The 144,179-nt window shown below is 48.0% G+C and overlaps 1 protein-coding gene across 1 annotated transcript; it reads left to right on the top strand.

Annotated features, from left to right (window-relative positions):
* Positions 1–38,428: 38,428 nt before the first annotated feature.
* Positions 38,429–106,173, top strand: LOC142581888 (helix-loop-helix protein 1-like). The gene is made up of 2 exons (XM_075691332.1): positions 38,429–41,392; positions 105,821–106,173. The coding sequence occupies exon 1, from the start codon at positions 39,093–39,095 to the stop codon at positions 39,405–39,407; it is 315 nt and encodes a 104-aa protein (XP_075547447.1). The 5' UTR covers positions 38,429–39,092; the 3' UTR covers positions 39,408–41,392; positions 105,821–106,173.
* The last annotated feature ends 38,006 nt before the right edge of the window (positions 106,174–144,179 follow it).

The raw sequence follows: 144,179 nt of genomic DNA, 5'->3' as shown, positions 1-144,179 counted from the left end.
TTTCCTAGATATTTTATTTGGGATGACAAAGTGGCCTGTGAAGGGTCTAAACAAAGTTTTCAGCGAGGCACAAAAACGTCGCAGAGACGTTTGTTGAGCGACCCTTTGTGTATCTTTTCTGACCGGCTGATGCTATATGTAGCACTCACAAATGCGCCAGAAAGTCCGTTACACCTGTAGAGCGTGCGGCCGACCTGTCACGAATAACGAGAGGGGAGGCGAGGGGCGAGAAGAGCATAAAGGACACAAACGGGAGGCACTCTGATTTATGGCCGCACGGGACAGAGGTGGCCATCGTGCTGCGGGGCAGCTGCGTCTCTTTCAGAGCGCAGCCGGACGCCATGCGGGTCAAACGCCGCCGCCGACTGTCCCTACTCGTAAAAGGATGACGCGTCAAGAGCAGCCTCCGGCGGGCCCACTTACTTCAGGTCTGACAGCAAGAGGCCGGCTGCGAGCCAGAGTTGAAGCGCCCTGTCTTCCAGGCCGTGTTCGAATCACAAAATCCGCGCGTTCGCGAAGAAACGTGATTGTACGAATGAGAAACCGTATAGAGGAAGAGCTGCCGATTCTGAAGAGACGAACAGGCGACGCCCGGTAATGTGTTGCCTGGGGAATTGATGAGATATCTAAATCGAGGCGAGTTGCTCCCACTCGATCAATCTTGGTGCTTTATTTGCTATTTGGGAAGTGCGCATTGCAGTTACAAAGTTACCGAATGTGGTAATGTCGCTACAGTCGCAGCTGCGTTGATAGCAGCTCGACCTTAGGTTAGGTAAGCCTCAGTTGATTTACTAAGCGCGTGCGTGCGTGTGTGAGAACGTGAGTGCGTGCCTGTGTGTGCGTATCTGATGAATAAATTGTCCCCTGACGCTTCGGCCAGATACCTTTCGCCGTTGGCAAAGCGCGAATACTGTATATAACATAGTGTATATAGCCTGTGCGTGGCCTCTTCATCTGCTTTTTTTGCCTTCGTCATAGGGACGAAACGCGAAGAAGAAGGACACAGTTAAGCACTATCTAGCGCTGGTATGCATCCTCTTCCTTCTTTGTATTTTGTCACCACGGTGTGCTATAGTTAGGATTTCTATGATAAAATGCCAATTAGCCCAACTATCGATACTGCTGTCTTCGGCACGCGTTTGGTTCTGTAAGGTTAAGCGCCCCGCCCCTCCATTAGGACGACTCAAGCTTTGCGCGTATCGACTGACCCTCCTTCTTCCGTCTTCATAATCTTGTAGAACTTAACTGTCAGCCAAGAAGAAATACTCTGCGATCTAACGACGTCCATGTGCCATATGAGCTGACTGCGCTGTGACACGGAGGAATACGCAATGGAAGGATGCGCATGCAGTCACATGTTTGCGCTTCTGATTGGTTCACGCTAGCCGTATAGCTGTAGGCTTCGACTAGGACTGTATAGCTCGCACAACTCCTATATGTGTTTGAATCTCCCCGCTGATGCCGTCACGGAGATCGACTTACTCGCATTATCCTGCACTTGTGCACATGCTTCAGTTTGTGTGCGTTTCGGTTTCGCGCAGGCAGTTATGTATGCCCTTCTGAACAGACGCTGGTATTGATAGTGCCAAAGAGATGAGGCGATACAGCGTAGGTCTTGAAATATGCAATTGGCGTTTGGTTGTGCTTTTCTGGTGACACGACACAGAACAATAAATAAACTCACAGACAGCAACTTATTGTCTTTTCCACGCACTCATCTTCGTACTGCGTCGCCTCCCTAGCGCTATGGGCGGATACAACTGCAGTGGGTGAGACCGTTGATTTTATCGAATCCAAGTCCAATTACCCGAGGACAGGCTGAAACCTCGCTTTAAGTCATATGTTGAAACCAATCTCACCAACGCATCTGTTAACTTATTCTGTTTCCCTCCCTACATCCCTCTTTTTAATTCGAAGCATTGTTTGCCTCATCCCAGCCGTTTTGTGGCAGCTAGGTAGGCTCCTGTCTCGCCTCAAGAAAAAGAATATTATGTGTGACCGATGGTGGAGACGAACCTCTGCCATCGAGAACGACAGCGCGGTGCTCTAACCACTAGGCCACGATCGCGCGCACGTTTATCTCGTTCCAAAGCTAGAAATAGCTCTTTGAAACACTTGGCGCGCGCGTCAAGTGACAGTTTTCTCGTATTCTTTCGTCGTGAGAGTTCGCGCGTTGAGAATCTGTTTTTTCGACTGCACCATCTCCGCTATCGGCCCAGATTCGGCAATATTTTCCTCGTATCAGCTAACGCTACGTAGAAACTGCGACGCCGTACCGCATTCACGATCAGTCTAGGTCGGACTACGTTTTGAAGTTTCGTCGCCAGGTTGCAAATGTCATCGTCCGTTTAACATACACCACGTGACCTTGCCATATAGGTACGTTTAACTGTATAACACGCGTCGCTGATGACGTCACGATACGTGTTTCTCTCACTTGCGCTCGACCAGTAACTTTGTAGAGCCCAACAACCGGCACGTAGTAAGTTCGCGTCGAACGGCCAGAGTATAAATCATGCCGTCGGTGTCGTACGATCGTCGTCACCGTCGTCCTGCTCCTTTCGTCAAACACGCTCGCGTCAGACACAGCTGTTCCGTCTTACGCAAACACGTTGGTCCGCCTGGTAACGTACTGCATAATCCCGAACGATGCTGGGCAGTCAGCTACTCGTACAAATGATTCACGTAACGTCGATTTTCATTGCGCGGGATCAACTTCCCTTTTTTTTTACTTTGTTTGTTCTATAGCTTAGCTCGATGATGCACAGTCCAGCACACTAAATGCTCGATACTCGAAAAGCAGACGTAAGTGACCGTACTTAGTCTCTATTTAGCGCGTTATCGGCCGGTGAATGTATCTCCCTACGGCGGTAAAACAAGATCACTACTGTGGCTCAAACATATCTTGACACGTTCAAGCTAACCCAGATGTGCATCTTCTTGAATTAGTGTTTGCATTACGCCATTGCTTCTGAACAGCCTGGCACATATACATAAAAATCGCATGGTAATAAAGGCATGCAATTATGTTTACGCACCGCGCCCGTCTGCGCGGTGCATAAACATAAACATTGTATGACGTCTCACGTTACATAAATAAAAGACGTACGCTTCGTATTTTGTTGTACATCATTTAATTACCCGCTTCAGATAGATTCCAGCATTGAACGTTGGGTCTCAATAATTTTTTTATGATATACTTGTGCTCACACACTATAATGTGCAAATGCCATTATCGACTGAATAACGAAAAAAAATGTGACAGTCGCTTAAGTATCCTTACGTGATTTTAATGTGAAAGCATTAGGACATATCTAAGTTACCACGGTGAATAAAAACTGCACCTTAATCCACCTTGCTCTAATTTGTACCAACTTTAATTCACTGTAATCCACCTTAATCTACCTTAATCCGCCTTGGTCCGCTTTAATACACTTTAATCCAATTTTGGGAGTGGGCCATTGCGTCCATCCGACGCCGTAGTGGTTCACCGTGGGATTTCGCAGTGCGTGTCGCAGCAGATTCAGCGCCGGAAACGTGGCGTCATAACTTGGTCACGTCGATTTTTTTGCCATGTGATGTGAACGCCGGACACTCGCCGCGTTTTCCGTTTCATGAGTTTTCTCCTTAAGATAACCTAATATAAGGTTTTCTCCTTGAAAGATTAAACAGTTGCGTGGTAGAAAGCGATCGCCTAGCCTGCTCTCATCCCGCCACTCTTGCGCTCCTGGAAGTGCCGCTTCACTGTACCATTGATTGTGTGTGCGGTGGAGACTACCCTTAACGCGACGTTCGTTCGTGAGGCTTCTCCGCGGCTTCCTGCGCCGTCTTTGATTCTCTGTGAGTGGTCGTGCTTTCTCAAACGTATGTGGCTTGTTCAATAAAGACTGAGACTGGCGCCCTGAAATCTTTATTTCTGAAGTTTCCTATTCGGCACCTTTATCCCTTTCAATATGCTCCCCAGTAAGTGAAACGTTCGCGTCCCAGCGTTTCTACCACGTATACATAACGTGAGTCAAGCCAGCTTTTGACACCTACTTAAAAATAGCCTCCAATGCATTTCTACCTCTCGTTCCACGTCTTCTTCCATGTCAAAGCGATGGTATGGTATGGTATGGTATGGTATGGTATGGTATGGTATGGTATGGTATGGTATGGTATGGTATGGTATGGTATGGCAAAACTTTAATGAAGTCCTGCAGATCGTGAGTCCTAACGAAGCGGGCCGCTCCCACGTGGGAACCGAAAGGCCGAGCCTCTCGGCCGCATCGTGGGCCTGCTGGACAGCCCAGAGTGGTGTAAAGCAATATCTTTTTTTTTTTTTTTTTTACCGTCCCCGAAGCATCGCAAAAATCCACTTCCCAGTTTTACATCCAGATGCGGCACTCTTGAACATCTTCATGCACCACACAGTAAAAAGGGAGATCGCTTTGACATGAAACAAGGTATAGGTTATGCATTGAAGGCGATCTTAAAGTACGTATCAAGAAAAAAAAGAAGCTTGATTCGTGTTAGATATCTAAGCTTGGTAGGGACGGTGAGACGCGTGCATTTTCCTCACTGAGGAGCATGCAGAAAGGGATAAGAGTACCGATGAATAATTTTTTTTTGGAAACACATATTCCAAAGCATCAGTCTCACCCTTTATTGAACAACCCACGTAAATGCGAAATGGATTCATATTTTGCACATTATTTTCCCCATAATACCTCCCTCACGCGCTGTGGGACAAAACTGAGTGAAGCGATTAATTTGACGACACCTGACTATGCTGGCAAGTATTGTAAATCGCCATCGTACTTTGCAACACATTTTGGGGACGGATAATTCAAAAGTGGCGCTGGGATCGCAATTTCCACTAGGTAAAAGCACTGACGGATTGCAATTTCGCAGCGGGCACATGCCCCCTAAATTAAATAATTAAATAAAGTAACACACTTAATAGAACTTTGTTGTTGAGCGAATTTCGCTTGATGATTGGCGATTCCGTCTTCTCTATTGGTCCGCCTGATTAAGCGGAATTGTAATGTGTGTAACAGATAGCTACATGTATCAGTTCATAAAGACAAAGAACAGGTGATATTAATAAACGCAGCTACATTTGTCCGTAAGGGGCCTTCACATCGCATGCCGAGAAGCGTCCATCTTAGTTTTTGCCTTTTATTTCTCCACAAATAACACCTTACCTTACGGTTTTCGCATAGCCTTGCTTTACATATGTAGATGCCGACGATGCACACGTTTTGTAAAGGTGAACGAATGGGACGTCCGTCTCGAGAAAAACGTGCTTTCCCGAGAGCCTCGCCTACCCGCTGTTCGCTTCTGTTTGCTTGAAATTCGGGCACGTCTTATTCGGCCGTCTTCTGTCTCCCGAAACAAGTTGCGAAGGTCGTAAACAGGTTGTATCAGCGAGTATATCTTCTTACTCATTTCGTTTACTCTCTGTCCAACGCGCGAAGTTCAACTTTTATTTTTTTTAATATTTTTGTGCGTGCTTTAGGGCGATTTTCGTCACGCCTTGCACGACGCTTAAGAAAAGAAGAAAAAGAGAAGAACGAAATGAAGAAAACAATCAAAGAGGTTAGGCATTTCTGGACCACTTCTGTCGCCCACCGGGACGGGTTTGTGCTGAGACGTGACGTCTTTATTGAACGAGCGATCGTCCCGTCTTGCCGAGCCCTGTGCGCCTGTCGGGAGAATGTTGGGCGTGCCCCCAATTGAGGCGCCACTGGGGCCTGCGCGGGCTGCTTCGAGGATCTTGACCCCCTTCTGAGCACGGACTCCGAAATGCGCCCCAAGTTACGGCATGAACGACAGCGACGAAAACAAGCGGAGGAGCATGAGTTGCTTGCCCAAATGCAAGAGCTACATTTATGGAAAGGAGCTCCAAGTGTGTGTGTGTGTGTGTGTGTGTGTGTGTGTGTGTGTGTGTGTGTGTGTGTGTGTGTGTGTGTGTGTGTGTGTGTGTGTGTGCGTGTGTGTGTGTGTGCGTGCGTGTGTGTGTGTGTGTGTGTGTGTTTGTGTGTGTGTGTGTGTGTGTGTGTGTGTGTGTGTGTGTGTGTGTGTGTGTGTGTGTGTGTGTGTGTGTGTGTGTGTGTGTGTGTGTGTGTGTGTGTGTGTGTGTGTGTGTGTGTGTGTGTGTGTGTGTGTGTGTGTGTGTGTGTGTGTGTGTGTGTGTGTGTGTGAAAGAGAGGGTGGGAAGGGGGTAGCTGACGCCGTAATCAGCTGGACGAACTTGAGAAAGGAAAACAAACAATGATCAGGCGTCGAGGAGATTTACTCAGAGTCGAATGTATGTTGCCCGCTAAACAGCGCCTTTCACAGATTTGTGGTTTTGTTTGTAGTTCAACCCGAAGCTTCCAAACTTCCCGGAATTCATATGGGTCTATAAGTTTATCGATAAACTAGTTATCTGCGCAGATAACGCAGATATCTGCGCGTTCATTTACGTTCACTTTCCGTAATTTTGTTAAACCATCATTAACCCCTTCATTAAACATTAACCCCTTCAGCGATGGTTTACACATCCCTGCACGCGACTTGTTTTGCCAATTCTCTCCAATAATGGCAAGGCAAAAAAGAAAGAACACTCACATTAAGCTCTCGGCAAATTGGACCCTCTGTTTACACGATGCTGCTCCATATCGTTTCACTGCGCAGAGTATTGCTACATTCGACCACGTTTTGATTCAATGACCATGATTCAACGGAATGATAGACGCGCCGTGTTCCGCAATGAATCAAGAAGGATGAGCTTACTCTTAGTTTTATTACATCCGGCTATTGATTAGTCTGTCCGTTACGGTTATATTAGGCACCTTGAGATTCTAAGCACTTGTCTTGAATTTCTATGATCGCATATAAAGCGAAAAGTAGTAGAGATTTTTCCATTCCAAGCAATTCGATTCTCTGAGATTTGGAAGAGAAAAGGGTGGTTAAACCCGTGTTAATACGGTAATCTCGTGAGTCCATTCAGCCTTCACCTTGGCTCTTTCTCACGGCACTAATAACATTCAGTTGGAGTCGTTTGGTACGACCGTCTTCTCTCTTTCTCTCTCGTTCTCTCGAGTAAGAAAAAAATAAACGAAAGCGCTCACGAACTTACGCAAGCCCGCCAGAGCCGATCGGCTGTCAAATGGCCCGAATGGGAGCACCAAACAGAGGCGGCGTACTTTTCTGACGCTCGGAATCGACCCAGTTGACGACACGGACCGTGCCCGATGGACCCTTAAAATAGCGTCCCTCTCACGCGCAGTACAGCGGTTGGCTCCAGAACGCGACCCAGTTATGCGCGCTGCCCGCGTTGACAAAACAGGTCAGGGTTTTCGGCAGTGATCCAGAATGCGCGGACTCACCGGCCCCCTGCCATATATCCACGCGCTGACGTCAATCCGATCCCGATTCTCAGAAGCGAAGGCAGCGTGATGCCTCTAGACGCTTCTAAAACCCCTGTGTATATCCACCCACTTCTTATTCCCCCCGAGGGCTGCCCCAGAAAAATTATAGGAAAAAATTGCACCCTGTGTCGCCCGAACACACGCTCGCTCTTGTTCCATTTATTTTCCAGTTATGTTTTCCACCTAAAGCTACGCAAAAATATACGCGGAACGGTGTTCCGTATATTAGCTTTCTTTTTTCACTCTTTCGATACGCATAACGATAAACACGTCGGACTTAGTTCCAGCGTAATGGCCACTGTTATCCGGAACAGTGTTCCACATACCTGTAACCTTCACACGAGTAGTGCTGCAGCCTCTAAATTCCGTTAGCAGTGTGCTGGGAAGCTCCGCACATTAGCGCAGTGTTGTTTCTCTCGTTTACACTTAGATTTTATATCGCTTTATCCTAACTGCCCTGTGTAAGTAAACGGCGTAGGCGCTTCTGTAGGACCTTCCCGACTTTCCTTCCCTTTCTGTTTGTCTACCATGTCGCACTTTCATCGAACCCTATTGGGAGGAAGTGGTAGGTTACTGCAAGGCGACGTAAAAATGAAACCTACATAGAAGCTAAGTAGTCTACAACACGTCCTCGTCGGCGTACAAGTAGTCTGCAAGACGTCTATTGTCATACACCTGGTGGTCTACTTGTTCATTATGAGTTATTCGCCCCAGACTGCTATTATTTATAAGCGATGATGTATGGAGCAATCTCGTGAAGGACACGCAGCCTACGAGACGTCTATTGGCATACGTCTTGTAGACCACTTGGTGTTCTCTTTTTTAAGTTATTCACCTCGGACTACCGTGTTTATAGGCAACGATTCGTCTTAATCGACAGCACGAGTCTCCAGCAGGCTCGTGCGAGTGGGAACAGGAGCAGCCCCAGCAGCGTCGGCGACTTCGGCGGCGGCGGCAACCGTTTAGCGTTGAGGGCGAGGAGGTATAGTAACAACAGCGCGAGCCCGCACAGCACCTGTGCATCGGCGGCGGCGGCGGCCCCCAAAGACGCCGTGTCCCGTTTCGCGCCGGCATAGCGCGGAACCTGTTTGTTTTGCCGGCTTTCCTCGCCACCCCCGTGACTCCTTGATGGCTGAGCGCAAAAGACGGTAGCGAAGAAAGGAAAACAAAAATAAGATGCGCCGAGCACGCAGCGGCGGCGGCGGCGGGAAACAGAAGGGTGTGCGCCAGGATGATGGGTAGCTGTGCTGCAGCGGCTACACCATCCTCGACACTTGCTTGGCGCAAGGCAAGCAGCAACCAGATGGCCGAGTCGGGAGGGCCTTCGCCGCGCGCCCTCTCCGGTCCGTGTGTCGATGAAATATTGTCAGTACATACGCCCGCGCGTCTCTTCGTGGCACGCCCAGTCGCTGAACGAACGCCGGACGGAGTCGTGTATCTTTTCTCTTATTTTCTGGATCTTGATATCTGCGAGGAGAGAAGGGTTAGCATCTGCACAGTGTATACGTGTTCGGACGGGTGCAGCGGAACTGCAATTTATTGTTATTCTTTCTTTTTCAATCTGCATATTTTCCGCTTACTGATGAGGCAGTTTCCCGGTCTGTGACAGATGTGCAGACGGTGTACACTTGCTTGCGAGACGTCGGTGGACAGAGAACAGTGAGTAATGAGGGACGTGCGGTGAATTTCGAGCTCGTTTTGTTGCCTCTGGCCGAAGACTTCTGCAGCTAATGTATACGTTTGCGAAGAGCCCAAGGAGGCGCTTTAGGGCAGATCAAGGACTGCGCGAAAAGGCTAACACTTAAGGTTGCCCTGACGCAGGGGGCAAAATTTGTGTAAGGACTCATATTATCTCATGTCAGCTTTTTATTTAAGCAACAATTAAAGGCTGCGGTGAGGCCGGCGACATGTTTCTAGGCAACATTTCCAAAATCATAATAATAAATCAATCGAGTGACACGGGGAAACGCGCTGGAAGGACTTGTATAACTGAGAGCCATTAGAGGGAAGTTACTGCAAGGATTGACTACTTCTTGGAATCCTCTAAGGAAATAACTAGCGTAACACGTTCAGTACAAACGCGACCGAACGGTCCTTACAGTCTTGCTGCGGACGATCTGCTATTTATCGCGCCAATTTGTACTGTAGTACATTAATTGCCTATCGTCAAGCAACAGTGCGTTCCGCGTGGTCCATTAGCCTTGCCGGACCACGCATGTGAGCATCGCAATCCCATTTACCGCTGATTCAATTAAAATTGTATTACTGTGATTGGCATTATTTTGACATTCTACCCACCATTGGCGCTATGTTTGTACTTATGTATCGCTACATCGCTTCTATTTGAATTGCTTTAACGTCGGCATTCATCGTTGGATCGGTTCTGCTGCAATTTTATGTCGCAGGTTCATCACCATCATCAGCCTATTTTATGTCCACTGCAGTGCGAAGGCCTCCTTCTCCCTGTGACCACGCTGTCCTGCGCCAACCGATTCCAACTAGCGCCCGCAAATTTCTTAATTTCATCGCCCCACCAAGTCTTCTGCCGTCATCGACTGCTCTTCCCTTTTCTTGGTACCCATTCTGTAACCCGAATGGTCCACCGGTTATCTAACCTACGCATTACATTACGCAGAGCTAAAAATTAAAAAAGAAAATACTGCTCACACAGCACCACGCTCACTCGTTCGTGTGCAAATTCCCTCCTCCCTTGTCCTTCGTCTTTGTTAGCTTCGTTCCGTCGTCAGCGAACAGCGAAGCGGTCAGAAATGCGACTATCCTGTTTACGGGCCGGAGATAAACGGACGAAATGCGGTCAGCGCTGATGGAGTGTGTGCAACCAGCGCTAGCGAGGTCTCGTCTCGACGCCGTTCGTGAACAATTTACAAACAACTCTGTGAAATACTGCGCGAGACGCCACTCACTCTTGCAGACTGCAGAGGTCGTGGCGGCCACCGCTGTTGCTTCGAAAGGAGTTCAGAAAGGTCCCGACCCGTGAGCGTCTCGGCTTCGCTGTGGCTATAAGGCTGCTGCGGGAATCGGGGACGACTCGGACGCGCTGAAGAGCCGGGGTATAGTAGCTGCGGTAAAATAATAATAATAATAATGAGGGAACGAGATATCGGAGACGGTTTCTGTGAAGGCCTGGCGTGTTCGTGTCGAGAAAGGCCCGCCGCTGTCTCTGGCGACTGGAAAGATGCCGAGACGAAGATCAGGTGAAGGGTCCCGCCTGACGCCACAGAATGAACGCATTCCCGAGTAGCCCGCATACTGAGGCACAGATACGACAGCGCACACCCATGTGCGCAACCCGAACTGAGCACGAGGAAGTTGAGCGAGCTGTGCGCGGCTGGTAAAGGACACGGGCCGAGTGAAAGGACAGAATGCGAGTTAGCGTTATGTCGGCACAAGGGACGTGCTATGGGCAGACCGTCACTCAACCGGTTGATCATTTTGAAGTTCTTCCTTCCTGGAATTTTCAAAAATAGTCTGTTGCAGGTAACATAATTCTAGACCTTGAGCTGGATTATTCAGAGGAAGGAAGGAAGGAAGGAAAACTTTATTTGGTCCTGCAAGTAGTGATAATTAATCGCTAAGCGGGCCGCTCCCACGTCGGGACCGGAAGGCCAAGCCTCACGGCCACGTCGTGAGCCTGCTGGACAGCCCAGAATTGTTCATCCAGGTCCGGGCTGCGAAGTGCAGCCTCCCACCTGGACGCATCCTTGATCGCCGAGTCTTCAATTCTTTCGCAAGACCAGAGCATGTGTTCGAGCGTGGCTAAAGCACCACAATCTTGGCAATAAGGCTCTGTATACGTCTCCGGATAAAACATGTTCAGTCTCCGTGGGCAAGGATAAGTACCAGAGGCGGGCATTAATACTGGCACGTGAAATCGAAACACATATCCAACTAATTAGAAGATCCCTAATTAGGTTCGTAATTAGTAACTGTAAGGCGCTTATTGCAACTTACGAATTGCAGCCTGTGAATTTGCAAGGCATATCCACTTGGAATGAGTTTCAATAATGACCCCAGTTGGGAGATATGCGCCATCAAACTTGCCGTAACAATTCACTGTTGTTCCACTTACTTTTCTTTTTTTAACAAAACGGTCTTTTATGATTTACAGCGCATATTTTGTTGAAAATAATCAATTTTGAAATGCCCCAAAGCCGCTCGAAACCAATTGAGACGAAGTTTTGGTGAAGTTTGGAGAAACCAAGCCGTTATCATGCTGATCAGTTTTCACTATACAAGGCCCTGTTGTACTTCTGTATTCTTATCAGCTAAATCGTTCAGGGAACCTTAGTATTAGTATTAGTATTTTTTAATTGCAATCATCTATTCATGTGGGTCTAATTTCTTCCCAAAATTAACAAATTTGTGAAGGATCCATTCGTTCCTATAATTGTCAGTGCGTTCAAACCCCCAGATTCTTAGCCCATCCCTTGCTGTGGGTACATGCCATATCTTGAAGACACATCATCATCATTATCATCATAATGAGCCCCGTAAACTACATATACCATGAACTTCGTGCTGGCGGAACCTGGAGTCCCCCCCTCGTCTGCCCGGCGGGTCACCGCGCGTAGACAGTATACCACGTGTCAGCCGAGCCCTGGCGAGCTCTAAAGAAGCGTACGGATATCGCGTACTAGAATACCCCCTTCTAGTACAATTTACTGCGAACGACGTCCCTGTTTAGTCGTGGCTCAGCCACGCAATGAAAGCTTCGAGGAGGGTTCGCTTGATGACCGCTAGTTCGTCATCCAACTCGCATTGCAACACGTTGTCGCAGCTGCTGCATGCATAGACGGCTGCCGCCCGCCATATGCTCACAACTCCCGCAGACACTAGCACCAAAGTTCCATCTATAGTACCGTATCTGCACGAATATAACGCGATTTCTCTTTCTCGGAAATTCTGTGCCTCGGAAGGCGCCTCGCGTTATATTTGGGTTCGTAACTCGCAGGTGTTTCTGAAGAGCTGCCTGTCCGTTAACTTTGGTCGCATATGGAGGACGACGCCGTACTCGCGGACAGTGACAAAGACGACAGCAGTGACAGTTTCATTATCATAGATGGTAAACGAAACAGAACGGCGGGTAAATTGTGCACGCAGTCGTCCTTTCGCTTTATTTGGCGACGGCAGTTCGCAGTAGCGAACAATAAAGCCCTACAGGCCTCCGCTTTCACGCCTCGCTTCCTGTTAGAATGCGGCGTCACTTCACGTCATATTCGCAGTATATACATTTCTTTCTTTTTAAGAGAAACCGAGAGTTCTCACTGGCGTTATATTCGTGGTCGCGCTATTTACCTTGCGAATACGGTAATTTTTTCTAGGAAGCTCTATTCGATACTCGCGGCTGTTGCACGCAGCATGATGAGCGTATGATTGTCGCCGCATAAATGCGGCTTGTACGGGAAATAACGCTGCAAGTGCTTTCGGCCTCATAGGTGAGCTATACTTTTCACTGCACTATAATTGAGCGCGACGCAACACCGTCGTTTGCAATCACACCGCTCCCAATCCACTTATCTCCCGAACTGCATCGTCATACGAATTCAGAATTCTGGAATAAAAAAAAAAAAGAAATGTATGGCTGCATGCAGTGCAGCCGCGAGTACAGGTGCAAGCTCGTAAAACGTTAGATATACAGCAGACCGTTGAGAAATAAGCGAAACGATGGCTATATTCATCGTGGTGTCTTAGGCGCCAATAAAACACAAGCGAAAGTGATGGACGACGCCGTTATATGGCTGAACGACGACGACGACGACGATGATAATGATGATGATGATGATGATGATGATGATGATGATGATGATGATGACGACGACGACGACGACGACGACGACGACGACGACGACGACTCTTCAAAACAAGATACGTATCCGTAGTGGGGGATGCAACATTAAGCGGGTGGTTGTACGCATAGATGATGACTGCAGGAAAACGAACTTAAAAAGGCAAAACTGGGAATAAAAGAGTAGCGTGTAATTGAGAAGTGAGATCAGGTGAATGAATGATCAAGTTTAAAAGAAACAAGGGGAATATTCATTGAACAATTTAGACTGGAAGGAGTTTAGAACGATTTATGGAAACAGTAAGCAAAGTAGGAATAAACATGGTAAACGTTTTATTGCGTGAATTAAATCACACACTGCCTCAAACACACGCCTCCGGTTAAAATCTGGTGCAGATGTCGCGAGGGGGCGCAATATCGCAGAACGTTAATCAAAGCGAGCCGTACGAAGCGATGCTTCAAAAAGCATTTTTATTTGTATCGTGCACTGGCGACACATTAAAAATATTAGTCCATAGAATCACAGCAGTTTGCAGAACAACGCAGACTTCTTGGTTAATCTTATTCGAGCGCAATTGTTTAAGGGATCTTTCTTTTCAGCTTTGTAGAGCTTAATCTTCCCTTTGGCGGCACGCGCAAACGGCACGAGCAAGGGCATCGTACCAGAAGAAGAGGAGTGCTCGAACCGTGTGTCACGAACGCGTGCCCTTGCGTGCAACCGTTCTATTTTTTCAAGGACTCGGTCAGAGAACGCCATTCGTCTACACTTTGTCCACTGCGTTCGCATGGATCCGCCGTCGCGAAGACCTCTCAATTCCGTCGAGTCGGCTAGCCGCGTGGGAACTGCCAGACACCGCAGCAGGTCGTCTGCGAGCAACAGAAGCCCGAAGCTTCGCGAAGAGAGCAGCGCCACATCTTCGGCATCGGAGGCGCCCGTCCGAGACGTCACCGCCCACGGTGCTGAGGCCTCCGACAGAGCACGACGTTCATCGCGCGATGGGCTGAAGTCCTCGTCTGAGCGCCTTTATTCCCATGAACGAGCGGCGAATGACACCGAGACACCCACGGACGTCAGTCGCGTGTCAGCATTAACCGGGTACCCGGACAACAGCGCTCGGAGCAGCCGTACGTCAGCCACACAGGCTGCTTTGGGGCACACGGGCAGTCGAACCACCGGCGACGCGTGGGCCGAAGATGCGGGGCCGTTAAGTGCAAATCACTCTCGCTCCTCCGGGTTTGAGCTGCCCGCTGGCATGGGACGACGTGTCTGCGTACGCCGGAGTAGCTCCAAGAGCCGAAACTCTTCTGGTAAGCCGGTACAGCGCAGGGCTATCATACCCACTGCCACAGCGCCCCCGGATAGAGCTATGCGCGGTGCCGTCACGGTGCCTCCCGAGAGTCACTTCCTACCGGTAGCGTCCTCGTCTACGGAACCTCGGCCTCTACTCCGAATGCTCGTCGTTGGAGTGTGCCTGCTTTCTCTCGTCATAGTAGTCATCGTCGTCGTCGTCCTGCTGCCCAGCAGCACTGGTTCGGTGCCAAACCTTTGCTTGACATTCGAGTGTCGGAAGTACGGCGAGCAGCTGACGTCCTCCATTGACGTCACAGCGCCCCCCTGCCACAACTTCACCCGCTTCGTGTGCGGCGGCTGGCGGCGAGAGCACCAGCTGAGCGTCCTCGAGGAACTCAACGAGCGGGTCAGGGAGCACGTGACGCGCCTGGTGCGAGCCATCGAGGTGCCGACCACGGACCAGAACAGCGTGCAGCGGGCGGCAGCCGTCTACCGCAGCTGTGACAACGTGCTGCAGGGCGAGCGGAATGAACTGGCGTTGGTCAAGCGGGCCCTCCTCGAAGCCGGCATTACGTGGCCTAGCGACAACATCAACAAGGACGTCGTCCACACGCTGATTTATAGCTCGCTGAGGCTCGGCTGGCACGTGATACTACGCGTGGTGCCCCGCTGGTCGGACAAGGGAGTGACAACCTTCCTGGTCGATCCAGGCGAAGCTTTCCACTTCGTCATTCGACGGCCGCGCACTCTGAACGCCGATTTCGAACATTACTTCGAGAGCCTCAGAGACATATTCCTGGTCTCTGGCGACGACGTCACGACATTCGAAGATGTCGTAAGCTTCGAGGACTCCTTTCAGGAAGAGTTGACCGCAGTTTACTACGAACGCACCGAGTACCAAGACTTTCCCGAAAGAACCTTCCTAGGACTCGGTGACAGCCGCTGGATCTCCGTGCTAGAGACGTTGAACATCACCGTCGGCGAGCACTTTGAAGTCCTCACGAGTGGCCGCCGTTTCGTTTACACCTTCTTCGACCTTTGGGACAACAACGGCGAAACGGAAACGTACGGTTACATCTGCTGGTGTACCGTCCAGGTGGCCGCATTGTACGCGAACCGCGACCTCGTCCTCAACTACTATGGGGGTAGCGCGAGGAGGGCGCAGGCGTACCACGGCGCCTTCTGCGTCAGTGCGGCCTTCGCGTTCTCGCGTTACGCCCTGTTCGGAAGCTACAGCGCCCAAATGTTTCGTGGCAGCATGCGCACAATGGCCGATGCCGTGACTCGAGCTGTTGGCGACAGCTTCCTGCGCCGCCTGGCCCGGTGGCGCCACTTCAGGCGTAACATTGAGGTCGTCAGCAACTGGTCGTCGTTGTCCAGAGCGATGCGGAGCTTCGAAGCAGTCCACGACTTGGAGTTGGCTCCCGCCGGCCTCGACATGACCGACTCCTTCGTGCAGAACTGGCGCAAGTCGACGCTCGTCTCGAGAAGTGCGGACGATTCGGTGCTCCTAGCGGCCGTCAACTCTCTGGAGCTGTTCGCCGTGTACGTTTTGGGACCACGGAAGGACTTCCAGCTGCTTCCTGCCGCGCTTTCCTTCCCACTCTTCGACACGGCGCTGACGGCACCGATCGTATACGCCGGATTTGGTGCGAGTGTGGCGTGGGCGCTGGGGCTGCTCTTTCTCGCAGCGTACAGCTCGGACCCCAGGACGAACGCGACCGTGGCGCAGCTGAAGAATTGCGTCGCCGGCAAGTCGCGCGGCACTGTGCTGGACATAGACGACGTGACGGCTGTGGCCCTGGCGGCGGACGCCGTGCTCGATGCGCTCGAGCAAGACGTTCAGGCCACGACCGAACTGCCCATCCCGCAGCTGGAACACTTCACTCCGACGCAGCTATTTTTCGTGGCTCTGTGTTTTGTGCACTGCGAGGGAGGCGACGCTCGTGGAAATAGGGACGACATCTGCGACCTGTCCCTCAGGCACGTCCGGCGGTTCGCGTTCGCCTTTGACTGCGCCGCCGAGTCTCCCATGAACCCTGCTCAACGCTGTGGCGGGCCTTAGCACTTTCGGCGTTTTGTTTCCTTCCCTTCTTTCTAATTCACTGACTTTTTCTTCGTTTAGCTTACTAGTTCTCCTTTCGTCAACATTTCCTTTTTTAGAAATATACGAAAGGTTTAGCTTTTGTAATGTACTATATGTGAGATGTAATATTCGGGGTGCGGTTATTCTGAAGCAATATATATATTTGTTGTTTTTTTTTTCATGGATTCCGTATACGCACACCTCCCGTTCTGCATCGTCTTGATTGGGAGTTGTAGGCTTGGAAGTTAAGCTGCAGCAGTGCTTCCTCGTCAAGCCTCGCCGAGCGGGTGCGATTAACTGCTGACATTACTAGTTACAAATGTGCACTCGGATCTTGTACGAAGTCTCGCGCCTTGTATTGCATTGTTGTTTCAGTCGCCATGTTGACTGAAGAGACGTTTTGTTGCTCAGTATTGAAGACAGCTTTTCAACGATGAAAGTATTGCACTTGTCCTCGAGTTGAGAGGTTCTATAGGCAATCTTTTGTTATAACCGATTGATTCTCAACCGAGCTTGCGCTGCAAGCGTCTTGCCTTGACGAACGTGCTGTCCTTTATGCGAACTAAAGTGCCGCGCCTTTGTAGTTTCCGACTATTTGCTTTGCCACAGTCGCAAAAAAAATTCAGCGCTAGCGTCTGCCGTCTTTCGTTCTTGTTCAAGCGGCTGGTAGCCGAGCCCTCGTCCTGTCTGAGGCGGATTTTGCAGCTGAGTGGCGAAAAAATTGTTACCGTTAACATGCAAGTGCGCGGCCTGTGCTTTCTGGACTATCGTAAAGACTGCAGGGACTGCAGACGTCGCGGGACCTTCCTTTTAAACCTCACTCTTCCTGCCGGGCTACTTGCAAGTAACTTTGGGTCCAAGTACTCTATCGTTGTGCTACGTCCAGTAGCTTTAGACAATCTTTCATTGGCGTGCATGCAACTTCTAGTGTCTGGACGTCCAGTTATCACATTTCTGTCTAAACGGTTGAACCACGAGCAATTTGCAGTGCTGACGTACGCGCACGCGAACGCTGGAAGTAATCTCGCTGTGCTTCATCTCTCCAGCGGTGCTGCGGTGCATTTCCACGTAGGGCGCCTCGATGCCACGCTTCTACGGCGGGAGGTGGCGCTGACATCGAGGCACCCTGTTTCCACACGTTTCGTTGCCTGCCTCTGTTCGTTCCCTTTACTGTGCGCCTCGCGGACCGCTAAGTTTTCTCGTTTTTGCTGCTGATCTTTGCTCTCATTTGTCGTGACTTGACGAAGAATCCGCCTGTCAGGTGCTCTTAATAACTGACCTTAACCGCTACGGCCAAGTTACCTTGAACGCTGGAAAAAACGACTAGCCACAGCCTTTGCATCACATATGTGGTTCAAAAAAAAAAAAAGTTATAACGTGTGTTCCGGACTGTGAAGCTAACGTATATGGAGAATAATATAGTAATGCAGAGAATAGACTATGTAGTATATGTATGTATATATGCGCAGTGGGTCCATACCCAATGGCACATATCCAGTGGTCCAAGTTGCTGTGGTATACTTGGCAAGTCAACAGCAGACGGCACTTGCAAAGTGGAAGGCAAAGTGGAGAGCTTAGCTTTATAAAGGAACAGATGAGATGAGAGATAGCTCCCAAATTTGGGCTGCGCGGCATATGGCCTGGGGGTTGCACGCTAACGGATGTTGAGCAACCCGCGCCCGAGTTCATACTTGTATGTGGTGTGTTGTTGCTGCATTCAGGGCCTGGTCATATCAGGGGAAAAAAACGACAGTTTTGCTGACTAACGCAGCACATGTCACGGACATTTGGTCCACCGAACGTATTCCTTTAGCTATACTAACGCAGAAAACAACAAAAAATACACCATTCATGGAGTACCGTCCATAATGCGATCGAATACGCACTTTCCGTGTATGTTTTTGATTGAATGAGCGCATGTGGTACCACATTGGAGCGAGTGAGTGAAATAACTTTATTGGAGGTCAGGCGAGGACGGGAACTCTTCGCGCACCCGGTTAATCCCACGTCAGGACCGGCAGGTCTAGCCCGCAGGCCCGGTCGCGGGCACGCCGGGCAGCCAGGATGTCTAGAGCGGGGCTACGCAGAAGCGAGTCCCACTCCTCCTTGCTGAACTTGGGGTATGTCGATCCGCACTCCCAGAGCATGTGCGCTAGAGTGGAGGTCTGCCCTCGGGACTGGCAGGCGTCGTCGTGATGTGCGTCGGGGTAAACTTCGTGTAGAACGACCAGACACGGATATGTGCCGGTCTGTAACAGTCTAAGAGAAACGGCCTGCGCCCTATTCAGCTCCGGGTGAGGGGGTGGAAAGACCCTTTTATACATGTAGAAGAAATTCACAACCTCGTTGCGAGTAGCGGGAGCGTCCCTGTGGCCGTAGGGGGGAGCCACAGGGACCACTTGGGAACTGCCGCTTTAGGTTGGCTAGTCCGTCTTACTTTTCGGCTTTCAGAAGTTTTGCTCACATCGAGTGTAAGCGTCCATCAATGTTATTTGGATCCAGCAACACTGGCGCTAACAAAATCGTTTAAGGCTTTCTATTAGGTCGATGCAAATAACATGCCACTCTTCATCGACACATTCTTTAGAACCACGTAATATATGTGTGGGCTGCCCGCTTCCTTGATATGCTGCTGTAGCGCGGCTCAGAATACCGGAACTAGAATTCAGACAGAGATATTTCTGATCATTTGTAACGGTAAAGGACGCCCAACGCTTTTTGTCTGTCTCATCATATCTGAAAAAAACATTAATGGACATAGCATTTTTCTGTCGACGACTTATAGCATCAGACTACGTTTGTTTCAATAAGAAGATCCACGTGAAAACAGTAATGTCAACAATCATTGTCAGGACATTCGTTGCCAACACTGTTTTATATTAAGGAGCTCATATACCCACGCAAGATTGCAGGTTCCCCGTGCTTACGGTTCAGACATCTTTTAAAGTTGATGATTTTTCAAAGAGACATGCACAATATATACTTATCACTGAAACGTCTGAAATTTTTTGACGTACCGTGGTCGCGGTTGTGCAACTCTCAGGTAAAATTTGTGCAAGCGCAGTTACAACTATTGGACGTGTCCATACGTGAAGTTTGCAATTCGAATGATGCCTCACCAGAGCTCGAAATTGACTTCGAGGACATATTTCCAAATCGTGATAAACAATTGCCTAGCAGACATTTAATTAGTGTACTAAAAGACTACCTAAACCCGCTAGCTACTGACAACATAATAGCTACGGACGCTTCTCTGTGCAATGAGAAGGCAGGAGTGGAGATCTCTGAATCTCTTCACCGGTCTTACTCTGTTCGCCTTCCCGACTCCGCACACATATTTCAGACAGGATTATTAGTGGTTGTATTAGAATTACGAAAGCTTCCCCAAAATGACTAATTCGCTGTTATTGTGACCGACTCGCTGTCTGTTTGCGCAGCACTTACCGAATCTTCAAATCGAAGAATTCTGCGAACATTTTGTTCGATGGTTCCTCCGTACTTACGGCAAGTATACTTGCTTTGAGTACCGCTACATCGTGGGTTGCACTTTGAATCAGATGGCTGACTCACTCGCACGAGCATCGTTCAATGGCCCTGTTATGTCTGCTTTGTCGACATCAGCTTATGTAACCGCGGCTAGGTTCCGCAAAAGCCATTGTAGCATCGTCTTCTAAATTCCACCACTTTTATTTCCTGTGGAATAATAATTGGCGTCCTTCAAGGCAATTTGAAGTCTCCTTTACAAAACTGAGATGTCGTATACCACCTCTAAATTTTTACGTCCACAGGTCTTACCTCTATGTTCGTTTTGCAATGATGCACCTGACTCTATTAGGCATTTTTATCTCTAGTGCCGCCAATATTTTGAAGCAAAGTAAGCTCTTAGAAATTTCATTTCGACAACTTCGGCTATCGCTAACCTCGCCAACCATTCTTTCTTTTGGGGCAACTTCACGGCGGTCCAGCGACAGGGATGCTTTTCTCGTAGTTTACAATTTTATTACAGACACAGAAAGGGCACCTTGCTGAATTTCAAAAATTATCAAATATTCATATTATTTCACTTCTTTATGTTAAAATATTTTATCTCAAAATCCTTAACAGTATTTCTTTTTTCTGATTTCCATATAATATCTCTCTAACCGGTGATCTGCTATGCAAATTAAGTTTTGCTTAAATTCTAATAAACATACTCCAAACTGCCTGCTTCTTGGCCAATCCCCCGTAATGGGTATGAGCCAGTATTTGGTGACAAGACATGTCGAGTACTGCTTGGCACAAATTCAACAGCGTCTCAACTTATTCGAAGATGAGAAGGAGAGAGAGAGAGAGAGACCATCCTATCTTTCTAATTATTATTTGAGGCGCACAGTGCACACGCAAATCATTTCTCGATCATTTCTTACCAGGCTGCTGCATCACTACACAGAGCTGATTGAGCTGTCGTGTTCGCCGGAGCTACGGAATGCATGCACCGGCTCAAGCTTCTAGTTCCGTTTCATAAGAACCCCAAAAGGAACAAATTAAGAAATATAGCTACAGATGCCTCGAGACTGGCATCTGTAGCGGCCACCGAGGAGAGCCTCGGTGGCCGCTCTGTGAGCTGTCGTTCTGTTTCATTTCTCTGAGAAAGAGCAGCCGTCTGTCTGGGCGAGCGAACAGCGCCGAAAGCACCGTTATTATAGACACTCTCCTGACGTAGCGCAGCTCGCTGCGATGACGTACCTGCTGAAGCGTCCAATCAGCCGTCGCGCGTTTGTACCACGAGTGACTGTAGGTCGCCGGGACTTCGATCTTCGGTAGATATAGATTATGAGAAGCGTCCGCAGGTGGTCTACCCGTCAACATATCGAAACCAAACGAGGCGGGGAAGCATCACGTGGACAGTTCTTCGGGCGCTCTTCGTGCGCCCAGTGTTGGCATCGGGGCGACAAAAGGCGAATTTTCGTCGATGAAAATCTCGGCAACTGATGGCGTTCTTAAAGTGGCGTGAATTGCTCTCTCCTCCTGCGGCATCCTCCTCCAATACGGCCATTCGCAACGTTAGCGTTAAAGCCAGCGATTAAAAATTTTATTAACCAATAGAATCACTTAATTAGCGATCGGACCGCAACGGCTACTCGACCATCTAGTGACCGCCGTGCTGAAGAAAAAAAAAACGAATAGGGTAGAAATCATCGCCGCATCAAATTAATAATGTTTTTTATTTCTTTTTAAATCGGTTTCCATTAAAACAGATCATCCGGTATAACCACCTGTACTATCCCAACTGAGATGCCGGTCACCGATCCTGTTCTCTGCCGAAGTAAGCAGGGAAACAACAAACTGTGCCTAAATATTCTCAGTACAACAAGCATGCGCCTTCGAGCGCATAATTCCTACCTGAAACATTTTGAAGCACATAATTCCTTTATTAAAGCGAAGCTTTCTTTTCCTCTTTCCCTGGGCTTTTTCGCGTCACGCACGCACGCACGCGCGCGCGCGCACACACACACACACACACACACACACACACACACACACACACACACACACACACACACACACACACACACACACACACACACACACACACACACACACACACACACAGTGAAAAAAAAAAAGCCCGTAGGGCTGGCGTCCCAGTCAACCTGGCCTGCAGAGGCGTCAGGCAAGGCGGCAAGGTGAAGCTGCCGGAAGACAGGCGCCCGGGGCCACCCGCCACTCCCCGTCGGTCGACCGCGTGTACGCGGGCCTGCTGCACGCTACACAACAAACGCTCGATAAACAACAAGAGCGGCCACTCGCCGCTCAGATCGTGACGCGTGCTCGCGCGGCACCTCTCAAAAGCAGAAGGAGAAAAACCGCGCGCCGAGCGTGTGTGTGGGGAGCGGGGCGCAGACGGGGGCCGCGATTGTCGCGAACCGAAATCGTGACCGACCGCACCGAGTCTCGCACATGCACCGAACAACTGCGGCCGAAGTGTCGCGAGCTGCGGCAGCCGCCTCCGCGGTCGTGGCACGAGCGCGCGTGGATCGCCGTCGCGGGAGCCTTGTTTTCGCGCGCGTATAATATTTGCCGCACGCATCCGCCGCTCCCTTCCTCTTTCCTCTTCCTCCTCCTCACCGGCTGCACGGCGCGGCCGTTTATTCAAAAGAGCTGCTGCTGCCGCCGCCCGGCTTTGCGGAACGGCCACGGAACTCAACTCGCTCGGCGCACCGCCGTCGCATACGCGCGCTTGGTTCTCGAACTCCCGTGGCAACAGGTCGCGCGCACCGTACGGGCAGGGGTCACTCAACCGGACTCGCCACCGCTGCTGCGGAAGCTGCTGTAGCGGCTGCTCTCGCTTGCCTTCGCCTGTTTGTTGCGGTTTCCTTGTTTGTTTTTGCTTTTGTTTTTTTCGTGAGCCTTACCCTGCGGCATACGTGTGTATATATCCATGTAGAAATTGCAGTGTAGCGACGTGGTGCCGTTCTGAATGCGCAGTTCTTCGCCCTGGTTCTCGCTTCCTTTTGTTTCCGTAACAGGTTCGAAATCACGAACAGTTTCTTCGTGATTGTTGTTGACGTTATCCGTTGTAAACTTTCAAAAGGAAAGAAGAAAACCAGAGGTCACTCGTCAATGTATTAGGCCGCTTTGCGGAAAGACAGAGCGACGAGAAAGCGTTATTTATTTATTTATTTATTTATTTATTTATTTATTTATTTATTTATTTATCTATTTATTTATTTATTTATTTGTTTATTTGCATACGTACTTGCAATCTCCAAGACGATTTAAATAAAGGTCGGCGCACAAAATATCCCTACATTAGTAAATTGGCTACAAGAAAGCACGGGTTAAAATTAAAATAAGAGAAATGGCTGCCCTATTAACATGACACAATTAAGAGCCAGAAGTGATGACAATATTTTTCTTTGTCACACGTGCTATTACTGCAATTTAGTGTGAGAAACGATAAATGAAAGCGGTAACAATACTATTCATAAAGGCAGTGAATGGGCGGGTAGTCTCGAATAAATGATTTGTCATCAAAAACAAGAATAAATCGCAGATGGAAAATATATACATAAAGCGACATCGTAATGTGTAGTGCTCGTTCACCACGAAAGCAAAAGTGAGGGAAACAAAACAATATAACTAAATACTTTCATTTAGTCGCAGTTATCACTACGACGTAAATTAGAGGAAAGTAAGAAAAAGAAACGCGAGCAGTGTTTTCCAAAATAAAATGTCGTTGGATACAGTTACAAAATTAGTAAGAAATTGATTTCATTCGTTAGGCGTGACCGGAATAAAAGGTGCCTGTGCAACTGTGAGGTAATGCGAACATATGCCGGTTATTGATGCGGGAAGAGTAATGCGTGCGGCTCTGGAATGATCTGGTTACGTATATAGATAGTCTAGTAACATTACAGTATAATAACTCGATGGATCCTGGCTAGGGGAATCACAGAGAAAAATAAAAATGATAAGGTGAGAGAGTGAACTGTGGTACAGATACGGCAGAATTGGAGAGTCGTTTTAGCGATAGAGGTTTTGATTTAGTTGGGAGGGTGTCGACGAGAATCTGTATTGCACTTTGAAAGCCACGGTAGATCCTAATTATGTGTTCGGTAGACAGTTTGAACAACGTGTACTCTGATCCGGCATAGATTTTGAGAAAGAAAGCGTGTCGTATTTAAAGGTAAACGTTGGTAAGGTTCACTAGCTGGCCTCGATTGAGAAGGGAAGCTAAATTCTCTTTGCGTCGATTGTTGGTTCGTCTGGTGTGTCAGTCGCGATCGCGTTGCCGGTGGCATGTGCTGCTATTACCTGATTTCTGTGCCACGGACGCCGGTATACCTTTGACGGACACGGCCATAATCGCGTGTACTCCTGTGCTTATGATGCTTATACGCGTGCACACCTCTTGTTATAACGTGAGTGCGCGCAGACCCGACAGTGGTGGTTCACATTTCAGGTCGCGGTTATTATCGTCACCAACCTTAGCCGTTTTCAAGCCCGCAGGTTGTTCGCCAATGTCTGTTCGAATGTTGCTTTGCGAAGAGAGGAAGTGGCACGTTCGTGCGCGAAGTTGGCAGCCCCCTCCCTTCCCTCTCCTATATAATGGCTTCCGCAAAGGAATGCGGTGGGCCTAATACGCGTGCGTTCTCCATCGATCGGTCGATCACAATTGACAAGCAATGAAAACATGAACAGTATTTTTTTATCTGTCCGACCCACCGGCTTCGAAATGCTTCCCGTAGTAACTGTGAAACGGAGGCTGTGATGACAGGAGCTGCGCTGATGTTAGACGAGCAACGCGATCATGAACTGGGGAAAAAAAAGGGAAGCCGAAGGAAAGAGCTGATGGCCGTGATAGGTGGTAATTATTTATTTTAGTAAAGGCTGAGAAATACTAACGAAGGTAAGGAAAGTACAGGGGAAGTGCGATTTCAAGTGTACTCTGGTACAGTTGACGAAACACATCAGAAAAGATGCGTTTTATGCCGCACATACCGTTTGTGTACAAATTCTTTGGCGTATTTCTTTTCCTATCTCTTTCTGATTTCTCCGCTTGAATTTCTCTAAGTGTGAGCACAGGACGCTCTTGTATTCTTTGTTTTGTAATATCCTGAGTTGTTCATGTTTACGCTCCTTTTAAGCTGTCCTGTTTGGAACAACACCCCATATAGTATTTAGAGATCGGGTTGCATTCGAGTGTATTGTAAACGTATACGTACAATTTATTTTTTATTTCTTCTTTTTATTCTGTTTCGGTGTCTGCTGACTTGTGTAATAATGTTTTGCCTTTCTTTTCACGTTCTTTCTCTCTCTTCTTTCTATTTTTATTTTTTTTCTTGCTAAGATATTGGGGCAGCTGGCTGGGGAAACTTTTCCCCTATACTTCACGGCTAATAAACGACAAAGACAAACAACGATGGTAGATTAACGTGAAGTTGTGCTTTGAGAGCGTAGCTCAGTGCACACATAGTGTGCGAACGTGCAAATAACCAGCGATATATCCAATGATTCGATTGTCTGCGATTGTCGCGTGCAGGCGTGTGTATGTTCGCTTTTGGTTCTTTCCGACCTCCCTCTGTACCGTCTCGTTCAAGCGAACCTCCACACCATTACGTCTGCGAGGTTACAAAGCAGCCAGAGTGGAGTGAGAGAGCGAGAATAAGAGAGTTTATCGGCTTAGCTAAAAGCGCGCGAGCACGAAATTCTTTTTCACGCTCGATCGCACCGAAGCTCTCGCGGTACGTTGAGCAAATACAAAAACGCAAAGCTCGTCTGAAACCGGAGAGCTGGCGGCTCTCTCTTTCCTCTACTTCATCTGTCTGTACTCCACAAGTGCAGCCGTTCATTTCTCAACGCCTGGCAAATTTGAAGCCTCGTTACGCAATCGACCAGATCACACCAGCCGGTCGGTCATTCGAACGGGGATTAAAGCCGCCGCCGCCATAAGCACACTTCAGTGAGTGAAGCCGGCCCCCGAGCTTCGTCTGCAGTGTCACGTGACTCGAGCGAAAGCAGATTCACGTTCCCTCGCTTCTGCCACTGCTATCGCGGCGTTAATGTATTCACCGCTTGTATATATATACGCAGATCCAATTTGCCTCCTTTTCTCGCCCCAGTCGGTTGACTCAGTCGGTGGCTCTGACGGGGATCGGAGGGTCGGACAGATGCTCTCTCTCTCTCTCTCTCTCTCTCTCTCTCTCTCTCTCTCTCTCTCTCTCTCTCTCTTTTATACTTTGCTCTTGTAGTCGCACGTGCCTTGCCCTCATCCTTGTTGTCTCGTTTGTTTGTTTGTTCTTTTTCTTTCTTTTGCATTTCGTGCGCAAGAAATGACGCCACCGTCGTGACTGAATCCTCTCCTTTGTGGGTGCCGCACGCCGACGTGCTGGAATCTGCAGCTGCACGGCTTTGACTGCTGCGCGCCGCAGACGCGGTTCTGGGAAAACTTCCCGATCGCACCGCACCGAACCTCTCTGCCGAGAAGTGTTGCTGGTCAGTGACGGAGACCCGCGCGGGTTCTGTCGCGACAACAGAGCGCGTACTCCGTGATGAGAAAGATCCGTTATCAGATGTCCAGCTTATAAACACGTGAGGTACATCTGTGTAGCACTGTCATTACCTTTCCATCTCTTTCTTGTTATCAGTCTCCTTTTTTTTTTCCCCCACCTACCCTCTTTTCTCACCGTGACCGAGCTATCCGCGATGACAAGCGAGACAGTTACCACGGTTTTCTTCATCTACTGATCACTTTCCAGTTTGAGGAATCCCCTCGGTTTATTGGGGGATGCCATGAAAAAAGATTTCCTTCAGAAAATTCTAATCAGCGCACATTCAAAGCGAATCTGCCAATTGCTCAACCGAGCCTGTGTTCACAAAATGCTCTTGCGCCCGAATTGCTCATAAGATAGAATTCCAACCTATCCTGATGGTGCACATAATACTAGTGAATTAGGGCGGCCTACCACTGGCAAATAGCACTTACAAACGTGAAGATTTGTGAATTCGTGCCCGGATCTGTGCACATGCGGAGGGCGCAGATAAACGGAGAAAACGGGTATTGCATACGAAAACCCTCCACGTTTTTGTTCATCTGTATTACGCGAAGACCTTGCTAGCAAAGGGAATATATGTCATGACGCACAAGCCAGCTGCCATTCCCTAAAGGACATGCCTTTGTGTCTTTCTGAGATCCTTGAAATGGTCTATCGACCGTTTTGGTCAGCACCGAAACTGTATGCTGCATAGCGGCAACAATATACAACGTATTCACAATACTACGTACCATGTATACATTGTACTGTTTTCTGTGCGTGCGCCTGCAGGGCCAGAAAAACTCCCCTTGGCACATCTCTTCGCCTAGAGCTTGTAGAGGAAAATATGTTTTGTTGTTGTTGTTGTTTTATGCGCCAAACCCACGATTTGATTATGAGGCACGCCGTAGTGGGGGACTCCGCATTAATTTTGATCGCCAGGGGATCTTTAACCTGCCCCCAGTGCACGGAACACAGGCATTTTTGAATTTCACCCCCATCGAGAAGCGGTCGCCGCAGCCGGGATTTGATCCCTCGACTTTGTGTTTAGCAGCGCTACAATTATTATTATTATTATTATTATTATTATTATTATTATTATTATTATTATTATTATTATTATTATTATTATTATTATGACGACGACGATGGTGATGGTGGTGGTGGCGGTGGTGGTGGTGGTGGTGGTGGTGATGATGATGATGATGATGATGGTGATTTATTGCCATCCCCTTTGAAACGGCGCGGTGAGAAATAGTCACCTAGCCTCCTTGATTTAATCAGGTATGCTATACATGTTTTTCATCATCCTAGCATTTTTGTAACTTCTGAACTTTTTTTTTTTTTACTCGGAGCTTCTCTATCTACCTTGTACCGTTACCTATAACCCATTCGGTCGTACCAATCTCGTCCCTGGATTTCTTTTTTCTTTTTTTTGCCACCAATATTCTAAACGTCTCGTGCTTATCTCGACTGCTGACCGGTTGATGCTTCCGTCCACTTTAAATCCAAGCGCTTCTGGAAAGTATCCGTCACGTACTGGTCTCTCTGGGTGAATCCCTGAGCATTCCATTAGGATGTGCTGAGTGGTCTCTGTATTTCTGCTTCAGCATAGACATGCCTCATCTAATTGCGAATATTTGCTGCGCTATGTTTTTGTCCTTAAGCAACCAGCTCGAGCCTCAAATAGCAAGGCCATTCCCTTCGTGCATGTGATCGTAAAAATTTTCCCTGCTGATTTCTTTTTTTCTCATTTTTTGTAAATCTCTAGTCTTTTTCGTTTCCATTCCTTGCATCCAATTCGTTGTCTCTGTTTCTTTTCTTTTTTTTTTTTGCGATAAAGGCTTGCCCTTAAGGCATAATTCTTGGAGCGCATATGTGTATTATATGTGTGCTGTGACGCCTGTGTTGTGTATGAATTGAAGCAGTGTTTTGTGGTATCTGTTGTCATGTATCCAGCGGTCATAGCTGGTTGTCACACTGTAGCGGAGGCCGGCTTGCAGTAGGAGACGCGAGCGTTCCGATTGTAAACCCGTACATGTCCATATTAGGTGGTATGCATCTGATCCCACCACAGGAACGGAGCAGTATGGACACGTAGCACCCAGTGGTAAATGCGACCAGTTCCACCTTGAGACAACAGCCGGTGTAAGGGCCACCCCGGCCCGAAGCCTCCTAAGCACAACTTCCTCCGCCCTAGTAAGGTGAAGGGGGAGGGAGCAGACACACGGTGGGATAAGAGCGCGTGTGTCCTGCCGGAGAACAATTTTACGGGCTCGCAGCGAGTTACGGGGTTGGGGTGGGAGGGGAATAGGCGGAGGATCAGGATTAGGAGGGCAGTGTGCCTGCTGGTCAGCAGCAATGTTGTGAGGGTTCGCTGAATGGCCTTGAATCCAGTGTACCTTGACGCAAGTAGCTGTCTTACTATTCATAGTGTGTATTCTCTCGCAGATTTCCATCGCCTTATCAACCTTCTTGAGTTCCTGAATAGCCGCTAAAGAATCAGTGAAGATATCTAGTTGCTTGATAGTAGGCAGCTTAGATGTCGCATCATGCACAGCGTCGTGGATTGCTTGAAGTTCCAGTACTAGAGCGCTGGCTTCCGTAGATAAATAGCGCTGGTGGCCGCTGATGAAATTATGCGTAGTACTCAGGAATGATGTCCTTCCGCCGTCAGGGAGAATGGCAGCATCCGTATAGACTTTGCAGGTGTTAACGCATGATGCATCGACGATGTTGTGTTCGTCAATAATACCTGCTGTATCGCTGCGTCGTAACTTCGTTGGCTTATTAGTTGTGATGCTGGTGAATTCTCAGGGAGGCATTGGATAGGGCTGATGGTCAATCCGAGAGCCGCGGTGAAAATGAGCATGCAACGTAGCGACAGCCGGAATAAGTTGCTTTTTTATTTCACGTGCTTTTTCACTTTCTCACTTCTCTCTGTTTCTCACTTTCTCTCTGATTACTCGTGGCTGTCTATTTACACTTTAAATTACCCTGTAGTATTTGGTTGCCAACTTTCTTGGCCTCTTCCTCCATTCTGTGCCCACGCTTTTTAGGTACATATACTCGTGCACATTAGCCGTCCATTTATTTGGAACCATGTTCCTGAATCTTTCTTCAAAACTAATTTTGCCCTGCGCTTCTCTGACGTCATAGGAGGCCCCTTACACTGCCCCATTTGTGGATTCGCCGTGGGCTTCCGAAGCCAACCGGCCCACTGATTTTTGGTCAACTTACAACCCCGACGATACATCTGATTTTAGGCAGAGAAGGGCATTTGCGGGCGTCAGCGCAGGCACCATGACTCCTTTCCAGATTCCACGCACCACACTTGATATTTGTTGTGGCCCCAAAGTGCCCTACATAGATGTTTCATTAATGCCGCTTTCCGCTTCCCTTTTATTTTCAGTTTATCTTGCTGGGTGCTTGAGACCGTTGCCGCTAAGCCACCGCGGCGGGTAGGAAAACATGTGTCGTTGTTTCGTGTTGTGCTCAGCTTTAGAAGATTGAGCTAAAACTTCAGCTTTCCAATTTTTCGTTTACTATCATAGTGACGAGCTCACTAACCAGGAGGCATAACGTGGGACTCGCAACACCATTCCCGTTATTAGCAAAATGCTTAGTACACCGACTTCGAAATTTCAAAGCAGCGCGCTTGGAGCGCGTAGCCATTAAATGCACAACTCTCTAAGAGGTTAATATCGTCACACGACGGTCAGCGCCTTGTCGCGTAGCCCAAGAAAGTAGCGACGGCAGGCGCATGCGCACAGAGCACATTCTTGTCCGAGAATCACTTCAGTTCAGTTCAGCTTATTACCTTAAAATCCCCTGCCTCTCATAAGGGGTAGGTATATATAAAATAGCAAAAAACATCGTGAGAAATTATCATTTAACAAAACGGTTGGTTACAAGTTCAGTAAACGAAGATGGACAGGTGGTAGTAGCGATGTTGGAAGAAGGCCGTTCCAGTCTGTGGCGGTTCGGAAGAAAAGGGAGGCAGTGAAGGTCCGAGCACGTGGGTGCGCTACTTGAAGTGGATGGCTGGTGCGATGAGATATGCGTGCTGCTGCTGCTGTGGTGTAAGGCTCTTGATTAAGGGAGAAGACCTTGTGGTACAGGGAAAGACGGGATATGAAATGGACATGAAAGCATTGACAAGCCTAATTCTGATTTCAGAGATGAAACGCTGACGTCGTATGAGTATGAGGTATGAATTAATCTAACAGCACGATCTTGAACTGATTCTAATGAGTCGGTGAGATATGCTTGATGCGGGTTCCAGATGGCTGACGCGTATTCTAGTTTCGGCCTGACAAGTGACTTATGTGCTAGTAATTCTACATCTGGTGGGACGTTCCGTAGATTCCGTTTTAGAAAACCTAAGGTTTTGTTAGCTGCGGAGATAATGGTAGCGACATGTGCGCGCCAAGGACAAATCGTGAGATAGGGTTACACCTAGATATCTATAGGATTGTACTGGTTCTAATGGTGGTGTTATTAATTGTATATGAGAAGAAGAAAGGGTTGCGACGGCGGGAGAAGGACACTAAATTACATTTGTTGGCGTTAAGAGTCATGAGCGAATTGCTTCACCATTGTAAGACAATATTAAGAACATATTGGATACAGGTATGATCAGAGGAGTTATTGATAGAGCGGTAGATGACGCAGTCGTCTGCAAACATGCGTATATTACAGGATACACACTTCGGTAAATCATTAATATATATTAAAAATAACAGGGGACCAAGAACAGATCCTTGGGGCACGCCAGAGGTTACTGGGAGGGAACATGATAGGTTATTGTTGGCTAAAACTATTTGTGTGCGATTAGACAAAAATTCCTTTATCCAGATTAGAACGTTAGGTTCCGAAAATCCAAAAAAGATTGCGTCAGTTTGTAAGTTGGTGTCAAAGTTAGTATGGAAGTCATGACCGAAAAGAGCTAATAGAGTTACGCAAGAGAAACCTGTGCGTACACCATGTTGTGAAGGGTGAAAAAAAGTGATTGCAGTCCAAGAAGGCAATGATTTTTCAGTAGATGATATCATCTGCTATATATAGGCTACAATGCTATTCCGGTAAACTCCGCATAGCCCCTCCTGCTTGTCCGCCTCCAACGCAAACAGAAACGCGCACTCATGCTCTTGCGCGCACAGTGGCCATAGTGGCCTCATTTTTGTGCTCATTATTCACTCATTTCGTGTCTTATTCGTGTCGTGTTTTACGCGCAATTACGTCGACATTGTTTTCTTTAGCATCGACACTTGAGAGGTATCAGATCAGAGGTAGGAGATAGTGCAGTTTATGGCGCAATGGGGTTAATGTTTTACTATATTGGCACTATAATACGCGTGTACCTTGAATTTTACCTACTCTGCAATTAATTATCGCCTCTTGTGGGCACCGGCGGAGCCGCCTTCTAGGCATCGTTGTCTCGTGCAAGCCATGCGTAGTCTAAGCGAATTCACTGCATTCCCAAAAAGTGAGCCGTAGAATTGCGCCGTAGAAGTGGCACTAAAAGCAGCGCTAAAGCTTTGCCGCACAAATGTCTATGTCTACGGCGGTGCACCCTTTGCTGGCGTTTAGTACAATGTGGTTAATTTTCGACTATGTTGGCTCCAGTTACGCCCGCACTGTTAATTTTACCTTCTCTGCTACTAATTCTCGCTTTTTGTCTCGTTGATACCTGCATTCTGATACCATTTGTGGCTGGCTATACGAGGCTATGGACGCGCGAAAGGGCCGTTTTTTTTTCAATTTCGTTACAAGATAACCAGATCTCAGATACACCAAACCGGTGTGATATCAGCTAAGAAGACCCTGTCTTCAGAATGTAAGGAATATAAGTGCTGATAAACAGCAGGGGCTATACCGGATTCAGTGGAATGACCTAGCATACGATACTCGGGCACCAGGACGTTCTGCGCGCATGCCCCTACCCTCGCTACTTTCGTAGGTGCGTTTCGAGACACGGCGCTGACCGACGTGCTGGTCGACGCTCACGTGAGAGGAGAGCTGTGCATTTGGCTGTGTGTTATGGCGCATGCGCATACGTCTTAAGATCGGTTTCTTATTAGGCGGCTCCATGTAAGTGGTCGTAAAGGTGCCTTGCATTGGTGGCCGTTTGCAAAAGCTTTAACTGGCGTACCTGAAGGTCTTTCGCATCCAGAAAGAAGAAAATATTTATAGGTATAGGTAACTTTGGCCATTAGTCCACCACATGCGTCCAGGTACGAAGGCCCGACCCATTTTCCTGGCAAGCCGTCATCGGGTCACGCCCGTACGTAGCGCTTGCGCCGACCCTTGATCCCGACTATTGAACCAGCTTAGACACCGTCGTTGTGCATCATCGGATGAGAGGAAAGCTCAAATCGACGTACGGCTATAGCGACGACGATGACAACAAAAACAACAACAGCAGCAACAGCAACAACAAGAACGACGGCGACAACAGCAAAACAACAACAACAAAACGACAAAAAAAGGAAAACTGCATCGTAGCTGCGAAGCGGAGCCGCAAAGTACAGGAGATAAACGGGGCGCGCTTCAATCTTCAGGTGTTAACGTGAAGGGAGCGCAGAATTTGGGCGAGGCTGGCTTTATTATTCTTTACTTCGATAGCGTTGCACTAATCATGTACCGAGGTATAGATGCTTCTAGCATCCTGTAATATGATATCTGATAGCGCTGGGATGTTACTTACAACAAAACTGTTGACTATACAGTAAACTCTCAGTTGTACGAACGTCGGTTTATCGAATATTTCAGAATAACGAACTTTTTAAAAATCCCCGGCAGTTTTCTTATAGATTCTATGCAAAAATGTTTCACTTAGACGAATTTTGGAACAGTCAATATTTCAGTTTAACGAACTCACTCAGAGGACCAAGGCTTGTTTTTACGATCAGAACCGATGCCCGCCCTCATCAAACCGCCGCTCCAGCGGCAATGTAACGTCGCTGGCGCTACAGCGCCCTGGTGCAAAACGGCGGCGCGAAAACGAATGGCAACGAGGCATGGCCTCCGAGATGGCCCACAAAAAACGAGCAAGCATGTAATCTCGGAGGCCATGAACAAAGTATCATAGCTGGCGCTTACAACGCCGCCAGAGCAAAGCGGCGATCTTTCACTCCACAAACCACGTGGTGTGTTTTTTTTTTTCGACCGGCTAGTCGTGGCATGGTCGTCGTCTCTTTCTTTCCAGTCTGGTTGGTTCCGCGTGTGCACACAAAGGCAGAATTATAACTGTTATGAACCTTATACTTGTTGATATGTATAAATTCCATTTCACACATTTCTAACACTATGGATGCCATGTCTTTTGCTCCATGAATTGCATTTAAAACTTTTGACTCTGTATGCCATGTCTTATGTTGGTCTAGTGAATATTCAGTTTAGTGAACTTTCAGTTAAGTGAACTATTTCCTTCGGTCCCTTGAAGTTCACTCAAGTGAGAGTTCACTGTATTGGGTCCTTCTGTTTGTACAGGCCTGTGCGCTTTAGGAATTATATTGATGAGCCAGCGGAAAGCAGAAATGCCGATCCCGGTCGCAGCGGCGGCAAAAGCGCTCGCGTACTTATGTAGCGCCTCATAATGAGACCGTGGTTCTGGCCCGTAAAACTCTAGGATTCGAGTAATTAGGTTTTAGAGCAGAGATGCGCTAACTAGCAATACAGTGTGGGTAAAAAATGACGTGCAGTGTAAGCCGGTTTGCTGGGGCTCAGATTTTCTGCAGCGCGAGCGATTTAGTGGCTGTGGTAAGCAAAAGTTTTCTTTAAGGCAGGATAACAAGGAAGACCTCGTCCCCGTAGATGGCGTAACGCGCGGCGTAGTTGGACGAATAAAGCAAACCCCGTATCGGGCTCTTGCTGTCGCAGTAAAATTAAGTGAGGTCCGACAGCTGGAAAGGGCAAGGATTCTTGGCACCATGAATATATATAGGCCCTCTAACTTCTTTTTCTTTCTCCCTCCTCCTTCTCTCTACTTCAGATGGCACAAACCCATGTGTCATATACACGTACACGTTTGGTGCTCCATCACCGGTCGTCAATCAAGAGAGGTTCGCATTTGAAAGCTCCAACACGAGTGAGCCAAATTTATGGGCCGCTGTCTCCAGCTGCAGCATCTCAACACAACGCGAGTGCATGCGTAGGGTAAACTAACGGAACTAACTAATGTTGGCACCGGAAACGCACCGTTACGCGTAGTAGCATCGCCGGACAAGTGTTGTTGGCACGCCGGTGCATCAAGCGTAGCGCGACATAAATTTGATGACGGGCGAGAGGTCGGTCAATGACAGGCGTACTGGTAGCGGGCGGCATGTAGTGCTTCCGACACGTGCCGTTTTGTCCTCCTGTGTCACTTCCATCTCTGCTTGTATTTGTCTGTTTGATTCTTTTGTACTTTTTTTAGTCCTCACTCGTTTACTAACTTGTATATCGGGAAAGGAAACGGCTGATGGGACCACGCCGATTGCCGTTGCTTTCACACCTGCACGCGAGTACGTCGAAGGTTCAGTGAAGCATCAAATGAGAAGGGACTCGCGCGGAAACGGGTGCATTTGTAACCTTAAGTTGGTTTCCTTCGCTCTCACACTCTCTCTTATAGTGTGAAGGCTTTAACAGCACTAATGAAAAAAGAAGGCGTTAGAACGGTAACAGGCTCCACGAGACAGGTTTGTGTGGTGGGCAGGAGGAAAGGGATCGCTGTCGCTCACGTGCTGGGACATCCCCAAAGGGATCCGCATTCGCTTTCCTTGGGGAAGCGGGGAATCGTGCGTGTAAGCCGCCGCCCATGGGGCCCCAAGAAAGTTCCCGGGTCAAAGCCGCGTGATTCAATTTGGCCAAATTGATCGGAAGAGCCACAAGAGCTACCGCACCGACAGGTCGCGAGAAAGGAGGAGTACAAAGCTTCGGAGGGAATCAGCGATAAAGGAGAGGAGAATCGAGGAGAATAAGAATGGGTATATCCCCCTGCCAGCAGCGCATAGCCGCGGGGAAATCGGGTTCAACAGCCGTAATCCCCATTGAAGATGGAGTGGCTGCGCACGGGCTTCCGGATGCAACCCTCCTCGCTGCTTTTCCGGGACGCCGCACCGCGGACTCGGCTTCCCTACGGTGGGGAGCGCACCCTAGGGACAAACCGCGAGGTCTGGAAACGCCTGCCCGCCTTTTGTCTTACCGCCCCGAAGCGGCGTTTGCTCGATCACCCGAGGGGTGGCGCCCCATGCGCGCCTGCGGGCGCTAGCGTGGGGCTCTGGCACGCCACCGCGACCTCGGGGATATAAATGGGCTTTTTATGAGGGCGCCAGCAAACGTTTACGTTCGGGCTTAAATTCGCGGGGTCCTCTTCTCCTCCCCTTTTCTTTCCCTGCCTTTCTCGTTGTTCATCGCCGTCTACGCTTTCACCGGCGGCTCAGGGTTCAAGCTTCGGTCAAACTGTGTCTCCGTCTGGGCATGCGCAACTGTGATCGTAGTCGCTCCCTGAAACGCGGCGGAGAAAGCGAGGAGGCGCGCGTGCGTAGCTTGTTACCGCCGCATGACGTGTTTCTGGAGTGGCGCGCTATTCGCTTTAATGCCGCCGCTTTGAAGCGGGCTCTGGGCCGGCTGGTTTTTTCCGCCTGGTCGGCTGCGGCAGTGGCGGCGGGGGAGGACTAAAAACGAGGACGATGGCTTCAAAGGGGGGCCGGGAGGAGAAAGGGGGCCACGATGAACGCAGCAGTAGCGGCTGTCCCGACCGGGCTTTACGCAGCTTATACACATCTGCGAGGCGCTAAATCGTCGCGCTGCCTCCGACGCGTTTGTTTCAACGCCAGGCGTGACAGCCTTTCGAGACACTTCGTTTCGCGTTGTTTTGCTCGTTAGCGAGGCGACACGCGCAATGGGCGGGGCCACGTGCTCTACTGTTGGAGCGGCGCGCTTGAAAAGAAAACGTTCATTGGAAGCTGCTCACGCATTGGTGCGGTTGAGTATGGATAGCCGCTTGCCTCTGATGCCTTCCCATTTTATTCGCAACGGTTGCTCCTTTTATGAGCGCCCAATTGCACGTGGTTCGATTCCTTTGTGCGTAGTGCTTAACAAACAGCCTGCGCGCGCGTGCGTAGCAGCGCAAAGCATCGTGACTGCATGTAGTATTAGCGGTTTCTCAGCAAAGCGACCTCTCGTGCTTTAATACGGCTGTGAAATCTGAGCGAAGACGAAACAGTGGTCCGCAAAAAGCTTTAAAGGTTCTCGAATAAATACAAATGCTCTGTATTGCACAGTTGCCCGTCCAAGCTTGCTGTGATGTCCTTATGTCCTTGTGTGTTTGTTTTGGTTTCACTAATTGGAAGTTTCAGAAATGTACCAACTAAGCCAGTATTGAGCCTCACTACTGATATTTTACTTACAATAGTAAGTTATGCATAGTGTCCTTGAAACGTTTTGTCTGAAGCCTCTTGTGTGTCATGTGTGCCCTCGTAATGTGTAGTCACGCAAAATTTTACTTGCCATGGCAACCTATACTTAGCATTTGCACCGGCTCATGACATCTTACCTAAGTACGTCTAAAAAAAAAAACACTGTGCTCTTTCACTCTGTGAAGAAGGATGTCTAGAGAAGCTGTGTATGTGGGCCCGTTAATGGCGAACGTTTGCACCTCTGCCGAGGGTCGGCCCGGCATTGCACTATATTCGGGATGGGCGCACGTATGGGGAATGCTTAAAGCCTGCTTCACCTCCGCCGCGGGGCAGCCCGGCATTGCACTATCTTCGGGATCGGTCCAGGTACGGGGAGTTTTGTGTCTGCACACGGACACAACCATGGGGGAACTAGCCCTTAACATCTTCGCTGTAATTCGCTGTAAAATTGGTTACGTATTTGTGTTTCTTAATTAACTAATTAATTAATGACGACGACTAACGCGGGAGCAGTGGCACAAGCGCGTTCGCGCGGTAGCGCCAACGAGACAGCTGTGGGAGAAAACGACGACGCTGGAGCCAATCCTGATGATGATAGTTTTGTGTCTACACACGGACACGATCTTGGGGGAACTAGCCCTTAAGAGCTGCGCTGTAAAAGAACAATAACAAAGGACGGGTAAAGACGCATAGGTGGGCGACGGAGGCCGGAGCTATCCCTCCCTGAGTGATGGCGATCCATCAATCGCCTAGGTGGCATCACAATACTTCGCCATAGCAAAACAGAGGCTTCGCTTTGCTAGCGTAAGTTATTCAACATTCGCCTGGAACCTGCGATTGATGAGCAAGAGCACGCACACTCATCATAAAAGTGGGTTCAATCTATTCGACTGCACTTCGTGAACTAGCTTTTTTCTGCAGCATGGCGGCTTCTGCACGTCCCCGTTGTTTTCACATCGTGCAGGCTTCCTGCAGGAAGAGTTTTCAGCTTTCCCTGCACTCGTCGGAGAGGTAATGCAGAGCTCGTGCAGCTGATGCATTGGGGGGTTCTGCACGAGCATGAACTGGCATGAACTAGTTCACGATGTGCAGTGCGAATCGAATGGGCCTGTTATGCGGACCACAGTTATTGCGAAAGAAGAAAAGAAAAACGGATTTCCTCGGTGCCTTGATGTGTAGCCTGAGACTGAAGACTGCAGTTCATACTTGACATATTGCAAACATCGTAGTGCCTGCAACTGTTGTTGTTGTTGTTGTTGTTGTTGTTGTTGTTGTTGTTGTTGTTGTTGTTGTTGTTGTTGTTGTTGTTGTTGTTGTTGTTGTTGTTGTTGTTGTTGTTGTTGTTGTTGTTGTTGTTGTTGTTGTTGTTGTTGTTGTTGTTGTTTGAAGGCGAAAGCCTTAGATGGCTCATAGGTAAAAAAAAATCCGTTATCCGTGTCACCAAAATTCAAGCGAACCAACTTGGAGACACCATCACGACCTTTGGTGTTAAGGAGAAGTTAATTACGGTATTCAAACCCACGACCCAACTTGGAAATATGGCCGAACCGACCATATCTCCCAAGTTGGATTACAACTTACATCGTGAAGGTCGAGAGTCGAACCCACTACCTTTGGCGTTAATTAGGGCGAAGTTAATTGAGACATAGTTAATTAAGCCCATGACCTTTGGTGGGAGAACACAAGTAATAGGAAGTAACAATGGATTCGAATGAAAATGTCGAGTAATGTAATCAATTTCTGGCGAGCACGCAGGCTTTCGCGTTCATCCTCTTTGGCGTATGCTAAAGTGACTATCAACTTTTTTGCGACAAGGAGAACGTTTCACTGCTCTGTGGAATTTTGGTCCCGAGTGTGCATGAGTGGCACTGCGCGTATATGAGACTGCGCTTTCTATCGGAAGCCCTTTCCGTCACATCTTCATATGGAGAGCCCCTTCATTGTTTCTTGAACGCGGCCCTCCTCTTTCTTTTAACCTACTTGATGTACAGGTGTCTCCTCAAGTACCGTTATACACGCCGTCTTATCTTCCTTCCCTATGCGTACAGCGAGTAGCTGAACGGGAGCCGTGCCTACTGCGGGTGGCGCGGGCCATGTTCGTGTGCGCCCAGCAGCCGTGTCCTAACCGGCGCTGCTGCGGCGGTTCGGCGAGCCCGGCGTGTCCCGACCACCAGGCACTGACGTCGCTCAGCCGCGAGGACCGGCGCCGGAGACGCCGGGCCACGCAGAAGTACCGGCTGGCGCACGCCACCCGGGAGCGCATCCGCGTCGAGGCCTTCAACGTGGCGTTCGCGCAGCTGCGGCGGCTGCTGCCCACCCTGCCGCCCGACAAGAAGCTGTCCAAGATAGAGATCCTGCGCCTGGCCATCTGCTACATCTCCTACCTCAACCACGTGCTAGACGTCTGAACCGCGGGACAGTTCGTTGACAGACAGTTCAATTCGTTGTCCTTGGTCGTCTGGACAGGGGTAATAGGACGAGTTCTTCCAGTCCGCAATTCAAAAAAAGTCGAGGTTCTCGAATTTCCGTTTGACGGACATTCGTCTGTTCACTGCTTTTAACGCGCACCTCCACTGTACAGGCGAATGGCGGTACACGCTTTAAGAAAAATTGGGCTACTATCTTAAGAACGCAGACCTTCTGACAGGCTGAGAAGGGGCAGCTTTCCTTTTTTCTTTTTACTTCAGCAATGCTGCACTAGTAATCTAGAGGTGTAGATTATTCAATAATCCAGGATTGGACGCTTAAAATATCAGTAATATATTAAAAAAAATGGAGTTACTAAGCCTGGAGTCCGCCATGTACGGTGTACTCTGCCGTGTTCGAGATCCCGCCACCCTAGTTCAGCAATCGCACTTATACAGAAAGTCTGAGCATTGTTGAGGTTATGGAGAGAGCACTTTAAGATCACTAGAGCAGGCTTGCAGGGGACCTTTCTTAATACCTGCAGACAAACAGGAGGGTAGGTTGCACTAGAGCCGATCATCCCATGACACAGAAGGCCTGCTTCTTTTGAGTCATGGTTGCAACATTGGTTGCAATCATGGTTGCACTCCCAGAGCATATAGTACAGGGCAGCTTGTTTCTCCGACATTTCCTCTTGGCATCAGTGAGGACACCTAGACCCTTTGATGACATTTGACGAGTTGTGCGTGTATATAAAGAAACGTAGTAGAAGCCTACAGCGAGGGAACCAGCGGAGACAAAGGAGGCACACAAAGTACACCGACGCAGCGCGGAGTACTTTGTGTGGCTCCTTTGTCTCCTTCGGTTCCCGCGCTGTATATGCTTTTACTATGTTCAACCAACAAGCACAACTAGTCACTCTGCTATATATAATAAGTTCAGCGATGCTGGATGTCGATGTCCATGGCATCCTAGGTGTCCTCAGCTTGTCAGCTGTTCGATATGTACGCTTTGTCGTTGTGAACTGCGATGCATATGGCCTGTGCCATCAGTCGTTGAAACTTCGTGGTATTGGAAAAAGTCGTTTGGTATTTGTGCCATGTTCCGTTAGTCGCTGTATAGGGTGAAACGTGAAGTCCACTGTGTGTAATTCCCACCGTGCAGTGACTCATTCGTTCACAGTACTATAGAAACACGATAGAATGTTTCTAGGCGTAAAATCATTGTGTTACGTTTTGCGGTTATCTTTTACCGCCATATAAATTCATTATGGAAATGTAGAATAAAATCCTTAACACATTCCGGTAGCTTATAATGTTGAAAGCGACTCCAGTCTTTAGTGAAATGCATCAACGTAATGAAAGACAGAAATTAGCAAGGATATTTCACGATTTTGTCGCCGATTTCCGGGGCATTGGTATGCGACCTAATTGTTTTGTGCTGACTGTTCTGGCTGTATTTATGTTGATTATATGAAAGGCTATATAATAATTGGACTTCACGTACTAGTTCCCTTCACTAAGGTGATTCTGAGTCAGGCTCCCCTACAACGTCACTATATAACTCCAAAACCGGTCATCGTATAGATGCACCATATACGTATATTTGCCGCTTATTCGCCCAGTAATGAGTGTGGCTGCTTCAATTATTCAGGCCGGTACATGTACCATATTGAAGTTAGCTGCGGTGTACCACATCTGTCATGTTCGGTGATTGACAAAGAGAGTCCGAATTTTCCAACATCGCCCGTCGAGATATGAAAATTCAAAGGTTCGGCCCAACCTCTGTTCAGTCTTTGGATGTCCCTGTATAGATTCTGCCTTCAAGGAACGTGGTTGTTATCTAGTCCAGTTGATTCTGCAGATTTGCTCGTTGTGGCACGAAACTTGACCGGAAGCGGAGCCAGAGCTTCGCCCATAACGCCCGCCGGAAGACGCCGGGGTTGAAGACAGCGTCAGGACTTCGGAAACACAGGGTATTGCATCTCGTGAGTAAAGCTTTCTTTTGCTCCGTAATATTGGTTCTTGTTGACGTGGATATGCAAGATGACGTTATTGCCGGATTATGCTGGCTTCTCCTTTTCGTGTGAGAAAAAGGAAAACATGACAATTATTGGTGGCGGACTACAAACAGCTAGCTTCCTAAACGCAAAACACTTAGGCAGACTTCAAAGGGAGACATTGCACGCCATTATACAATGAAATGTTTGGAGAAATCTATAAGCACATTGCTTAGTTCGCGAGCAACCGAGGGGAGACGGAACACGAATAAACTTTATAGAAGTTGCAAACAAGGCGCAGAATGTCACGAGAGAAGGATAGGAAAAAATGAAGCAGCGTGCGAACTAACTGTTTCTAAACATTAAGTATACGCAGCACTGTGATCAGAAGTATTTGCGCATCCAAGTCCTTGCATTCACTCGTATGCATGCCAGGCTCTAACACAGGCCAACGGTATGAATAGCTTCCAATAAATTTGATTTGTTACTCTGATTTATCGCTTTCTGCACTCGACAACTCGAATTTAGGGCCGCCCTGCGCTCTCATTCTTGTCAAGGAAAGCTACTAAAATTCAAAATTAAATGCTTGCGACGCACTGCTCGTTGCAATACGAGCTGTTCTAAGTGAGACGTGGTTTGCGAGAAAAAAAAAAAAGAAGAGGAAGAAGAAAAAAAAAGCTTCATACGCGACAGTCAGAACAGGTATAGCTCATTTTCGAAGCCGTAAATATAGCTGCCAAGTGAGTTGTAGATGGCTAGTTGTGCTCAGCACTGAGTTATTAAACAGCGCAGTTGTTGCATATCACTTGAAACGCAATGGTTTTCTTTTTCTCACTTATTGCTCATTTTATTTTTTCTCCCTTGTCCTTTATTTTTTAAGCTGTTAGTTCGTAGATTCTTGTAACTTTCGTCCGACTCGGCTTTCCACGGCATCCGGAGGTCCCAGCCTCTCCCACAAACCTGAAACTAACTACCTAACAGTTCGTGTGAGCCTCCTTCGAGCGTGGCAGACTGCCGTACGTCTCATCCGTCTTGTAACCTTCTTTCTTTTTCGTCTCCTACTCCGCTCTGAGTCCTCGTTTCCGCTGTCTTCGTCGTGTCCCTGGTTCACGCCGGCTTCTTCGAACCTGACGTGCGTGTGCCCACGACTCGTCATTCCTCGGGGCTCGTTACTTTTCTCGCTGTTTCCTCTGTTCGACACCCGTAGCTCAACACCGCCTCGGCTCCTAAGAAAAGGGAACGCCTGTGCGGTTGCAACGCCACCGCCAGTGTGAGTGTTGGGCACGCGCGCGTGTGCGCGCGGCGTCGGAGGCGGCTGCAGAGGGTTGCCGCTCGCTGTCGAAACACACGTACCCGACGCGTGTCGTATTTTGGAACACCGCATCTGCCTAAGAATGCGCGGCATTCGCCAGCCTGTCTCGCGCGAGGGGTGACGGAGAGAAAGGGGAGAAAGAGTGCGAACTGCGGCTTTGGGAGTCGCACCAGCAATGCCCGCGCAGAGCAACGCCACCTGGAAGCTAAAACGAGCCGCTCTTTTCCGTCCAACGTCCTGCGGGAAATCCTTTACTAAAGCGTTTGCGCGTGGTACGCCGTTTGGTCACAGAGCGCAAAACAGGGCGCAAGAGCGACTATAGAAGGGTGGAAGAAGTCTTGCATACATTTGATAATTTAGCGAGGCATGATATGCGTGTCCGAGTGCGCCATCTGCCATCTGAAATCTGAATGCCATCTGAAATCTGAATGCCATCTGAAAAAATTGGCGAAAGAGTCAAGACAGCCATCTCTGGTTTGTTGCTATATAATGTATCAGCGGAGCTTTCCTTTCATCTAATATTTGCTGGTATTTTTTCTATGCGTAACGTAATACGTTTGGTCTGTTTCCCATAATTTCGGACCCCGGTGCCACTCGCTATATATATATATTGCATTTCTCTAGTGGTGGGAGACCGTCCCCATCTCTCGTCGGCCCACATAGCTATGAAGGCACTGTCGTCTTTCTTGAGGGTGACTGGCCTATGTGAACGCCTTTGACTGGCTCAGGCCCTCCGCGTGCATGCGCGAGCTCACCGAGTATTTCCTCCCCTCCCCTCCCTCTCTCTATCTTATCTTTCTATTCCCTCTTTCCCGTCCCCCAGAGTAGGGTAGCCAACCAGACACATTTCTGGTTAACATCTCTGCCTTCTCTCTTTATTTCCTTCTTCTCCTCCTCCTCTAGTGGTTCAGCTACAGCGTGACTAGAAAGAAGTCCTGAGTGGCGGAAGCATTTGCATAGTTCCTGGGCGTCTTCGTTTGCTCGTTTTGTTCGTCCCCATCATGAGGCTTTGCGATTGAGAGATCTGCTAGTGACATACCGCTTGGAGCATCCTATGTATATTTACGTCGTAGGTGCAATCTCAATGAGGTCCAATGCAATCCAATGCAATCTCAGTGAGGTCGTTGAGTGCATCGCAGACATCTGTTAGAGGGACGCGTAAATGCGTTACATAAAAGTCCTGGTAATTTCATAACATGCTAGTCGTTCTTGTGAGCCTTCTTGGCGAGTGTGTATTGCACACATTGGAACGACGAAAGTACACATAAAGAAGAATGATATACTCATTCATTCTGCATATCAAGGGTTCCACCCGATCTTCTTTTTATTTTTTATGTGATATTTAGATGTTGATGTTCTTAAGGAGTTCTGGCCACTGGAATGATACATGGAATGTATATACAATGAAAATGAAAGAAGCATGGGGCACTGAACATAAGAAAGGCTTAAGAAATTCGATACGTAAAAGACCCTGAGAACATGAAACTCTCATTATCCATGTGTGCAGGCTGCAGTATCTTTATATAAGCGAGGTATTTGCATTCAGCATTTGCGACAATGACGTAATCGTGCAGGAAAAAAGTAACCGCCCGCTCTGCTCACTCAGTCTCTCTCTCTATCATCATCTCTTTATCTCCCTTTCTTTCAGCCAGCGGCTGTAGCATGCGAATAATTCCGCTACAATGTATGCGTGCATTCAGCCCCGTGTAGTCTGAAAACGATCGTCCAACTCAACACACATGGCTGAGTGAGGCTTCCGTGCATGCATTTGGGAAGTTCTGATCCACGTGACCGTTGGGTCGCAGCCAATCGCAGCATATCCGGCTCACCCGTTAGCGTGCAGAAAGGGAACGTGCAACCACGCTTCCCCGGTACAAGTGCCGACGAAAACATAGAGAATAAAGGGCACCCTTCCAGGCTGGGATCCCAAACTGTTTCCCGAGCAGACGACAGCATCGTCTGCACCTCAGTGACTCTTGGACTTGTGCCCGGCATGGCAACTTTATTCTGGACCCGGGGAGGAGTGCGAGGAGTTCGTACCTCTAGCTTCCATCTGCAGAGCAGCGGCTGCTGCTTGTTCCTGTTTGCTAATTTGATCGCCGCCGTCGCTTTACTTCAAACAGTCGCCTCCCTTCTTTCTGCAGGTCCTCCTTCTCCTGCGCTTGTTTTGCACGCTACTTTGCTTTGCACGTGCGCGCTTGTTGAACGTCATGCAGGCGCCAGGCCCGACGCGGTGTTGCTTTTCTGCATACAATGCCCGCTTCTTGTGCGGTGCGCAGCAGCTCACGCCCGCAATTAAGCGTGCTGCTTCGCGAACTATTTTGTGAGCGCAGTCAGCGTCGCAGCGTAAGCGGCCGCCGACCGGGTCCGTTGCCATTCTTGGTAAACATCACCTCACGCTGGCGTCAACTTTTTAAGAATGAGAGGTCCACGTGGGGTGTGAGTGAACGTTGCCAGTACGTGGTGTGCTTGTGGAAAATTTTAAAAGAACGGAACCCTAGAAGGTAGGAGCCGTCATATGATCGAGCCGGTTCTTAACTGTGCGAAGACGAGACGTCGCTTATTTTCGTGTATTCCGAGAACCTATTTGGACTTTCGCCCGCGCCTTCCAGCACTGCAGTGAGATGATAAAAGACCGGCTGGAGACTGATAGGATCACTACGAAGAGTAGAGAGACGAGAATAATGTCGAGATTGAAAGTGCCGCTTTCATCAGCGCTTGATGGCCTAAATTTAGCGCCACATGTTCTCCGTTTAGGCTGGGCTTCGCAGATTACCTGCATTCCTGAGTCGCACGTGGCGTACAAAGGGGTATCTCTCGTGCACTTTTCATTTCCCTATGCAGTGCACAAACGGCGGCGGCGCAATGCAGAGAAGTTGACGCACCCTTGTCGGTGCTGTGGAGCTTTAGAAAGTTGGACGGATTAATAAAAAGAAATCCTATAAGAAATTACGTACGTCTTATTGAAACCAGAAATAATTATAATTCAGGGAACAAATTTGCAATAGACTTCATATTATTAATAAAGGAAAATTTATTAAAAGGCTATCTACCGCCGGAGGGCGCGCCGAACTCTCCACACAATCATAGGACAGACGTGTTTGCAGGTATATCTAACTGTAAGATATAGGGATGGATGTTTTAATGAAAGAATAAATATAAAGGAGGGATGGCATATAAGCAAAGTGCTAGACTACTATGCATGTAAAATTGTATATAATAACTGATTAACTCAAGCAGGTTAGGTGGCTAATAAATAGTCACCAGCGTTAGCCAGCGCCACATGGCGACGGGTTTGAAATATCTTTCGAACTGCAGGCGCCATGTACGGGAAGGAGCAGGCAACCGGCCAATATACCTGCGAATCTATACCTCAAGACATGTATAACTCAAGGCAGGGAACGAATATCGCTTGCGGACGCTGGTCGAGGCAATGGGAGAGAGCATCATCTTTGGAAAGAGTAGCTAACCTCCTTGCACAACCATTTCGAAACATGGTTTACTTCTGTTTTAATTATTATTAGGCTCTTTCTAAACCTTTTTTTTTTTTTTCGGCGGAACCTCCTGGGGCGGAAGTTTACCGGCTACAGTGCTTAACCAAATGTTCTGCCGGAGCCTGGTGAGAGATACTTTAACGAAACCTTCAGTACAAATAGTTGCCCGCCTCCGCAACAGCATTTGCTGCGGAGGCGGGGTTCTCCGCGAGTCGACAGGTCGCAGACAAGTTTATAAATGGCCGACAGCATGCTAACTCCTGGAACTGGCGCTGCAGTTATACAAGATATGCGGTGCGCAGTTCTACAAGAACGAATTATGGCAGGTCAAGCTACTCAGTCAGCGGGCGTGCCGTGTGTATGGCCGGTAATTGCCTCCGAGTCTATAAGCTAAAAACCCGTACTCAAATAGCCGGCGCGGGACGCGGCCCAGAGCCGGCAATCACGTACGCTAATTGCGGAGCGGGGACAAAGAATGGACGTCGCCTCGTTGTCCGAGCGCAATTACTGTCACACGTCCGCCGGTGCGCTGGCCCTTTGATCCCGTGATTTAGCGGCGAGCGCTGTAGGTTTGGTAACCCCGCTATCGGTTTTTTGGTCAAGGAAAACTCAGCGGTACAGCGTGTGTGTGCTACCAAACAGTGACTCGTACAGAGCGAACAAATGATCCGCGAGCTGCGCGCGACCAATCGTCAGCACGCAATTAGCTGCATGCGAGCAGCCCACCCATTCCTTGTTTCGCGCCAGTACACAGCCCGTGCTATAGAATTATTCAACTCCGCCATAACGACCATGCATAACAAAGTCGATGGGTTCTGATATTACTTTTTCGACCAGGGATCCCCCTTCGTTAGATCAAGAAACAGTCCAGAAGGTTCGAAACGCAAGATTGACTGGGCGTAAATAGCCAAGGTTCCTAACCTTTTCCAGCGTAGGGCTTGCAGGTAAAATACTTTAGTGCGTAGCGATGCACCGTACCTATGGGCCACGCGCGCATGCGCATATAGAAGCATGTCGGAGCGCATCGCTGTTGCTTGTTGAACATCGGGCGTTTAGCACGTTCTCTCCGCTTTCTCTTGGCGTGGACACCGATCACACAAAACAAGGGACATTCCAAAATTTGCCGGACAGTACCGAGGAAACCTGTAAAGAAGTGACGTGATATGATATGTGCCTGTCGGTATACTGTTAACTGACCTAAGCGCGGGTCGACGCGCGAGCTCTGTTTTACGCGCAACTAATGGAAGCAAATAATTCACGCGTTCTTTTCCTTCTCTTCCCTAGTTCTTTCTTTATTCTTTTAATTATTATACTCGCGTATAGGTGTAGCGTTTGGCGTCATGCGTGCCTCTTAAACTCGACCTTTCACGTGTCACGCCGGGCTTTACTGTCACATTCATCCTTCATTCGACCCATCCTATACATATGTCTCCGTACTTTATCTGAGCGTGTCTTTATTTTTTTCTGCCCCCTCCTCCCCCAGTTTTCAGGCAGCAGTTTATATGAGCATGCAGGTCATTGATATACCTATTAAGTCACATTTCGCAGCCTGGCCGTACGGTGTCAAGTTTTGTGTACAATATGTAAAAAAAATATGAAGAAAGGAAATGTTCGGTAATACGCACGGGTGTCAAACCAAGGGAAACGGAATCGAGTGCGGTAGAAAACGAAGTGATGTGAGAAAATCAGCAAATCTGCAGTCACATCTACAGGATATACTCAGCTAATGCAAGACGTGACTAATTGGAGATCGCTAGGAGAGGCCTTCCTACTGCTGTGGACTCAGGCGCTGACTATTATATGTGCACTACCAGTGTCATAAAGGGTGTCTGTGTGTACGCGCTCGTGTTACAAACCAATCGTGCAACCTAGTACGGAGCGTTACAACACGCCTTACGCTGTAACGTCGCAGCAGCTCGCAGCACGCTATGCACCTTCTGTCCGTACGCAGTGTGTCCGAGTAAATAAAGAGCGCGTACGCACCCACGCTGACAGTGACAAGGGAGTCGAGGTCGCGTGTGTGTGTGTATAGTGGCCCCGCGTCGTTGTAGGTACACATACGGGAAATAGCCTGAAACGCGCCAGGTTCTCAGTCACGGTCGTGAGCGCGATCCGACCGACGTATGACGCAATTTCGCAATCGCATTACGTCTCCACAACGACGCAGCCGTTCAACCGCAGTGCACTAAGTAGCAGACGTTTTAGGTACAATAGATCACGCTCGCACTTATGAACTCGCACTCGATAGTTTTGAACTTGTACGTTGGCCATAACGGAAACTTGTATACGATCGCAGTGTTGCTGTATCTTATCGCACTGAGTAGATCCCGCTCTCGTTTTGTAGAGGTTGCCACTCCACTCTTGATGGAGGGAGATATATTTACAATCAAAGTCTTAAGGGCACGTGACGCTCACCAACTTCCGGAAGGCGTCTCGACTTGGCCGAATTCCCGATCTAGCGTATAACAAAATGAAATCGGGATCGTTGCGCACAAACTGTGTTGCGCGCGTATTTGCTCGCCGTTTTCGCCCTGACGGTTTCGCAGTAGAACCGGTTCAATTCAGATCAACCATGCCGTTTCCGTCAAGGAGTCGCACGTTGGACCAAACAGGCTAATTTGGCCGTTTCACACGCCAGGATGTACTTCAGGGCATTCGTTCGTAATATACAAAGGTCTGCGATGCAGAATACGAGGGAATTCGACTTATGTTGGGAGCTAGTGTCCCATATTGAGTATATGCACGGTTAAGTGCGGTCTAACTGGAGAGTTCGGAAGCAGTATACGTTCGCCTCCATCTACTTCATTCAATGCACTTATGGGGAATATGCAGATGTCCTTAGCGCCATATATGAAATAACATAAAACGGGAATAACAAGAAGGACATTTCGGCACGTGCAAATATTAACACACTCAGTAAAAAAGAATATTTCATTCGTCTTCGGAGGTCATCGCTTGCAATCCGCGTTGATTGGATAAGCCAGCGATAGCTTCAATATATTTTCAAATAAATGTAAACAGCGTAATTGAACTTAAGTTAACAGCTGCCATTTCAATTACGTAGCAGTGATCAAAATTTTCACGTTTCAATCTCACTCACGCTTTCCTTCATCACTAAATTATTCCATTCAGGAACCATCGCTTGAGCACTTACTTTCGAGGCTCTCCTTTCCAGCCCCATCATAACATGTTAGAAGTTAAAGGGACACTTAGGAGACACGAAATATCAGTTGTTACTATTATGATGTACTTTCTTAATAGCATATGCACTTCTTTTGTAAAAACTGGAGGTCGAGCGTCGCCGGAACGAGAGTGAGGTATCGCCGCCACTCAACTATCGTTGGTGCGTTCTTTCTGGCTCTTTCAATCTTCGGCTTTTCGTCCGAATAGCCTGTCTGGCTTCCCATAAGCGCAATCCACCAATCTAGCCTGTAACTCCCGATTTCTCTAGAGTGTCTCTGCAAACCAAACCTTATGAACGGCACTTCAAGAAATACTTGACCTGCACGTGCATACGTAATTCGAAATTGATCCCCTAATAGCCGTCTCACGCGAATTAAGCGATGTAATGCCGTTCCTGTCAGCAGCATACACTGCGAGCTTCCCCAGACTTTAACGACGGCATTTTATCGAGCTCTCGAAAGACGTTCGAAGCGAATCGGAACGAGGAAGTAAACGGCTGCGGCGCGCGGCCCCCATCACATCTCTACATCGAGGCAATCGTTGCTGCTGGCGCTTACACAAAAGGGAGCGCTATAAAACTCTGGTATTGAGTTACGGCAATCAACGTAAACCACGCCGCCGTGAGCTTGTTGAATCAGGCGAGCACCGCTCTGCACGAAAGCGACATGCGTAAGCGCCGAGCTGTTTGCTTGAGGGAGATCGAGCTGCGTGCGTGCGTGCGTGCGTGTGTCATACACGCGAGCCCAAAACATCAAACAAATAATTGCTCCAACCGTATTACCTACTCCCCCCTCCCCATTACCCTTTCTGCACGAGTCCCTCGCACGCACCTCACCGAGCTGGTGTGTTTGCGGTTTGTCGGCATGCCAGCCGTCCGCGTGCAGTAAAGGAGAAGGCACTACAAACACAGACGAGAAGTAACGATGACAACAAACTGATTGCAACGCGCGAGGAATATTGTTTGCTTTTCCCGGCGCGAAACAATGTCTGTTTCCACTTTCCTGCTTGCTTGCCTTACAAAGACGTCCTGCTCGACTGTGGCTTTCTATTTGCTTTTGGCTCTCTCTCTCACTCTCTCTCACTCTCTGTCCTCTTTTCAATTTACAAACGAGTCTCTCGTGACCGCGCACACAGACAAATAGCCGCGCCTTCTGGCAAAAAACACAAAGGGCCGCACAGGCGGGGAAAGAGGCCGGAAGCGTAATTGCGGCACTGTGAACGGAGCACGCAATGCCTCACCGGCCGCTGTTGCGCCGCCGTTTGTTTCTTTCTCGTTTAGAATTCGCGCGTCTGTGAGCGCGGCGATGTGTAGTGAGAGCAGCTGGTTCCCAACGAGAGAACCAGACGGGCGGCGACGGAGGGAGCGGGGTGGGGGAGGCAGAAGTGGAAGCGGGGTGTCACGGTATTGTGCAAACGCGACGTCGGCGCGCCGGCCGGTCGGCCTTGGAGAATTTGTCACGCAGAGCCGCATATCGGCACGTTTCCGCGCGCTCCGGTGCCCGCCGTATGTACTACGTCTTTCCGATTCCGTCTCTCTGTGCGTTCGCGTATGTGTCGGCGACGGTTGCGTGCAGCGCACCGAAATCTCCACGATTGGTCAATCTAATGAGCGCATTACGAGCCGACCAGGCGTGAAAGCCAGGTATGCGCAATGCGTCGAGTCTCTTCGCCTCGATCGACCAAGGGCCAACTCGACACGTGCCGACTTTGGCGCCTGTTTCTACCCGCCAGAGCGAGCTCACGTGTGACGTTTCGCTACCAAATATTCTAGAAGTTGCCGGGAAAAGGGTTGCTTGAAATGTCCGTAGAAATTGAGGGATTTATCGAACAGGATAGGGGAGGGGGGGCGTATGAAGGGAGGTTAACAACGGCTGCATTCGGCGCTGCAGGGGAAAGAAAGAAAGTTGGATAAAAAAGAAATGCAAGGCGAGGACACTGGCACTCCGCATGCATACGTAAATACGCACACTATCGAGCGAGCAAGCACACATAAGCACAAACTACGCATGCAAGGAATCCCGCGTTATTACTCAGCCATTCCGGCTCACTCGTCGGCTCACTTCAGGAGGGTCGCAGCTGCGCTTATCAGCAGCGACGACATGCGAGACGATGGTGTAACTGCGTTGTTCTTACGTGAGTGCGTGCTGACGCGCGTGCATGGTTAATCATGGTTCGCCGCAGAGAGAACGTGTCTGTCGTTGTGGTCGGCCCCGGGAATTCTAGGCTGGAAGTTGCTCTTACGTATTAGCGTCACGAAATTTGTGGTCTTGTATCAGACCGCCTAGGTTACTGCGGAAGACGTGTACACGGAGACAAAGCACATTTATTGACTCACCTACGCTTGTGTAAGCGGTGCCACAGCGCTGCACGCAACTTAGCGGCGCCGTAGCCAAAGCGATGAATTGAACCGGGCGTGATCAATAAACGCAGATCGGCGAGAGAAGAACGCAGAGAGAGAGAGAGAAAAAAAATAAGCGGCTTACTCCTGCACGTTACTTCGTTCTTTCGCTCATACATATCACATGCGCCCGCACTCACGGCGGCGGCCGCCTTTCTGATGCGATAATTACCGTTATGAGCGTTGCTTCTAATTGGCGTCCTTATAGTAGCACCTCTAAAGTCGAAGCCTTACTCTCCTTCCGCCTCGTTGTCTCACCCAAGTCGACCCGTATCGTGGGCTATACATAAAGCGCTGCTGCGTCTGTTAGCCACGCTATACCGACGCCATACCGAACCGTGTAGGGCTTTTATCATTCGTCCCCGACTGCCTTGCTCCTTGCGATGCGGTCACGTGTCTCAAATGGCGTAAGCGAACGGCGCCTGAAGCGGCGCGGCTTCCGTGTGCGTGCGTGCGCGCGCCAGAGCACGTATACCGTAAGTACGTGGTATATCGCCTATTCCGATCGGGCGCCCGATTGCCTCTGCGCGAGCGTGTGCGTGCACGTGCGAGCGTCGTGTAACGAGCGAACGCGCGCCTTCGTAGCGTTCGGAGAACGGCTGTTCGCGATTAAGTCAAGGAGGCGAACCGGCCCAGCGCACTCAACGAGCATTAGAGGGCGATATATATACATTACACGCGGGGTGGGGCGAACGAAGGCGTATGAAATCCGATGTGCGCCCACAACGACCGGGTTTGCGTGCCTGCCGCGAAGACGATTAGCCGCAAATGCTCGATTCGCGTCATCCATCATTGGCTCGGATGAGCTCGACCACTTCGTAAGGTACGTACTGTAAAGAAGAAAGCGCGCTATAGCCATCGCACATCTGGCGCAGTTCACCTGCTATAGCGGGCCCGAACTTGCGAGATTTCGCTAAGCACCTTTAGTGCGTTAGTTGTACGTCGCGACGAGACGATCGCTTTCTGCGACGACAGGGTAGTTACGTGACCAGCCACTGTTCGCAATAATGAAGTAACAGGATGACAGACTTCGTCCTTCGTAGCCGGCTTGCGTGGCTTTGCAAGGCGCTGTTATACGGGTTCTTCTTCTTTGTTTTGTTCTGTCCTACATCCTCTTGGCTAAGCGTCTCTGGCTACATTGCCGTTGTTCCTTGCGCTCTCGCGTGTCTATCAAGCGTTCTTCTGTCTGTCTGTCACTCGCTCACTCACTCACTCCCACTCACTCACTCACTCACTCACTCACTCACTCACTCACTCACTCACTCACTCACTCACTCACTCACTCACTCACTCACTCACTCACTCACTCACTCTCATATTTGTAATCCGCCTATTTACTCCGCCATGTTCCAGCAGTATAGGGTAAAAAGAATAAAATTCTTGGGTTTTACGCGCCAAAATTATAATCTGACTATGAGGCACGCCGTATTGGGGGCTCCGGATTAATTTTTACCACCTGGAGTTCTTTAACGTGCAGTCAATACACGGTACACGAGCGTTTCTACATTTCGTCCTCGCCGAAATGCTACCGCCGCGGCCGGGGATTTGATCCCGTGACCTCTTAGCAGCGTAACGCCGAAGCCATGGCTAAGCAACCACGACGTTCAGTACAGGGTCCGTTATCATGTTCAACTCTTATGAAGTTGAATTTCTGTCGTCTGTCTATGGACTTTTTGTGGACGGATCAGCCTTCACATGGATTCGACTGGTTGTCTGCACATAATCTATAGACGGACTATTTAGCAAATTGGTTCATTAGATATTTGTGGCCCGCACACTTGCAAAATGGTTGGCAGCAAGAGATCTGTTAACGTCACTTGGTAAAATGTGCAACGCCATGAGTCTGCGGGCTTCATATCACGCTTCGACTTTCTATGGACTGTCTACACATATTTTTGTGCAGATGGCCTCGAAGAGAGAGAGAGAGAGAGAGAGAGAGAGAGAGAGAGAGAGAGAGAGAGAGAGAGAGAGAGAGGTAAAAGGAAAAGCAGGAAAGCTAACCACGCAGGACTGACAACTTTAACGTTTTACGAAAAAAAAAAGTATAAAAGCTATATTATGCTGGTGACGAACGAAAGCTGCTCGGAGAAATTAGACGCGTCCTAATAAAAACGGTAAAGAGGTCATTGTATAATGACCAGACGTCGCGCTCACTTCACAGATTCAACGAATTAAACGACCACGACGGTAGTCTACGCTAGCGCCGTCCCCTAGTTAAGGCTGCGCGTACATTGTGACGACCGTGTCGCGGATAGCGTCGTCCACACCGGTATGCGATCGTTCTTCACAATGCTAACCACCACGCAGGCACGACGATTGCGCGCGCGCGCGCGCGAGGTCGCACGAATTACGTTGACCGGCGTCAAGGCGCGCGCGCGGTCTTCGAAGTGGGCCACTCTACGCATTAACGAAACTCGGGTTGCGACGGCCGACGGCGGCGTCGGGCGAATTGTCGTGCGCGCATTTCGAGCCCCAATCACAGATACTAGGACGCTGAGCTGGCTGGCTCGCTAGAAAGTCAAACAAACAAACAGACAAAATCGACCGACGAACAATAAAGCGCCGCTAAAGTGCGACAACCTGACCGCCCGCCGTGCGTCTCGATTGTTCGGCCCGGAACGATCGGGCCTCGGCATATAATCGATCATGCGAGCCGGGGTGCAGCAGTTAGAGTCGATTATTTATCTTTACGACTCCGACTTCATGAACGGATACGAACGGGCGGATAGACTCGCTTGTTCGGGAGGCCACGCCGGTATCTGAATTCCTGTCTGAGGGGGAAAAGAATGCGGGGGGACCCGATACACGCGGCCGACTTCCGTGGACGTCCGGAAGGCCGTTATCTTTCAAACTTTTCGATACCTGTGCTCGACTTCGGCCCAGTGAAACAAAACGGGGCGTGCTTTAACCTTCCATATGAAGCGTTAGATCTGTCGGTCCCGTTTTATCGCGTAATTAATCAGCTGAGCGTTTCGATTTCGAGGTTGTTCGTTTTGTTGAACGGATTAACAAGATATGACTGTGATAGAAATTCGCTTGTGCTCGTTGATGATGATGATGCCCTACTTTGGAGATTAGCTTCCGCATCCCGGCAGTTTGTTTCGGTACACATGACGCACAGCTATCACGTCAGTTTTACTGAATGTACTTTGAAAGCGAAGTTTTCTGTGGGTGTGTTCTACCAAATGGGTGTGTTCCTCAGTGCAACAACAAACGGCACCTAAATATCTACCCTGCAACAAACATATGTCTTCAAGTACATAATTACTTTATTTAAGAAGAAGCTTCACCTTCTTTCCCGAAGTCTGGCTCGTCTTCTCGGTCGTCATTTTGCTCATTAAGGTGGACCGGTCCTAGAGAAAGTGCAAGAGGAAACATGGCTGATCACGGAGCTGGTGTAATGAAAAGTGGGCCGATCACGGAGACAGTGTCATCTGCGGTCGCTTGGCTCGCATGGGTCACGTGGTGGGGGTTTCCGTGTCTTGCTGATTGCTGATCGCTATGCTGCAAAACGCATTGCGGAAGATGAGCAGGTTTCATAGTCTTTACTCAACCGCTTCAGGAAAGTTCCGCTTCACATATATTCCAAAATGTGCTTTCGATGTGCATGATGTTCTTTTTCGCTCTTTCGAGAAACTTTATATGGCAACCGACTCGGGCACCATCACGAGGGCGCGTCCTCACAGGTACTAGGGTGCCTTGCCTCTATGCGCACTTGCTCCCCCACGAGCGGCAGGCGAGGAGGACATTGAGGCGACCTAACAAGGACGTCCTCACCCTCATCTGCCCTCAGCTTCACCGAGGTGGAGTGAGAGTGAGGTGAGGATCCGAGTCGGTAAGTCTGTGAGGTGAGGGTGGCGGAAGGGGGTGGCTCAGACAAGGGAGGCTAAATGATGGCGGCGCGATTCAAGCCGCTACACTTATCTGCGCTGCGCGTTCCTCAGCGAGTGCGTCACCTAAGATCGTGAAGAGGCGGTCACACTAGGATGGCAACTCGGCGGTATGTGTCGGCCAATTTCTAGCGACACCGGGTGTCGGCGTCCCCTGTCAAAGCGCGCCGCGGCCAACAGTTTGCAGACGGTTGACCGGCGGCCATGTTAGCAGGACAAAACTATCAGGAGACAGTCAGATTTTGCTGCAACACCGAGACGACATCTTGTAACGAGGGGTGTACTGCGTTATGAACACACGGGCAACAGAAGTAGAAGTGGACAGGACGCGCACAGACTCACAACTGAATTTTATTGGGTGAAACATGTCATATATACAGTGATCAAAAATACTTCAACATGCCCATAGGCCATCCAAAAGCGCTGGCGTTAAAATCTTGCGTCCAGAAATGTTCTCACTGTTATTATGCACCAAGCTCTGCAATGTTTTGGCAAACAGTAGGGTCTGCGCGCCCACGGAGGAAGAACTCCCGAAGCGCTAGAAAGATTTATGCGCGTGATGTTCACACAGTGAGACAACACTTGACGCGTTGCTTTTACAATAATTACACCGACCCTAAACTGTTCCATTCTCTCGTTATAACTGTTTCAGTTTCTAGTAGTTGCGGCTTCGAAAGATAAAGTCACGCAAGATTATGTCCATTCTCCCAAATTTCTATTCTCTCCAGTAGGTACATTCGTACACTGTAACGGCTACGATGTATACTGCTACAACGTAAATAATTAATACAAGTGTGCAGTGCCTCGCCGATGAAACTCGCTAATACGTTCACGTGACATTCGATGCATCTACCTTACTGTCCACGTCAAGGCACACCCGCAATCGCCTGCAATCGGCACTGCGACCTCTGAAAGGCCAAGAGCGAGAATCATTCCGAAGCGAGAATAGGTCTCAAATTGCACGGACAAGACAGAGGGATATTTATTCATTTCCTATTATAGGGGTAGCAGTTGTATGGACAGTCCAGCAGAATTTTTGAAGTTGTCGTCGCCTTGAGGTTCCGTATATATTGCAGATATGTTCTCAGCAGTAAACTGAGCACGAGCTACTATGCCTCTAAACTGCACCCTTGCTGTTGTTCTTGAAACGCTGGAGCATGCAGATTTCTGTCAGTTTTGACACGTGCACGCAACATAAAATATATGGCAATAGTTTTGTGACTGTTCGCTGCTGCACGCTTCCTGGCAAAACGCGGAAAACCCTTTTTGTCTAAAGTACAACGATAAGCAACTCGTATTAGCACAGCAGCCGGTTCGCAGACGGTTGGTAGAAAAAAAGTGTCGTTCTTATTCTATAGCAGTTCCAACGTATATGGTCAGCATTTAGTTGCAGGACAAGTAAACTTATTATAAAAGCACAGTAAATTGATTGTAAGGGCGAACGACACATCCTAGCCAAGCATAAGGGTGAGGGAGAGCGGATGAATTTTACAAGGTGAGGATCAGAGGGAGGTTGGGACAAGGCTCGTGTGTTGAGGGTGAGGGAGGGAAAGGAGAATTGGGGGATTTGCCCATCTCCGCATGGCAGTGAATGTATTTTTGTGCGTTTGTACCTTCACAGACATGGAAGGCTTCCCCACTTCATCTGAACCTACTGTCACGCATTTATTGTGCACCTATATAAATAAAATTTGTTCTGCCTTTGCGTATAGCATATATGTAAATCATGTCTGGTGCAGACATTGACTCATATTCACCGAAGACGGGCTGGACACAAGCTCCACGGGAAACATTCGTGTCAACTAACTACTGCAAACGGTTTGACACATAATATATATATATATATATATATATATATATATATATATATATATATATATATATATATATATATGTGTTTATTTATTTATATATATATAGCAGATTGGACAAATTACTCTAACTAAACTTACAAAGCTAACTCTTATCATTTCAGGCTCAATCTGTGGGGCCTAAAACAGGCTACGCTTCTTCCCTTTAACTGAAAGACACATGACTTTTGGTATTTACTAAACAGAAAACTTATTACTGAAAAGTATTTATAGCATGACTGATTTAGTAAGATTATGGGATCTCCCAAGCCTTTTTTCGTGCACCAATTGACAAAAACAAGACATTCCGGACGAGCAGCTTTAGTTGTTGCGGGCGTAGACACATACGTTAGAATATAACGAAACAAAATGCTAATTTATAACCAACCCGTACATACAAATGGCTGTCTACAGATGAGGCTGCTTTTTCGTGCGCCTTGATTCTAGTGGTCGCTTCAAATATATATTATAGCGAAGCTGTTAGGGGGACTTCTACAACCGTTTTCGTGCGGCGGCGACAACCGGTGGCGGCGTGATCTGTATCAAATACCAATCAAATAACCGTTTGCAATGTACGTCAGAGTCCCGAATGTTTTGCTTTGGAACGTATAATTATCAGTTATTATAATATAGGTTGCCTTGCGTATTCCTCACTCGAATAGACAACTACTTTATTAGGCATTTCTTTTTTTTCCTTTTTATACAGAAAGTGATTTTTGTTCCCAAGCCCCGTTCAACCCGCTCGACGTTGGAGGTCAGCTGTGAACGTAGTGCTGCGAAGGTGAAAGGCGAACGCCGTGTTTCCGCATACAGCCTCGTGTGATCCCCGAAACGGCCGTAAGACCAGGGCGTTTATGGTGACTCATTGCTGCGAACAGCCAGTAAACGGACCCTTTGCGAAACAGATAATTACCGAGCAAATGTATACTGCAGGCGAAGGATGCGCTGTCTTTGATGTATCAGTTGCTCGGACTGGCATATATAAATTTTCAATAGAGTTTTTGAATGCGTAAGCTTTTGTGTGCTAACCTAACAAGAAAAACCGTCCGCCCGTCCGTCCGTCCGTCACGTAAGATGGTCGCCTTCAACATAGGGCCCGCAACAGTGAGCGAATTTACCCTCGTGCTGCCTCTCGCTTTCACGCGAACCAAGCGGCGGGAACACAGCGCTCACGAAGCTATCAACACTCGCCGCACTGTGCCCCCATCGCATATCGCTTTCAAGATAGGTGCCCGCTCGTCTCGCTCCAACACGAACTAAGCGGCGAGAACCCAGCGCAGACGAAGCTATCAGCAATCGGCACTCTCGGTCTACATCGCAGATCGCTTTCAAGATAAGGCCCACGCGGTCGCGTCATACTCACCCGTCGCCGGAGTACGGTTGAGCACGGTTCGTAATGGTTCGACGCGGTTGGATAAGGCGATAAAGAACGATAACGGCTTATAATGATCGGAACGTCATCAGCGTATCTGGTGCCGCCACCTCTTAATAGTTTTCTTGCGTCATCAATTCACCTTGCGTCCCCCGTCCGCTGCAGTTCGTGTCGCCGCATGCAGCGCTGTCGTTTATACTGGTCCGGATCAGGTTTCATAACATTAATGATGACACCGGACTGCGTGGAGATGAGCAAGTGGCACAATGCTTACGCATGCTCAGACAACTCCCACAGGAGTTTCTGCGTGAATTTTTTTAGTTTGCTTCCTTCTTAGTCTAACGCACCACGGAATATACGTGTCTGAGACTTCATATATCTGTCATCGCCTTCGTATCGCACATGTATTTTGACCGTCAATTTCGTAAAGCTCGGTTTGGGATTGCAAGCTGTGTGTGTGTGTGCGTGTATGTTTGTGTCGCTGTTAGGGGAGAAGGAAGCGCCCCCAACGTTTCATTTCCACTCTGCAATTCTCTGTAAATCTGTCAAGCCTCACCAAAAATTGCGCCACGTTTTTACCAACTTATATACAATATCAAAGACGACGCTGTAAGAGCCCCATACTGCGTTTTTCTGCGAACGTACGTAATTCGTAATGATGTTCTTTTTTTTGTGTGTGTCTGTTTCATTCTTTTTTAGTCCAGTGCCAGAGAAGTTGTTGGCGCCAAAGCACCGCCACCTTGTCTTGACGCGTCCGCGATTATGGCGGTAATTTAGCAGTGCTAAGTGCTCGGGAGAGGCGGGGGGGGGGGGGGGTGAAGCAGTAGTGAAGGGTTGGCGAAAGTTGTTCTTATACGCAGACAGCGTTCTCTCGCCGTGGATAACGAGTCTGCATCTACGAAATGCGCCGCCGGCAACACTCCGTTAACGCCGTTTAGCTTGTTTAGGTCCAGTGCTCTCCCTCATATCATTCATTTTTATTTAGCTCTTCGTTTTGGCTTTGAGTCGCGCAGCTGCCTGATTGCATATGCGGGCAGTATACAAGAACTCTAGCAAGATTTGATAAGGTTCTCTCTAGGCTCCCGGCACCGACTAGCGAGTGGAAGATGAAAATGTAAGTAACCGACTTCACAAAATAAAGAAATAAATAATAAAAAGCTCTGGTAAGTTGTCTAAGGTCAAGGCGACGGCTCGGTATATCTTTACTTACGAACGACTTCAAGTAATTCGAAGCGAGAGGGAAGTTGTGGGGAGGGGGTGCAATCGCCAGGCCCTTCTTCACAGGTGTCAGAGAAAAGCCGCGTCTGGAGTGAGTACAAGCTGTCCGGCGCCTGTTCTTTTATCTCGCGCCTGTATATATCTCCCATTGCACGTATAATGCTGACGACTAAGTATAAGATTAAGCGTCACTTACACGCAGCTCTAACATCGGATCTCCCTGATTTAGTTTTCGCCGCACGTCGGAGGGCATCGCAGCGGTGGGGTGAAACCTTACGCTGTGCGTTACGCGGTCACGCAGGCAACGTTTGCTTTTCTTTCACCCTTGATTTTTCTTCTGCTTCTTCTTCTATCTCGGCCGTGTTGTCCTTGAAGAAATAGCGAAGGCTGTATTCTTTTGGTTGTATGGTAAACGATCATCGCTACTGTTTACGCGGTGTATTTGCGTATACGTTGACAGTTGGAAGCGGTGAGTGAAAAGTGGAATATGCCCGCCATCGCCAAAGTTGGAATTCATTCCGGCCTGCTGCTGGCAACCAGGGATATCAAGACGACATGCCGGCACTATCAGCACGGGATACGCAGCTTATAAGAAATCATTCGGCGCCGCCCGGCTGGGGCACGACATCGTTTTAGACATGGAGCATTCACCGATGCTTCTGTTCCAGGTTGGTTACCTGAATGGTTGTTCTTGCCTGAAGAGCAGCAATCGCTGTCTTTTTGTGGTGTCGTGCCCCAGAGAGCTGCCACTTGCCATCAAACGCTGTAAGAACTTGTTGTGCTTGTTCATATGTCGGGTACACTTACTTCTCTCTGGAGACGTCGAATCAAATCCTGGTCCCGTTGACCTAGCTACCATTTTGGAATCGTTGCGACGTATCGAAACCGGTCAAGATGAAATTCGAAATGACCTGCGAGCCCTTAAAAGTTGGCAGGCATCTGTCGACGGTCAACTGAAACAGTTATCCGTTAGGCTTCAGACTGTTGAGGGTGATCTCGAAACGATTAAAAGTTTTGGCAATAGGTCATCACCCGAGTCTCCTGAAGAATGCCACGCTATCTCGAGGCAGCTTAAAACGATAGATATGCGTTGCGAGGATGCCCAAAACAGACTTCGGCGGCGTAATTTACTCTTCTTTGGCATCCCTTATGATCGAAACGAATCATGGCCATCATCTGAATCTAAGGTTATCAACTTGTGCATGGAACACCTTGGCATCACCATCCACTCTTCTTTGGCATCCCTGATGATCGAAACGAATCATGGCCATCATCTGAATCTAAGGTTATGAACTTGTGCATGGAACACCTTGGCATCACCATCCAACCCACCAAAATAGAACGCGCACACCGCCTTGGCCAGTTCAACAGAGAGAAGAACAGGCCAATAATTGCTAAATTTACATTTTTTTTAAAGATAAACAAAGCATAATAGAAAATGGCTATAAATTCAAAGGCAAGCATTCGCTGTTCGCGAAGATTTTTCCCTCCAAACGCGCATCGCCCGACGCAAGCTCATTGCCTTCGAAAAAACCAAGGGCGTACCGTTGAAGTTAACCCTCGACAAACTGCGAGTAGATAACACTACTTACAGGTATGACTCGCTGTCCGATACCGTGGTACCAATTTCGCGATAGCTAGAACTTAACCCGATAACATGCGCGTCTGGCAACCCCTCTGCTGCGCAACATACACACATCGACCCTTCGTACCTAGCTTTATCATTTACTAACATTCGTAGTATAATTTCTAAACGCACCGGAATCGTATCGTACTCGGAAAATAGTAACTGTGATATTTTGGCACTAACGGAAACTTGGCGCTCTGTGGCGGTGTGAATGACAGCGAAGTTTTTCCTGATACGGAGGACTATGTCATTTATCGCCGAGACAGACATAATCGAAGGGGAGGTGGTGTCTTGCTGGCAATAAAGAAACACATCACTTCGTTTATAGTACTGATACCCTACGCTATTGAGATAGTGTGGGTTTGTATAACATCGACACTATCAAAGTCACTTTACGGAGTGTGTTACGGGCCTCCTGACAGCACTGATAACTTCGTTTCTAACTTGCGTGAGAACCTTACTGCTGTTCGTTCTAAATTCCCTAAAGCTGATATATTCGTTCTTGGAGATTTTAATTTCCCGGACATAGATTGGCCTAACTTAAGAGGCAATTCGCGTGCATCTAATGACTTTGTCCAGCTCATTCTTGATTTTTCTTTTGAGCAACTAGTCCTCCAACCAACGCGCATTACTAAAGTCTTAGACCTTGTTCTAACAACAGCACCTAATAGAGCTAGCATTATTTCAATCACTGATGGGTTTAGTGACCACTCGTTATTGGAATTTAAAGTTCGCACACCTGCACGTACACGTAATCCAACAACAAAACGAATATTTGACTATAAAAGAGCAGACTCATCATCATCATCATAATCATCATCATCATCATCATCAGCCTGGTTACGCCCACTGCAGGGCAAAGGCCTCTCCCATACTTCTCCAACAACCCCGGTCATGTACTAATTGTGACTTCTTAATCTCATCCGCCCACCTAACTTTCTGCCGCCCTCTGGTACGCTTCCCTTCCCTTGGAATCCATTCGGTAACTCTTAATGACCATCGGTTATCTTCCCTCCTCATTACGTGTTCTCCCCACGCCCATTTCTTTTTCTTGATTTCAACTAAGATATCATTAACTCGCGTTTGTTCCCTCACCCCCCAATCTGCCCTTTTCTTATCCCTTAACGTTACACCTATCATTCTTCTTTCCATAGCTCGTTGCGTCGTCCTCAATTTAAGCAGAACCCTTTTCGTAAGCCTCCAGGTTTCTACCTCGTACGTGAGTACTAGTAAGACACAGCTGTTATAAACCTTTCTCTTGAGGGATAATGGCAATCTGCTGTTCATGATCTGAGAATGCCTGCCAAACGCACCCCAGCCCATTCTTATTCTTCTGATTATTTCAGTCTCATGATCCGGATCCGCAGTCACTACCTGTCCTAAGTAGATGTATTCCCTTACCACTCCCAGTGCCTCACTACCTATCGTAAACTGCTGTTCTCTTCCGAGAGTGTTAAACATTACTTCAGTTTTCTGCAGATTAATTTTTAGACCCACCCTTCGGCTTTGCCTCTCCAGGTTAGTGAACATGCATTGCAGTTGGTCATCTCAGTTACTAAGCAAGGCAATATCATCAGCGAATCGCAAGTTACTAAGGTATTCTCCATTAACTCTTATCCCCAGTTTTTCCCAATCCAGGTCTCTGAATACCTCCTGTAAACACGCTGTGAATAGCATTGGAGAGATCGTATCTCCCTGCCTGACGCCTTTCTTTATTGGGATTTTGTTGCTTTCTTTATGGAGGACTACGGTGGCTGTGGAGCCGCTATAGATATCTTTGAGTATCTTTACATACGGCTCGTCTACACCCTGATTCCGCAATGCCTCCATGACTGCTGAGGTTTCGACTGAATCAAATGCTTTCTCGTAATCAATGAAAGCTATATATAAAGGTTGGTTATATTCCGCACATTTTTCTATCACCTGATTGATAGTGTGAATATGGTATATTGTTGAGTAGCCTTTACGGAATCCTGCCTGGTCCTTTGGTTTACGGAAGTCCAAAGTGTTCCTGATTCTATTTGCAATCACCTTAGTAAATACTTTGTAGGCAACGGACAGTAAGCTGATCGGTCTATAATTTTTCAAGTCTTTGGCGTCCCCTTTCTTATGGATTAGGATTATGTTAGCGTTTTTTCCAAGATTCCGGTACGCTCGAAGTCATGAGGCATTGCGTATACAGGGTGGCCAGTTTCTCTAGAACAATCTGCCCACCATCCTTCAACAAATCTGCTGTTACCTGATTCTCCCTAGCTGCCTTCCCCCTTCGCATCGCTCCCAAGGCATTCTTTACTTCTTCCGGCGTTACCTGTGGGATTTCGAATTCCTCTAGACTATTCTCTCTTCTATTATCGTCGTGGGTGCCACTGGTACAGTATAGATTTCTATAGAACTGCTCAGCCACTTCAACTATCTCATCAATATTACTAATGATATTGCCGGCTTGTCTCTTAACGCATATATCTGATTCTTGCCAATTCCTAGTTTCTTCTTCGCTGTTTTTAGCCTTCCTCCGTTCCTGAGAGCCTGTTCAATTCTATCCATATTATACTTCCTTATGTCAGCTGTCTTACGCTTGTTGATTAACTTCGAAAGTTCTGCCAGTTCTATTCTAGCTGTAGGGTTAGAGGCTTTCATACATTGGCGTTTCTTGATCAGATCTTTCATCTCCTGCAGACTATAATGCCATTAACCGAGATTTACAAAGCTGTTCATCTAGATTTATCGCAACATTTTCTCAACGATCAGTCAACAAAAATTGGTGCCTTTTTAAAGAACAAATACTAGGTCTAGCAAATAAATACATACCTCAGATCTCATTTCGCACCAACTGCTCCAAACCATGCTTTAATAAAACTTTGAATGCGTTAAAAAACAAAAAGAAACGTTTATACAGGGCAGCCAAAAGTGTCAACACGTTAGGTTCGTGGAATAAACGTAAAGCCTGCGAAAAAGCCTACTGCAGTTCCCTTCGTCGTGCAAAGCACAAATTCTTTTCCGATGACCTTCAGTCACTGATAAAAATAATCCTAAGAAATTCTGGAAAGCCATATCTCCTTCAAACAGCACTGACACTCCCGCACTCGTGGATAGCACTGGTCTTCCCATACCGCGAGAGCACTGCGCATGCGTATTTGACATCTACTTTCTTTCCACGTTCACAAAGGAAGACCATTCCAATATGCCAAAGATGGCAGACTCTGATTACCAGTATATGACTCCTATTACCGCAACAGCCGCTGGAATCGCTACTTTGATTAACAATCTCAAATTATCGAGTAGTTCCGGATTTGATGGCATCAACACGAAAATCCTAAAGCATACAGTAGTCCCTTCCAGTACAATCCTTAGTCATATATTTCAGAAGTCACTGTCAACAGGGGAGCTGCCGAATGATTGGAAAGTCGGCAAAATCATACCCATTTTCAAGTCAGGTGACAAGAGCGATGTGAGTAATTACCGTCCCATATCACTAACTAGCGTTCCCTGCAAGTTACTCGAACACATCATTTTTACTAATGTCGTTCATCACTTAGAATGTAATAACTTCTTTTTTAAACATCAGCATGGCTTCAGAAAAGGCCTTTCATGTGAGACACAACTAATTGAATTCACTACGGATCTTTTTCAAAATATGGACGACAATGCTCAGACTGACTCAATATTCATCGACTTCTCTAAAGCATTTGATCGCATGGCTCACTGTCGCCTCATTTCTAAACTCTCATGCTTAAACCTTGACGAACTAACAATTTCTTGGATAACAAACTTTTTGTCTTTTCGAAAGCAGTCCACTGTCATTGACCAGTACTCTTCCCCTTTCAGTAACGTGACATCAGGCGTACCTCAGGGAAGTGTCCTTGGACCCTTACTCTTCCTGATTTTCATCAATGACTTGCCATTTAACGGTACATCCAGTGCTCGACTATTCGCAGATGACTGCGTTATCTACCGTCAAATCCGCTCCCCCGCTGATCATATTGCTCTTCAACATGACCTTCAATGTGTCACTAACTGGTGTTTGTATTGGCAAATGACCCTAAACACTAACAAATGCAATCTGATGACATTTACTCGCAAAAAAGTCCTACTCCATTTTCAGTTACTCACTTGGCAATGGTATCGTCGCTCGCACATCTTCATACAAGTACCTTGGAATTATTGTAACACCTAGCCTTTCATGGTCATCCCACATTGAGAAGATAACGGCTAAAGCATCGCGCACTCTCGGATATTTAAAACGTAACCTTCGCCGCGCTCATTCTCTCACTAGAAAGATAGCCTATCAAACATTACTGCAACCGCAGCTCGAATTCGCAGCTTCTATATGGTCACCTCATCAGGCATATCTAATCCATCTTCTCGAGTCGAGAAGATGGATTAGACCGTGGAGAAGACCGTGCTGCACGTTTCATTGCCAGAGATTATAGCCCATTTTCGAGCGTAACTAACATCAAGCTGTCGTTGTCGCTTTCATCTTTGGAATCGCGCAGGAATATAGCATTACTTTGTCTTCTGCACAAAATCATGCATAATGTACGCCCATCTACTTTACCACTCGTTCGTCCCTCCCGCACATCTAGACGCCTGCATAATCATCTCAGTTTCCAACGCATCTTTGGTCACGCCAATGCATTCAACTGCTCAGCTTTGCCACGTGCGATTGCACTGTGGAATTGTCTTCCTGATAACATCGCTGACATTAACGACCCATTAACCTTCAGACAAAAAATCACTGCATATTTTGCTAGTACTTAGCTAAAAACAAGTATCTATTTAGTTTTGTTACTTTTAACTTCATTGTTATTAATTTATGTAAGCATTTGTTCTAAGCTTGTTTGCTTTACTGTATAGACCTGTTCGTTTACCTTCCTTGCTTTTTATCTTTGTTTACTTCGCGTTCTTTGTTTATTATTTTATTCTCGTTTTGTTCATATTTATGTGACAAAAACTATGTTTTTGCTCCACAATTGTTATCTATACCGCCCCCCTCACGCAATACTCCTTCTGGAGCCTGCGAAGTATATGAAAAAAAGAATTAAAAGGCGCGGCAAAGTGAAAAGTCAGAAGCGGCTGGGAAAACGCCAATGCTATAGTGTAGTGAAATAAGAAATAAACGTAGGAGACCGATTGGGCAGTTCTACAAATGTAATATGTTTAAATCGTGACTTGTCCAGATTGATGCCGATAATTAACTCGTTAAATCAACAACAGTTAAAACACTCGATGATGGGAGTAATGTTATTTTATTCAAAAGGGAAAGAAATTAATTTTAGCGTGCGTGCGCAATTATTACACTTTATCGTTGATAGCGAGCCTGCGGGGCGTGTCTAAATTGTGTCCCACCATACGGAGCGACTCAACAAGTCAATAGCGTCCATCTTCTGAAGCGAAACCCAGTATACACATATTTCCCTCACATTATAGGGCATGTTTCCTCAAAATAATTTGTTAAATCTGGCGAGATGTTGAATTCTCTTCGTTGTTTCGAGATTTTAAACGCATTAGGCTCTCTCAATAAGCTTCGAGTAACTGAACACCCTTCGCTAAATTGAAAATTTTGTACTATCGGGTTTCGTTAAATTGAGGTTCGACTGTACTATACTTCTGCCAGTGCAATGTAGTGGCAATTGAATTCAACGCGGGGGAAACTGCTTGTTTCGCGTTTGAGTTTCGAGTATTAGCTTCCTCTTCAAGGGTACGTGTATTCCCGGATAGAATATGTGTATTCCCGGATAGAGTGAGCGCAGTCCAACGATTCGATTGGACTGCGCTGACAGCAGCTGCACGTTGACAGCAAACTGCTGTCAACGTGTTCCATTGTGGATTAAAAGAAATATCTAATGTTGAGTTAAAATAGCAATGAAGAGCAGCAGTATACCTCTTTATGCTAATGCTAGTTGTTCCTTTAAGACTTTGTTTGTCTTTCCCTGCCTTTTTTTTTTTTTTCATGTCTTAACCGCAGTGCCAACGCTGGCGTTACGAATCCGGATTTTTTTTTTTTTTCGCCTGCCCGAAAGGCTTTTCGGGCTAAAGAAGTTGTAAATACTTGCTAGAGTCTTCGCTTCCATATGAAGAGCAACGTATACGCGTACGCCTAATCCTTGTTCTTCCTTAAAACAGTTAACCAGGACCAAGCGGACGCTATTAAAGGTTGTGACGTCACAGCGAACTGGTGTGGAACCTGAACGTGAGGTCGCCACCAGTCTTTCGTTTCTAGCGCTATTTGCGTCACCGATAACAGTTTGCGGCGGCTGAGTGGCGAGGAGCCGCCACCTTTATTGCCGGAGCCGGCCTGGCCATGAACGCGGGCCTTGTACGATGAAGGCTAAACGGAATCGCTAAGATGGCGACTGTCCAGTCGAGTGTCGGACGCGTTCTGTTCCGCGGGCTTGGCTCACTTCATCTTGTCGTCATCGCTTGAGCGGTGGCACTAGAGTGGCTTTCTGGTGCACTGTCGTTACGGCCCTTTCTACCCAACAGTTCATTCTCTCCGACACTGGCTCGCGACATATCGGCATTCAGAGCGCAACTCTCGCACTCACAGCGTAGCCCATTTGTAAGGGAGCGGTGTCACGCCGCGGAATCGAGAGGCTGAAGCAATTGCGGCATACCGAATCTTGTAACAAGATCATTGTGACGCAATAAACGAAGGACTCAACGTTGTGAAACGTCGAAGAGCAAGGAATTAGAGAGAGACGATTGCGACGATTGGCGACAAGTGCAACGGAGCCGGTTGCGTTCGTATCAGGTGCTAAGCTTTCCGTAAAAGGAAAGCAGTCGTACAGCTGTCGCGGGAAGCGGTCGTTTTCTGCCAGAAGCGACAATTTGTTCGCGAGGAGCGCTTTCAGCTGCCGGTGTCTCGCCTGGTTTGACGGTGCTCGCAACAAACGTCGAACCGGCGCTTCATTGCACGCAGCTGCTGCAAGCTGTGTCTCCTTGCTTTGGGCATAAAAACGCCGACACATTATTTAAGCGTTACGTTTCGGCTTTCGGCGACGCGTTGTTGCGCCAGCTTTGAATTCGCCGTAATCACTTGTTCTGAGAATTGCACACCGTCGGTACTCGTACGTATCGTTGATGTTGAAAATTGGCAACGCGCATGCACTCGTACACCCGCCTGCCAATGTTTTATTCACATGCGTGCCCACTCACATTCACGTCTTTGGGTTGACTTCACACAAAATGAATGCTTGTTCTCTAATCTTTTCTCTCTTTTTGACACGTGCATACATACATACATACATACATACATACATACATACATACATACATACATACATACATACATACATACATACATACATACATACATACATACATACATACGTACGTACGTACGTACGTACGTACATACATACATACATACATACATACATACATACATACATACATACATACATACATACATACATACATACATACATACATACATACATACGTACGTACGTACGTACGTACATACATACATACATACATACATACATACATACATACATACATACATACATACATACATACATACATACATACATACATTTGGTCTGGATGAAGTTTACCACCATGAAACCACGCAGTTAAGAAACGTACTACACTCGCGGACAACTTTCTGTCTCAATGAAGGGAAAGCTACGGAGGCGAAGCGCGCACAAGTGAGAGCGCTTCTGAAAAAAGTCCCGCGTTTTCATCCACGTTGGTTTAATCTGGAAAAGTGAAAACATAAACACCTTAATAGCAACAGTTAAATAAGATAAAGGACGCCACTGAGTGTAAAAGTTTGCTTCTCTTGCGGCTTTTCCCTTCCGCGTCTGGGCAAACGCGACACCTTAGCGCGCGAATCTGCGTCGATTCAGCGTCTGTTCCGAACAACCAAAGCACTGTCAAATGCTGGCGGACTACTTGGCGCCCTAACACACGTGCAGCAGCCACGCGGCCGTAGCTTTCCTTCATTGCCACAGAAAGTTGTCCGCGAGTATAGCACCATCTCTCTCTCTCTCTCTCTTACATTAAGGAAGTGCCTCATGTGCCTATCTATAAAATAAATATTCGTTTTCTTTATTTATGACGAAATCGAAGCTATCCGCTGTAAAGCGAAGGCAATTATTAAAGTGGTCTTCCCTTCACACGTTAAGTTAGTGAGGCAAAGCCAGCTTCGACGGAAGCTCCCAGCTGCATTTGTTCTGCGTTAGAGGCAGTTGCACTCACGCATACGCAAAATGGCTTGCCTCCCAAGTACCATGCACAGGCCTGTGAGCGAGAGGGGGAGAAAGGAGCAAATCTGGCCCAAACACCCTCAGTGATGCAAAGCGCTAAAACGAGGCTCCTTTCCCGCGGTTTTTGCCAGCCAGCCACGAACTGCACGCAACTGTGCTCGCACGGAGTTAGTACGGCCAGGGCAGCAGCCGACGGCGACGGCCGACAGCTGTTGCCAGCTGCGGCAGAGGTGCGCGATTCAGTTGCACAATCACGTAATGACCAAGACGCCCCGCTGTATCTATAGCAAGCGCCGACTGATGGCGGCACTCGGGAGAGGCATCCCTCTCCCTCGAATTTCAGAGTCAGCCTCTGATTTATTGCCACCGGCATCTAGCACTGCAACAGCACCGATTCCCCAAGAAGGGAACTAAGAGCAATGCGTCCCACTTATTATGTACCCTACTGCCAGAGTTTGGCGAAAACAAAACGAAGATAACATTTTACGCACGTCAATACTCGCAGTTCATTTATTAATAACGTCGCTAGCTTAATAAGGAAGCCTTAAGATAAGGCTGTAAGATAGAAGGAGGTGGTGCACGTTCATGCGAACTTCAGGGGGAGACCACCCAGGGAGTGATGCATGTAACTGCCCTCTGGATTTCAGTGAAAGAAACGCATCTATCACGCGTGTAGAACATTGAGTGGAAAGGAAACCCCACGACGCGGTGACACTCTCGGTCTGTCAATAGATTAATCGAACTACGCTGGATCAGGTTCGATTCTGTTTCTCTCTTGAATATAAGCCAGCGTGGTGCGTGACAATTTTGAAACGATAAAAAACGGTCGCATATTTATATGGACGCTTTCAGAGGCAAATGCAGCTACCTATAAAGCAACGCATCTGCGTTTTTGGCATGCATAAACATGGGAATACAGTTCATTCAGCAGCGCGCGTAAGTCGGCATGTCCAGACTGTCGTTCGGAGACAAAATTAAAAGGAATTAATTAGTAAACATACGCAATAACAGCTATAGGCGCATATTTATTTGATTTCGTTTGTGATTTAGCGCACGCGGGAATCGCATAACCGTATCCTTATGCTACGGTAACTAGATGGAAGTTATGCTACTAGATCCGTTTGTAGAGATCAATTCCCTAATAAAAGATGCCCGTCGGAGACGAAACTGGGCAATTTCTTTCTTGTGCCTTTATTTTATTATGCTTAAATTTTTAGCTTGTAATCTTGCAGTTAGGTGGGACAGTGCATAAATATGGCCTCGCGATGCACCAACGATACGCGTATAAAGATTCTGTAAAAACAGGCAAGCTGGTGTACCCTCTGAGGGAGATTGATTGATTGATTCGGGGGGGTTTTACATCCCAAAGCAGTGATTGGTCTGTGAGAGGTGCCGTAGAGGGTGACTCCGGACTAATCGATATGCGGCGGCCTTGGCCGTGAGTCAAACCCATGACTTCGGGCTGAGCAACGAAACGCCGTATAGCTCCTTGGACACCCTCGGCAGCTGGAAAACTGAAATCTTCGGACATAGAACATTTCTTTTTAGGCCACAATTGTAACATGTTTAGAGATGCCCTGGAGGAATGCAGCTTTGGTAAAATGAGCCTGAACGACATGTTATTCTACCCTTCCTGTCGCGATGCCTAGTTTATAGGTTATGAGGAGGAAAAAAACTGGTGATGGTGGTGGTAGGCAACGGGTGCTTAGGAAAGAATACGCTCGCCACTGGTGGCATGCGCAGCCGAGGTTGAACTAAGCAAAGGTCAGTCAGGGCTCGAGCTTCGAACAGGTTCGCCCCCCCCCCCCTAGAGTAAGGACTTGTGTTGTATTCCTTTGCTGTTTTCTACTTTTCCATCTCCGCGTTTCGTATCATTAAACCTTTCTCTCTCTTTCTCTCCTACTTTTCTGTAGATACTGCCTTCCATTTTCCGGGTAGCAGGGCATCAGCGTTCGACTAGGAGTGACTTGCCCTCTAGCTGGTTAGGACCCTCACAATCTCTGGTAGCTCGCTGACGTGTCAGTCATCTCGTGCAACGCGCCTTCTCAGCGCGCATTGATTTCAATATTGTGCGACTGCGTCACAATCCAAAAGAATTGAACGGAGACGGATCGAACCATTCCTCCGTCGTTTGCTTGTTTCCGCATGGGCTGTGCCACCTGGACACCATTGTTGTTGTTCTTCTTCTTCTGCGCAAGCGACACGTGCCCACTGTGGGCGATCGACAAATTGTAGCTCATCCTCCTCGTCGCTTCCAGTATACGCCCCCCACTTGCCCTCATCCTCACGGCATTTCACATTATACCGTTCTCTTACTCGTTTCTTGTCCCGTTACAAGTCTGCGATTGCTTTCAACTTCTTTGGTGAGCAACGTGTCCTACCTAAGTGGATTGTACGCCATGTTGCGTTTCGCCTGCGACACGTGGTTTTGCCGGCGCGACTGCGGCGGGGCGGCAGACATTTTGGCCCGATCGTCGTCGCCGCAACGCTCATCGCCAGGTGTTTCCAGGCGCGACTGCGGCGATGCGACCGCAAAGGATCACCCTCTCCTTCCAGTCATTGTGCCTGAACCAGGCGATGCGACAGCAGGGGCACCCTCTCCTTCCAGTCATTGTGCCCGAACCAGGCGATGCGAAAGCAGGGATCATCCTCTCATTACAGTCATTGTGCCCGACCGGCAGCGCTACGACAGGGTGCTACGACATTGTGCTCGACATGGTGCTACGGCAGCGCTACGACAGTGTGCGTCACCATTAGCCCATTGTACATTCACGTGCTCGTCTTTTGAGGGGTTCCTTCTTGCCCTCAACTGCGAGAGTATAAAAACAGCTGCCCCCGGACGCCAAAAGGAGGGCTCCGATTTCTTCTGTTGAGTGAAGTGCTCTCCCGTCTCTCTACTTCGGTCAAACCTGACCGCCAACTCTTTGCGATGTTAAAATAAACAAGTTGTTTCGTTGTTACCAGTCGACTCATGCTTTGCCGGGACCTTCGGATGCTTCCAGTTGTACCCCAGGCCGCCAGGCCAACGCTACCCTTGGGGCTTGCGACCCAGGTACAACCACGGGCGTCAGCGCCGAGTTCCCAACAGATCGTACCAGCGGTGCGATCCAAACATCTGGTTGGCAGCGGTGAGATCGCCTCCGACTTCAAACAACTGTCTGCCAGCGGTGAGATCGCGACAACGGAGGCCAGCAGCGAAGAGATGCAGTTGACTGTATGCTGAGCAGCTCATCGACGATCCGGGAGCAGTGCAACGAGACCTGTGTGATGACTGGTTGCCTGCAGCGGAACGACTGCGCTGGACTCTTGGCTGCGAGGTTTGGTGAGTGCGGGACTTTCTTCTTCTGAGCTTTGCCAGGCTTTTTGTTAGTGTCAGAAACAGAGCTGGTAATTGTGGTTGTCGTTGCTGCCGGGTTAGTTTGCGGCAAGACAATAGTAAGCAGTAGAGAAAGCAGCATTCAGAGCAGCCATGGATTTGAAGTCGTTGCGCAAACCGAAATTGTTGGAGCTTGCAAGAGAGTTGGGTCTGGATGTCTCAGACAAACTAAGAAAACCTGAACTGCTAAAGGCTATTCTTGAGTTAGAGGCTGAGGATGACGAGCTGTCGGAATGCCTTGAGACTATTGAGGAGAGGTCAAAAAGACAGGAGCGCGAACTTAAAGAGCAAAAAGAGAAACAGGAGCGCGAACTTAAAGAGCAAAAAGAGAGACAGGAGCGCGAACTTAAAGAACAGAAAGAAAAAGAAGAGCGTGAACGTAAAGAACAGAAAGAGCGAGAGCAACAAGAGAAAAAAGAAGAGCGCGAACACGCTTTGGAAATGAAGCGTCTCGAGGTAGAGATGGAACGCGCTCGTAATGGAAGTCAGGCACACGGTGCAGGAGAACGAGTATTGTTCAAAATGACTGACCTGATGCGGCCGTTTAAGCTTGGAGAGGACATTGGTTTGTTCCTGGTTAACTTTGAGCGAACGTGCGAGAAGCAGGGGTTCTCTCGGGAAACGTGGCCACAGCGCTTGCTCACTTTGTTACCCGGCGAGGCGGCCGACGTAGTCGCTCGCTTGGATAGAGAGGAAGCAGAGGATTTCGACAAAGTAAAATCGAGTCTGCTAAAAAAGTACCGGCTGTCTGCGGAGGCGTTCCGTCGGAAGTTTCGGGAAAATGAGAAAGGCAGAAGTGAGTCATATACAGAGTTTGCGTATAGGCTTATGTCGAACATGCAGGAGTGGCTCAAAGAAGAGAAAGCGTTTGGTGACCACGATAAAGTTCTGCAGTGTTTCGGGCTAGAACAGTTTTATAGTCGGTTACCGGAGAACGTGCGATACTGGGTCTTGGATAGGCCAGACGTTTGTACGGTGGCTAAAGCCGCTGAGCTAGCCGAGGAGTTTGTGACGCGTCGGGCTCGCGGAGCTAAGGACGGTCAAAAGGGTGAATTTGGCTCGAAGTTTGAGAGGCCGAAGTTCACGCCCATGAGATTAAAGGGGGACACGCGTAGTGCGGATGCGAGCGAAAGCAGTCCGACCAAACGTAAAGAGACGGCGGCAGCCAAACGCAGAAAGCGGTTCGAGATGAGGCGAGCGCGCTTGTGTTATACGTGCCAGAAGCCGGGTCACTTTTCGGCGCAGTGTCCGGAAACAACACCAAAAGTTGTGTTTTTTTCAATAGGCAGCACTGACGAGAACATGAAGCTTCTCGAGCCTTACATGCGAGACCTCCTCGTGAACGGGAAAGAGTGCCGAGTGCTTCGCGATTCCGCAGCTACGATGGATGTAGTTCACCCGTCTTACGTAGAACCCCATATGTTCACGGGCGAGTGCGCATGGATCAAGCAAGCCGTGGAAGCTCATAGCGTGTGTCTGCCGGTAGCAAAAGTGCTTATTGAAGGACCTTTCGGAGCGCTTGAGACGGAGGCGGCAGTGTCATCTATGCTGCCCCCCCAGTACCCGTACCTATTTTCAAACAGGTCCGATCACCTCCTGCGCGAGAAGGGGCTTTTGTTTGGTGAAGCTAGTGTTCAGGCCTTAACCAGATCGAAGGTTCGGGAGCTCGCTGCAAAGGCGGTAGTTGCGGGGCCGACGTTATCAAACAACGAAAAAGGGTCAGAGGCGCAGCAAGCTGATATTCCGAGCACGCCCGAACTGAATAAACTTGAGTCTGTAACGTTAAAGGCGCCAGATACTGGAGAGGAAACGCCCGACGCGGGAAAGTTAGAAGAGCTATCTACTGATTTGCTCATCGCGCCTACGTCAGACGGACTTGATAGGTTGCTAAAAGTCAGCCGGACGGCTTTGATAGCCGAGCAAAAAAAGGATGGCAGCCTGGAAAACGTGCGCTGCAATGTCAAAGAAGGTATCGCCAGGAAAACTGCGCGTTTTGTGGAAAGAGGTGGAGTCCTGTACCGGAAGTATCTAGACCGCAGAGGAGTGGAGTTCGATCAGCTGATCGTGCCTCAATGCTATCGTCAGGATCTGTTGCGCTTGTCACACGGGGGTTCGTGGTCCGGACACCTAGGAGTTAAGAAAACTAAGGACCGTCTCTTGCAAGAGTACTATTGGCCAGGGTGTTTTCGGGACGCAGACCATTTCGTGAGGACATGTGACACTTGTCAGCGGGTGGGCAAACCAGGGGACAAATCGAGGGCGCCGTTGAAATTGGTACCTATCATTACGGAGCCTTTTAGACGGCTCGTTATTGATACTGTGGGACCTCTGCCGGTAACAGCCACGGGGTACAGACACATTTTGACTGTGATCTGCCCAGCGACAAAGTTCCCTGAAGCAGTGCCGCTTAAAGAACTCAGCTCAGTTGAGATAGTTAATGCACTACTGTCCATATTTGCGCGAGTTGGTTTCCCTGCGGAAATCCAATCAGATCAGGGCACAGTGTTTACTAGCGCTTTGACGACAACTTTTCTCGAAAGGTGTGGGGTAAAGCTGTTACACAGCTCAGTGTACCACCCACAGTCGAATTCCGTTGAGAAGCTCCACTCCGTCATGAAGCGCGTGTTGAGAGCGTTGTGTTTTGAACATCGAAGTGACTGGGAGCTGTGTCTGCCTGGGGTGATGTTTGCTTTAAGGACCGCGCCGCATGCGGCTACGGGGTTTTCGCCAGCTGAACTGGTGTACGGTCGCTCGCTTCGATCTCCGCTTCGCATGCTTCGAGAATCGTGGGAAGGTAGGGGCGACGACCCAGTCGTGGTGGAGTACGTGCTTAAGCTCCTCGAACGCTTAAGAAGGGCACAGGAGTTGTCAGGTGAAGCAATGGCAAAGGCCCAGCAGAGGGCCAAGGTTTATTATGATCGGACAGCCAGGGCCCGTCGTTTTGAGGTTGGCGATGAGGTCATGATATTGCGCACATCGCTAAACAACAAACTAGACGTGCAGTGGGAGGGCCCAGCACGAATTGTTCAGAAACTGTCGGACGTTAACTACGTGGTAAGTCTGCCAGGAAAGCGGAAAGCACAGCAAGTTTACCACTGTAATCTGCTCAAACCTTATAGACAAAGGGAAGCAGTGGTGTGCATGATGGTAAACGTTCCTGAAGAGCTTCCGGTCGAGCTTCCGGGACTAGGCTCAGTGACGAACAGGGAAGACACCGGTCAAGTCATTGGTGACCTTATCAGTAAAGCACCGCTGTTGCCCGAGCAGAAAACCGAACTACACCAGCTATTACAAGAGTTTCAAGGTCTGCTCTCTGAGAGGCCTGGTAGGACTTCTGTACTTACTCATGATATAGAACTTACCTCCACAGAGCCAGTAGGATCCAAGGCGTATCGGGTGTCACCCCGCCAGAGCGATATTATGGAGGCTGAGGTAAAGAAAATGCTACAGCTCGGTGTTATTGAGGCAGGTGAGAGTGATTATACCTCCCCTTTGATTTTAGTTGAGGTACCGGGCAAGGAACCTCGTCCTTGCGTCGACTACCGCAGGCTTAATTCCATCACTAAGGATCAAATTTATCCGATCCCTAACATCGAGGAGCGCCTTGAGAAAGTTAGTAGCGCTCAGTTTATTTCCACCCTAGATCTTGTCAGGGGTTATTGGCAGGTTCCACTTACAGAAGAGGCTAGTAGGTATGCGGCGTTCATTTCACCAATGGGAACATTCCGTCCTAAAGTGTTGAGTTTTGGTTTGAAGAACGCGCCATACTGTTTTTCAAGTCTCATGGATAAAGTGTTGCGGGGACAGCAAGAATTCGCTTTACCGTATCTAGACGACGTAGCGATATTCTCCGCATCCTGGTCTGAGCATATGGCACACTTGCGGGCAGTGCTAACCCGCCTGCGCGAAGCGGGCTTGACAGTCAAGGCTCCTAAGTGCCAGTTAGCACAGGCCGAGGTTGTCTACCTCGGTCACGTGATTGGTCAGGGTCGTCGCCGCCCCTCTGAAATAAAAGTGGCCGCTGTGCGAGACTTTCCGCAACCGCGCACCAAGACCGATATTCGGTCGTTCTTGGGTGTCGCCGGCTACTATCAGAGGTACATCCCTAGGTACTCTGATATCGCGGCTCCCCTGACGGATGCTCTAAGAAAAACAGAGCCTCAAACAGTCGTCTGGGACGAGACAAAGGAAAGAGCTTTTAGCGCCCTAAAGAGTGCCCTAACAAACCAGCCTGTGCTACGATCGCCAGACTATACAAAAGGGTTCGTTGTTCAGTGCGATGCTAGTGAGCGAGGCATGGGCGTTGTACTGTGCCAACGGGAAAATGGAGAAGTAGAACACCCCGTCCTGTATGCTAGTCGTAAGCTGTCCAGTCGTGAGCAGGCGTATAGCGCCACCGAGAAAGAGTGTGCGTGTCTCGTGTGGGCCGTTCAGAAATTGTCATGCTATCTAGCCGGCTCGAGGTTTATCATTGAGACGGATCACTGCCCTCTCCAATGGCTGCAGACCATCTCTCCCAAAAATGGCCGCCTCCTGCGCTGGAGCCTCGCTTTACAACAATATTCCTTTGAGGTGCGTTACAAAAAGGGGAGTCTCAACGGTAACGCCGATGGCTTAAGTCGAAGCCCCTAACGTAGGAATCAGCCTCAAAATTGTTTGTTACTGATGTTTTTCTTCCTGAGGCAGGATTTTTTTTAACATATTGCTTTTGTTTAGTGTTTCAAAGTGATGATATGCTTTCTAGTGCAATTTTTCAATTTGTGGACGCGTTCTGAGTGATGCTAGACTACTGTAAGGAACTAGGCAGTGGTATAAAAAGGGGAAAGAGCCTGGCAGGGCTTAGTGAGGGTTGTGCCGTGCTTGCTGACTGAGCGGTTGAGTTTCAGCGTAGTTCTAACGCTTGCCGGGAACGAGAACAAAAATGTGAACTCTCCCGAAGTCACTTTGCAGTGTCCCGTGCGAACCTGAACGAGAGAACGAGGCCTTCTCTGTGCGCTGCGCTCAAGAAACGTCGAGGGACGCCCGACTTCGGTTATGAGCATCATCGAGCGACATCCCTCCGGACAGCGGATGCAGTCCCCTGTCCATCGGGATCTCCTTCCCCCGGCGGGGCGGTCTGTTGCGTTTCGCCTGCGACACGTGGTTTTGCCGGCGCGACTGCGGCGGGGCGGCAGACATTTTGGCCCGATCGTCGTCGCCGCAACGCTCATCGCCAGGTGTTTCCAGGCGCGACTGCGGCGATGCGACCGCAAAGGATCACCCTCTCCTTCCAGTCATTGTGCCTGAACCAGGCGATGCGACAGCAGGGGCACCCTCTCCTTCCAGTCATTGTGCCCGAACCAGGCGATGCGAAAGCAGGGATCATCCTCTCATTACAGTCATTGTGCCCGACCGGCAGCGCTACGACGGGGTGCTACGACATTGTGCTCGACATGGTGCTACGGCAGCGCTACGACAGTGTGCGTCACCATTAGCCCATTGTACATTCACGTGCTCGTCTTTTGAGGGGTTCCTTCTTGCCCTCAACTGCGAGAGTATAAAAACAGCTGCCCCCGGACGCCAAAAGGAGGGCTCCGATTTCTTCTGTTGAGTGAAGTGCTCTCCCGTCTCTCTACTTCGGTCAAACCTGACCGCCAACTCTTTGCGATGTTAAAATAAACAAGTTGTTTCGTTGTTACCAGTCGACTCATGCTTTGCCGGGACCTTCGGATGCTTCCAGTTGTACCCCAGGCCGCCAGGCCAACGCTACCCTTGGGGCTTGCGACCCAGGTACAACCACGGGCGTCAGCGCCGAGTTCCCAACAGATCGTACCAGCGGTGCGATCCAAACAGCCACCTCAGTGCAACGTCTTAGTTCAGCGTCTTAGTTCGACGTCTTATAATAGTTCGAATTTTGCGGCCGTGTGATCATTGGAAACCTTTTTTTTCTTTTCTTGTTAATTCCCCTGTCCTTATTCCTTTTCTTTTGCCTCGAACATGTTACCCTTGCGCGCCTATTCTTGCGAACAATTTTCGTATAGCATTGACTACTTTTGTAGAATTACTCCTTTCAAATAGCCCTGCATTGGTTTCCGAAATCTCTTGGCATGCACACGTGTCTGATCATGTACAGCTAAATATCACTCGACTGTACACCAACAGCTTGGACAAACCGTTCTGTTCAAAGAACAATTATTAAAATATCGCTTCGTTCAGTGGCAAGCTTATGTGGAGGAGGAATGTTATGCATGAGGTCAGCGACGTCCCTCACCTAATACTGCTAGTAACAGCGCAAAATGTAGACAAGGGACGAGACAAGAAGACACCACAAGCGCTGACTTTCAACAACGTTTTGAAACAACAAAACGTTGTTGAAAGTCAGCGCTTGTGGTGTCTTCTTGTCTCGTCCCTTGTCTACATTTTGCGCTGTTACTAGCAGGATGGAAAACCAACAAGCCCAAGCTGCTATTCTAGCGAAATACATTTCACCTAATACGCTGGTCGAACGGCCCGTTTGTGTTGCGAGCTTCTTCGTACCCACATCGTGGGCCAGGTCGGCGTTTCGTGCGCGTGGCGCGTGACCGAAACGTACTCGTTGGTGCCGAACAACTCGGGCACCTCCCCTTCGCGCTCTTGGCAAGTGTCAGGAAATAATTTCATGAAGGCGTGGAGTAATCAAGCGCAGATGCATCACACTTTCTTAATAGCCTCTCCTGCATATTTCACCCGATAATCACTCATCACCATGTCAACAAGGTAGCATTTTTTTTTTTTTACTGTACAACAGAGAGAAAAGACGTAGCTAAGCTGTTTCCTACCTCGATCTCTCCGCAGTAGCACATTCATAATAAAACAAATCCCCTCTAAAATCTGTATTTTTGTAACCAGCTCTCTGAATGCTCAAGCAAGTGTATAGGCTAGATGCGCAAGAATAACTCGTATGCAACGCCGCTTCATACGTGAGAATTTTTTTCTCCGAATCTGTGTCGAGCTAGGAGGCGAACACCTGCTGTTCTGTCCCCCCCCCCTCCCCCGCCAAACTTGCCGCCCCGGCCCTCTCTCTCCTTCTGCCTCTCTTCCCCTCCCCCCAAACTCCCCCGAACTTTTTCCTATCGTCCTTTCTCTTGTGCTCCTTACCGTCGCGCGCGTACGCCGCCGCCAACGAAGACTTCCCGGGAATCGCTCCTCGTCGCATCAGTCGCTGAAAGGCTTTTGTTTTCTGCGAGTATCGTTCGTTCGTTGCGTGGCAGACCGGTGGGCGCCGGCTTCGCCTCGGAATCGCAGCCGCCACGCTCTCCTCGGCTACCATCTTTTCTCGGAAGGCTGGGTCGTTTATTCTTGCGCCTGACCCGACCGACTTCCATCGCTCTGTTCCCTCCATCGCAAATAACGAGCGGCGCACGGGGTAAAAAGTAAAAGTGTCGAATGAGCGTTCAAGAACGCTATTTCTGCTTCACTTCATCTACAGTTATCGCGAAAGGTTAGAGGCCAGGGACAACTCTAGGGTTTGAGCATGCGTGTGCGTATATATATATATATATATATATATATATATATATATATATATATATATATATATATATATATATATATATATATATATATATGGTGGGGGGGGGGGGGCGCGTGGCGTGCGTTTTAACCAGAAATACCACAATAAAAAATCTAGAGCCGTTCCCCTCTGTGAAGGCCCAGCGAAACTGTTTAGCGCATGACACAGATGTGACATGGAATATTAAAAAAAAAAAAGGCACGAACATATTTATTGTCCTGATCGATGGTCATCGTGACGATAGGTACGCACACACATTTTCGTATCACCTCTGTTACTGAATGGGTAAGCATTTCTGTGCCTGCCCAACGAAAAATTTGTCCGCCAAGTAAGACAACGAATGACTCAAACCCCTTAGGCAGTGGCTCATATCCCCGTAAGCAAGCAAAAAGAAAAATTATTATCTACTTGAGAGTCTACTGATCTTTAAAATGGTGCCCACTGATAACTATAATCTACTGAATATGCATGTCCAAATGATGAGACGTATAAGATTTTGCATAGAATGAAGTAATTTTGCATCGAATTCGGGAGCTCAGTGTTTGCGCACGCAGATCTGTTGATGGACGCGGAAAAGCCACGGAACCCTAGCGATAAACAGCTTTGCTGTGAAAACACTCGCCCGCCTGCGTTGCTGTGATTTGTGGAGGTTTACGCAGCAGATGCGCGCGAAACAAACGCCACTCTCCACGATTTAGTACTTCACTTCTGCACCTTTTGAATGCAAATATCACTCGTGATCAAGGTGCCGTGTGCGGAAAGTCGCACGAAGCGAGAAAGGTGCGTAGTAAGTAAACAAGAAACCACAGTGTTTCGCCTTTACTTTGGTTGACGTGACTAACTTCATCCTTTGTCATTAAAGGATGAAGGTCACACCAGGTTCAAACTCACGTGCCAGTAGCCTCGCGTCGATCTTCCTCCATGAACATCGAGTACTGATAACACACGAAATCAGTGATTACCACTTTCTATTCCGACCACCAATGATACCGCCGTCCTCACTTCGCGTGAGGTCCTTGTGTTTGATTCAGAGGTTATTCTTATAAACCATCAACTGCAAACATAACGCGTAAAGACACTATGTGACCATACTCTAAGCATCGCTTCACATCGCAATACTTCTTTTGATTGTAGGCGTTCGCCGTGTAAACACAAGCTCTCCGGCGTGGTACGGCAAGATACGACACTTCCCGGACCCACGATACGACATTTCGCGCCTTCTTTCTGGGAAACCGCGGCTTCGGCGAAATTCCTCGTCCCACAAGTGCCGCCTGCTGGCTTCCCGCTAATGATAGAATTCATCGGGCTGGTTGCGTAATGTCGCTTGAGTCAATACACAGAAAGCTGCATATATCCCCGGCCCGACACAGACGTACAGTTGCTGGTATAAGTCCAGCAGTAGACTTAGGCTGCGAAGGCACTGTTGGATTGCCAGTCAGAAGAGGAAGTTGGATGCTATTGAACTGAGTACCTACCTAGTTCCTCTTGTTTTCTTTTTTTATATAGCCCCTCTCTCTGCTTTTAATTTTTCTGTAGCTTTATCGGTTGGCAAGAGTGTACGTGCTTTTTGTGTTATCCTTGCGTTCCACAGTAATCCGCACTGTTATCGTCTAGTGTCGTGTTATTCAGTGTTAGAAATTGCACTATGAACGAAAGCACTCTTCTGAATGGACCGTTCGTTGAGATTTGATTGATTGATTGATTGATTGATTGATTGATTGATTGATTGATTGATTGATTGATTGATTGATTGATTGATTGATTGATTGATTGATTGATTGATTGATTGACACCACATGTCTACCGAGTACCTGATCGTCACAAGAAGCGCGTTGTATATTTCTTGAAGCTAAATTTCAACACAGATAGCATGTGACCCAATATTTTTGCCGTGTAACGCCTCAGTCTTATGCCCTCTCGTTATAAATTTAGAAATAATAATAAGTTATAGGGTTTTACGTGCCAAAACCACAATCTGATTATGAGGCATGCCGTAGTGGGGGACTCCGGAATAATTTGTACCACCTGAGGTTCTTTAATGTGCACCTAAATCTATGTACACGGGTGTATTCACATTTCACCCCCATGGAAATGTGGCCGCCGTGGCCGGGATTCGATCCCGCCACCTCGTACTTAGCAGCCCAACACCATATGGTCACTAAGCAACCATGGCGGGTGCCCTCTCGCTATGTTATGCGTCAATCGTCAAGCTGAACTTGTGTCCCAGCTCAGCTATCTTGTGACGCAATTCCAATGCCCGGACACACAAAATAAGCAGAGCCTTCGGCGCTGGAACAATCTGTCCTTACCTTTTGCCTGTAGGAAAAAAGGATTAGATAACTTGTTCGTCGGGTATGGCATACTGAGTGGAGGACTCATTCGGTACACTGCGCTGGTTTCCGCACGAAACACAGCACCGAGAAGGACGAGAACGGACAGGTGCGCAACTGAGTGAAGCACGGTCACCGACTAGCCTCAGTTAAATTCTTTGTAGTGGGGACTCGGGGCACACAAACAAGAACCGACACGGAGAAGGTGGTTCTCCGCTTTGCTCTGACCCTCCCTCTCTGTAATTTGACTTCTTTATTACCATTTAGTGTGTCTACGTCGTCTCTCGTGCGCAGCCCGCGATGACCGGGACGAGGAACGTTTTTTCACGCAAGCCACTGGCTCACATTGGGAGCTACCGTGATTCCCAGACTGTGACCGCAAGGCACACTTTAACAAGCAATTACCGCGTGCAGAGCATTCTCGCGCATGCTGATATATTCTTCTCGAAAATTTCGCATGGCTCCACTTTCGGGCGCAAGCCGCGAGAAAGTTTTCACTGCTCGTCGGCGGGCCCCTGCACCGCTTCCTGCCCAATTACGTGGATTTGCTTCGCACCCTCTTGCTCATCGTTCAAAACGCACGGCTCCTACGCTTCCCCGCGAACACCCTCTCCTTGCAACTCTTGGCTAAATAAATCAACTGAAATTAGTCTCTCTCGCGCAAGCCATTTGCCGAGAGCGCGCATATATACTGTGGGTCAAGGTCGCTTCGCCGTACCTGCAGCGATCACCGAGCTATTAGCTCTCCCCTCGACAGCAAGGTGCTGTACTCAAAAATAAGAAAGGCTAGAAAGAAGAAAGGAACGACAGGAAACCAAGAAAGAAATAAAGCGACGCGAGGTAACGTGGGCGTCATTAAGGGTAGAAAGTGCCGCGACCATCATTCAGACCTCCCTCCTTATATAGTTTGGGCAATAAAATTACAAAAGCGGTATATATACGAGAGACTCGCAATTCGCCATCCGGTGTGTCTCCCCTTTCTTGCTGACACCTCGCGCTGTCACGAACACCGCCGGCGGGATTCCAGGAACAGCGTTCATTTATTTCGCTCCTGTCTCGCTCTCTGCGTGGCAGCCTTGATGCTTTACACACTCTCTCTCTCTCTCCTCTCTCTCTCCCTCCCTCCCTCCCTCCCTCCCTCTCTCTCTCTCTCTCTCTCTCTCTCTCTCTCTCTCTCTCTCTCTCTCTCATTATATCGTTCATGATGCCGTGCGTGTGCAGAGGAAAGGCTGCACGCACCTCCCGAGTCGTCCTGTTGCGTGGAGCTTTAACTCGACTTCCAAACGCGCGTTCTTCCACGGCCGGTTCTGTACAACGTCGCGCGTGTGAAGCTACGCGCCCGCGTTCTGCCAAACCTCCTCCTCCTCTCGTCGCACACCTCGCCGCCCATTGTCTGTCCCTCCCTCTCCGTTTCCTGTCGTCGCCGACGTCGTAGCGGCAGCAGCGGCAGCACCGACCGGCCATCAAGCGTAACCTTTGTTTAAGCTGTGTAGTGCTGGTCAGAGTGGCGGATGCTTTTGCCTGCGCAGTACGGCTTGGAGACCGCTCGAAGTATGAGTAGAAAAACCGAACACTCGATGTTCTTTCTTTCTTTCTTTCTTTCTTTATTAACGGCTAGCGGTTTATTACATGTGCTATGAAACAATATGCAGATAACCGCACAACAGAAAGCCATAATGCCATCACACGCACAACCAAAAAGGAGAGGGGGGGGGGGGAAAGCGAGATATGCCGATACAGCGCACACGTTACAACCTCAGTGAAGCAAGGTTTCGTGAAGCGGTTACTTGAATGCTGTAAAAAAATAAGCGCGGTCCAGATACAACTGTGTTTATTGTCATCTATGCAGCGTGTGATTTCCTGAACTTTTTACGTTTATGCAACGCACCGGTCACAATTTCAACGTTATGCAATGTTTATGCGCTACACCGCTCACAATCTACAAAGCCGAGATGCAAGTAGCAGTTCGTGACAATTCACACTGCGAAACGTCGACGCCGTGACGTCACGAGGACGAAGGTGACGTTTCTCGAGGGAACAACTGTAAGGACAAATGTGTGCTGAGAGAAGTGCTACGCCGAAGACAGAGGCCGTTATTTTTTTTTCCCTATTTTTTCCTGCGTATGTGGACTAATGAAAGCCGTCGCGCGCAAACGTGAAATCACGAGAACGGGCTAGACAACTCGATGCACGAGCCTATTCGTCAAGACAACAGCCACGGTCAGGAAAATCTGGGAGGGTTTCGCTAAGAAAGTGTCGCTTTAAAAAAAGAAAACACTTGGCTTTATACAGAAAGCTATCTTTTTTTTTAAGAAAGCTATTTCTGTAAACAGTAAGAGCAAAAAAAGAGTTTTTTTCTTTTATAGCTCTTAGGTGCAAATGTTATGAGCGTGGCGCTCAACACGATAAAGGCAGACAGTAGGTAGCCATAAATGAGGTCACTCTAAAGATAAGTTCGCCTGCAATCTTATCGCCAAATGACATCGCGCGATGCGCGCGACTACGGCAAGATAAATATATATATATATATATATATATATATATATATATATATATATATATATATATATATATATATATATATATATATAACTCGCAGTTTAGTTCACAAGGAGAAACAGTGATAAAATAGCTGCGCAATTATGGGCGCAATGATTCTTGCTGCTGGCTTGACTTGAATTTTTTTTTTTTCAGTCTGGTGCTTGCTTAGAGCCATTTCTGTAAGATAACAATAATAATAAAAAAAGAAACACACGGAAGCGACACGTGCGTATATATCTCTGTGGCCCTAAAAGAAATATGTCGTCATATCGGAGCGGCGACGAACATCTGAAGTCCCTTCACGTGTCGTAGAAAGGTTTCGTTGCTTATAGGTTTCACTTCCATCGCGATACTTATTCCAGTGAAGTTTCAAGTATAAATCTCCATGTCAGTCTCGTTACATTCTTTGGAGTCGCGCCCGTGGAAACAGCGCGGGTCGTCAAAGGTGACTCACTAGCGATACCTGGAATAATGGCGCAAGACAAAACAGCCGCGCTCCTGGCGGCGGTGTAATTCATAGCAGCTGGAGCACCTTTCGCACGCAGACATTTCGATCTTCCCGCTCAAAGCGATTTCGGCGCCAGCCTACATTAGACCGCCACTCGGCCAGTAGTTACGTCAGCAAAAGCTTGCTTCTCCCCCCCCCTCCCCCGCCCTACAGTCTTTGCTGTATTCGCCCAGATCTTTCGCGATGTCGCAAGTCTGCGCTGTGCCTACATATGTATGTTCCCCCATTCGGCGAGCATGCGTGAAATCGACGCACGTTGCCTCAATAGCGCATTGAACTGCGATCCAATTTAATCGCGCTTTGATCTGGCTACTCAGACGCTGACGGATCGATAGATCTATTCAGATGTGGTTCGTTGTTGCTTCGGACGTGACCGTATGCAGGGCTGCTGTTTCGAAAGCGTCTAGAATAAATACGTTCTTTCTGCTCGGGCCGAGCTCAAGTATTTCAAACGATTCTTTCTTTCTTTATCTTTGGGGCAAAACGTGGGCGGGGGACTTTCGCAAATGCCCGAAAGTACTGATTACTTGATCCTCTTCTCCTTCCCCTCTCGTATACAATTTGATGTGTTGTCTATCGGCGTTTTGTGCAAACACAACAGCTACTGAGGAATTCGAGTTTCTGGTGGACCGAGATCTAAGCGACAGCCGGTCTCGGTTGAGGCAGAAACAATACACATACAGGAGTGTTGAACTGCCTGTGTCACCTTCACACTATGCGTCCCCATACTCCGCATCGTAAATTCAAAAAAAAAGGTCTGAAAGAATTTCTTTAAATTACAAAACAGACGTATTTCTTTAAAGCAACCGTAATTATGAACCAGCTGAGGCTCTTTGTCGCGTGTGTTAAGATGGCGATGACCTTCAACGATATCCGCTTTGAAACTGGCTTGTGTCAGTCTAGCTCGCGTCAGCTTCTACTTGTTGTACCACCATTATTATCTATTACTCTCCGTATATCCCTGCTTTTCTCGCAAAGTTGACGATCGATGCCGCCCATACATTTCTTCCCTGGTTTCCTTTTTCCTATTTCTTTCTTTCTTTTTACACCGGCACTTTAAACGTATCCTTGTTATCTCGACCGCTGACCTGCTAGTGCTTCTTTACGCTTTGAATCCTTGTTCATGGGAGGTGGACTTTGCCTACAGTTCTCGCTGGATGAATGTCTCGGCCCACAGCTGCGATATGCCGAGTCGTCTCCGAAATTTTTCTGCAGCAGACACGTCTCGCCGTGTAGAGAACACTTGCGCTGCACGGCAAGATAATGGTGATGGTGTTTATCGACAGCCTCTTCGAAGCGGGGCGGAGACAAATAATCACCTGGCGTGCTTGTGCTAATAAGTATTATATATCTGTACAGAAGTCTGGCATTTTGCCTATCTCTCCTGGATGTTTCCTCTCGTCATTAAATCTTATCTCTCTGTGTTGTGCAGTTACCTTGGCCTGCAAGCGACTCCGGTTCTATCAGCATCTTCCCTGCTTCTTTTCTTTTCCCTTTTTTTTTTTTTTGCACCGATACTGTGAACGTGTCTTGCTTATCTCGACGACTGATCAGTTAATGCTTCCATTTGCTTTGAATATCCGTGCTTCGAGAAGGAGAATGTTCCCTACGGGCCTTGGACGGGTGAATATCTTGGCATTCCATTACGATGTAATGAGTCTTTTCCGGACTTTCGCTACCGCAAACACATGCCCCATCCTGTTGCGATTAGTTGCTCCGGTGTACAATTGATGGATGGATGCTATGAGCGTCCCCTTTGGAACGGGGCGGTGGGTTGCGCCACCAAGCGCTTGTTATTATATTACCTTATGTCCTACCTATGTTAAAAAGAACGAAAAGGAAAAGAAACCCACGATGAATTCCCGTAACCAAACTTTCTGAACCGATATTGTGAATTTAGTTTTTGCCCTCTTCCGTTGTTTCTCTTCTTTCTACTTTTCTTACACCAATCCTCCTATCGCCTCTTACTAATCTCTACTGCGAACATGTTTACTTTTCCCCTGGTGTCGCTGAACCCAAGGGCTTCAAGGAGGCCAGTGGTGTCTAAATCGATCACTGGGCCGATATCTTCACATTCTAATAAAACATGCTCCATCGCTTCCCTAGCTTTACCGCAGAAAGCACACGCTTCTTCTTCATTCTTATATCTCGCTTTATAAGTGCGTGTTCTGAGGCATCCTTATCTCGCTTCGAAAAGTAATGAGCTTCCATATGAGTTATCATAAATTGCTTCTTTCCTGATTTTGTTTTTCCTCTTGAGTAGTTACTCATAGCAGGTTTCTCTTGCATTGCCGCCAGCCATGAGGTTATTTCATCCTCTCTGACTTTCCGCTTGACGTTCTTTGTTGCCATGTTGCTCACCATACATGTCGCATACTTGCTGGTAAGCTTCCTAGTTTTTTTCCTCCACTATGAATCAATGTTTTTCCTGTAAAAGTACCTCAACACTCTCCCAGCCCGTTTACGTTCTTCCATATTCCTGAGTCGCTCTTCATAATCAATTTTACTGTGAGCTTCCCTCACTTCAAAACTAGGCCAGCCCATATCACCCTGCACAGCTTCACTGGTAGTCTCCTCGTGAGCGCCCAATGCGAGGCGTCCCATTGACCTTTGGTTGTCATCGAGTCCTGATTGTACCCCTTATTTCGAGCAAACAAGCGCATTTCCAAATGTAAGTCCTGGAACCCTTACACCTTTCAAGATACCACGGAGAACCTCGTACCTATCGTATCCCCATAGCGTTCAAGAGCGCTGTAAAGCAGGTACCTCCTGCGAACAGTAAGGGGAACTTGAGCTTGTCGCACCGATTGAAATCGCATCGTTGTCGTGGGACATCATTGCGCGTGCAAGGCGCGGACTTACGCATCTCCTCCCGACACTCGCTCGGCTACGATCGACCGGCCGGCATTTACACCGAGCCCGTCAGTCAAATTTCGTCCCGACAAGCCAGATAGGACCCCTTTTGTCGGGCACGCGCGAACGACCCGCATATATCCTGCCGCTGCCGAGAACCGACGCGCCGAGAATTTAAATGCCGAGAACCAACATTTAAATAAATAAGATTGTCCGATGGCCGGGATTCGAACAGAGGTACTTCTTCTAGCACAGAAGCTCGACATTGTATAACCATTACTCTGCGGACGCTTTTTACCCACTTCGGCGTGCCTTGTAGTCGTGCCGGATCGTAGTTGTGGCATTTAAGACCCCGGAAATTATTTACAGTTCATTACCACGTCATCATACGTCAAAATGAGGACTGATCCCGGAGAGAGTCTTGTAAAAAAAAAATAAAAAAATTGAAGCAGTCCGGCGCTCCTCCTATACTTACCTCATGCGAGGGTAAACACGATACACGACAGTGACTCCGCCCAATTCTCACTCCCAACTATCTCAGGAAGACATATTGTGTTTGATCGACCTTAACTAGAGGTTGAATCACCTTCCAACTTTTTCTTCCTTTCCTTTCATGAACTTTCCTCTACCATGCTTATTTACGCAGAACTGATTTTCCATAGAGGTTACGCTGCGGCGAAGTCTTTAAAATCGCGACATAAAAATAAACAGGCCAGTTGAAAAAGGTAGAATAGTACGTTGTATATCGGGCACCGATAGCAACTGGATCAGCAGCTCTGGAGCCGGCACAAATCGCCCTCTGTCAAGTGACGACGAGCTGCTAAAGGACGGGTGTCATAAGAGACGTTAACATATATTGCGGAACTAAATTTCTCTTTTCTTGCACTGGGCAAGAATTTGTATTGGCTAAGTTTAAGGTCTCCCGTTGAAATATCGTTTCGCGCTTGTAAGTTATCTTTATTTTACTTACTTCAAATCTTATTTTACTTCTTTTACTCATTTGGTCATCATGTGGATGAAAAAACTGAGATTAAACCATCCAACAGGCTTTCCACACTATATTCAAAGAATGTGTAACATTCAAATAAGCAGTGCACCTCAAGTTTTTGTGTAAGAAACCGTCCGACGTTAAAATCGCGCTCTGTTCGCGTCCTCGCCGGGCCTCCAATAAAATTATTTAACTCGCTCACTTACTCGTGACTGCTTGCCATGGTCAACTGGCTGTTTGGTATGCTCACAGAGTATGTAACAGCGCTTCGTGTTCAAAGCTTTCCGACGCTGATCGAGAAAAAAAAAAAGAAAATACTGATAACTTCAGCCAGACGATCGCAGTAACTCCTGTCCCGCAGTTCTCACTGGCATAGGAGCGGTCTTCCCATGCGCTGTATTCGTCCTACTAGTCGCACGACCAAGCAAAAAAAAAAAAAAAAAAAGAATCAAACATTGCACCTGGATTGCGGTCCCGAAACTGTACCTTACTTAACTGCGCACGCCGGAGGTAAGTGCGGGCGACTGAAGGGGAAGCGGCCGAGCAACTTCAAAGTGGGAGGCTGCAAAGGAACTCCCCCGGCCTCCAGAGACCACGCAGTTCTCAAATAAGCGACTGGCAATCCAGCTCTCTTCTCGGAACAATACCCGAGGGAAGAACACGCAATCGCGCGAAGAAGGTAAGAAAACTGGAATACATGTAATACAAGGAATAATATTCAGTAAATAAATAAATAAACAAATAAATAAGAGCCCCGTAGTCGTTCGTCGGTCGCCTACGCCCGCCTTTGCTTCCCAGCTGCTTCTCTTCGCTGGTCGCTTTAATCACTTCCTCTCCCACTTCGTGTCTTCTTTCCTAGAATGTAAGCGGCTCGAGGTGTACTCGAAGGACGCGGCGCGAACGAGGCAGCGGTGCGCGATTTTTCATCTGTCCCCTCTTCTGTTCGACTGTTTCGTGCCACACGTAACGACCGCCGCCAGACGCGGGACGAGACACCGAAAGCACTGGCTGCAACCATCACTTAGCGCGCACGCGGACGACTTCTCCGCCTTTCATTACGACCCCCCCCCCCTTCCTCTCTCTCTCCCTCCGCACCCCCATCCTCTGCCCGGCCTTTCTCCACGCCCTCGTCGTCTCGAGCTGCCGCTATCTCCGATTCTATTAGTACTTCAATCCGTCAAGGCCACGCGCACACAAATCTGAGCGCACGGGGGCATCTCTCTCTCTTTTTTTTTTCTTTATTTAGCGCACCATTACCCCCCTCTCACTCGCAACAACGATGTATTTCTGAGACGCGCGCAGCAGCATTCCGTATCGCCCCGCACCTCCCGTTTTGCTCTTTTATCGGTCTTTCTTTCTTAATTCCTTCTTTCTTTAATATTGCCCCTCCCCCCTTCTTTCTTTTTTTCACTTTACCTTCGCAGATGTCTGGTCTGACCGCCGCGTACCGTACCGCTTCGCGTCCGCACGACCGACCGTGATGAAGATCGCGTGATGCGCTCTGAGTCATGACGTCTCGTGATTTCGCCGCAAATGAGCGCCGTGTACTACACGGTCGCGCACAAGGATGGCGGCGCCCTTTTTGTATATGGCAGGACGGGGCACGTGTCTGTGCGCGCGCACAGTCCTGCTACGGTCGCCGGCTCAAGGTCTCGGCCGCGTACGCCTATGCGTCCGTCGGGTTGTTGCCGCGCGTGGTGCAAATATTGCCGAGAGTGGCTTTATTCTTTTGCAACTAATTTTGCTGGACCACCGGATGCGCAAATAAATAAATAAATAATACCTAACAATGAAAACAAAATTCAGGAAATGGCATTGGCAGCTCATCTATAGGCGTGTTTTGGCAATTATCACGCGTCTAAGTTGAGAAGAAAAAAGCGAAAAGGAGGAAGTCCGGTTTTGACACAATAAGCTCAGACAAGGGCGAACAGAAAAATGTACAAGATCGCCGCCGTCTAACAACTGAAGTCTGTCGAGTCTCTTAGAAACACAACAGAAGGACATCGCTCGTTATGAGGAGTCAATAAACACCACGCTCGTCCCCCCAAAAATTGTACTGTTGAAAACGTGGTAACGTTACCCGGAATACATTATAGGTTCTCTTTCCATGGGCATGCACGAAACTGGATAAGGAGTCTATCTTTTGGTTACTTATTGCTAATCATCTCCTTTCATTGCGTTACCTGTTAAACAGAGTCATTAGCCGTGTACTTGTCTAATATCCCAACGTTCCACATTGGTACGGGTGACACACCTGCATAGATGCGACTCCTGCGGCATACCGAAGAAACTACTGATTACGTTCTGCGCTTTTGTTCCCGTTATGACGTCCGGCACCGCTTCTTCCGGACAGCATCATAAGCCCGCTCAGGGCTCAAGACAATTTTTGGTAACAAAGTCTTGTACCATGGCAATGCGCGTTGCTGGCGCAGAAAGCAACGAAGGCGTTGCTGCAGTACTTGAAGTAGACAGGTCTCTGCGACCGTTTGTGGACTTTGTGCGCGCCTTGAAGTGCGCGCGCAACTAGTGCTATTTCCCTCTTCCCTTCTTTATCCAATTTCACCCCTTTATCCCCTTCCCCCAGTCCAGGGTAGCAAACCGCGGGCCTGCGTTTGGTTAGCCTCTCTCTCTTTTCCTTGCTTCTCTGTTTCTCTTCTGTAGTATGCCAGCTCCAGCTGTGCTGGCATAACCGTCATACAGGCACTAGCTAGCCCATATGTTCAAGCCGTGTTATTCTGCTGAGCTTAGTCCAGGCGCGCAGATAGCAAAGTTTTCAATCGTCCTGCAGAGTTCAGAATTCAATTCTAGGATTCCAAATCCCGCTTTCCCATTTATCTTGTCTGAACAGCCACCTTTCCGGTTTCGAAGCCAGGGGAGACTTAGAGGTGGCTATCTCTTGACAGTGAGGGTGCGCTGCACGCTCCTCTTAAGAAATGACAAAGCTGAATTTTTTTTTTTTTTTTTGTATTTCGTGAGGCGAGTCAGGAAAGAATATTCTCCCTCTCTCAGATGGAGCGGCAAAGAGTAAACGCGAACTTAAGTCTAGAATGCGACACGACATTGAGCCTGGCCGCGAAGGGGTCAGCGTGAATTGCTCAAAATAAAAATTGATTATATGTCGCTGCTTTTAATTGTCGCATAAAGCTTACTCCTGCTTTCCTTCCAATAACATTTTGTCACCGATCTTCAGCGTCGATATCAACTAATGCACTCTCGGTCTGACAGCGAGCATCCTCAAGTATATCACGGACCGTTGACCAGGTTACAATTGAATCCGGATTGCGCAAGCGTTGAGTCCTTCTTCAATCCGTTTGTTTGTGCTATTCATTGTCATTCCAAGCTCGTGTTACATACTGTACTAAGCTAGAACATTTCGTTTAGCCCTCTTGTTTCGATTCATCTCTGTAAAACGACGCCAGACATCGTTCATTAGATTTAAGGTTCCATATCTCGGCAGCCATCCTCTCGTATGTCCTTTAATGATATTTTCATCTCCACCTAACTGCCCGACCTCAAACGTGATGCCTATACGTTCGCCTTCGCTAATTCCGTATAGTGCAGGGAAATGCATAAAATTGACTAGGGCAAGTCAAAAACGATCGCCAGAATATCGGTATGCCCGTTCTTCACTTCTGATCATCTGGCGCCGAATCCGCAGAGCTTATATTGCCTATACGTGCCGTTCGGGATTGGCCTCCGTCACGGCGATTGTCTCGCTATCACGCTGATAGCTCTCACGAGTGACGGGCCAATTAAGGAACGCCATTACGTAATCGTCTCGTCCGGGGTACGCGACACTCGTTGAGATGCTATGGTGTTGGGCTGCTGAGCACGAGGTCGCGGGATCGAATCCCGGCCACGGCGGCCGCATTTCGATGGGGGCGAAAATGCGAAAACACCCGTGTGCTTAGATTTAGGTGCACGTTAAAGAACCCCAGGTGGTCAAAATTTCCGGAGTCCTCCACTACGGCGTGCCTCATAATCAGAAAGTGGTTTTGGCACGTAAAACCCCAAATATTATTATTATTTATCGTTGAGATGGCCGCCCGCTAAGGATCGGCCTTTGATTCTCTGAGACACGCAGCCATTTTTCGTTCCTGGTTTGGCAGACAGGACGCGTGGCTCTCGCTGCAGTGCGCGCCGAGTTAGCGGCTGACGTCGATCTGTCGAAGAAATAAGCTGCAGAAAAGAGGAGGGGGAATTGAGTCAACCGTCTACTGTTTCGAATTAAAACAAAAGACAAGGAGACGGCGGGGGGACGAGCTCTACGCAGATCGTGATCGTTCATGCGTGGCTTCATTGCCCGTGTGAACGCAATCAGAGATGATCACCCCACCATTCTCAACGGCAGGCAACAACGCTCGCTTCGTCTGTGGTGTATCTAGTCGGTTGCACGCATAGTCTCGTGTTGCACTATGCGACCAAACACAAAGAAACGCGACGGCCTACGTCCGTTCTCAAACTGCGCAAATGGCAGCAGCAGTATAGGAGAAGTAGGAGGAGACGGAACAGCATTAAAAAAAAAAAAAAAGGACGAGAAGGAAAGCTAGCAGAGAGCGAAAGGGCAGCGCCAACAACCGAGAAAGGTCGCGTGATTTTCACTGTCGGGCTCGGTTGTTTTTGTACTTGCTTATCATCCTATTTGGCTTCCCGACACTCGCTTCGCTTCCCGCCAGCTGCGCACGCTCGCGTGACCCTCGCGCTTTCGCGAAGTTTCGCTTTCTCCCCATAGTCTATTGTGCGCGCCCATTCCTTACCGCATCCTGCCGCGGATCTCAAATTTTTGCTCCGTTCTTCGGAACGAGCGAGAAACCGGACCTTTATTTTTTCTCCCCCTGCTCCGCAATCTCCTCGTTCGCGCTGATCTGTTCGTTGTGTATGTTATATGGCCTTCTTTTTCTCTTCTCTCCATACGTCAGTGCGGCCCCCTCTATATTTTTTTTTGTTTTAATTTTTAATTTAGTTTTTTCCGCGGCCTCACTTCTTATACAGTCGTCTGTTGCTCCCTCTCGTTCTAATCGCCGCCCTAGCGAGGTTCTCGTGCGTTTCCACATCTGTTTTCTTTTTCAACTCTCTTGTTTCCATCTGTGAGCGCACTGCATGCGCACGGGCCCCCGGCGACGTGCGCGGGTGTCTGTCGGCCTGGTCTCCTCTCTGGATTTACCGCGCACTTCTTGCCACCGCTGCCACCAACCACCGCGTTCGTATATCGCTGTCTTTTCTTATACGGCGCGTGATTTCACGCCCGGTGCGTGCTGTTTGCACGTCGTACGAACCACACGGGTAGCAGAGTGGGTTGGAGCGAGTTAAGGGGCTGGAGGGGAGCGAGGGAGGCCGTTCGCACGAGACGAGAATCGCCGGGCGACTCGAGAATGAAAGACGAAAGAGAACAGGTTGTCGCGAGATTCCGCCCGCCGTATTCTCGCCCGTTTCACAGGTGGCAGCGCGCGCGGGGAGCATATGCTTCACGCGTGCGTGCCTGCGTAACGAGGCGAGGGAACCGTCGTTGCTATATAACCCGTCGCTCGCATTCGAGTCTGGTTTGTTTCAGCTGCGTGTGTGTGTATATGCGCTTGAGTATACTCTACCCCCCCCCCCCCCCGCTTTAACCAAGCTCCGTCTTCGTTCTGTGTGCATATATGCTCAGTGACCTCGCTCCGCTTTACCTCGCTCGTTTGTCACGAAATCTGAGCGGTCGTCCCAGCAGGCGCTTGAAGCGGTCGCTGGTTAAAGCGATATCCATCGCGCGCTCGCAAGGCGCGGAAGCCTTTTGTCGCGCCAGACAGACGTAATCTGCTCTGTCGCCCTACAAATCGCCCCGCCGACTGTCGAAGCTGGTATCGAACGCGTGTTATACTGAATCGATTCATTAGCGGCGTTCAAAGTTGTGGAAGGAGTCGTGTCGGGCATATAAGAGTGAAGCTGCCTGTGAGACAGGCTTCGAACGAGTAACTCTGTCGAAGGCTAATTACGTTATCTTGGTCGCATTTAAAGTTTGACTCCTTTACTACCTTCCTAGTCCTGCAGCCTCGGGTGCAGTGATAAAGTGCCTTCTGCTTACCAAACTGTAAAGATCCGCACCCAAAGGCAGTGGTTCGCTGGTCACGGCTTGCAGCTGCCGAGCACGAGGGCGCGCGTTCGACTCCCGAATGCGCACCGGCCACATTTTGATGGACGGAAATGCAAAAGCGCTGCCGTGATTTGTGGGAGCGTCAAAGAACCACAACGCGTGCACATCAATCCAAAGCCACTCGTCGACGATATCTCTCGTATAGCCTGCGAGTTGGTTCGGGATCTTCCTTTCTCAAGAAAGTTCTAGGACGAGTCTTTCTATATATATATATATATATATATATATATATATATATATATATATATATATATATATATATATATATATATATATATATATATATATATATATATATATATATATAGAGAGAGAGAGAGAGAGAGAGAGAGAGAGAGAGAGAGAGAGAGAGAGACTCGTCCTAGAACTTTCTATATATATATATATAGAAAGACTCGTCCTAGAACTTTCTTGAGAAAGGAAGATCCCGAACCAACTCGCCGGCTATACGAGAGATATCGTCGACGAGTGGCTTTGGATTGATGTGCACGCGTTGTGGTTCTTTGACGCTCCCACAAATCACGCATATATATACGGCATTTTAAAATCAAGGAAGGCATGTTATTGAGTCGCTTTGTATGTGCTCACAGTAGCCGCTCGTCGAGCTTGGTGTCCTGCAGAAACTTCAACAAGAGTTTCTATATGTATACTAATCAGGTGTTAGAGCTGTGTTTGCAACTCATTGTTCGGCTTCTTAGTACATTCAAATGGACATCACATAAGCGAGGTGATGGACACAAGTGTCGAGCAGAGAGCTGACGCTTAACTAATGCGTTAAAAAACACCCTAGCGAGGCGTAGAAGATGATTCAGCAATTATTTGGTGACGAAGTGATTATCGAGAAGCTGTATACTTTGAAATATCAACAAATGTTTTCCGGAAGGGCAGAGATTCGGCGCCAGACGATCCCAGAGTCGGCCGCCCGTCGTCGTCATCTATACAGTCGCAAATGTGTAACGTGCGACGTAGTCACTGCATAGAAATCGCCGTGTCACATTGTGCGCATGGTATCAGAAGACATGCAATTAAACAGGTGTTTGTTTAACTTATCTTACGCAACGATTTTGAGAGGTTTAGAGAGATTGGACGCAATCTGAAAGAAGAGCCTTACTTACCACTTTACCGATATGATCACATTCACATGTGTGCGAGTCTGCCTGTGGGTGACGCTGCATATTAATACGAATTGAGATGCAAATCTCCGCTTTGCCTGCACTTTTTTCGAGCTCAGGCCGGGAACTTTCTGTCTAACTTTATTTATTTATTTATTTATTTATTTATTTATTTATTTATTTATTTATTTATTTATCTTCAATTGCTAGCCTCCTTTGCAGACCATAGCAAGTGGGTGTAGTATGCAATTCGAATGTACCTCTTGCAACAGCACATTTCAAAAAGGACAACTTAAATACAACCACAAATGCATAATTCGCACATCTATATTGAACATGGAAAGACAATGCTCTAATTATGCAGTGTTGAAAAGTACCTCCAGTAAAAACAGTAAAGAAACATAATTCACTCCCGTACAAAAAAGAGAAAAAAAATGTCATCTGGTATATACTCCTACAATGCACTGTACATAATCTATTACAACTCAAGAAAATAATTACACAATTTTCTCAGTACGCAAAAAAAAAAGGCTATTGCAGAGGAGGTCAAAGCATTCTTAAATGTAGCAAGTACTCTCTCTCTATCTATCAAGCTACTTAATGTTGACATTGAGTTGTTGGCTTTTGATGAATAAAATGACTCCGCTCCCTAACCGCAGCAGGAAAAAAATTAATATTTGAATGCATAAGCATTGCAGGAGTGTTCTATCGGCGTTTTATTGTGCTTATGGCATGATAACCGGGACCTAGAAAAGTTTATATGATTTGACTAATCTATAATATGTTGGTTGTGCAGCAGGTTATGCATAAATTTTAATCGAGCTTAGTTTGCTTTGACAGTGTGCCTAGCCCAGATGATGCTAAGAGCTCCGTAGGAGAATCCATACGTCCGAATTAATTGTGAATAAACCGTATCACTTTTCTATGAACTCTTTCCAGTTCTGTTATGTTAGTGACTATGTTGCGGAACCAAGCTGTTTCAGCGAATTCATTGAAAACTGAAGCGGTTCTCTTTCATTCTTCTCGGTAGACTGGCGTAACCTTTTCACCCTTCGTTTGTGTTGTGAAATGAAACACAACCATGGGTTGTGTTTCACTTTTTTTGTTGCCCGCTTTTTAAGTGGATAGATTTGGCAATACAATCATATATTGTAGAATTAAGCATTAATCTAGGTGATTTTACGTGTGTTGACAGCTCGATGACCATTAAAGGGTGCGAATTCATGTGCCAAGTAGGTCAGAATACTCCCAATATGATTTATCAAAATTAATGACTGTGCTCTCGAATGGAGTTTTCGATATAGAAGATGTCAGTAGTACCTGACATATAGGTATGTAGTGGTCAGATACGCCTTCAGTAATACTTATTCACGTTTCAATACTTATTCAAGAAATAATCGCTGAGAAATATTAGATAAATTACATTATTTACGAGTACAGTTTCTTGTGAGCGTAATAAATGATTTTATACTTGATATAGATTGAATTGAATTGGATTTATTGACCTGGAGCTAGTGCGCTCTAGTCTGCTACTCTGCACTGGGGAAGAGGGAAGGGGAGTGAAAGTACTGGGATGAATGATGATGATAAGAGAAGTGGTGAGTGCTTATGTACATGAGACAGTTGTCTTGCTAGAGCCGCTCGTCGAGCTTGGTGTCCTGCAGAAACTTCAACAATACTTTTGTTGCAAGCATTGAAATTGCAGTGTCAGGCCATGGGCCGAGGATAGCTTCCTCCGACAGTGGTTGCCTGCCAACGCTGGCTAAGAAACTGTCTAACGTCCTTCGCTCCAGCATATATGCTGGGCAGTCGCACAGTAGGTGTTGCAGTGTTTCAGGCCTCTGGCAGTGATCGCAATCAGGGCTGTTCGATTGGCCGATGAGGTGCGCCTAGCGACGGGTGAAAGCAACGCCGAGCCGAATCCTGTGTAGCAATGATGTTTTGCTCCGTGTAAGCTTCGGGGGCAAACAGAATTTACCGTCTGGGTCAATCATATGTAGACGTCTGTGAATTTTATCAAAGTGGGCTCTGTAAGCTTTTGTAAGGTCCTGCATGAGTGCCTTAATCATGGAGTTGGTGTCAGGTCGCGAGGATGTAGATTGAACGTTAACATTGAACTAATGAGTGCCTCGGAAGCATGTGATGTGTTCCATTTAAAGTCTGGTAGCTTAAAGTCTCCCATGATGATCATTCTTATGTTTCTGGACAAAACATGACTACACAGAAAATCTTGTACGACCCCGAGATAATCTTTATTTGAGTCAGGACTTCGGTAAACGCAACCTGCAATAACGACGGTGTTATTGCAGAAAGTTCTGCAGAATAAAGCTTCTGCCCATTTCACACCTGGACTTCCTTAATCGCAGAAACACGCCACCATCACGAGATTGAATATTTTTTCAAATAATCGGTAATTAGGAGGCATAATTTCGTAATCAGAGATTCCCGGGAACAGCTACAGGTTTCGGTTATCGCTACTATACCGGGATTAGGCACAGTCGACCGGTTCTTTAACGATTCTTTAAAGCGGCAAGATCGGTAAGATTTTGCCGATCGCTTGCTGATCTCTCTTGCTTTTGCTGATCTTGTCGCTTCGCGCCGTTAAAAGGCCCTGACCGGCCCAATGTTTATAGATACTTTATAGATAATAGATAGCTATAAACGTTGGACCGGCCGGCCAGTCGACGCTCGTGCGGTAGTTAAGGAATCGGCCTCCTGCGCAAGCAACAGGTTTTCAAGTTCATCGGTCCTTGACTGTTCTGGGATCATCGTTACTGGTCATTTTGTTCCTGCATTTTTGTTCCTGCCTTCATCCCAAGTGCAGTCCTGCTGTCCTCGACTGTGTTTGTGTGTGCTGTTCCCTGTGTTCTCCTTCGCTTGGCACACAATGTGCAGCTTTAATAGAATGCATGTTACCTGTTTTCTACGCGGCCTGCCTTGTCTTGTTCCTATTAATCTCAACCAGAACTATCTATAGCCGCGTTCATCTACAACAGTGCGGGTGCTTCTTTGTATGAGGCACTGTGGCGCGTGTGCGTGTCGATTTCTTGAAGCTTTGCGGTCCTTCTCCTCACTTACCCCTTTCCCACGGCCTAGCCTAAAGCAAACGGCAGCCCTGACTACCATCACTGCATTTCCTCCTATTTTGCTAATGAGTCACCGCACGCTTTGTTGAAAGTTAACGGTTGCTCGTGTGTGGTCTGCTCTCTGCGAGTAACTGACTTTTATGCATGCGTGTGTATACCTCTGACTTTCGCGTAGCAACTTATTTTGTTTGCTACTGGCTCTACCAAAAAATAAAACAATGGGAAGCAGCCGAGCGTACGCCGGTCTGTATACCTCACGTCGTTGCACGATTTCGAAACTCCGCCGTGGGTTTTGTTCACCACCCGTTCTGTTTTCAACGCGAGGATTGATCGTCCCGGGGCTATACGTGAGCTTAGCAACATTGTTACAGTTTTGCGACGCCTTGCCTCCGGTCTATATCTGCCTACACCACTTGCGTTAGAGCAAAGTTGCACGCTTACCAGGCAGCCCACATATATACGCGCGAAACTATACGGAGTCGCGCGCGTGTGTGTGGGCCTCCCAACGCTTTCTTAAACAGCGCCTCGCCTGGCAACTTCCACAGCGGGGCTGTGCGTGGAACTCAGTAGGTGACTACTTGGAGGGGGAAAGTAGCCGCGTGTTGTGAGAAGTGCGCTTAACTATTCTAGGTGCCGTTTGGCAATCGCCGCACGTTCGCAGCGAGGAGTTGAAGGGCCCACGCTAACACAACCTTTGGCAGGCAGCCGCCCTTCGACAGTCGCAGTGAACCGAGTTATGCCGGTCACCTTGGCATTTAACCTGGCACCGGGGAAGAAGAAGATCCCTGTTTTGACACTGTCTTTCCTATTCATGTTTTTATTGCACTGGACAGATAGTATACTACTAGAGAGCCAAGGACTATGATGGAAGAGGTAGCATAGTTTTCAATTGCTTGTTATCTGCCTGCTCTTCGTGCTCACGCTGTAGGAGTTGGGGTCGGACATGAAATAGATGGTAGCTTGCCCATGCCGTCGTCCGACTCATCCACGCTAAGGACGTTGTTGAAGGAAGGGACTTGTTCTCATCGAGAACGAGGAATATGGGATTTATTTACAGTATCTGCATGAGGGTGGAGAACGTTACATTTCATCAGTCTAGCATGACTGAAAGAGAATGCACATTGAGCAGCCGCCAATGGCTGCTCGACGGTTGGTGCGTGCAGTCTTGCAGCCACGAATTTTATACCAGGCACAATTTCAACGGCTGACTTTGGCACAGCTGGCACAGTTGGAGACGATTAATCGCGATGCTACGCGCACAATCACAGCACTGCCCCGCATCACTCCGATACCAACCTTACAGCAACATGCCCAACTCAACACAATTGCAGAGCTAATTTTGCAACGTGAAAAAGCACGTGAAATAAAAGAAGCAGCTTATTCCGGCTGTCGCTGCGTTGCATGCTCACTTTCAACGCCGCTCTCGGATTGACAATCAGCCCTATCCAATGCCTCCCTGGGAATTCACCAGCATAACAACTAATAAGCCAACGAAGTTACGACGCAGCGATACAACAGGCATTATTGACGAACACAATATCGTCGATGCATCATGCGCTAACACCTGCAAAGTCTATACGGATGCTGCCATTCTCCCAGACGGCGGATGGACATCATTCCTGAGTACTACGCATAATTTCATCAGCGGCCACCAGCGCTATTTATCTACGGAAGCCAGCGCTCTAGTAATGGAACTTCAAGCCATCCACGACGCTGTGCAAGATGCGACATCTAAGCTGCCTACCATCATGCAACTAGATATTTTCACTGATTCTTTAGCGGCTATTCAGGAACTCAAGAAGGTTGATAAGGCGATGGAAATCTGCGAGACAATACACACTACGAATAGTAAAACAGCTACTTGCGTCAAGGTACACTGGATTCAAGGCCATTCAGTGAACCCTCACAACATGGCTGCTGACCAGCAGGCACACTGCCCTCCTAATCCTGATCTTCCGCCTATATTCCCCTCCCACCTCAACCCCTTAACTCGCTCCGAGCCCGTAAAAATTTTCTCCGGCAGGACACACGCGCTCTTATCCCACCGTGTGTCTGCTCCCTCCCCCTTCACCTTACTAGGGCGAAGGAAGTTGTCCTTAGGAGGCTTCGGGCCGGGGTGGCCCTTACACCGGCTATTATGTCGAGGTGGAACTGGTCGCATTTACCACTGGGTGCTACGTGTTCATACTGCTCCGTTCCTGTGATGGAAGCAGATGAATACCACCTAATATGGATATTTACTGGTTTAAAATCGGAACGCTCGCGTCTCCTACTGCAAGCCGGCCTCCGCTACAGTGTGACAACCAGCTATGACCGCTGGATACATGACAACAGATTCCACAAAACACTGCTTCAATTCATACACAACACAGGCCTCACAGTACACATATAATACACATATACGCACCAAGAATTAGGCCTTAAGGGCAAGTCTTTATCGCAATAAAAAAAACACTCTGTCCTCCCTAGATACCTAGATGAGGGAAAACTACCGTTCAACCTTCGTCCAATGGGAGAGTCATCATAGTCGACCCGCCTTTGAGGGCGAGGGTTCACTCACTCACTTCCGCACTTTGGTTTCACTGAACACACCGAGGTGAGAGGGCTCTCGTAGACACGGGTCTTGACCCGAGCAGGCCCCTTTTGATCCCAGAGCTGACCCCGCAGGCAGTGGACGCCGCGCCTGTCCATTGATTGCGACGACTTCTGGGGCCCGTGAGATCGCACCGCAAGATATCCCCTTCCAGGAGTTCCGCCGCTCCAAGCAAACCGTGAAGGCGACAACGAATCGACTAACAATAGTCGGTCCGCCGAACCTGGCTAGGCATGCCGGCGCCGTCGGGCTGTTTAAGAAGCGCATTGTTGTCCTTACAAAGCGAGTGGTCGCAGCGGGCTGGGAAGGGTTCGGAGGTCGCTTCTCCGAAGATCGCCAGCCCCCGCAGGCCGATCGTAACAACGCTTTTACAATGCCCAACTTTCCTCAGACGTCCTGTGCACTGCCGAGCCCACTCGAGCAGCCTTGATCTTTCCCGAATTACGCTCAATTATTGCTTATTTTTGAAAGAGCGATCTCGAAACACTATACGAGGCCCACAAAGCTGTGCTATAATTTCCATGGACGCGAAGTGGCGCAGCATAATTTCGATCGCACACGCACAGGGCTGTCAGAATTATGCAGCGCAATTTCGCAGTCGTGGTCAAGAACCAACTAATTGCCTGCGTGCAACCGTTTAGAATAGTGGACTACGGGATTCCCGCCTCTCGTCTGTGTAGTGTCAACACAACCTAGATAGCACAAGGCCTGTTCACTTCGATCCATGACGTCGTGCTACCTGACCCGAAATTTCTATTGCCAAGGCTGGCGTGACGAAAGCAGTGACATCAAAATCACTGTCGCTTACTCGGGAGCATCGCCAGTATTCTAGGGCAGTCAGTCCAGGTAACATGACGTCATGGATCGGTGTGAACAGTCCTTGTGCTGTCTAGGTGGTGTTAGTAATGCTCATAGTCTATTTTCCGGGTGGCGTGCCTACCCCCCCCCCTTCCTTTTTTATTTCCCATCTTCTCTCCTCTTCAGGCGGGTCGGTATGGTATCCATTTCAACAAGCTTCCTTTGTGTGATGCTTATGTGTGCTCATCTTTAATACCAATAATGATAAAGACTGTAACAGGTATGCCTTGCTGCTACTATCGACACTGCAGGATACAGGGGCCAGTGGTTCCAAACAAAAACGAGCCTTCATTCCGCTCAACAATCATCGATCGCTCGGTGTGCGCCTGCCGAAGAAGTCCTCCAGTTTAGGCACGGTGCATAGGCAGCTTTTGTGGCCTTATGAGAAAGCAAGGGGGGGGGGGAGGGGGAGTGAAGGGGGTATTGCGAAATGTTGTTGTGCGAGGGTATGTCAGATTACACGCATGCGTCTACAATGGGCTCGGTGAGGTTCCCTGCAAGCCACAAGTAAGTCCGAATGCTTTATCAACACAAAATAACTGTGACACGGCGAATCTTACGAAACCGTAACGCGTGTGCCAACCTCGCCTGTATTTTCGGCGTCACAAAACTATAAGCCTCACACTCGTTTCCACCGCGGCAAGCGGCGTCTCTATCTGCTATACAGCCTTAACTGCGAAAAGACACCTGGCTATCCTTCGAGACAGTAGGGAGTTTTAGAATAGGGGCCCCAATAGTTTGGGGCCCCAAAGAGCTTTGCGGGTGTTAGCGTTGGGGCACGCAGGAGTGAAGAGTTTTAGAATAGAGTTTTACGTTTGCGGATAGCGTCTTGCGCTGACAGCGCCACTACGGCGTCAAAGAAAAGCTATTAGAAATAATTAAATAAAATATACCATTTTATGATAGGAATAATAATTTTGACTTGCGTGTATTCGCATTTAATTACAATTTAGAGGCTATTCTGTAAGCAGCAAACAATTAGATGCGCTTAGTTTTGAGCAAACAAAACTTTACTAGCCTTCACCAGCCAAGCTTAGCCGTGTTACGCCTACGAGCCATAATATCCACAATCGAATTCAAAATCAGCGGCGTCTAATGAGTCAATCTTCATAACACACGCTAGTTGAGAGAAGGCGATAACCGCAGTCACTTCTCCTAGCTTGCGAACTTCACGCGTTACCGCGAATCGAACCCAGTTTGGTGCTAGGTTAGAGCCGTCGCTTCGATGGGTGCCGCCATGTTTGCCGACGCAAAACTTTTGGGGCCGCTATTTGGGCTCCCGCTAAATCGGTGAAATGGCGTTCCCAACGCAAAACCCAAAGGCAGTTTGCGTCTTGCGCATGCGCAGTGGCTTCGACGCTATTTCTTTGGGGCCCCAAAACGTTTGGGGCCCCTATTCTAAAACTCTCTAGTATCGTGTGGCTTCCTCGTTTTCAACCCAAGCGCGGCACGCAAATTAGCGTTACCCGCCGTGGTTGCTCAGTGGCTATGGTGTTGGGCTGCTGAGCACGAGGTCGCGGGATCGAATCCCGGCCACGGCGGCCGCATTTCGATGGGGGCGAAATGCGAAAACACCCGTGTGCTTAGATTCAGGTGCACGTTAAAGAACCCCAGGTGGTCAAAATTACCGGAGTCCTCCACTACGGCGTGCCTCATAATCAGAAAGTGGTTTTGGCACGTAAAACCCCGAATATTATTATTATTAAATTAGCGTTGCACTTTCGTAGCCTCAAAAAAAAAAAAAAGAAAGAAAGGAAAATTGACTCCGCCTGATCTAAAATGTGACAGCACAATTTGGGACATGACTAATACCGTAGGACAGGCGAAGACAAGCGCCGACTTTAAGCTATGCACTTTCAAGAGCGCAGCGCAACTTGCTTTTGCACGAAACTGCGCCGATAAAACGGAATTCCCTTTCTCATTCGGTGTCCCCCCTCTCTTTCTCTCTCTCAGCTTCCCTGCTGAGGCACCAAGCCTGGGAAGGAAGCCCTCGACTTCGTGGCACTACCACCAGGAAACACTTGGATGGAACGAGTGTTGGATCTTTCTTCTCTGTCGGAGAAGACTGCGAGCGCAGCAAGGATAGTTATAGTGCGAGCTCCCTCGAGCCCAAGGAGAGGAGAGAGGGAGAGACGGAATAAATTTCGGCGGTTGCGCTTCCGTTGCTTCGTCGCGCAATGCGGGTCTCATCTGGATCGCGGCTCCTCTGAGCCTCGCGAGCCGCCGGCGATGGGTCGTCGCACCTGCGGCCCCTTTCTCGCTTCCGCTGGGCGACGATGCCGCCGCGCTGCTGCTACTGCGCGAAGAGAAAGGAACTGCTGCTGCGTGGGACCACTAGCCGCTCGAAGGCTGCAGACACCGCGTGGGCCGCGCCGCCGCTCGCGCATGCGCATTAGAGATTGACACTTCCCCTAGTAGCGGGTTCCCTTCTCGCATTTCTACCATATTTCAGCGAAACGACCCGAAAATTCGAAAGAATCTAGTAATTATACAAAATAATCGTCGAGTATGGTAAAGGAGTTAAACGCACGCTTTCGGAAACCATCTCAGCGTGTCATTATTATTATTATTATTATTATTATTATTATTATTATTATTATTATTATTATTATTAGTAGTAGTAGTAGTAGTAGTAGTAGTAGTAGTAGTAGTAGTAGTAGTAGTAGTAGTAGAAGAAGAATAGTTGTGCTGCAAAATTGTGCGAAAACTATTTTTTTTATCCTTCTTCTTTTGTGTTTATGTTGACACAATTTTTATGCACACTTTCGGAAACCATCTCAGCGTGTTACTATTATTATTATTAGTAGTAGTAGTAGAAGAAGAAGAAGCATAGTTGTGCTGCAACACTGTGCGAAAACTATTTTTTTTTATCCTTCTTCTTTTGTGTTTATGTTGGAAAGGTGTTTATTAGTCACCAGCGTTTGGGCCGACCGTCAGAGCAAGGCACGGACTATCAGCATGAGCGACATTCCCCAAGCAAATCGCTGGAGAGATTAACCTACTAAAAAGCGCTGGAAAGGATGACCCACTATAGCCTTCCTTTCCTTCGGTACTATTTATTTATTTATTTATTTATTTATTTATTTATTTATTTATTTTACCCTCAAGTCCATGCAGGTATTACAGAGGGAACTGGGTACAAAGAAAATTAAAGCAGACAAACAATGTGAAATATGCACGTACATAAATGCTTGCTCCTATGTATACAATGTCAGGACAATGAAACCGTTAGCAAATAAGAAACGCAAAACTGCCAATGTTCATACAATGTCAACCAAAACTTTGCGAAATTTATTGACGTCAGTAATAGATACAATTTCATTGGGAAGATCGTTCCACTGTTTAGAAGGGCGGGGAACAAACGAGCGTACAAAAGCGGCTGTTCTACATAAGGGGACGGCTCTCATTTGCGAGGATGATCCATGCGACGCGATATGTAATTGGGCAGGCGGAAGGAGTTATTGTGCAAGGTGGAATGACAATATAACTTGTGAAACAGAGTGAGTCGACAAATCTTTCGTCAACGATGTCGACGATGGAAGATTCGAATTAGTTTTCATTGCTGTTGTGCTTGCTCCACGGTTGAAGTTGGAAAAAACGAAACGAACACAGCTATTCTGGACACGCTCTAAGGAAGAAATCAAGTAGTCTTGGCTAAGATCCGACACTGCTGACGAGTGTTCTAGTTTAGGACGAATTAATATTTAATAAAGAACTAATTTCAAAGAAGACGGTGCGTGAGAAAATTTACGCCGTAGTTAACTTAACGTTTTGTTAGCGTTATTGATTATGTAGTCTGTATGAAGCCTCCAAGTTAGATCAGATGTAATGTGGATGCCTAAGTACTTATAAGAATTGACACATTCGAGTGCGATGCCATTTAGATAGTCATTTAGATAGTTAGATTTAGCTATTCTACTGGACTAGAAGTACGAGTGACACGCATGACCTTGCATTTGTTAAAGTTCAGTTCCATTAGCCATTGGTGGCACCTGTTCGCTATAGCCGTAAAATCGTGCTGTAGCATGTTAACATCATTATCGTTTTTAATCTCACGAACAATAACACATATACATCATTTTTAGCATTTTATTATCTTCTATTGGAAGTGATTGCCCTACGTTTGGCTGCAAACCGCTAAATAACAGGAACGTTTCACTTCGCCACTCATCATCCTTCATTCATTCTAGAAATTATAGTTGTGGGGAGAAGCGGGCGACATGTCGTGCTTGTTTCCAACATTTCCAATCCGTAATAAATAAATAAATAAATAAATAAACAAATAAGGGGGGGGGGCAGGGACTTGTTTGCTGATATAGCTGTACAAAAGAGCCGACGTGTGCTTGCTGATATACGTGTACCAAAGAGCCGACGGGTGCGGCAGCTCCCGATCACGCGTGCAGTTGCTGGATAGCACGCCACGTGCTTCTCGGTACACGCACAGCCAGACGCGTCGCGAGCGCAGGTGCTACCTGAACAAGGTGACTACACTCTAACACGGGGATTTCCCTCGAGTCCCTCGATGGAAAAGAAAAGATAACGCCGTTCCTATCTGAACGACACCCTCGTGCGTAACGCTCTCGGTTTCTCTTTGCTCTGCGCTCTTCCATCCGTAGTGTCATGTCGGAGGCATCAGTGAGAGAGTAATCTCCGTTCTGCCAACGTCGCCTCGCAATCGCAGTTGCCGCGCTCTTTTTTTTTTCTAAACCGCACACTCGATTGCCGTGGTCGTCGCCTGCGCACCGCGCGGGCGTCGTCTCGTTCGTTTTGCGTATTATTATCGTTCTTTGTCCAGCGATTAAAATGCGCGGGCTTTTTACGCGCCGGCGTCGCGCCTTGCGACGCGTTTGTACGCGTTCTTTCAGCTCGACGACGTGCGGTTGAAGTCTGGGAAACACGAGAGAGAGCCAATTCGAAACACCTAATGTTCTCGTACAACATGGATAGGAGATGAGCGTCAAGGGAGAATGAATGAATGAAAGAATGAAATGCGTGAAATACAAAAAAAAATTGACGAAAAAAATAAAAATGAATGAAAGAAAAGGGGCAGAAAAAAACTGAATGGCTGAGGGACTTAATGAGTGAAACCGAATAAAAAAGAAGCAAGGAAATAAGTCAAGAAAGACGATAAATAAATGACTGCAAGAAAGAAAAGAGGGAACGGAAACACCGAGTGAATGACCCAATGAAATAATGAACGAGGGAAGGAATAAATGAAACCGAAAAACAAATGCGATATAGTGTGGCGAAAAAAAAAAAACTGAATCAAAGAAGAAGGCTGAGGGAAAGAAACAAAGAGAAATAATAAATTAATGGAGGCAACAACGAAGAATGAGAGAATTAAGAAAACAGAAATAGTGATCAAGTAGTGGGCGCATGAAGAAAGGCAACATAAGGAGAGGAGGCCGGCATGCTTATAACCGGGTTATATTTAGTCTCGTACTGACGTTATGCCGCGTGGCAACCCAAGCGGGAAAAGAACATAAAAACATTAGGGACAGTGAACATCGCGGAAAGAAAGGAAGAAAGAAAGAAAGAAAGAAAAGTAACAAAGGAATGAAATCGCCGAAAAGAAAGACACGGAACGAAAGGAAGAGAAACAGAATGTAAAGAAGGTGGAAGGAAAGAACGAAAGAAAGACCGGAGAGACAAAAGAATGCGAAAGGACCGCACGCACGTATGCACATGCGTAACGAAGCAGACAAAAGGCGACGAGCAGTCGGCGCAGTTATACGATGCAGCGGCGTGACAGCATTCCGGTCGCTCTCAAGCTCAGCTGGCGGCAGCCAAATAAGTGGCCAAGCCAAGTGCGTGTGCGGTGCGCGCGCGTGTCTGCACAAGCCGTGAAGATTGGCGAGAGGAGAAGGAGCGGAGCGGACTGTGGGAGGCGAGGAGCAGAAAATTCGCGGCGGTGCGGTGTAGACATATAACGCAGCCGCCAGGCGCTAAACGTAGCGAGAAAGATAATAATGGCGGCGGCTCGCTCGCTCGCGTGCGCGAATATAACCTGAGCACCGCCGGCGCGTCAATTCTGGCAAGCTGTACACCTCTGGGAGCGCTGCCGCTGGGATTCCGTCCGCCTCTTCGGATCGGGAATTCGGTATTCTGGTCTCGTTGCGACATCCATCGCTACCGGAAGCTGTTGCCAGGAGCGCCTGAGAAAGAAAAAGAGAGAAAGAAGCAGACATATCGAAGCATAAAAGGGTTCTCGCTTTCTGGTTTCAAAACGCGCGTATACACCCCCGCGGCCATGCTGGCATCGTTGGCGCCGTATGCAGTTCTCGTCGCTGGGGGCGCGATTATTTTATTCTCTCCAACGGTGCGTATATGTTTTCTCGGGCTGGGAGATAGATAAAGGTAGGCATATATTACGGCACTGGCAATGAGCCGCGTAAGTATACAAAGTTATATTCCTCGAGGATCGATTTACTGGCTACATTTACATTTTACGCTAATTTTACGATCGTAAAGCGTGCCAAGAGCGTGAAGTTGTGGGCGCCCTGCTGATCCCGTTCCGGTGCTAAATGCTCCAAGGAACTGCCTCTCTCCCAAGATAGTTTTCTGAACTCTCATCTAGAACCATTGCATATGCCTTCACTTGTTAGTAATATCAATATAGTCGAGTTCCGTTAGGTTTACGTCGGTTAATTCAACACATCTTCTAATTCTTCTTTTTTTTTGGACGGCCGTAATAAAAAAGGCAACGTTTCTTCTTTCTTTTTTTACGTGTGAACTGAAATTTTACTTAAGTAACCGTGATTTGAAATAGATGTGTAATTTAATTGTTCGCCTGTTACTGTGGTATGCCAACACACACACGCACACACACACACGCACACACACACGCACACACACACGCGCGCGCGCGGAGCAAATTTTTTTTTTTTAATTCTTTTTTGTGGACACTTTGTCGGACAGAATGTGCGACTGCGCCAGACTTTACTGCACCGTGGTTCCTTCGCGTAGCAAGCAAGCTTGGAGTGGTCCTCGGAGTAGGCGGGTTTACGATACATATATGAAAGATAACACCACGGCCGGAACGTAATCGATCCTTCGCTATGCAGGTAACTTCGTTGAAGATGCGTTCGTTGCTGTGGCGCCCGACTGTATACTTTACTATAGCCTCACCTTCGCTCGTTCAGATATGATCGCTGATCGCGTGTGTCGAACAATAGCTAAGCCTACGTCGAAAACGCCTCGTTCGCGTATAGCGTGGCCATCACATAACCGGGATATGGGGACAAAACGCGCCGAATCGCTCTCTTAATTTCGTGCGAGCCACTACGAAAGCTTCCGGGAGAAGGCTAAGGTACACCCGGCTCCTCTATGTGGCACGACGCTACACAGCTGCTCGGCTGGTTCGAAGCTTGATCACTATATATGTAGCTGCCCTTCGGCGATCCGCCCAAGGGCAGTGCCGTTCAAGTTTGACAAGTCCGCTCACAGACTGCTACAGTGTATAGCAACCCGTACTTTGCATGCCGCGGCTGTGAGAACAGTCCTCTGCGTTCGCGCGCCAAGCTGGCGACTGGCATTAGCGACAAGGTCTAACGAGTTGCCTCCGTTCCAAACGACGTGTCCGTCAAAAGGTGCCGATGCCGAAATGAAATCGCTCTTGGTTGAGAAGACCTCAGTTGGGCGCCCTGTGTCCCGTGGGCGTTTCTCCAAAAAATATAAAAGAAAAAAAAACAACAAACCGCAATAAGACGAGAGAGAGAGAGAGTTCAGAGACAGGCACGCAGTAATAAGTCTTCGCAAGGACGTTCTTACGTACCTCCATTGGCTCGCTGTTGGCGTCCGCGGCTGCCTGCAAGATTGTGACATCATCAACCGCGTGATTTCGAGCGACCTTTAAGCGAACGTTCGAGTCAGCGCGGAGGGCAACGGCGCGCTGAAGCGAGGTTTATACGCGCGAATATGCCGAGGTAACGTGAGACATTAAGCGACGGTTCATTGGCAGACCGCACTTTATGATAATTGATGGGGTCATGCGTTGGAGATAATCCGGACGGGAGCATACAGGGCCCCCATAGCTATGGTTGCTTGTTGGCACGTGCACGGCTTCCGTGTGGGAAAACGCCATCTTTCACGAATATATCTGCACACGCAGGCGGCGAACTGGCGCACAGTCAAGAAAGCAAATTCTGTAGGTGAGGTCGCGCATCGATGTAGGTAGGTAATGATGATGATTATGATGAACGTTAAACGTTGAACTTACCCACGATGGGGGACGGGTCTCGAATTGAATGATTGCAGGAAACCCACCGATAACAAAAAATAATGCAAGAATCAAGTGAATAGCCAGAAAGGCTATAGAACTTGGAACACATTAATGGCGCGTGATTGAGTTGTCAAACCAGATGAATGGTCAAACATATTGAAAAGCGATAGAAATGAGCTTTGTTGGATGACTCGAAGTGAAAAAAAAAAACGAACTTGGAAGAAAGATAATGTATGGATAAGTAAGAAAGGTTGAAATCGGCATAGCAGTCGTTTTGTTGCTTGAAGAAAATTGCCAACAGCGTCGAACACGTCTTTGTGGATAAAACCTAGGGCCGAGACCACAAGGAAGCGCAATATGCATTTTGCAATGCAGCGCATTTTGCAGCGCAATTTTGCATTTCGATGGGGGTGAAATGCAAAAACGCCTGTGTCTCGTGCATTGGGGGCACGTTAAACATCCCCTGGTGGCCAAATTAATAAGGAGTCCCCACTTCGGTACGTATCATAATCAAATAAGGGTTTTGGCGCGTATAGGTCCCCAGAATTCAGTTATTTAGGCTCCTCATTTCCACTGCCGAGTTCATTGCATGCCTACACCACCGAGCTTTGTCACACTTTGTTTTAGGGACATTGTTTCGAAAATATTTTTCCAGGACGTCGTATTTCTGCAGCGAGGAAAGAATAGTGACCGAGCATATTCTAAACATTTGACCAGCTGGAACGCCCGCAAAAAACTTGCGTTTCATTTATTACGCTACTTTAGCGAGCGATGCAGACGACGCAGTGACACCACTCCCAAGCCACCTGGTGTTGTTAGGTAAAATATGCCTCTCACTCTTTATTTTTTAGAATTCACTCAAAATGTACGCATTTCACGTGCAATGGGACATCACGCAACTGAAAACAAGCTGTTTAATTAAATATTTCTGCCAAGCAGCGATAACACCAACGGCGAACCGTATTGTTCGCAGTGACCTCGATCAACTCATTATCCTTTTTAGCGAACTTGGTTGAGATTAATTGGCATTGTCTTTAGGTGATCCTTTTCTTAAACCATAAGGTACAGCGCTTAAGAAAACATTGAGGAGCTTGAAGAGCTATACCTCGCGCTGCATGCTGTGTGGCGTGAGCTTTCGCGCACGTGCGTTAATTAACTGTTCTGCTTTGCAGCTATGCGCATACAACACCGCGGTACACACAGTGGACTGAGCAGACGGTGAATTTGAATATATGTGAGCGCCGAGGGCTATCCGTCGAGTGAATCTCGTGCACCATCGATGCGCGTCGCCTCCGACGCGGCTGACGGCGTTCCTGTCCATGCCAGCGTTGTGAGACGCCTGGTGTATAGCAGTGAATGTACTGTTGGTGCGTCGCGCCAAAGTGTCTACCCGCGCATCGTTAGAGGCAGCGGTCAACGGACTCGAACGCACCAACTGAACAGTGTTAGCGCTGTCATGTTAGCGCTGGCATGTCGAGAGTAGCAGGAGGCGGGCGTAGGCTGCGGACGAAGGAACAGAGCACTTGGGACGCCGGACATGGTCTTACGATGGTATAGAACCCGGGTCGGAGTGTCGCCGCCTCGAGTGCTTCAGTTATGAGGAACCCCGCGTTGCCACGGGCCCAGGAATCAGCATAAGCAACACAGTCAGGCTGACAGCATCCCTGCGAAAAAAGGAAGGAAGGAAGGAAGGAAGGAAGGAAGGAAGGAAGGAACTCAATGTCCTTCCACTCTATGAAGAAGGATGACCAGCGAAGCTGTGTATGTGGCCAACCTTAATGGCGAACTGCACCTCCGCCGAGGGTCGACCCGGCATTGCACTATCTTCGGGATCGGCCCATGTATGGGAAGTTTTGGGTCTACACACGGACACGATCCCGGGGAAACTAGCCGTTAATATCCTCGCTGCAAGATTGTTTACGTATTTGTGTTCTTTAATTATTAATTAATAAATAATTACGACGACGAACGGGGAGCAGTGGCACGAACGCGTTGGCGCGGTAGCTCTGGAAGAAGACGACGCTGGAGCCAATCCTGATGATGATAGTTTTGTGTCTACAAAAGGACACGATCCTGTGGGAACTAGCCCTTAAGAGCTTCACTATAACTTAGCTTTAACTTCGCTGTAACTTCGCTGTAACTTCGCTGTAAAACAGCCACGACTCTTAAGCGTTGTGTGATAATCGATCGAAGCTTTAATGTCCGCTTGGTGGTGTTCGTTTTTCTCGTGAGTGTCTGTGCTTTGCGCTCATACCTGTTACAGAACAAGGGTCGAATTAAAAAAAAAAAAAGCTTTTCGTTCGTAACCGCGCCTTCTCATTGGCTGGGCGCGCCTTCACTAATCATATGTCGAGCACCGTGATTGACTCGAAATTGCTCTTACGAACAATTTTTAACGGAAGAACCTTTTGTGATTACGCACTCAGAGCCAAATTCACAAAGTATTTCATTCGTGAGGGCTGTTTGCCATTGGCTGGCTACCTTCGCTAATAATATGTCCAAAATCGCGATTGGCTTACATCTGCCCTGACGAAAGGTTCTAGCATAAGGATTTTTGTGTGTGTGTGCGTGCGTGTGGGCAAGTACGGGCTCCAGGACCACGTATTCAGAAAATTTCTGTTACGTAAATTCCATCCATGATTGGTTGTCGTCGCTGATATGGTCCCGTTATCACAAATATCGCTATCGTCAATCGAGACCGCCCGAAAGTGGACCAATAAGGAAATGCTCTTACGTAAGAATTTTTAAGTGGGGGCAGGGAGTGGGCTAGGGACACGTATTCACGAAGCTTCTCTTTGCGTAAGATTATTTCCTCCATGGTCAGCGCTACGCTACTAGCCACTCGCTATAGCGTTCTCTGTGATAACGAGACTATCCTACAGGTGATAGCCAATCAGGGAAGGCAGTTACGTAAGATAGCTTTGTGTATACGAGCCCCGAGCTTTTACTGGCGTTCTTTCACGCACCTCGTCTTACACAATAGTCCCACATTCCAACGCCTTCTTTGTGTCCAGAACAGCTTGAAAAGGCTAGCATTTTCCGAAAACGCTGCGCGAGAGCTGAGTGCGAAAGGAGGATGTGGGCAAAGCGGGCGGAGGAGGAGGAGGAGGAGAAAAGCGAGACGGATACGTCGTTTCTTTGTTTCCATTCTACTCACACAATGTCAAGGCCGGACAGCCGCTGCGGTCGTTGGTCACAGCGCGCCTGCGGGTGGGGGAGCTGCAGAACGGAAAATTTAAGAAAACAACGAAAAGAAAACAAAGGCTCGAACTGTTCAAACGCGCCTTTCTTTCGAAGCCGCAAATGCCGGCGCAGTCCTCAAGCAGCACCGGCGATGCGGCGATCAGCGCAGGTTGGAGAGAAAGAGAGGCTCCTTAATGGAAACTGGAGAGGTGAGAAGAACCAGCTTACCTGGGTTTCACATCTCCGCTACTGAGACGAGACAACGCCAGCGAAGCGAGCCAAATCGGAGAGTACTTGCCTTTGACCCGAAAGGCGGTTAAAATGATCTTCCACGCCCGCCGCCTTGGCCGGCAGCGGAGCTGGCTAACACTCCCAGGGCCAATTTTGTACACGTGCGCAGGTTCCCAAGAGAGTGTAACGGGAGGGCGGCCCCCGCGGTAGTTTATTTGGTAAAGCACCGCACGCCGTAAGCAGAGGGTGTGGGTTCGACTCCCGCCTGCGGCAACACGACTTTCCGTATACTTTCATTTCTCGCTTCCTTATTAGTGCTACACTTTAATTAAACATAATTATTTTTCCCACGCTTTCTCTGTCTTTACTATTTGTTTTCTTTATATTGATGCAACTAAAAAAATTGAGTCCCTCGGATCCCCTTATTCCTCTCGCTTTTCGCTCTAGATAATATTCGACGCTTCGCCGAGAGGCGTGGCCCAGTAAAGCAGCTTATATAATTAACCGATGAGTGGGCTGGAAAGGCTGAGGGGAAGTGGCAGCTCTATGAGCGAAACGACTGCACGAAAGAAAGAAGAGAAAAAGAAAGCGCGAAATCCAGCGTTGAGCGCACGTGGCGACTACGTTCCCATGCAGGCAAACAGTAGTGGAAAGGCGGCTCCGCGTTTCCCCTGGCTCCGTGGGTGACGGTGTCACGGCCGACCATGCCACACACAGGCGCAAACGAACTCGCATACACAGTCCATGCGAACCGACGAGACGGGCGACGAGCAAGCCTTCGTCGCCTACTCGCCAGCAGTAGCCGCCGCGTGTTCAGCAAGATAGAAAGATAGGGAGAGGGAAAGGAAAGAAAGAAAGACAGAGAAACGCAAACGAGACGTGAACGCGAGGAGGTGCGGTAGAATTAAAACAAAGCGAGCGAGAAAAGCCGCCCGCGCGGTCTCTCACGTGCGCGGTGGCGGTCGCGTCGATTGCAAACCGCGAGTGAGTGCTCTCGACCTTGTGACCCGATGGCGCTGAAGCGGTCGCAAATTGAGATAAACCGGTTCCCCCGCCGAGAGCGTTGTGTTGTCGTCGGGCGAGAGAGCGAGCGCGAAGCCGCATCGTCGCGCACACAGGAGTCGCCTCTCTCTCTCTGTCATTCCTTTCCTAGATAAACGAGGAGGAGGAGGAGGAAGGGGAAGAAACGACTCGAGCAGAACGCGCGCGCATGCAGTCGCGAAGCGCGTACACGCGCATTCTGCGTGCGAGGATGAGCCGAGAATTCCTGCGGCATTCGTATTATGCGGGGCTTTTTAAGCCGCCTGTCCGTAAAAGGGCACCGGCGCCGACACCTCGTGTGTCACCACCGCAGCGGGCGCCCAGTCGCCTCGTCTCCCCAACCTTTCTCTTCAACGGCTCGTTTGGAGCGAGGACGGCGTGTCAGGGGAGAGAGGACATCCGCAGGGCCGCGACTCGCTCGCACCGACACGATTTCGCTTTGTCTGCGTCTTTATTTATTCTCCCTATCTCTCCCTCTCATAGGTACTCGGCTGCCTACCTAACAATCTCTCCCTTTTCTCCGCTTCGTCATCTCGTCGGTGAAGCGTTCCCTGTGCGCCGAGGGACGGTATAAAACCAGCAAAAACGTGTAAATGTAACAGTTAGAATATATATATATATATATATATATATATATATATATATATATATATATATATATATATATATATATATATATATATATATATATATATATATAATTTGAGAGTTACCCGCCGTGGTTGCTCAGTGGCTATGGTGTTGGGCTGCTGAGCACGAGGTCGCGGGATCGAATCCCGGCCACGGCGGCCGCATTTCGGTGGGGGCGAAATGCGAAAACACCCGTGTGCTTAGATTTAGGTGCACGTTAAAGAACCCCAGGTGGTCAAAATTTCCGGAGTCCTCCACTACGGCGTGCCTCATAATCAGAAAGTGGTTTTGGCACGTAAAACCCAAAATATTATTATATAATTTGAGAGAGAATGACACGGAACAGACAGGCAAGGGTGTGGTGAGGCTGTAGTCACGGCTGTTTTGTGTCGATTAAAAGTAATATCGCGTCGATCTGAACATGCAGACCGGATGTGGTTGAAACTGTTCTAACGCGTTCGTACAAGGCGCGTCATAACTACGAAGCTGAAAGCCCAACCTATAGTTCAAGCGACTGATTAAGAAAGAAAGCTTAGGGGCACACGTAATAAGCCGCGATGTAGATTGTTATGCCTGAAGTTGTACCGACTCAAAGTGAAATTCCACGTCCTGTCTGACACTATATGCGTATATCAAAGATGCTCTCCCTCGCTCTTTTCATCTCTCTGTGATCAAAAAACGAAGCGAAGTTAACCTCGGCCCTCGTCAAGACCAGTTTCCCACCACTTCTTATCAAGGCGTGAATGTATGCTGTCATTGATTATCGCCGACAGTGGCCGTCTTTCCTATGCCTGCGCTCCGGAGATCTCTTCTTGAATCTGCTGCATAGACGGCCAGGCGGCCTGCAGCTCCAGGCATCACGAACGGCCGCCAAAATAGTGATTGGTGGACGAATTAGCGTTTCAATTTATGCGCTAATAGCTCCCGCTGAAGGAACGGGTTTTCCTTGCCGCCGACGACGAGCCGTTATGATAACAAGGAAACCGCGAGGCCCATAAAAGCCAGTTCGCCCGTGAACGTAAATCTCCACTGCCTGCAAGGACAAAACGTATATGCGCTAATTGAATGTATACAGACGTATGTCTAAGCGTATATACACATATGCGGCCAGAAGGAAAGTCAAAACGACGAATGAGAGATATGTGTGCCAGCAGTCTCAACCGGCGCGATAGCGCGACTCCGCGAGGGAACGGTGGTCCACACGTCTCGGCTGCCACGCATGGCATGAAAATGGAGACAGGAGGAGAAGGGAGGAGAAAATGAAAAAAAGAAAGGAAACTGCCCAAGGATACAGCGAGATTAAGGGCCGTTCGTTGCACCTGTAATGCGCTGACGTGTTCACCCGAGGGCTGAAAGAGGTCATTCGGCAGCGTTATAAGCAAATACTATAGAGATGAGATGACCCTGATGGGAAGCCGCAACGCGTCGATGTCAGTTTGCCTTCGGAGATGTTTGCTTCGAAGCGCGTTGAGAAGCTGCACCGTGCTAAACGTATATATATATATATATATATATATATATATAAAGGAAACTCTCAATCTGCCCGCCCAGCATTTACGTCATCGTCGTCGTATCGTAGTCAACATTGTCGTCAGGAAGTTTGACAAGTGGCGCAGACCAACAAAATGTACGGACGGCTGTTAAAACCTCGCGACAATGTGCGCCTTTATAAAGGTTACGCTCAAACGAGTGTATTCCGGTAAAAAGGCACCACCGACCTATAGCATTTCCTTTTTTTTTTTCTCGCAATAAATATACACTTTCGAGAAGCATAAACGAAATTTCACTGTTTTCTTTTTGCAGCAACAAGGGGTATTTTCTTGCTTCATACGCACCGGAGTCGTTGCAGCACAATTTTCTGCGATGAAATGTGACGTAATAGCTGTCGCCCCGAGCAAATAGCGTTTAGTCGCAGCGACTACAGTTTCTCTCGCATCGCGAGGTATTGGCGTTACGAAAAGACTACTTTTAGACGCGACGACAGAATGCTTTGTCGTCGTGACAATACGTCAGGTTTACGACGTAATCTTTTTTTCTTCTTATTCGGCACATATACGCTCCGCCACATTTTCGAACTGTACCTGCATCGTTTCGTTTGTGTTGTGACGTTGTTGCATGACTGTCATCTTTTACGATAAACGTGGAGAAATCGGCGCTTTGTTCGCCGCCGACGTGCACCGTTGTGCACTGATGTGGCCACCGCACTGCAAACACGCACAGCGTGGGACCTCGATGACGTATCGGCTCCAGTCGCCGCTCACGCCATGTGCGCGGGTGGAGCCAATGCATTGGTGGAGTGACGGGGCGGTGGGGCAGCCGCGGAATTCCCGGGAACGTCGCAGAGTCCGATGGCGAGTGCATGGCCGCGTGACGCTAATGATGATCGATCGCTTGATCGATGCCGACGGCGGCCAAACCCTTATTCGACGCTGACGGGAAAGTCGCTCGCTGAATAGAACATCGGGATGGTCTCTTGACACATCCATCGAAAGCACTGTACCTACACATTTTATTGTTGTTTTTTTTTCAATGCGGTGTACCGTAAGGTCACCGTATACTGCGATTATAACACTTACAGCGCTTCGTGACACATCCAACAAGCGGGCGAAGCGAATTCTCTTCGACCCATCTATAGCCATGTCAAAACCCGCGACTGTGCTGTACTGCCAAAACAAATGCGTCGATATATGTACAGTTCTCCAATTCGCCCTTACAAGATGACGTTCAGCAAATTCCAACTAGCCCGAAACCGTCTCCCGATAAAGCATCGTTCAACATTTATTTGACAGCTCATCCGCCTTTCCGTGTTCCAATGTGTGTCTTCCTGATGGGGAACAGTGAGGCCTGATTTAATATCTCTTTTCTATTACCTTTTATTCCTCTTACCCCTTTTCCCCAGCACAGGGTAGCCAGCCGGTCTGAGAACTGGCTAACCTCCCTGTCTTTGAGTTTATTACTCCTCCTCCTTCCGCACAGGTCTTGTCTTTAATATAGTCTAAATACTCATTTGCGTCACAGGAACCCATCGCCTCAACAACCACCGCGAGGCGCTATCGAAGCGCTAGAGAAGCCACGCACAAAGATCGTTGTTCGAAACGAGCGTCCAGTTTGCCTTTAGTTTCGCCTCATGCGATTGGCCTAGGTCGCGCCGAGTCGTCAGCCGCCCCAAGTTCGTGGATCGCGGATAAAATAGAGATAAAAAAAAAAGGTTATGAGGTTACAAGAACAGAAAAAGCATGTGCAGGTCATGGAAAAGTGGAGGAAATTAAAAAAAAAAAGAATACGAGGACACTTAAGCACTTCTTATGAGTTGCGAATGAGAAATAATTAATGTCCAACTGAAAGATGCTGAGCGGTTTTTCGAGTGATGAACTCGTCGCGGGCAAACGAGCGCGTGCAGACGCTTGGCGCGTTTTGATTTGGCCTAAGTACCGAGGCGCAGTTAGAACGCAGGCGTGAACTTGTGCGGACAAGGAGCGCGCGGAGTGAGGCTGACGTGGCTTCGTGGTGATGCCCCCTCTCCTCACGCAACACCTGGCGTGCTACCGAGGCAGCAAGTACACCCTTTCGCCCGCCCCTCTCCGTTGAGGCGCTCTTGTGACGTGGCATTGCAGCCAATTCGAATTTACCTGCCATTTCATTGCTACAATTACAGACGGCTGCTTTTCCTTCATTTCTGTAGTATTTTTCTTGCTCAATGGGCCATTTGACGCTTTCGCATCAAAATGCATATAAACCATCGTTCACGAGGAATTTATCAAGTCTGTGATAAAACCCCGTAGAGCCTTGAGAATTACGAGAACATTATTGGAGCATTATCTGGGTCCGTTAATTTTTTTGCCAGAACAAAGGGCATGCGCTTATCTAAAGTCATCGTCGCCGTCCTTGCCCTGCTGTGGAAGTGGCGAAAAGAAAGGCAGACATCTTCTTCTGAAGCTTTCTTTGGTTCTTTCGGCGGTTTCCGTGGTTGGTCGGTGGTCAGAGGTAGGTTGATGGTCGGTGCTCGGGCTAGGCAACGAAAATGTTCATTCGTTCGCTCCCACTCGCTCTCTCACTCTCGCATTCGCTCATTCGTGTGAATGTTCGTTCAGGCTATTCGTTTAGGTTTACAATCATCGTCGACGGCTTCTGCACAAGTTTTTTTTTATTGCTCTCCCTCCTTGCTGTTTTCGTTTTCCATTGCGTATCGAGACTCGATGAAGGGCCGAGCTAATTGAGTTGCCACGTCACCCCCCGCAACGAGGACGCAGGAGGCCGTAATCGGGAGCTGTTAAGAGTGTGGCTGTCTACCTTTCCTCGCTTCTCAACTGGGGCCACTCCCAGCTGCTGCAGTTTTTTGCCGGTCGCCCCTACAGCATTTTAGTTTCTTTTCTTTGCTGATCGCTTCCCGCATCATGTCTAGGCAATCACAGCGGTGTGGCTGCCACTCATACGGGTGAACAAGGGTCGCCCTTGTTCTGAATTTAAGCAGTTGCCACTTGTCACATGTCATTACAAGAATGCATGATCCTTTATAACGGGCCCGAAAGTACATAGATGTGTTCTGCGAACCGTAAATCTACAGACATCGTTTCTTAATGAAACTGTTAAAAATGTACAGCGAGGTTTCTCCACTCTTTGAGATCATCATAACATCAGACGGGCCTATTCTGACTTATGATGCCACGCTAGAAACCACCGTTTGAGAAATCGAAACCATGCGCACAATATAAAAGCGCTTGCGAATTAAAAAAAATAATCCAGAGTTAACTTCTTTAACAAGTTTGGACACGCTTGGACGGATATGTGCCATTAATACAGCCACGGTCACCTCTCTCCAATACATGTGTGCCAACATATTGATGGACGGACAACTGAACAGAACGCTTAGAAAACTATGCCACTATTTGAAATACCTAAATTTTTTCTTTCCACATTCTAACATTATATTAATAATCCTAATTTTGAAGTCCACAAATAGTTAAAAGCAGGTTTCTGTCTTTCCTTTCTGCTTTATTTATAAATTTTTGCTTACTTGAGCCTGAACAATGAAATGTGTTTATTTATTTATTTATTTATCGACTAATTGATTGATTGATTGATTGATTGATTGATTGATTGATTGATTGATTGATTGATTGATTGATTGATTGATTGATTGATTGATTGATTGATTGATTCGGCTTAACGACCAAAACCAACACTGCGGCTATGAGGGACGCAAAGTGGATGGCATTAAGTTCATGCATGTTCTTTAACGAACACCCGAACTGGTACACAAACATTTTGCATTGTGTCCTCCCCTAAGTGCGGTCATTGTGCTAGATTATATTGGCAATAAGTTATTAGATGTTGTTGTTGCTACTGTTGCACGATAAACAGGATCAGGCCGCTACGCTAATTTTATTCTGCAAGCCCATGTAGCACCTACAAACGTGCCACAAACAGCATTATCATTCATCAGACATTTTTCTCCCCCCGTCCCTTTTCATCAGCGTAGAGTAGCAGGCCAGAGCAAGTTATAGCTTAGGCCGACCGCTCTGCCTTTCTGTAAATAAATTTACCTCTCTCTAAAGTGTGGTTTTGCTTCCTATAAATGTTGTACGTAGCATAACCACTTGCCGCATGGCATTACAAGGATGCATGATCTTTTAAAACTGGCCCGAAAGTACATAGATGTGTTCTACGATACGTAAATCTACAGACATTGTTTCTTAATGAAACTGTTAAAACATACAGCGAGGTTTCTCCACTCTTTGAGATCATCATAACATCAGACGGGCCTATTCTGATTGATGATGCCACGCTAGGAACCACCGTTTGAGAAATCGAAACCATGCGCACAATATAATAGTGCTTGCGAATTAAAGAAATCTAGAAATACTTCTTTAACACGTAAAATAAGTTCTCTCAACATGTTGTGGATACGTTGTATATATACTCCCCGTCTTAGGAGCACACAAGTAAACTAATAAGTTTAACGCTTTTCTCAATATGGAGAAATTAGGCACAAAAATTATGGCCAGACGCACAAACGCATACACGCATACACGCATACACACATACACGCATACACGCATAGTTAGTCGTACAATTCAACTATAAAGTACATGCTACCCCTTTCAAAGCGGGCTTCCCCTCGCCATCTCTTTTATTGTGGAGAAGCTACATTTGACGAAGCCTACTTAGCGAGTTACGCAAGAGCGCAAAGCCATCGTTTGAAACACGTACGGAGTGAATTATATATATATATATATATATATATATATATATGTGTATATATATATATATATATATATATATATATATATATATATATATATATATATATATATATATATATATGTGTGTGTGTGTGTGTGTGTGTGTGTGTGTGTGTGTGTGTGTGTGTGTGTGTGTGTGTGTGTGTGTGTGTGTGTGTGTGTGTGTGTGTGTCATAGCGACTTAAAACCAGCCTGTATCGAGAAATTGTACTTCAGAGGTCCCAATTGAGTCTTGAAATTTGAAACTTCAAGGTATTCCAATTCGAGAAAACGAAGGAGTGGCTATCTGGCTCAAACAGCTATAACTGTAGGTGGAAGCAACTCCTGCACCTCGTGAAACATAGCAGAAGCGTGGAGAAGCTGGTACCCACAGGGCTCGCACTTTGACGTCAGCAAGGCTTACATCAAGGGCTTGTTACAGCGCGGTGTGCTTTGACCTCACCAACGCGCAAGTACAACGAGCTCGAAAAAATGCGCCGGGTGTATCTTCGAGTGATCACGGGTCTTCCCCGCCCCACACGAGTCGAAGACCTGCATCGCTACTCGGGCCGGGCCTTCCCCACCCAGGGTCCTCACATTAGAACGAAAAAAGGTAAATGACCGCCACCTTCGCCGCAGCTATACACACGCTCTGAACAGCAACGCCTAGAGTTGTATGATATATTTAGTGCGGCTGGATTAAGTAAACAAAGACCATTGTTGATAGTAGTGCCTATGTGACCAGCGTGCCTTCTTTTGTCCTCGTGTTTCCTTGCTGTTTACCTCCCTTCGTCGTTACCGCTACGCCTGGTATCAGTAGGTTCATTTAGTAGTCTCAATTGCACCAGTATGTACAGCTTCGATTCCACTCTGGGTGAAGACACCGAGGTCTGATTTCATTTAGTAACTACACGTGCAGCATCACATCATGTCGACGTAGAATGTACGGCGGTATAGCGCTCGACGACACTGTGATTTTACCACCATAACAATGCTCTTTTAAACGCCTTTCAAACTTTTAAATTTCGCCGATACCCGTAGTTGCGTTTGCGCAAGGATTGTCGTAACAGCATCTGGGCAGTTGCTTTATTCTCAGAAGCCTGTCTTTCACATTTACAAAGGAATATATATATATATATATATATATATATATATATATATATATATATATATATATATATATATATATATATATATATATATATATATATGTTTATGGACGAGTTTGATAAATGTGGGAGGTGCCCGTCGAAGCATCTTCGTTGGTACGTGTGCCACGTGCGTGTGCTAAAGATGCAAAGAACGCCAATATTGCAAGATTATTTTAGAGCACGTGGGGCGAAAGAGGCACTTGGCGGGTGGGCAGGCTGTCAATTAACAGCTACACGCAATTGAAAAAAGAGTAATTGTTTAACAAAACATTCATGGTGCCTGGTTTCAAGTCCTCGGTCAAGTCATCAGGTGAGCTACAAGTTCTCTGTGCGCGCTGGATGAGTATATTGCTGCAGCGGGAACACTCCTTGCAGACAGCGGGATTAAATGACACGAAATGCAAGTTACGACCAGCGTGCGTCGGTTTCTCGAACAGTCTAAAACAAATTCGCGTTTCCTCACGTTGTACCTGCATGCCCTGAAAGTGAAAGTCTTCCTTCGCTTCAGGAGTAGAGTCTACGGCTTCTTCCATCGAGCTGAAATGTAAGCTGAGAACATCGAAGTTACGTCCTTCTCTCAGCACAGCCTTCTTATCGCTACGACGCGATTTGTGCATGAGCCAGCCTTTGGTGTCATGTAATTGTCATGCAGTCTTAACGGCAACTATATTTACGTGTTGCTATACTGCTGAACGGCGCGCTGCGCTCCCAGCAGCCTCGGTTTCCTTTATTTCGGCCGATGGCCGACCACATATGCTGCAGATGTTACCGCACCATTAACGATCGATATTTCTAAAGGCCACCGGTGAACTCGGTGGCGCCACCGAAAAATCAAGCACGGGATTTTGCTTAAAAGTGCGTTGCAAGCTCCCACGATGGCTCAAACAATAATGTTTAGTGTGGGTGAGCGAGCTGTTCTGACGCTGCGCATGCCAGATTTCCTTAGGTGTGACTGAGACAGAAGTGGCAAGCTTTGCGAAACTCGGCTATCGGCGTCCAGATTTCACGGCATCCAGCGTACGGGGGGGGGGGGGGGGGGGGAGTCACCGCAGTGGGGAAAGGATGCGACGAACATAACGTGTCGTGGCAGAAAGGGTCCTATATATATGTGAAAAGATGGGGACGGCGCTTAGCAGCTCACCTGCAAATGTTTCGGTGCTGCATGGCGCCGCGTATAAAGTGAGGCGACAGAGGAACGAGCGCTCGGGCAGGTCAATTCAAACTAGGGGACACGTAGCACAATACCACAGCATATCAGGCTATCGCCTGCATTTCGGCGACACGGTAGCGCGAGAAAAACTTAGCAGCCCCTTTCGCATCTGACCCGCCGTGGTTGCTTAGTGGCTATGGTGTTGGACTGCAAAGTACGAGGTAACGAGATTGAATCCTGGCCACGGCGACCGCATTTCGATGGGGGCGAAGCGCGAAAACATCCGTGGTGCTTAGATTTAGGTGCACGTTAAAGAACCTCAGGCGGTCCAAATCTACGGAGTTCCCCGCTATGGCGTGCCTCATAATCAGATCGTGGTTTTAGCACTTAAAACCCCATATTTTTTTTTTTCGTCTATGCGCATGTGTAGAAAGGAGTTGCGGAAGCTACATCACTCACTATGCCGTTTAATTACTTTCAGACGCAGCCTACTTCCGACAGTGAAGGGGCTATCCCGGCATCTGGTTCACTAAGTAGCAGCTCGAAAATTAGTACTGCTTTCTTATCGGAATGGTCAATAGCCCATTTTGTAGCTTCTGTGATTGCAGTGAAATGATCGGGCACCTTCTTTGCGAGTGCCCTCGTTTCAAACCGCAAAGAGCATCCCTCTCAGCCACGCTATATTCGAACGTGTTTGTGTGTGTATGTGTGCGTGCGTGCGTGCGTTTGTTTCCTTTCTTTTCGTATTCCTTTTCTCTCATTTATCACAGCCCTTTCCCCCTACCACAGTGTAGGGTAGCCAACCAGAGATAGTCTCTGGTTAACCTCCCTGTCTTTCCTTTGCCTCTCTCGGGCATATTAGTAATCGGGTTTCGAGCGTAATTATCACAAAAAACTAAGACCTGCTTCTTCTTATTAAGGATGTCTGGACTATGCGACCGCCTTTTAATGTAAACCGAACGCTGTAGTGTATGCGTGTGCACATCGATTATTGTTGATTTCCTTTTCTTCTTTCTTTTTGTTCATAGCATGCATCAGTGGGCACTGCCGTAATTTTAATATAAATTTTACAGTCTTTACAGCGACTGTCTTAAGGCCTTTTTACAACCACTTTACACGCACCCTTCGCCATTCATCACTCTATTGAAAACTCATTACCACTGGCTTGGCGCTTTTTGACCGGCCCTTGCGCCACAAGATAGCGGATTGTGATCATTTTTCCCATTATATCGTTATTTATTTATGGAGTAAGCCATTCCATCGACAGCAGTAATCTGTGTGCGTCACTGATGGAATTTTTCCGGTAATTACCAATGTTTTCAAGTTTAATATATAGCCATGGAACTAATCGCTCACTCAGTGACAGATGCCTTGAATGTATGATTATATCAGGGCACATAATTTTGCCGCTACTCACATTGCGCTTACACACGAGCGACATTAATCGACATGCATAGCTTTGCCCCCGGCAGCTGCGATGCAGAAAATGGTTAAGCAGATTGCGCCTCCTAATAGCTCGCAGGTGTGACGCGTCGGTAGTAATAACAGAGCTAGTCACTTAACTACCAACAGCTGCGATGCGTGTGGAGCGCGGTAGCGGATCCAGTCATTTTGTTGTCAGGCATTTTATCCTTCTAACGACGCCGTGTCTTGAGCCGTTTACAAGCGCGTTTCATCAGCGTTAACAGCTGGAGCGTTAAGCACCCCGTGTGTACATTTAACTCTGCCGAGGCGCTGTTTAATGAGCGAAGCGTCTCTTGCTCGACTAATTGGTCGTTCTATAATAAGGCACAGCGATATCTTGCAATCACCGGCCGGAATAAGTCGCGAGAGTGAGATGAAGATGTGTATTGCAGCCTCAGCAAACTGAGCCGCGAGAGAGAAAAGAAGAGAGGAGCCCCTTCTTGGAATTAAGGCAGGTATTTTTGTCGGCGCGCATCTGACCGCTGACATATGCTATATACTCCGCATAGGGAGGCGGAGGGGAGGCGGAGGCATAGGAGGCGGAGGCTTCCAAAGGAGAGTGCAAGAAAGGGAAAATAATATGTGCGAATGAACCTCGAAACGATACTTGCAGTTGAGACGATGACAAAAAATAAATTGCGTCAGCACCCATCTCACGATGGCTTGTCGATGGTAATACGTTAGCATTGAATCATTATAGCGGCAAAACGTATTGCCACCGTCGAAGCGAGTTATGCTGCAGCGGGAGTCATCTTTCGCGCTTCCCTAGGAACATTGGGCGCCATCTAGCGCCGCCGCCGCGAAGCCTGCGCGAGGCCTACGAAACGCGTCACGTGGCAGTCGTGCTCCTCTTTCGCGCTTCTTTCCAGACACGCCGTGCCATCTAGTGGCACTGCCGAGAATCCTGCGCGTGGCCGGTGCCTTCCAACACTTAGAAACGTTCGCTCATTTGCAGCAGAATCAGTGACACATACACAGTGCTTCATGTCGGCGTCAATGAGGTTCTTCGAACAGTGGTGCCTGCCAAGTGCCGCATCTACAGTGAACCATGTCGGCGTGAAAGAGGTTCGTTGAAGGGTGACACGACTGTACACATTGGCACATACCCAGTGACTCAAGTTGGCCCGATAGTTGACTTCAAACCCTGTTACCTCAGCAATGCAGCCCGATGCCTTACCCATTCGATCACGGATTATCCGGGGACTCAGGTAGACGAGAAAACGGTTACACACACACACACACACACACACACACACACACACACACACACACACACACACACACACACACATATATATATATATATATATATATATATATATATATATATATATATATATTTGCAAAACACATGATTTGCTTGCTCGACAATATATGAACATCGAAACTTGATTACACAATGTGAGGCTGGTGATTTCTTCCAGTTTGATATCTGTCTGAAATAAATAATTTACAGGTTGGTTCGCGAGATTTTATTGATTATTTTATTCCACGCTATGATTTCATCCGCTGTGATGTCAACCTTATCAAAGTTGTGGTTGCACGACCAAGCTTGTTTAATTTATTTCTTCTTTATTTATTAATTTATTTCTACATTTCGTTATTTATCTTAGCATAATGATTTATTTCTTTATGTCTTGCTGCATAACATAGAGAAATGGAATAACCGAGATACCCTCCACGCCAATCTCTCCAAACCAGTTCACGCATAAGAGAACAGAACAACTACCAAGTTGCAGATTGTTCAGTGCTCCGCGCCATTAGAACAACTCTGTTTTGCATAAAGAGAACAACCGCTATACTGGAGAAAATGAAACATCTAAGCAATTGAGACCAACGTAATCGCAAGTTAAATGTATCCAGCCAAAGTTGTTCGCTCAGACGCGACTGCACAAGCAGTTCGCAAACCTTCGATATCGAACTTCTATAATTTGCTCCGACAGAATAAGCCATGCGCGTCACGAACGCATTTCGGTAAGTGCGACCGCGCTTCTAATGACCCCCAACGACAGATTGCAGCGCTAACCGAATCTGTTGTGCGCGTCCTTCTAAATTTTGTGCTTGTTTTGCTTTCTTCTTACTTCTGCTGCACCGTTCTCGTTTCACGAAGGCAGTCCAGCCGGTTCTGTCGACTTCCCTGCTGTCGAGCAGAATCCGTGACGTTAAAGAAAAGGAAGAGAGAAAGAGAGAGAGAAAGAGAGAGAGAAAGAAACAATGGAGCATGACAAAAAAGACGCCCTTTTGACGCGATTCATAAAATCCGGTTTCGAGACCCAGTGCACTCAATGTCTGCAACGCTTTGTCTGTTCCCTTTCCTTCTGGACACGAGGGACAAGATTTCTTACTTGATTGCGTTTCACGCACAACCCTTTCCTCCATTGAAGCATCTTTTTTTTTATACTTTCCAGTGACTTACGCGGATCAATGAGAACGATCTTTCCTCCGCACTTTTTTTTTTTTTCTCTTCTTTCTAAACCAGTCTTCTTGTTCCTTTCGTGTTGCGCATGTTTTTGTATAGATCTCTATGGATCGCGTACTACAACCGTATTCCCCCTTTCCTGCACCTTTTACAACAGTTGACTCCTTTATCTCTGCACCCACCCCTCACCCACGTTTTCTTTTTTATTTTATTTATTTTTTAATCTCGTCTTCAAAGCATTTGTACTGGTCCGATGAGGCCAGATGCAAACAAAGCAGACGTGCACTAAACTTAAAAGAAAAAAAAAAGAAGATAAGAAATTAGGATAACGTGGCGGGGCCTTCGGAGCGGAGCGTGTCCATCACAATCGAAAGGTGAGTCGCCGAATGTGGTGGAGCCGCGACCGCTCGATCAAATCCCGCCTCGTGCCCGTCTATGGACCGGCCGTCCTGCACGGGGCAAGCCAAGCCCCGTAACCCGCTCCATACAATCGCGCCACACGGTGGCATATGCTCTTTCGTTTGCAGCGGGGTATACCAGAGAATTACCTATATGAGCGCGCATGCGCGTTCGTACGCATGCATGCGCGCCGCGACTGACGGCGTGGCCCGACCCCCTTCATCGCTCGCTTCAACAGACATCCCATCACGCAAGCACTCTCTCTCTCTCTCTCTCTCTCTCTCTCTCTCTCAACCTCCTCCCCGTCGTCGTGCTCTCGTGCGCATCCCGTTAAAGGCTACAAACCTCGACTGACGCATCGAGATCCCATCTTCTGTGGGAAACGAAGTCTGTACAAGGACGGCGCACCGTTCGCCGAAAAAGAAATAAAAAGGGTTGTAAAAAAAAAAAGGAACAGTCGAGCATAGAGAAAAGGACCCCCCCCCCCCCTCCTTCCCCCTTCTTCCGGTTTTTCCCGGGCAATATCGAACAGGAAGACGCGTTGCTGACGCCATCCGCGTTCACACCGTTATTATTCCTTCCGCCTCACAAAAGGAGGGCGCGCAGATGATGCAGACCGGAGGAGAACGCACATAATGTATATACGTGGGGCTTTTGAAGTCTCGACATTTTGCCTGTTTAAGGACGTAGGCGCGCTTTGTTAGATATTCTCACTCTTTGGCGTTGAGGATGCCGGAGGGAAGGCGCCCCCCCTTTCCTTTTGAAAAACCCGCTTGTTTATACGCGCGCGCGAATCGGGTGAGGCCGCCGAATGTCGACAACATTGTTAAACGGTGTCGCGTGCGGACAGGCCGCGACAGGATGAAAATAGGGCATGGTGTACACAGCGTGTCAGTGAATAGATAAGTTCATAAGGATTAGGTGTGCGTAAATATTTTTGTTTACATGAGCGCTCTTTTTTGCTTGTCATATGGGCACAGGTAAGCGGTGAATATCTCGAATGTGTGCACCCCACTGTTGCAACACAATGCACTTATTTTACGAAGTGAAAGGACCAGAGCCAAATATACGTTGAATCTCTTGTACTGGGGGCCGCGCATTTGGGTACATATTAATGAATTAATGAAGTAAGGAAGATGATAAATAAAGTAAGTAAGTGAATGTCAGTGAGCGAGTAATAAGTAAAGCAAGGTAAATAAGTGAGTAAGTAAGGGATTATAGGGGGGCGAGGGGAGGAAGAAAGAAAAGGCACGGATGTTGCCGAGAAATGCGTCTGGCTGGCTACCCTACACTGGGGGACGGGAAAGGGGGAATAGGAAGAGGAGATAGAGAAAGGAGGAGGTGGGGGTGGGGAGGGAAAGACGCGGTGAGTTCGCGCGCGAAGGGCCGCGCCAAGTCAAAGGCGTTCACACAGGCCTGCCGCCCTCAAGAAATGCAAAAGGGCCTTCACAGCTTTTTGGGCCGACGAGCCATGGGGACAGTCTTCAAGCAGCGCCTGCACGGACAATGGCCACTCGTACAGTCGCCACAATGCCTTAGTGTTTGTCAAGTGATTATAGGGAAAGTGAAGGAAGTGTGTGAAATAAGTGAGTAACGGGCAAATGAATTAATTGGCGGGTGGAAGCATGGGACCGATGAATGAATAAACGTACACTTGAACAAATTAACTAATAATTCATTGCGAAATTTTCGAGCGTCACGAACAAGAAAGCGGATGCCGATTTTCTTGTTTCTTAATTTCCTTGCAGATCGTCACGCCTTCTTCGGTTTGTGGATTGAGGACGAGAGTAATTTACGAACAGTTCGTAGCAGTCTTCGATGCGCCTTCATGCCACACAAAGATTTCTGAGAAGATCGTTTCCCAAGCCTTCTTTATGACCTCAATGCAGTTGTGTGCTTGCACGTCAAAAGTTCATTCATAATTCCGGTCTCGTCAAAAAAAGAAAGAAAAGAAAAGAAAGTGTCTCGTTCTTTTCTTATGTCTGTCTTCCTGTCTTTTTATTTCGTTGTTCTTTGTGGTAATACGGCGTGCCTAGCTTAACTGTTGTTAGTCGTTGGAGTCGACTCCATTACCTGCATTTAAAAAAAAAGGAAGATACCAAGAACTAGCAAGGCAATAAACACAAAATTTAAAAAAAAGAAATCAGTAGAACTTCTTTTTTTTTCTTTTTTTTTGCTCAGCTTGCTTAGATCAATAGCAAAGCAAATGCTGTTCTCTAACGCTTTTTTGCCCGAGTTTCCTTTTGCATTGAAATAAAAGTCAATATAACGACGACGTCGTTAAGTTGTTGGCATTTGACCTTTCACAGTGACCTTTCGGAAAGTGTTTTACCGAGAGAACGAGAACTTTACTTTCCACGAAATAAGGACAAAAGCGGAATCGATTGTTCTGCGTAGTTTCCATATATCCTCGTTTTCTTGCACTTTAACCTTTAACATAGGCCAATCCTTTTCCTTTTTTCCCTCCCACACGCCAGTCTTGATATCGCAGAGCTGACACTTTCCGCTGCAGCTCTGACAAATGCGTGCTCACGTTTTCTTTTTCACATATATGCTATGTGTGTGGGGGGGAGTCGTAACGCCTAAAGCGCTGTTGAACTTGCATATCACCTTCCATTTTTAGCAGGCACCGATGGCGGCAGTTGAAGTGAGTTTATCTCATTTTCCGTACTCTCGGGGCTCGAAGGCATGAAACAGAAACGTGAAAGCGATTGTTTTTTAAGTTTTAAGTTTCGGGCATCTGAGAAAGCAGCGATGGCGGTAGGAAGGTCGTTTCAGTCGTTAGCTGCTCTCGAAATAAAACAATTAACGTAGACATCGGTGACGCCCACGATCGAACACTAACTTTGAATTTCAATCTTGATACATTATAGAGCGGCGCGAAAAATTATATGGAATGAGGCAATCTGCTCGGTTCTAAACTGAGCGAAGAATATCTGTGCAGTGTTCTGTGACTTGGGGCACCAAGTTGGGCGCCCGTTCCACTGTCCTTCAAACGAGAAGTGTAAGATAATTGGATTGAACCGGTAGTACTGTATGGGCAATTACTTGGAGGGGAACAAAGAAGCTGGAAAGGAATCTACGAAGCGCACAATGGTGAAACGATGAAACGAGAAATGATAGCTGTAACGTGAGCCTCTTTGCAGCCAAATTTTTGCGGCGGAGCAAAAAAAAATTTGAAATTCATTCGGAAATACTTTCTGTGAGGTTATAACATCCAAAATGAGCTCAAGATGGGTGAACTTTGTGGACTCAATAAAAGAAAGAAAAAAAAAGAAAAAAAAAACTGAGGTGGACGACCAGCACAAAGGAATACATTTATGCTCGCACCTTGACGCGCTTCAGAGAGACTGCATTGACACGCTAACCGTCTCTCATCTTATGGCAGCCCATAAAAGAGAATGTGTTGCAGAGAAGGTGACGACTGCTATTTTTCTACCCAAATGGATGCGGCGGCTACGTGAACTTCCTGGAGTGTTCAACCTCGCTGGAAGCTCTATGTGCCTATCATTGTTTTCCGAGACGGAGACGTTGATACGCCGATATGGTTTTGTCGATTGCACGAACGATTACACATGTCGTCAAAGTCAGGCGTTCTCTCGCTTAGGTGTCCCGTTGGCATACGGGAGCTCAGACTCGGTTTGTCACGAGATCACGTCAACGTATTGAAAGGGATTAGAGCCGGGAAGACAGCGGTGTGGACTGTAGAGAGCGAACGTGGATAGCCGATGTTCTAATGGAGATTGGATATTCTAGTGGAGATTAGTGGAGTGGATATACTAGTGGAGTTGTTGGGAAGGCCATGCAATGCGCTGAGAAGACGAGCTGTAAAAGGTTGAGGGTGGGCAAGCTTGATGTGATCCACGTATAGTTAACCAGCGCGCACACAGACGAAGTCGATCCTGTGCAATCTCTAGAAAAACGCAGTCGATGATGGCAGAGAGGTTAGTGGTGTTTTGAAATTATGAAACTTGCAGGCATATTGGATAGGGTCAGCTGCCACGAGACAGGGATAATTAGAGATCGATGGGAGAGGCCTTCGTTCTGAATTGGGCACAAGAAAAGGCTGGTGATTTTTATAAAGTTGATCTCTTTGACACTGAGGAGAATACTGCGGCGTAGACGCAGCTTTCTGACGCCGAGGAGAAAAACTGCGGCGTAGAAAACCGAGCATGCATGTAACGTTACGGTACTTCACTCAACGGAAAAGCTAATTACAAGACATGTTTTGCCGACATGATAGTTTCAGCGCGACATAGTCGAATACTTGAGGACAGACGAAAACGCAAAGGCTCTGTGCGTCGTCGTCCAGCTTGCGTATTTGTCTGCGCGCCACGCTAACGTTATCTCGCACAATACATAGCTACTCGCGCAACAATATGTAATGATGGATTATCACAGTTCTGATTTTTTTTTTTAGGAAGTGCCAGCTGAAACAGCTGGTCATGGAAAAATTTGGCAATACATCGCAAGGAGATTAATAAAGTTTTTCATCCATCCATCCATCCATCCATCCATCCATCCATCCATCCATCCATCCATCGCAAGGAGATTCTTAGTGGAAAGGCGCTGAAAGTTGGATAAAATGCAGCGCAGTAACGGTTCAGCCAAAAAAAAAAAAAAAAGATCGGTTGCACAAAGGCGCGTCAGATAGAGGGAAGCACCATCGCGCGTTCTCCGTGACGTCATGTTAAACTTTGTCATCCATGGACTCCGTTCCCGCTGCTATACAGCTGTTAACTGCAGTAGCATCACACTAAGTGAATTTTGTGACGACCTGCGTGCGCAGCATATATTAGGAAGGAAATAAGTACGTCATTTCTTGGAGGAAGATGCCATAAGAAAGTAGCGCCGTATAATATCCGTCCCGGTCCAGGCATTTACGTCGGGACCACCGCTCGACTGAGGAGGTCACTCTGCCCGCTGATTTGACCAGCTGCAGGAGGTTATAGGTCGTTGGCAGAGCCAGCATAAATTAATCCGCCACTCGAAACGCGATCATTATACTCTTTTAAGCTACGTACAAGAAATCTTTAAGAATGCGAGCCCTCTTTGGTTCACTGAGTAGAGCAGTTGGATTTAACAAAGTGTTAAATCCTCTTCAGCAAACTGGTAAACCCTCGGCTGCATCCACTGAAGACACGGCCGATGTTCTTCCATCGTGAGCACTGTTCGTCATCATCTGCCGGTTGCCTTCGCTGAAGATGAGCTCCCATTCCCAACTGACTGGAGACCGTTCTGCAGAACTGTATACGAACGGCACTGTGACTATGGGCCCGATTTAAAAAAAAAAAAAGGGAGCGGGAGGGAGGAGAGGGGGATTTAGTCCATCGTTCGTTCTGTGCTTCTCCGTTTTCGTTCCGTCGGTCGTTAGCGCTGCATGGTTAATGGTGACGCTTGCGCTTGCGCGCAACCCTGGGTTCGTTCATTGGTGCCGCTCTCTTTGACAGGCGCACCCCGCCCGTCCGAGCCTGCGCACGTCCGCGCGCGCTGCGGTGACAGACGCCGCAGCGTCGCGCGTCTGGGGCATCGACGACGACGACGGAGACAAGAGACTACAATGGGGACAGGACAATTACAGAGCTGCGCCGACGCTGCGGACGGCCTCGGTGGGGACCCCCGATTGCATTCCTACCCCCCCTGAGCGGCTCGTTTGTTTGTCTTGGCGGCGGTCGACTCTAGCCGACGCGTCACAGCGCTGGGCGGCGGCCTTCCGTCGCGCCCCTTGCTCCTGCGTGTCGTAGAGTTATGCGCCGCGCTATGAGCCAAGATTCGAGCTCTCGCCGCGATTGAGTGGCGGCCGCGACACGTGTCGTCTCTGAGTCACGCTCGTCGGGCTTTCGATTGCCAGTGGCACGAGCACGAGGGCGCCTTCAACGCGGAGTCTTTGTTGTTGTTGTTGTTGTTGTTGTTGTTGTTGTTGTTGTTGTTGTTAAACTCGCGTCTACTAAGCAAGCGCGCCGTGTGCGACTTGCCCTGCGAAACATTTGTTCACGATGTATACTGTCTGGCGAGGGTATTAGTGTGTTAGCGTAAGGTTAGATAGGCACTGAAAAGAAAAACTATAAAAAAGCAGTGGCCATATAATGACATCGCTATATGGTAAGGACATCGCTCATCAGAGGACACGAGAGCGTGTATATCAACGCCCTGCGAAAGATGTGTGAAGTCATCGCGTTAAGGAAAAGATTGGGACAAGCACTCATGTACTTAAATTTAGGTGCCGGTAAAGAACCCCAGGGGATCCAAATTAATCCATAGCCCTCCACTACATAGCGTCCCTCACATAAAGGGTCGCTGAACCCCAAAACTGATTTATTTAAACCGTTAAATACGATTAGAAGAGACTCAAAGAGCGCTACTGGTCGACAGGACGAAGTGAAGACGACAGACAAATTATCTGTCTCTTGCGCTACTCCATTCCTTTCCAAACATGCGCCAATTAACCGGTCCTGTTCAGCACACTCCTACATTAAAATTCGATGACGCGCATGCCTATAGCTTTAAATTTTCACCGTGATCGGTGAAAATGATCGATATTTATATGTATAGCATAGTTAATTTGCGTTCACGTTCCCTTTTATCCCTCAATTCTCTCGATTCACTCTTATTCACTTGTGGCCATGGTCCCTGAATTCGTTTTCTGTGAAAGCGTCAGGGCGCCTGCAGATGGTTTAGCGCGTACGCAAAAAAGAAAAAAAGGCGCTCGACGTCATATTTGGAGGCGGACGCACAGCAGGTGTGCGATGGTTTCCTGGCACCCACAACAACAGCACTTTTGTCTGTGGCATGGCATCGGCGTTCACATTCACAGACGATAAATCGCGAATGCATACCTGCCAACCTACGAACATTAAATATCGCAAAAAATTAATAGCGAGCATTTCATTAATGTTTGGCCCTTAGCAATATGAGATACATATGCTTAAGGAATACATATACACTTTGTTAACGATGATTTCCCTTTAGACTGGTAAGCAACAGATAATTTTCATATTTATACTTTTTGTGCGCAAACAAACAGGGACGAAGAATAGGGGCAACACAAGGACGTGTTGCCCCTATTCTTCGTCCCTGTTTGTTTGCGCACAAAAAGTATAAATATGAATATGTTCCAACTAGGCCGACTCGCAGTTATGCTTCAGATAATTTTCATATCAGTAATTTCTTTCAGCGACTTTGTTGTTGCCATTTTCACTTGCTTCGGGAACCTTTATGAATAAACTTGCTCGAAGCAAGCGCCCCTCTAGCATATGAGTTTACTAGCGCTGTCGCAAGAGGGCTGATACATGTATACTGCCACAATTTCTTTCTTGTATATAACTTTTTTTTTTCTTTGTCATCTGGCGGCAGCCATATCTCTCGACACCTTTAAAACAAATTTTTCGTAAAACCTGACGCAGTATTCGTAAAATCGTAAAGCGAGCTCAAACTCGTAAACCTTACGAAAAATTTGGGAGATCTGGTAGTTATGCGAATTTACTGACCGATGGGAATGGTTTGCATGCGTCAACGCATGTCGCGCATCTTCTCTCTCGATTCCTCCGTTTTCTTTGCGCCACGTAGCGTAATCTCCAAGCTCCAGTGCACCTTTATGTGTCTCTTCTTGCGCTCTCCTCGTCATGTTCCTGATAATTTTTGTTTTTAACTTTGAATGTAGAAAAATGGGACCGGCTATTCCAAAATTCCAAGTGCACTATACTCGGACACGAATACACACACAAACACAAGTCACAAGCGCACAAATATATGCAACCACACGAAGAAACAGGCGCCACTCTCAACAGGACGCCTGCGGTTAAAATGATGCCCCACATCCACCGCAATGACAGCGAGCGGCGCTGCTTAACACTTCCATGGTCAATATATTGTACGCATACACGAATACTCTAGAAATCGGACGGGAGGAACTGGTAAAGCACCGCGTGAGTAATGCGAAAGATGTTCACACATATTTTCCTGTATATACATATTTCTAGTAGTTCTTATAACAATCGAATTGCACGAGGAACGCGGAAGACAAAAAAAAAAATCACGCGGGTCATACTGCCAAAGCACAAGCCATTAGTGTGCACCATTTCGCCTTAAAGAGGCAGACCTAATTAACGAACCGGGCAGGCAACGAGGCCGGGAGTAACTGCTAGCGTCGCTCCACATGTAGTCGGCCCTTTATTGTTATGGCGCCGATAAGGCTGGGCGAGTTACGGCTGCGTGACCTACACGCGCAGTCACTCTTGCCGATGAGGAGAGAGAGAGAGAGACGTTTCGAGATAAGGGTTTGGGTCTTACAGCCTATTCGCGGTTCACGATTTACTGACGCCAAAGAAGACTTCCCGCTAAACCATGTGGCGTGGCGTGTTTGTTCGGCGATCCGATATAGTAGATTTGATTAGAAAAAAAAGAGACTCCTTATCGGCACTCTATCTGAGGACCGATAGGGGCCCCACAGGTGGGTTGAGTGCATGGGGTGTGTGCCTCCTAGTCAGAGCGGTACCGGATGCTGTCTTCACGTCTTGTGCACACCCCAATAACGATGGGCGAGCAAAGATTGCAACCCCGGGTTGTATCCATACCACTTTTTCCAATCCGCGCATCTTCCAGAAAAAAAAAAGCGACTTTCTTAACATATTTCTTGAACTGTTATTGTTATTATCGTAGTGTTCGTCGCTGTAGAACTGGGCGCACACAAAACAGAACCTTTCCTTTTGCTTTCTTGAAGTCGTCCATTTCTGTGCCGACGTTGTTGTTGCTATTGGATAAGAGGAATGAGGAGGTAGGCCTCTTTAGGGCCGGCTATACCAAAATTCCGAATACGCTATTTAAAAACACAAACAAAAGGTAAGAGAATTCAAGTTTAATATAACAAACACTGCACACACTATAGCACAAGTCACAAGCACTCAGCGTTGTGCCACCGACACGGGAAGCACAATGTGGTATCATCACCACTTCACATAGAGAGAATCCACACACTAAAACATAGGAAATTTGAGAGTATAGGATGTTGACTCCTTCAAAATATATGGGACATACCCACGAAGGGTGGTTATAACGGTGGTGGTGCCCACAGTCGTCAGCGTCGTCGTCCAAACTGTAAACAGCGGAAGCATCATAGGAAAGTGTAGGCAAGGGTGGAGAAGATGTTATTTCTGTACCACTCCTACAGCGCCCATCCTCCCCGTGCTCAAGCCGTCGTCACTAAGTGCGTTAAGATTAAAAGCCTCTTTAACACAAATAACATGAAGGTATATCACGATAATTTAAAAAAAGAACGCGCACAGAGTTTGGGCACGTACAGCACTTCGCACCGCTAATGAATGTTCTTCATTCCGCTTTATAATGCTTCGGCAACGAGAGCAGATCTCAGATCTCGCTGCGCGATACAGCATTGGCGGCCCACACCTCGAGTCTCACGTTTGCCGCTCCGGTCTTGCATAAACAATGGTATCAGGGACGCCCATCACCTGTGCCGACCGGAACCCGAACAATATTGCCCCGCTACCGCGAATACGGGCAGCATCGTTATAAGTGCGAGCGTGACCGGACTGACCGACTTACCCGGCACACCTATCGCTCACTTCGCCCACCTCCCCTTTTCTTTCCGTAAGGTCTGTCTGTACACAAAAACAAGCACAAGAGCGCCGCTAAGAAAGAAAGAAAGAAAGAAAGAAAGAAAGAAAGAAAGAAAGAAACGCACAGTACTGTAGAATACGGGGCACTTGGGACAAGCTGACTGCTTGAAGGTATAGTGTCTAGCCAGTCTTTAGACATGTGCCTTCTCCCTTGCTCTCTTTACCTATCCTATCCCCCTGTCCACGAGTAGGGTAGCAAACTGGACAAAATCTAGTTAACCTTCCTGCCTTTCCTTCTTCTCATCTTTCTCACTCTGTGTAGCCAGACGTCTGTGGCGAACAATATTTATTGTATATCCCTGACGTTCCAACGGCATGCCAGTTGCAGAGACTCGATTTGCTTTCTTTGTCGACATATTTTTTTTTTTTGTCTTTCTATATTCGTTCATATGTCGTTCGCGATCACGATGTAGTTTCCGGGACTAAATAAAGGGGAGGGGGAACGGGGGGAGCAGGAGAGAAAGACGGCAAGAGGAGAAGCTCGTGTGCCACATAGCCGCAGGACGCATCCGTAATTGCGGCTCTCTCGACACGCCGACGGTTGCCTAAACTGCGACAGCGTTCGGGTTGTTTCACGTCTTCGAAGCTTCTCGCTTCGACCGCGGGGCCGCGTTTTCCGCGTTCGAACGTCGGCTGTCTTCTTTCGCGGGTCAAGCTGCGCACGAATCATTGCCCGCCCGGATGAAGTCTCCTCCCGCCTTTGTGCGCCGCTCGTCGCTTGTCTGGCGTGCTAGTGAAATAAGAATGTGTAATAAATAAATAAAATACAGGAAGAGACGAGTGGAAGAAAGAAGGAACGCTGGCTCTCCCAAATGGTTGAAGGAGCTTTTTTCGTTCGCACGGAGACACAGACAGGGCGAAAATCACATCGCCTGAGAAGTACCGCAGATTAATGAATCTATCTATCTATCTATCTATCTATCTATCTATCTATCTATCTATCTATCTATCTATCTATCTATCTATCTATCTATCTATCTATCTATCTATCTATCTATCTATCTATCTATCTATCTATTGACTGCATCGCTCATTTACCTGAAGTTGGGCATCAAAAATGGAAGATGTGCGCAACCTGAGTGCGTCTTCGAGGTGCTTCCAATCTTTTGTCGCAACTCGGCACGCCGGTATGTTGACACTGCGGCAATAACGGGGGAGCTTGAACAAGCGGGTACACCGGCGTAGCGATGTGAATTGGGAATGAACCGATTTACGCTGTATTATTCTCGTTCAGGTGCCGAATGAGGGCAAATACAGTGAAAAGCTTCCAGGAGGCCTCATTAATCCACAAGTGGTTATGTGCAAGATGGCGACCGTCGATCAGGAAAGAGGGAAAAAAAGCAAGACAAACATAGATAGATAGATAGATAGATAGATAGATAGATAGATAGATAGATAGATAGATAGATAGATAGATAGATAGATAGATAGATAGATAGATAGATAGATAGATAGATAGAGCGGTCGCGCTAGCCGCTACGGCGCGGGGGCACCCATTCAGCGCACTCCCCCACCCTCCACCCCCAACTAGAGCAGGTTATTTCGCGCTGTGAAAACGGAGACGCGTCCTCACCAGCGCACCGGTTCGCTCGGGCTCAGAGCCGTCGTACGGAGCAAGCGTTTCGCCCGCCCCGTAATTTCAAAGGTGCACGCGAGCGCGGCGTCTAGACTCGGTCGCGCCTTCCGTCATGCCGCTCTCCCTACACACCCCCCCCCCCCTTGCCTCCCCATCAAAGTCGTCCGCGCCGCGTGGAGGGCGGGCGGCCGATCAGGATGCACGCGTGTAGTCTGGAGCTCCCCGCTGTAACATCGCGGCCCGAAACCGTTTAGGACAGCGGGCGAACGAGTAAGCTGGGCTCGCTTCTGCAGTTGGAAGCCCCCGCTGTGTGCGCCAAGAGCTAACGCATCCGCAATGGGCAGGGACCGCGTCTTCGAGGAAGACGGAGGAGGAGGCACCGAAGATCGACAAGTCTGTCCCTCTTCTCCTCAGGGGTAGTCGCTCGGACCCCCGGCGAACCCGGAAGACGCCGCGGCGAGAGGCAGGAAAACAGCCACAAAGAAAAGAAAAAACAAGAACAAGGCACATCACGCGCAATTGAAATCACAAAAAAATTCGGCCTTCTCGTCGTTGCGGCGCGTCGTGCCCCGTTTCACCCCTACCGATCTCGAACGCGAACCGTTATGACCCTCTTTATTTATGTGTATACATATTCTTCCGCGTGTCCTTTTCGCGAGGGCCTCCCCTTTCTTGCGCCCCCCTCGGTCTCTCTCCCCCTCGCTCTGCGCACGCGTCGATCGTGTTCCCCCCGTGGTGCCGTTATGCTCGCCGAGTAGCGCCGCCGCCTGTAGCATGTGTGCTCGAGCACGACTCTCATGTATGAATGCGCACATAAGGCGGCGGCGGCGGCGCTGGTTTGGTGGGCCGCGATAAATAACACCCCGCTCGCGACCCGTCCGAAAGATCCCGAGCTGTCATCAATCCTTACTCGCTTCGCTGACGCTCGCGCTCACCGCGGGGCTTCTGACTTGTCTTTCTCTCTGCGCCTTCCTTTACTTACTTATTTGGAAGCCTAACTCAGGTAACGGATAGTTGTGCGAACTGAAAGAGCGAGAAATGGCGAGGGAGAGAGTGGGCGGCGAATGCGGGGGGAGACGGTAATGCGGGAAGAAGGACAGGCAGGAAACGGAGGAATATACAGGATAAATTCGCCGCTCCCGCCGCACCCCGCATATAACGCGTCCGCGTCGAACGCGGTCACTTCAACATCCGCGTGCACGCGCGCGCGCTTCGAAAGGCTTAAACGAAACTAAACGAACAAAACTGAAATGGGACGCGAAAGGCACGACCGCCAACTGCCGTTCCGCCTGCCCGAATCTCGGGACGCTTGTGTTCGATTCTCGTGGGGCCGTATTTTGCAACGGTCATTGCTTCACCACTCTGTATACTATTTATGTGCCTTCTGTCACTGGCTACCGAAGTTTAAAACTTATTCGTATCTATAGTGGCCACGGTACGTGTCGGGCGCGTAAGTCATAGAGCACGTCACGATCGAAGCCGTGAATGATTCCACTGCGTCTGCCTTTGCTCGCTCCAGCTTGACGAATGAATGCGACTGTAGAGCAGACACTGGTGGCAGCTAGAGGGCGCACCGACGGCCAAATGACTACAAGTGACGCGTATGCAAGTATGGGTGTGACCGCCGCAGTTACTGGCGCATGTAAATGTTGACCGGGTTTAAAGCCGTTTTTAGACCTAATCGCTGCATCTCGTATGAGCCGTCATTTTGAGCCCCATTAACATGACGGAGAAGAAAAGCATAGGCAGCTTGCGAACGTAGTTCCCGCGCCTACTAGGGCGCCCCTCGCGGCGGCGAGCGCGGAACCGGCAGGATACGACTGGCCCGCTTGCGTTCGGAAAGCCTGTCTGTGCACTGTGGGCTGCAACAGCACGTACACCAACTCACGAGGAACAAAGTTTTACAGGCTTCCGAGCCGACCGTATGAAGTAGAACGGCGTCAACACTGGATCGCGCTTGTACGACGGCAGAAGCAAGCTGCTTTATGTTCCGGCCTTATGCCAAGTATATATATGTATACGTTAGCGCTGAATTCGTTGCTTTTACAGCAATGATGGCAGCAACGTGACACCTGCACTGCGTACCAGGATATGTAGAAAACAAAGTAGTTTGTTTCCACACTGTACCACAGTAAAGCTGTGTAGCTCTTTCCCAGTCCTCTCCCATTCAAACAACGTCAGGGCTTGCTGAGAGCTACGAGGAGGGGTTGCAGCTGGCTCAGCTGGCATACACCCTTCTGCACCCAGCGTATCAACTAAGGGGCAGTTGAGATCACCAAAATATTTGACGACGTGGTTTATTGGAACCTCCTTTGCACGCACTGAAAAATCGCAACATAGAAAGTCTCGAACTTCCAGCAACTTGGGCGAAAATATTTTCCCAGCGTAGTCTTACGCAACTGGTACGCTCCTCACTTTTTTGTGTTTGGGGAGAGCAACGTTAGCATACCTCGCGGTAGGTCTTACGAGGCGTTCGTACGCCCCACGTTCTTGGATGAGATGTTTTCGATTCGCATTTGCCGTCCTGTTTGTACAGCGCAAGTACCGCGGCGTGCTTTCACGCCGATGCCAGCACGGCAATCGCAGCTCCCCGCTAGGATTTATCTGCTGTCGCCGGTCTGCAAGAATCAATGTCACCTGTAATTTCATGCGTCCACACCGTAGATAACGAAGTAAATTACGCTGAGCTTCACGCATCTCGCTGGTGCGCTGATTTTCGTATGCGGAATACGCCTAGCAGTCACTTCTGATCAGTGTGAGTTGGGCAGTTCCCTCATGTCCCGCACCGCTTCAAATAGACGACTTCCTTTCTCTAAATTCTTTAGAGGTCCCGATACAGTCTTTGACTATGGGACCTCCTCCTGCATACTAAATACATGTAATTTGACCCAAATTCTGACAATAAATTTTGATTCTGATTCAACGAAAAAAGCTGTCAAGATCTTGTAATTCACGAAACCCGGCTAAAATTTATATCGGCATGCAGTTTCGTGC

Source organism: Dermacentor variabilis, chromosome 5 (assembly GCF_050947875.1).
Source record: "Dermacentor variabilis isolate Ectoservices chromosome 5, ASM5094787v1, whole genome shotgun sequence".
Taxonomy (NCBI): domain Eukaryota; kingdom Metazoa; phylum Arthropoda; class Arachnida; order Ixodida; family Ixodidae; genus Dermacentor; species Dermacentor variabilis.
This window is presented reverse-complemented; position numbering and strand designations above follow the sequence as displayed.

What these genes read in the sequence shown, in the direction of transcription:
- LOC142581888 (XM_075691332.1), top strand. Translation starts at nt 39,093, where the DNA reads ATGTTCGTGTGCGCCCAGCAGCCGTGTCCTAACCGGCGCTGCTGCGGC.